General features: G+C 35.8%; 2 protein-coding genes across 2 annotated transcripts; both read left to right on the top strand.

Moving 5' to 3' along the window:
• The first annotated feature begins 53,890 nt into the window (after positions 1-53,890).
• LOC131435764 (protein NDNF) lies at positions 53,891-111,033 on the top strand. The gene is made up of 6 exons (XM_058603951.1): positions 53,891-54,626; positions 68,088-68,375; positions 106,301-106,410; positions 106,484-107,495; positions 109,166-109,309; positions 109,374-111,033. Exons 1-6 carry the CDS (start codon positions 54,601-54,603, stop codon positions 109,699-109,701), a joined length of 1,908 nt encoding a protein of 635 aa, XP_058459934.1. The 5' UTR covers positions 53,891-54,600; the 3' UTR covers positions 109,702-111,033.
• A 4,828-nt stretch (positions 111,034-115,861) lies between these two features.
• LOC131433750 (alpha-2A adrenergic receptor) lies at positions 115,862-118,144 on the top strand. Its single transcript, XM_058600344.1, has 3 exons — positions 115,862-116,818; positions 116,878-116,998; positions 117,068-118,144. Exons 1-3 carry the CDS (start codon positions 116,583-116,585, stop codon positions 118,142-118,144), a joined length of 1,434 nt encoding a protein of 477 aa, XP_058456327.1. The 5' UTR covers positions 115,862-116,582.
• Positions 118,145-121,660: the final 3,516 nt, after the last annotated feature.

Genomic DNA, 121,660 nt, shown 5'->3' with positions numbered 1-121,660 from the left:
TATCTCCGTTAAAAATGGACGGATTTTAACAATCTATGGCTTGTTGAATAGGTATTATCGTGCGGAATCTAAGTCTGAAAACATATTCTGTTTTCAAGGTCAATTGTGACAGATACTGTCAAAAAACTGAAAATTTTGACATAAAACTTTGTATAACTCAAAAAGTAAACATCCGATCTCAAAACCATTCAATAGCTTTTTGGGTGACGGGGAGACCTTGCATTTGCGACTAGTTTGATGAAAATCGGTCCAGCCATCTCTGAGATCTCGACCTCTTAGTTGACAACACACATACGGACACACACACATACACACACACACACACACAGACATTTGCTCAGTTCGTCGAGCTGAATCGATTGGTATATGTCATTCGGCCCTCCGGGCCTCGGAAAAATTTTCGAAAGTTTGAGCGAATTCTATACCTATTTTTTATATATATAAAAATAGGTAAAAAGGCGGGTGGGTAATGTCAAAGACATAACTGGATGTCGTGAATACGAAAACAACTGACATGTTCCTTAACACTTCCGAATATCAATTAGTTGATCAATTGTATGAATTGTGCAAGCATTCCTCCTTTACACATTTTTCGCAAAAACAAAGAAGTCTTCACTTGATCTTGATTACTGTGAATTTCACACAGCGAAAAGTGCACAAATCAAATCAAACAGTTCTAAATTGGCACTAAACTAAGGATATTTACCTTCGATTTGCGAGCAAATAAACCTAATAGTTCTTTAGAAAACTTTTAGAACCATTAGCGGCTGATTTTGTGTGATGCTCTCCACCGTTGTCTACTTTTCGTTGTTTTTTCACCAATGCAAACAACTGACAGCTGTGACGTTATCGCTCTTATCGGAAGCGAAACTAGCTTTGCAAATACATCTGCTCGCAGCGGCGACAGAATCCAAACTGATCCAATTTTTGTTAAGAGGTTTCTTGTTACGTGATTTCGTTTGTAGCTTTTTCACTAATGGGCGGTCCTAACGGCTATAAAAATAGCTGCATATAGAATTTTAATTTCGATATTTCATTGAAAGAAACTATCCGGATGCTGTACGGGATTCATTCCTGCCTTTTAGAAGGACCAAATTGTGGAACTCACAACGATATTAAACACTGTTCGGAACATTTTCCTCGAACGATTTGTTGTATAGCAGCAGATATTTTGTTCTCTTCCTCAGAACGCGTTCTGATTGGCTGGTGTTGACATGGGTCAAATGAGACAGGTTTTTAAATAGTGTACTATTGAAATACTTCAATGCTTTTGCTATACACGTTTAAGTTGAAAAATTTCGATTCTATTGGTAGTTAGATTATATAAATCCTTCCACAGATCACTAAGATATGAGATTTGAAAATACGAGAAAGGCAAACGCGCCTTATGAATTATCCTCTTTGATACTCGTTTATACCAAACATTTCAGAAAAGTTTAATTTTGAATTATTTGAGATTATGTCACACAATTGAAAATTTTATCATAAAGTTGTGATCATATTTCCGATTGCATGTAGCAAAAATTATGTTGATTCGTTAGCTACAACAAGAGATATTCACGATCAAAAACTTATCACTCTCTCAGAGGGTAAATTTTGAAAAGGCACCCCATAGTAAAGTAAGTCGTATTCACGACAAAATAGGTAAGTTTTTATTCGTTACGCGATAGTATTGCAAATCTTTCTTCAGTATACTCGTATAAGAGCTGTGAATCAAGACTTTCCGGGACTTCAATATAGGATATTGTTGAAACGTTCACTCTTCTTGAAACCGGAACATACTTAGTCGCGCGCGAATAATACCAATACTGAAATTTTTACTAACAAATATCCTTCTTTTGTGACACTTGTGGAGTGCGCAGTAGTATATACGGCCTCTAGTAACAACATGTGCTGGACTAACAACCCTTCCCATTCCTTAGACGATCTACGTTCGGGCCTGGTCGGCGCCGGTACTGATCAATGAATTCTGGGAATACCAGAAGATGTACATTGAAGGATGATTTACCAGTCCCAGGATGGATCATCTAGAAACTCCCTGTACAATTTCAGCTAATCCCGTTCAATAACGGAGTAGCAACCAGCGGTGGTCGCTCAAGCTCAAGCTCAAGCCCATAAAAACAAATTTTGTGTCTGTTTCGATGTCGAATTTGGTTTGATTGGCTGTGAAGTTAATGATATGGACAAGTTATTATTATTAATTTATCGATTATTTATACCCGGTTTTAACCATGTAACGGTCTTTCGCCGGGTTCCTTTGACCAAGTTCAATATTATTGCTTTTATTTGCATTTACTGTACTGCTGAAAAAGGTTTCGGTAAAGTAAATACACAACACTGATAAAAATCGACAAGTTAGACTAAAGTGTTTCACGCTTAATTTCGCCGCATATGACTCGACATTCAAATTGCGAGTATAAATCACATCAAATCTTATTTAAATGTAATCATATAAAAACCTATAACACTTAAATTCTACCAATTAAATAGTAGATGTATTCCAAATGCATTACATTTAATTTTCAATTGACAAGACACATTTAATTTTATTCACCCTCATTCTTGTTTACTTCCTTATCGACCATACGATGAACGGATACTTTCGAAAACGAAACAGTTGCTTGCTAATACGTGGTTTTTGAAAAAAATCACCGAGAATTTCTATGAATATACTTACTGTTCACAAGGACGCCGAGAGAAAAAACGGGCCCGGGGGGATTTCAATTCGGGCCCCCTTCGTGTAGTGAGCTAATGAACAAAAAAAAACAACTTAACTCTAATTTGGAGGATTGAACGAGCAAAAAAAAAAGATCCCAAGATATGATTTGATTATGATCAATACAAAAATTTTTTAAATCGTCGAATTTTCAGCCCCCCTGAAAAAGACCGGGTCCGGAATATTTCTCCCTCTCCCTCTCTCGACGGCCCTGACTGTCTACAATCTTCAAAGTCAGATTAATTCCGTAACAATTAGTTGCACGAAGATTCTAGCAGCAATTTTGTTTGAAACTTTTTATTTATTTATTGGTTTGACACTTATGTCGTTTTCGCTTGAGAAAACTGAAACTGACCCAGGGCAGTTTCATCAAACAAACACTTTTCACGAAACTGTCCCAAGTAGCAAATGTAACTTATTGAACTTTCAAGATGTTTTACAATTGATGTAGAAATGTTATTTATGTTAGATATGTTCAGAAAGATTTTTACATATTTTAAAATTGGTTGTGCAACTTATCACTGTTAAGTTTCACAATACTACCGAAAAAATCACTGTAGAACAACTTTAAGTACATCTAAAACAATTGTGCAGTAAATCACCAACTTGTTTATGTTTCACTAAAGTTCTGCAAAAAAAAATCACATCGTCATGTGAAACGGGAGTAACTATAACAATTGTGCAACTTATCAAAAACTTTCCAAACGGCTGTCATAATTGTAGCGGACACAATATACATCGAAATTGCTTTAAATCTCTTGTGGAAGAAAAATTAGTGAAATGATTGATGCTCTCCGCAAGGCAAAAATGATTAGCCGAATTGATAACTTTGCTGTAAAAAATATGTTTCTGCTGAGTCCTCATAGTTTTAGCTGCCTCATGAATTTTTAGCTCAGTGTGTGCAGTTTTCTTCAGTTTAAAAAAAAACAATGATATAAAATTCAAAACTTCCAAAAAAGTTGTGCAAGATTTATCTGTTTGAATTGAACGCAAAACTTGCAGACATGACATTATTATCATAAAAGTTGCAGGAATACAGCATTACATACGCAATGAAAATAAAAATCAGTCAGATAAATTGTATTCGGTTTTCATCTCGCGAAAAAAATAAGCAGACCTGACATCACTTTTCAAAGATGTTGAACGAAAAGTTAATGTCATCGTAGTCACTCCCATAGTTATATATTATCGCTTGTGCAACTTGTTTTTGCAACTCCAGCACACGGACTTACCAAAATAATACCTACAGTGCGTATCACAAAAGTCGGGCCCTCTAAGATGAATGACTATACTGTATTGTTGTTTAATTCAACTAGAAGATTGAAACTGATAAAAAAACAAAACGTGGAGCATTTCATTTCGAAATATTTAACATGTTTCTTACATGTCATTACGTTGGGTGAACCATTTTCTATTCTACTCACTGTTACCATCGATGCCATATTGGAAAATATTCAAGCAAAATTCATTTCGAGATTTTTCAGGTTTATTACACATTAGTTTGATCAAAATCGTCTGAAAATTTTAAAAATGTTTGAATACACGTATTTTAAACACCATTCCGATGATTCTCATTAAAAATAATAGACTGTTATTTTTACAGTAATTGGTGCACAATCATTAAAAACGCGTTAATTCAAAGGCGCTTGAAAATTTCGGCCGTACGAATACATGTTTCACCATAAAAATGCAGTTCGTTGTTGATTTTTCAATTACAAAAACACAAAAGATCAATTCTATAATATGTAGCATCATAATTTTTCATGTGCAGATTATTTTACAAGATCCATGTTTGTGTTGAGAGCAGTTGTATTGAAAATCAAATGTGAAACTTATTCATTAGAAATTAAGTTTGCATGTTTTTGTAAACGTCATTCCATTTCTTGTTCATATTACGTAGTAGTTCTCACGAGTTTCACAATTGTTTTTTCACTGATTTTATTACTGCCTTTGTGATGGGATCAACGCATGAGTTTTTGTATCAGTTTCACAATCGTTGTGAATAAATGTTCGTAATAACGGATAAACTTGAAGATATGTTGCACAACACAAAAATATTGCGCTTTTTCCATAACACAACAGTTTTCAGAATAGAAATATAAACTAACTTGATAAATTGCACAATCGGTAGAAACATACAGGACAGCAACTTAACATGCTACTTGGGGTGTTGATTTCGCACTTAGCAACGGGGGTTTGAGCATACCTGATATAACAATCAGGTTCGAAACTGACTCGATTTTTAGTTCAACAAAGCTAAAACTAGGTTCGAAGCTGTCTTCAAACAAACGGTTTGACAGCAGTTAGGGTGGAAACCGGGTTAGGTTTGGCATCAAGCGAAAACGACATTAATGTTGCCGCAGTTGACGGAGAATATAGAGGTTATCAAGAGAAAATATGGATAGTATTGATCTGTGTAAGGACAGCTATAAAGACATGCAATCAATCTTTTTCATAACACTGGATACCTTGAATAATTTTTATGTCTCTTAAATATTCTTCCTTTACAATAGGGATTCAGTTGCACCCATAAAGGACTACTTACACCGTTTCGTTCCGGTTCAGTTCCGTGAGTATTCAGTGAAAGTGCTTTTAGTGCGCCATCAGTGTCCTTTTTTGTCGGAGCCCTTCCGTTCTGTTTGACGTTTGTCGGCACACCAAAGGCAGTGACAGACCGACTTAAGTGAAAATAAAAAATATCGGTGAAGGCTACAGACTCTCATAGTAACAGACTGGCGAATGCCTCTCAGGGAGCCAAGCGAACCGTCAAACTACCATGCTCTAGCAAAGGAGTTTGACGGCTTGTTTGGCTCCCTAAAAGGCAATCGCCAGTCTGCTACTATGAGAGTCTGTAGTGAAGACGAGTTTGAGTTTGCCGGACGGACGCTACACTGATGGCAAGCTGCATTGAAACGGCACTGTGCCGGATAGGTGTGAATGCGCGCATAAAAAAAAAACAAATGAAATAATATCAGTGTCCGTGCACGGTGCCGGCACTGATCCGAATCGGATATGTATGAATATTCCTTGGAACATAAGAAATATCTTGAACACTTGAGCAATCTATCCGGGGTTAACGGGTATACGCAGTTTCTATACCAAACAATGCAGTTTTTGCCATGTCGTCATCTGAACCTCCAGTATTGGAATCATTTGTTTATCCAAGTGTAATGCAGTGGAGATTATTTTCGTATAAAAATTGCCTACGAACGAAACGCGCCTGATTTACAATAGACGACCATCGCCGATCGACATCCGATTCGAGTCCGTTCAACATGAAAAGTGTCCTATTAATTGTGTTTCTTGGGTGTGCCATCGTGGCTTCTTTGCCAGTAGCCGATCAGGCTGTAGGTGGATCCCAGACCAACCTAAATCAAACCACGACGAGCCAATCCGGATCCACAAGTCAAGTCGAACATCAGCAGCGAGAAGTTCAGGCTCAAACTACTTTCGTTGATCAATTGAAAAGTGTTCTGCAGATCCAGCAGGATCGTTTGGAGTCAGAAAAAGCTCGTCTGCAGGTGATGCGTGATATGGCCGACAAGGAGAAGGCACAACAGGCTCGTCAAAAAGCTTTCTTAGAGCAACAGCGCAAGTTACTCGAGGAACAACAGGCTCTTTTGGCGCAGAACGTGCAGTGGTGGTAATCGCAGTATATGTAGAAAATTATAAGTCTAATAAATTCTGCAAAATTTATTCATCTATGCAAAAGATTCTTTTCTTCATATTTTTTATATCACTGTATTATAGTATGGGAGGACAAATAATATCTAAACATAATTAGTCTATTATATTCTAAATAAATATTATTTATCAACTCAGTTCGCTCGTACATCTCATCCAAGTCAGTCGATATAACAAAACCGCTTACGTTCGGGACAGAAGATACCAAGTACAGTATTGTGTAGTGAACAATAGAACGACCTCGACATGAGTGAACCAAACGGACAAAAGCTACCGCCGACACGAAAGAATACAATTGTTGTTGACTTCAGGCAGTGCAAAATTCGACCTTCGATACGAGAACTTGAAGGATTGCTTAAGGACATTGCATCTTGACATTAAACGTGTGCATTTACTTCAATGTAATAAGACGAATAATGTTATTTACATTTAGTTTTATAAAAAGTTGGATGCCATTCAATTCGCAAAAGACAATAACAATGTGCACTATGTGAAGCACGAGAACATTAAGTACAACATTCTAGTATATATGGAAGATAGTGCTATAGAAGTGCGTGTGCATGATCTTCCCTCAAACGTCACCGATTCATATATTCGCAAAACTATGTCCCAATACGGAGAGATTCTCTCTATGGAAAAAGAAAAGTGGAAGAATTTTTTCCCCGGTATTCTAAATGGCGTACGTTTATTACGCATACACTTGAAGAAGCCTATACCTTCTTATGTGATTTTCGGTCAAGATACAAGAATTCCGTGCAAATCACTTGTTTCCTATGACAATCAGATGGCCACATGTCAATATTGCCGAAAAGCTGTTCACTACGGTAAGCCATGTGATAAACTGGACAAGGAGACAACCACACCAAAGGACAACGGTGTTTCCTTCACACCAACCCTAAGCAACCCCAGTACACCTGTAACAGCCACCAACAATAATGAAGCATCCACTTCAACGAAACCATCAGTATCCCCTATAGAACAAAGTACACCAGCTGCAGTTAACAACTTACCCTCCAACCAACCAGCAACTGCAACCAATGTACAACAAGGCGCATCTACAGCAACTATCAACGATCCCAAGACTACGATCAACAAGGAAAACGAAAATAAAACGGAAATCACACTCAACACAACACCGACGATGAAGCAATGGATGATGAGATAAGCCGCGGACGAAGTGACCCCCGATTCTCGTTGGATGGAAATGGAAACTCATCTCCCCCTAGAAAAAGGGTGACAACGAGATCCAATAGCAAAAAAAAAAATTAAGTAACAAAAATGTAAGCCAATCGGCCACGTAAAGCTTTTACGCAAAAAGGCCAAAATAAAAATATTATTATGAAAAAAAAAATTATTTTCATTTCATTTTTATTTTATAAAAATGTAGTTCGAAAACTATCAACTCTTCAAGAAAAAAATATCTACATAAACAAAATGAATACCCAGCACACGAGTTCGTCTTGCTTTTGAGTAAATTTTTCTATTTGATTTATAGATACTTTATACAAACTGTACTCTGGAAAGATTTGGATACTGATTTGCTTGATTTTAATTTAATTAATTTAAATGAATGTAGTAATATATCTGATTATCATGTTCATGCAACGGAGGCGCACGGTATGTTCTTACATCCTGCTGTATATTCAACGAACTCCAGCTGATACACTTATCAACGTAACTACATTATTAGCACAAGTGTAAACCAGTTTTCATTACCTGCTGCCTCCCAGCCATCGGTTCACCAAATCAACTTAGCATATACTCGGGCACACATTCTCACTTTGATTTTGTAGATTTTTACCATATTTGCGAAATGTTACTTGCCTGAAGGGTTTCATGTCACAACATCCACCAGGTAGTTATTTTAGTGACCCACCACTCTCAATCACATATCAATTAGTCAATTAGTGCATATTATTACGATTTTTTATGTGGTGATGAATGGATTTTGAAGACGTGCACTGAACTTCACCGTGTACAACTATGTTACCACATTTGCATGAAAAACAACCCTAAAAAATTTTCCGAACTGATGGGTATTGTGTATTTAGAACAACATTATGTCAACATTTTCGTAATTGATAATCGAGGAAATCTGTAAATATTTACCTAAATATATCGAAAATCGCAAGAAAATGTACTGCTCATGCCGGGGTATTTGTACATGAATAGGTTCCGACACGTTGATTTGAAAAGGTGCATACGCAGGATGAACGTGTATCGTGGTAAACGTCACTAGCGTTTAGTTCGTGGCACGTTGCGTCGCATCTGCAGAGATCTCCGTAATTTGCTTAATTATATAATACTTGATTGCCGATTCAGTCATATACCTTCTGGTGGGAAACGAGACAGAAGTGTGGTTCTGTTATCCTCAGCAAGAACGTGTGTGTGAAATCAGGGTCAAACCTGCGGCTCACAAAAAAATGAGCGACACTCTGTGTCGGTTTGGCTCTACACTTATCGGATGGTTTGTTTGAGACTCCCGTTCGTCGTTTTATAATTTAACATATAATAATAATTACTCGTTTAAATTCCTTCGATAACTTTGATAACTTTGATAACTTTTGCCACTTTTTCAAATTCCGTGCATAAATTATGCTGCTTGCACGAAGTGGCACTCGAGGGCTAGAATTCAGATTTCACAACATGATCCATCACTCGAATCGCCACTTTCATACACACACGCGCAAATATGCAAATCCTGGCTAGCTTCAACCTTTCTGCATGCATCACTCTTTCTTTTCTCTCCTGCCGAAGGATGTCGTCAGAAAAAAATAAAGGCATCTTAATGATAGCTACTATCAACATTATCATTGACTAGGCACATATTTTTCATGCGGCCATGCTCACATTATTGAATGATATTTATTAACTTATCGTCTTGTACCTGTTGGCTCGTCGGAGTAGCCACGGGGCAACAACCGATCAGTCGAATGTATTTTCTACTGGCACTTGCTTTAGTGGGTAATTTTTCAAAGCTTTTGGCAATGATCCGCCCCAAACCGATTACGGATAATTTGCATAGGAAGTGCCGATAAAAGCCCCCTGAGAAAAATTTTCACTTTCCCTATCGAGTAATCTGATCTTCAGTGTAGGTTCGATCGATCGGGTTGGGTAAAAAACTCAATCTTCTACATCGTCAGTTGTTGATTGGAAGTCGGTCATAAATTATAACAATGAAAATGAATTATGTTGCTGAGAGCATTCGTGCAAGTGATCCAAAGCAGGTCAATGAATATTATATTTTTTTTTAGAACGAACTTCGTTGGCGGGAAGTTACTATGACGAAGACGTGCCACCGGAATAATAAAAGTGAAAGGATTTTTTTTCGATCAGTGTGATATTATTATCAATTACAAAAGCAGTTCCCTCATATGGCAATTTTAAATATTTTGACTGAAATTATGTAAATTAGTGTCTCAATAGATGCGTCACAATTCACTAAAATTTATATTCAGAAGTATGTAAATATTAATCATTTACTGCTTATTTAGCGAAATAGACATAAACTATACGTTACAATCACAATCACAATCACAATTCATATGGTAATGAATGTCAAATTTCATTTCTAACCCAAGAAAATGCGACATGCTTGAAACTACTTCATGTGTAATATTCATTTTTTTAAGAATGAAGATCCAGATCCACACTCTCAGAAAAAAATAAATTTACGCTTAACGTAAATTCAAGCATGCCGTAATTTATTCGGTGATGACAAAATATTAAATCTACTGACATGTAAAAATAAATTTCACGTCTCTATCGATGTAAGCTTCAGCTAAATTAACTGTGAAGTTAAGCTATGACTTATCTTTACATGCTTTGAATTGTGAATGAAAGTGAATCGCGACACTCCTTTCATGTGCATCTATAAAAATGTAACTTTTTCTAAGAGTGCAGATTCAATGTGCATTCTCACTGAGCTGTCGTCCGAAATCCATATCCCATTCCACCGTAGCCGTCGAAATTGTACTTTTCATACTGTAGGTGCTTTCCAAGTAAGGAGTGTATCGAAAATAACCTATCCACAAATTTTTCTTTCAAATTATGATAAAAAACGTGATTAATCCACCTAGCAGTGAGATGATACCTTTTTTTATCAATCCGCATGTGTTTTTTTGCATGGATATTCTTAGGTGTTTTAGTTCTCATGACATTATTTTAATTATCGTCGTTTCAAACGGCAAATTGAGATTTTAATCACTCATTACCCTGTAATTTGAATCTGCAAATCGTATCGAATTTCAATCTTAACGTGTGACATTCGATTGAACATTCCATGAGATGTCGAAGTAAGTTCCACTTTAGAGTTTTTCGTCATTATTTATGGTACTTCCAGAGCTAGTATTCAGGAACTAGCATAACCCAAAATGATTCGAATGGCCATAAATTAATACGCCAAACAATTTACATCTTCTATATCGGTATGAATTTAAAAAAAATTCATCATCTGTAATTCCAGAATCGGATAAAATTCACTAATTTTGTATGGGACTTTAAGTCCTTTAATTTGAATTTTTGTTTTTGAAGTTCGATTTGGCCTTTTTGAATAAATGATTAAACTTTGAGAAACGATTCGAAACTGGATCCAGAGTTCTAAGATCGGTGTAACCGAAATCAGATAAATTCACCTGAGGAGTGTGTAGACATCTTTGAGAAATTGTAGTGCGAATTAAAATTTGGGGGTACATTCCGAATCCAAAAAAGAATACCGCTTAAACTGAAATAAATTTATTTAGTAATCGACTATCCAAATTTGCAAACCCGATAAACCTGATTAATTTATGTGAAATGGACATTTGTATACTAATCACCCTGTATCTCCTAAACCAGAAATCGGATCTGACTAATTTTTATAGGATTTTAAGACCTCTCATTTTAATCATAGATGATTCTTAGATTTCATTTGAATCTTAGATCGGTTCAGCCATCTACGAAAAAAATGAATTGCATTATTTTAATTTCGTTTCACATGTCATCCTGTGGTTCCGAAATCAGAAGTCGGATCCAAATTTGGAAGTATACTAGTTTTCATATGAATCTGAGTTTGAAGAAAACGGTTTAGCCATCTCCGAAAAAATTGAGTGAAATTATTTGCTGATCTCGACGAACTGAGTCGTATGGTATATGGAAGTTATGTTCTTCCAGCTTTAATTGCTGTAAGTAGTTTAAATCAATATAATTACGGAATTACTTTCAACTCGAAAATGCTGATATCATCTGGTTTATAAATGCCATATTCGAACGATTATGTTGCCAAAAACGAACCGTGCTAAAATCGGTCCAAGGCAAATTGTCAAGAAAAAGGATGCTGTACACAGTCTTTTGGGCACTTAGAAACAATTGTATGTCACAGTATAAAAATCGTGTTTTCCGTTGCTCCCAAGCATTTCTTTGTCATACAGTGTTTAAAACTTCTACTGCTGGAATAAGGGGAACAGTCGTTTACACAAAAATATTGATATCTCCGTTAAAAATGGACGGATTTTAACAAACTATGGCTTGTTGGATAGCTATTACCGTGCGGAATCTAAGTCTAAAAACATATTCTGTTTTCAAGGTCAATTGTGACAGATACTGTCAAAAAACTGAAAATTTTGACATAAAACTCCGTATAACTCAAAAAGTAAACATCCCATCTCAAAACCATTCAATAGCGTTTTGGGTGACGGGGAGACCTTTCATTTGCGACTAGTTTGATCAAAATCGGTCCAGCCATCTCTGAGATCTCGACCTCTTAGTTGAGAACACACATACAGACACACACACATACACACACACACAGACATTTGCTCAGTTCGTCGAGCTGAATCGATTGGTATATGACATTCGGCCCTCCGGGCCTCGGAAAATTTTTCGAAAGTTTGAGCGAATTCTATACCTATTTTTTATATATATAAAAAAAGGTAAAACAATATTTTATTCAAACTAAAAATTGATCCTTTATTGTACGAGATTAAACTTGAGCATAATGAAAACCGGATGAAATCTATGTTATTCCTTCACGAATTTTCAAACTTTTGATCGAACGCTCTTCGTCAAGTTCCGGACAAGTGTTGCATCGCATTTTTTGGACACTTGAGCCCAAATTTATTTGAACTCCTGCATATTCTCAGTTGCCTCACCAGTCTTCATCCTCTTCACGATTGCCCAGTAACGTTCGATGGGTCGAAGCTGAGAGCAATTTGGGAAATTGTTATTTTTCTCAATGAAATTTAAACCCTTTTCCGCAAGCCAATTGAGAGTGGTTTTGGCATAGTGAGCCGACGCTAATTCTGGCCAAAATAGTGGATGTGTACTAAGCATCTTATGTAAAGGCAGCAATCATGATGTATAGATTTCTGCCTTTATAGTTTCGGTAGTGTAAAAAATGGTTTACTTCAAACCACAGGAATATATTGCTTGCCATACCAGTACTTTTCGACCGAATTTCTCCACTTGAATCGACCTATCCGCATCGCTCACATACTACCCAACGACGACAGTAAAGTATTGTGGACCTGGAAGGGTTTTTGAGTCCTCCTTTACATAAGTCTCATCGTTCATCAAAACGCATGCATCCGGACACTGAAAAAGATGCGAATACAATTCCCGGGCCCTTGTTACTGTTCGCTTCTTCTGTTCTACACTTTTTTTCGAGATTTTCTGCTTCCTGTAGGTCTTCAGGTGATTTCGCCTCTTGACACGCTGTATCATTCCGACACTTGTTCCTGCTTTTTTGGCCAAATCACGTATTGACATTGATTTGTTCTTCATGATTAGAGATACCACTTTCTGGTTCAGTTCCGGGTTGAAAGAACCGGATTTTCTGCCTCTTCCTGGTAGCTCATCCAAAGAATAGTGTTCACTTATTAATGATGGTTTTAACACTGACATGATGAATTCCAAACCGTTTCGCCAATTTTCGCCTAGTAATACCCTTCTCACTGCGCCATGTGTCCAAAACCTTAATTTTCACTGCCTTTTCAATACGCGACATTTTGAAAACGCACAATTTCAATCGCACAAACAAGTAAACAAACGAAAGCTGACAGCCAAACGCACAGCATGCTGTGATCTGAGCAATAAAAACCATCTCAAATACATGCGTACAACACAAATGTATGTGGATAGCTTATTTCCTATACACTCCTTATCTGTTGCAATTCATAGCTCATACACCGTCTTCATGTTCTGAGATCTATCTACAATAACACATCACTCAAAAAGTCGTGTGACTAACTAAAACTAAACACATTTTTTTAAAGTAGGGTAAAGTGTTATAATATGCCCCCCTTAAGAAAACATTGAGATATTTCCAAGTGTATTGATATATTTTCCTCGAGAATGTAAGTTTTTCATTGCAATACGGATGAGGAACATAATTTTCAATGACTAAAATAGAAGAGATGAGAATTGATTGATATAAACACATTCTCAAAAACGGCCACATTCTTAGTATTTTTCGCTCGCCTCAGACATAATGCCCCAGCCGCCGTAAAATATGGCTCACAACAAATCAGTGGCATGACACACAACAAAAGACATTTTATCCCACAACAATGATGTATTATGCTTCTTGAAATGTCCATAAAGTTACTGTTTTGAGATAATCAGTATGTCAAAGAAATGGCGGATAAAACATCTATTTAGTCGAAGCAAAACTTCACATCGAAAAGCTGCCAAATGAAATTTTTAGTTTTTTCATACTTTCCTGCAAACGACAACCACCAAAATTGCATAGCAGAAAGATCCTACGAAAAGATAGTGTTAGTGATAAAACTTTGGTTCAGAAAAGTCTTCAATGCTAAAGAAAGGAAAGGGGGCATTTTGGCTAGCAGGGGCGCTTTATAAGACTTTCCCCTAGATTTTATTCATCAATGAAATCTCGTTCCAGAGCAATACAATCAGCCAGCCAGTAGTCACCGGGGCAAGATTAGGACTATACGGTGGATGAAGAATCGATTCGAAGTGTAATTCGTTCAATTGAACACTACGGATTTGGTTTACCGCGGGTTGTAGTCCACTCAGATGATCAGGCGCGGTGAAAGCTTTCGTCACTCGGATGATGTATATTGTGGAATTTTCCACCCGGAATTTCTTTTCTTAATCGTCAATTTTCACTCACCACTCGGGCAAAATCTGTTTTACCGACTCTGCAGATGATGATTGTTGATTTCAGAGTGAAGTGATAGATTCATGTCATTCATGATTCATTGTCACATTTCCACAAAATAGTGATTTATTATTTATAAAAATTGCCGAACACTGCTCTGTATTATCAACACGTTGTTGTGACTGCGACTGTGAATAAACGCGGCATCCACTTTGAAAAGAGTTTTATCATGGTCAAATATTCATGTATAATTGTAAATTTGTGATCTTTTTTATGTTTGCTGGAGTAACCATCCCCATTGGACCAGAACGTTCACCATCATCGGTGTCTGTAAGATCATGTTTAAATTCAGTAAACCCATAACAAATAATTTAATTCGATGTAGCAGAGTCAGGATAACACTGCACTATGGTCCGAAACGGGAAATTAGCGTGACAAAAATATTTTCACTATTAAATATTAGTTTTTTGTAGTTGATGTCTTCACAAAAGTTGTTTGTAATCAAATGGCGCTCCTTTTGATGAAAAAAGTTACTAGGGTTGTCCTTATTTAGATTGAAATCTGAAATCTATCTTTCTTAATTGAACTCAAAAATGATTTTGTTGTACAATAAAGTTGTAGGAAATTTTATTGAAAGCAACTTTGCTCAAAAAAGCACCTCTCTAGCTCTTCATTTGATCGAGTTACATCAATTTTCCCGAGTAAAAGTAGGGTGGCTCCTGAAAAATCACTTTTTTTTGTTCTAACTTTTTTATGAAACGTTCCACCGAAAAGTTGTCTTTAGAAGAGTTGTTGAACTAATCATTGCGCACAATTTTGCTGAACCAAGCTTTTTTATATGAGCTACCAGTAAAAAATTATGATTGTTTTTTCATCAAAAACTAGTCATGCTTCAAATATCAATATTCATTAGATGCCAGATCGATTAAAAATGTATCCTATGCGGTTCCTTAAAGATCATAATATAAGTAAAAATTCAAGAGAAAATTGGAAGGGTGTTTTTTTTTAACTTATTTAAATTAGTTTTGAAAATACCTTTCAAAAACTCAAAAACATTGCATAACTCTTAAACGCCTTAACGTATCAACATACTTTCTTCAGCAAAATAATTGTATCAAATTAGTTCTACAAATGTTCCATACATTGTTCTTTCGAGAAATGAGACACACAAAAACTACTAGTTTTTGATGAAAAGACAATCATAACTTTTTACTGGTAGCTCATATGAAAAAGCTTGGTTCAGCAAAATTGTGCGCAATGATTAGTTCAACAACTCTTCTAAAGACAACTTTTCGGTGGAACGTTTCATAAAAAAGTTAGAACAAAAAAAGTGATTTTTCAGGAGCCACCCTACTTTTACTCGGGAAAATTGATGTAACTCGATCAAATGAAGAGCTAGAGAGGTGCTTTTTTGAGCAAAGTTGCTTGCAACAAAATTTCCTAAAACTTTATTGTACAACAAAATCATTTTTCAGTTCAATTAAGAAAGATAGATTTCAGATTTCAATCTAAAAAAGGACAACCCTAGTAACTTTTTTCATCAAAAGGAGCGCCATTTGATTACAAACAACTTTTGTGAAGACATCAACTACAAAAAACTAATTTCCCGTTTCAGACCACTGTGCACTGTTGAAGCCCTTATATCCTACGCTAAACGACGGTGTAAAGTTTTGTTGAACCCAAAAATATGCAGTAATTTTTGGTAGGACCCCAAGATCTTATATTTGACTCTAAGATTGGGAATATCGGTTCTGCAATCTCTAAGAAAAGTGAGTAAGATCCCGTCGGTAATCAAAAACCGGGAACCAGGATAGCCAGAATCGGTTTGCTTGGCTGCCTACTGATAATAGCTTCCGATTGGTAGCTATTATCAGTAGGTAGCTGGTTATTTTTACTTTTAGTTAAAATTTGACAGTCGAGCAGTTATTTTGTCGTTGTCAAATATAACCCCACTCAAAAGTATGGTCATTTTTGACAATTCGCTAATTATTTCCCGACACTGAACAAAAATTTGCAGAACAATTCCTATTTCTGAGCTTTAGTAAAAATTACTTCTGTGTATTTTTTTTGTCTTGGTTATAGAGGTTTTAACCATGAACGTCATTCGCCTCTTCGGGCCAGAAAAGTTTTCTGATCCTATGTGCGGGGTTGAGAATCGAACCCAGGTAGACTGCGTGAAAGGCATCGAATAACCCATTACGCTATACTCTTCCCTTACTGTGTAATTTCTTTTTATACATTCAGTCAAAACAAATACCCAAAAAAAAAGTTTCTATATATTGTAATGACGTAAGTTTTTCGAGAAGTTCTTTTTACGTTCTATGCGTTTCAATAATTACACCACTTGTTTTCGTTTTACTTTTAGTACAAAATAAACCCAAATAACTTTCCACCCGTCAAGCTATGAATTGGGCCGTAGTTTTAGTTGGATTTAACTACTCTATGAAAAATTACTATCGAAATGTCAAATTTTATCCGAAGGTTGTCATAAGTTCAGACAAACATACATGATACATAAATTAGGTTATTAAGTTATTGAATCATTTAAACGGTATATATAACGTTCGATTATACCGTTAATTGTCACAGTAGTCACATGTGTTATGATGGCGCCACTAACACACCCAAAACATCCAAATCGTAGACTGAGTTTATATTTTTTATTTATCAATAGAGTTGCAGTTTACTTCGTACATAGATTTGTATTTGCACATACAGATGTCCTACAGATTACGGAAATCGAGTGAGACAATGACCTACCCAAGTAACCATAAGCACTAAGTGATAGCACTGAACTGACATGAAATTAACACTTATACGATATAAATGTCATGTAACCTTAACATTGCGTTTAAGCCATATATTTGAAATTTAAATGCATAAAAACACTGCAATAACGTAGCATCATTGTTGGCACGATTATATAGCGTCAATATAAAATGTGCAAGCATTAGTAATGTTATGCTGTAAATGTTAATTTAGTGCGACGATCGAACAATTATAATGTTCCCTCCCATCATCAGATACAATTTAATATAGATATATGTAACAGCATTTAGCTATATTATTGAATTTAATGAATGAAATATGGAACGATTGGAATAAGACGTTGATTGTATTCACTCCAACATCCGGGGTTGGAAAGGCCAGTAGGGCTTAACTGAGTTCTGTTTTATATTTCATTTTCATACTACCGGCCCTTATTACCAGTGTGAAGTGAAATTAAGTGTATCAGGACAATGACCCTATTGGGTTTCACACGATGACATGAAACGAACGGTGAATCGAATCTATCTTTGACGTTTATTGGTGGTTTGTGTACCATGAAATACTGTGGAATGAGATGGAATATTGTAGAATAGAATGAAATAATACAGACTGAACAAATGAGCAAACCACTGATAGCTGTCCAACGATGTTCATCCAGTTCATTTTGTGAGGTTGAGTCGATAGACTTGATAGGTGAGATGATCTGTGAGTGAAGTGTAAGAGGAAGTGTATGCAATGGCGGTAATAAAGGCCACATGCGCACACACACATTTGCTCAGTTTGTCGAGCTGAGTCGAATGGTATATGACATTCGGTCCTCCAGGCCTCGGTTCAGAAGTTGGTTTTTGCAATGATTGCATAGCCTTTCTATATGACAAAGGCAAAAATTTCATTCCTTTTTCTCGGAGATGGCTAAACCGATTTTCACAGACTTAGATTCAAATGAAAGGTCTCATGGCCCCATACAAAATTCCTGAACTTAATTTTGATCCGACTTCCGGTTCCGGGACTACAGGGTTATATGCACCAAAAATGTGGAAATAATGTCACTCGCTTTTCTCGGAGATGGCTAAATAGATTTTCGCAAACTTAGATTCACAAAAAAAGGTTATATGGTCTCATACAAAGTTCCGGAATTTTGTTTGGATCCAACTTTCGGTTCCGGAAACACAGAGTGCTATGCACCAAAAATGTGAAAATAAAGCCACTCACTTTTCTCGGAGATGGCTGAACCGATTTTCACAAATTATATTCAACTTACCCATACAAAGTTAAGGACTTTCATTTTAATCCGATTTCTGGTTCCAGAATTACAGGATGATATGCAACAGAAATATGAAAATAGTGCACCGAAACTGTGAAAATAATTTCATTCATTTTTGTCAGAGAAGGCATTACCGAATTTCACAAATTTATAATCAATTGAAACGTCTAATGTTCTTGAATTTCATTTGGATCCGACTTCCGGTTCCGGAATTACAGGGTGATATGCATCAAATATGTGAAAATAATATCATTCACTTTTCTCGGAAATGACTGAACCGATTTTGACTCACTTAGATTCAAATGAAAGAATCTAAGATACCATTAAAATATTCCAATTTTCATTCGGCTTAAACCCCTGCTTCTGGAGGTAGAGTGCGTAGTGTAAAAATGTCAGTTTCAAGAATTTTTGTTCATAAGCTACCTCTATATATTGGCTAGTTAATTTTTATACTTTGCCGATCATGAGAGTCTGATAATTTGATAATCCCATAAAAGATCTACTGAATTTTATTCAAGTTCGACTACCGGTACATTTATTTTCCAAAATTCAAATCTTCATAGAGAATCGTTAATAAATTTGTAGGTCATATTAGTGTATGGTTGAATGAATCGAATGTTGAATAAAACCTTTGCCGATATCCAGCTTTTGGTTGTAATGTAAACATAGTAATCAAATGTAATAAGGTTACAGATAATTTGGCCCGCCTAACAAACTTTATGGATTTAATCGATGGAACATTTGATGGAGTTTTAGTTTAAAATTTTTTTACGTTTTTTGTTCCGCCGGTTTGGGTGACGGCGTACAATATTTAACACACTTTACCTTATAACTCCGGAACCGGAAATTGGATGCAGATGAAATTCAGGAATTCCATATGGGACCATGAGGCCTTTCATTTGAATCGAAGTTTGTCCAAATCAGTTCAGCTATCTCCGAGAAAACCTAGTGAGATTATTTGACACATACACACACAGACATTGCTCAGCTCGATGAACTAAGTCGAATGGTATATGACACTTAGTCCTCAGTTTCCACTAGTCGGTGTCAAGTGATAGTGTCAAGTGATTGCATAACCTTTCTATATGAGAAAATCAAAAATCCTCCTAGTGGTGAGACACATATTACTTACATAACATTCACACATTACTTATATTTTCAAAAACATCACTAGAAGATTCTGTGAAGATATTTTATTCAAACTTGAATAAAATGAAAAACTTTCTTTGGTATAAACCAGAGATGGCATTTCACCAGAGTGATAAACGCTAGAGTCAGATTTTTGCCACACCGAGGATGAAAAAAACGAAGCACCGCACAAAGAGGAAAGCGCACTTCTTCTCAGGGTCGAATAGACAGCATTTGAGTGTGTGCTTGTGGTTAAAGCAGCTGGCGCGAGTGAAACACATTCTCTTCGCATGAATCGCTCACACGCGCTCTCGTCTAAATACACCCAAGTGACCACTGGCGCGTGACAGTGAGCGAACACTTCTGTTAACTTCAATTAATAGAGAGTAGATCTGGCCTTGCTATGAAAAATTTGCAAGGAAAACCGAAAATTTTACGATAAATTGTTTTATTTTGCTGATTTTGCGTGTCCACGCTTCATCTACGAAAACCATACAGCAGAGTGCTCACCGGCGTGTACACCTCTGTGAAAGTATCTGCATCCACCTCGGAGAATTTATTAGCTAATGCTCTAGCACTTTGGTGCGATTCAGTGGAAGAGGTAAAAGGAAATAAACAAACGCACTCATGATGCGTGCACACTTTACACACAGTGGTGTATAAATGTGAAAGAGAAGAGCTCTCGTTGAAGTTGTCAGTGCGAGGGGAGAAATTTTGCTTGCTCTTCGTCACACAGAGGAGATAGACATCTCTGGTATAAACTACCATAACTTTTGAAATTTGTGAACAATTATGTCAAGTTAATATATATTTAAATGTGGCAACCCTGCAAGCTGTACAAAATTGAACAAAGCACGCTGTGTGCTAGGCGGTGGCTGTTTTTTTCTTCCGGACCAGCACGTACCGAAGCGTACCGATTTTTCCTTATTTTGTAAAACAGTTTTAAAGTTTGGATATTCATTGTTCCATAGTTTCGAAATCGGAAGTCAGATCTGGATGAAATTGCAAAGTATCTTTCAGGACACTGAGAGTTTTAATTTGAATCATGATTCGTGAAAATCGGTTAAACCGTTGCTGAGAAATTGAAGTGAGTTCTGATTTTGAAGCTTTAGAAGAGTAGACCCAAAGTAGATTTATATATCCACTAACTAACAATGAATGCCAACTAGATCAATTTACCAGTAAATTTTGTAAAAATTTGCACCATGTTTTGCTATCACTTGAGAAAAAATCCTCATGAAATTGAAAATTTTTCACTTATCGCGCTGTAATACCGGAAGAAAAAGTCGGGCCGAAATGTATTAAGGCCCCATTCAGACAATGATTTTTTCACGTTTATTTCTTTAGGCAGTTTACATAAGTTTTTCTTTGTCGTAGCATCAAATTTACATATAATTCTTTTTAAATATAATTCTAATATAGTCACAACGATTTGAATTTAATAAAACATATTCCTCTTGTTTTGAAATATTAGATTAGATATTTCGTCATATACCATTAAATCTACTCAAGAATATTATTTGAACCAAACGATTAACTGCTATACATTATAAAAGAGTTGTTATTTTAATACATTTCGTTGATAATATCATACTCTATTTCGAGTTTGTTTGTATCATTACATCATTTATATTCAAATTTAGCTATTGGTTGAGCTAATGGACGCAGTTATTAAATTGAAACTCCAATCGCCTTTATGAAATGATAAAGAAGTTTCATGTATGGAAGGTCACGACAAGCAAGAATGTCTCGAACTGGAGCATTGGATAGTCTACCTTGGGTACGCAAAGTTCAGACAATGTATCTGCTTTGTGCGAAACATTGCTTTCATCAAACGTAGCCTTAAATTCTAATGACTTTAACATTATACGTCTCGATAGAGACTCTCCGTATGGTGAAGTGCTTTTAGAAATTAAGAAATGCTATTCTTTTTCTAAATTAAACACTTCTTCGACTACTAGTATAGAAGTTGTTGCTTGTCAAATAAACAATGAAGGACAATATATTTCGGTATATATTTCGCCAAGAGCACAAGCTGGTCAACATCAACGTCGTGACCTTCCATACATGAAACTTCCTTATCATTTCATTAAGACCATTCTAGTTTCAATTTAATTTTATTTTTTTTATGATAGGCTCCTTCCTCTTCAATGAGTTCAACCAATAGCCAGCTGTCTTACTTTTGAAGTACTGATACAAACAAACCTGAAACAGTTATAAGATCATGAACAGTGTATACAAAAAAAATGTTATTTTTTCTTTAATCTAATTTATAGCAGCCAATTGTTTGTTAAAAACAGTGTTTTTGAATAGTTTAGTGAATACCGAAATACTAACATGATATTTAAGGAAACTAGTAGTAATATGTTTTAATAAATAGTAACCGTCGTGACTGTATTCGAGATATATTTGGTTTGAAGTACTATATGTGGTGTATACTGCGGCGGAGAAAAACTAATGTATATTGCCTTATAAAATAAACGTATTGATGAAAAAAGGGACAAATGTAGTAATTTTCTATTGTTTTCCTTTCAAATCTAATGTAAAAATTCAGTGATATAATTCCACAATTCTTCTGTATCGGATGATTCCGAATATTAATGATAATGACCCATATAGCTAAGTTTTAATTGTAATTGAATCTATCCTTGATACTAGTCTTTTCCATACAACGATATAGACTCAACTTCGGCGAATAACCGTAAGGTTAAAACGGAGGGTAAATAAAGCAACATAATAATAACGATATAGACAGTATATCAATCCCTGATGTTAAGGTTAGCTATTAGATTCGATATGGGAAAAATACGGGTGAGTAATGTCAGAGATATAACTGGATGATGTGAATACGAATAAAACTTACATGCTTTTCAACATGTCGATAAGTTTTTCTAAGAGATCCTTTACCTATTTATTATGAAAAACGTGAACAAGCACAATATAAATACATTTATGTCAAATCTTACCAAAAATTTAGAATAATTGCATTTTGATGGAGACAACCGACATATAACATGTAAAAAAATCAAACTAAATATTTGGATTTTCAGGGGTACCTTTCGGAAAGTGTGAAAACATATTTGGTAAATTTTTGTATCTGAAACATATAGAAATGTATAAGTCATAAGCTAAAAATAAGATACTACAAAAGAAAAACAAAATTTCTTTGAATCTGCTCGGTTTTGGCTGTTTGACTCGAAATTCCTAAGAGTATTGAAAAAAAGCATTTTATGAGATTCATAATAAATGATCGGATTCGTCAACTCATAAAGTTGTAGAGTATTGTTATTAATAGTCAAATTTTCACTACTCGTATTATCTATGAGAACTACCATGTATCTGAGTATTAAAGAGTTTTTTTTAGGAATGATGTATATATAATCAGTCTACCACAACATGTATCACACTCAGCACTCATAATCCATTAACCGAATGAGCAGTACACAGCTTATGCCAAAATCAGTTATAAGAGCATTTAGGTTATAAATTGACCATCCTAAACTTCATGTAAGAATATGTCTCCCTCAAATTAGTCAATTGAAAATATTTATGGTTTATAACCATCCATAGCTGGTGTCAGTTTTATTAGCAAACAAAACGTGTCATAAGCCTACAACACTCAATCGATGATAATATTCCTTATTTCTATGTGTCGGTTTTGCACGATACGCTTTGTGCGATGATTCGTTCAATTCATGTGCTTGAAAAATTGAGTGCCTTATTTTAGTAATGAATTTCACCTTAATGCTCGTTCATACCGAACATTTTAGAACTTCAGCTTTGAGTTATTTTTGGATATCTCATACTACTGAAAGTTTTATCATAAATTGCTGAACATATTTCTTATGGTATGGAGAAGAGATTATGTTGCTGCCTTAAATACAACAAAAGCTATTCACGATTGAGTTCTACCCATTCTTGTACAGAATAAAATAAACTTTGAAAAGGTGCCTCGTATTCGCGACAAAAATATGAAATCTATGCAATCGAACTTTATCTTGTGACATACGTCAACTGTCGTTATTGTTTACTCCTACGTCATAAAGCTATCAACGCAAGCCAAATAATAGGTCTGTAGGAAGGTTTGTTATGCAAATTACGACCTGAAAAAAAATTACCAACTTACACTCGTCCCTAGATTAGTCCATTCTCACAGACCCAGACGGTCCAACAGTAATAATAAAAAGGAAGTCCGGGGAGAAATGATCTCTATCAATCGTTGTCGCATGTCGTGTTCCGCATGAGACGGCAGCTTGTGAAGCTCTTGTGTACATTTTACGTATATTTATTTACCACCCAGCAGCTAAGAAAGACAATAACCGACAAAAAGACAAATAAACTCTCCTTCGAATTGTGCCTGTGCTGGTGCATTAGGGTGATACAATAATCAAACGTTGTATGATAAAACAGTCTTAATATTTATTATTGGAGAATGTTCGTGCCTCTTATCGAACTGAATCTTAGAATTTCGAAAGCAATTTCAGATTATGGATATTGACCGCACTATTGTCCATATGTTGTGCTTACCGAGTTTCCAAGGAAGTTCCACCATATAACGAGATTGATGTGTGTCCGGTCGTCGTCTACATCTTCCAGACCACAGTAGTGCGAGAAGTGCACCTACATACAAACAGGCAGGGAGTGAAAAGTCGCCCAAAACGTCGGAGCCCATTAATATCCAGGTATTATAAAAACATTTTTTTGTCTTTTCTTGGTATTGCATATAATCTTTAAATTAGAGTTGTCAAACAATTGAAAGAACCGCCAATGTTTGCTTCCATCATCGCCAAGAACCCCATCACTTTCTTGTTTACTTGAGAGATCCTTTTGGCTCCATAAAACAAAAACCCCAGATTATAATCTCTTAAAACCATATTTTCTCCAGTACAAGATATTCTATTATACTTCCAATTAAATTTCAAAGACTTAAAAAATCTGGAGTGAATTTAAAATATTTGGGATCGAATGGGTTAAAAGGATTGCCCGAATGTGGTCCGACAACTCGGTTTGATAAAAGCAGAAACTTAGTTTTTTCGCCCTACACGAAACATCGTGTGGGATCAGTCATGTCGGTTTGTGGGAAAAAATATTTCGATACACAAATCGAAATTTTGTATCGATTAGATATAGAGACGATTGTCTTGAAGGATACGTTGAACTTTGTCGTACCATAATAACCAGAAAATGGGGCTCTGTTCGAATCAGATATACTGCCTGTGTAGAACTGAACCATGCCCATACTTTAAGGTGGAAGCTGCTGCAATTGACCATGATTAAGCCTAATTAGGTGAATACGACTCCGGCTATGGCCTGAATGAATCTACCACAGAATCCGATCAATGTGTGCAGTACGTGTCAGAATGCAAGAAATGTCTCCGATGATGGGGAGCAATGAAATAAAAATTGTTCATCAACACTAATTTATTGGTTGACAAACGAAGGTATATTTAAAATGGAAGGTAGTATGAGCCAGTAAAGCTTTTGTCCGAATCACCGATGTTAAAAATGTTGATCAATCTGTAGATGGGTATGTGTTCGAGGAAAGTAATCAAACAAGAAAGAGTTATTTGCAATCAGCGAAGCAAACATACATATGGTTTTCGTGCCCAACCAGTATTAGTTAAAATTATTTTAATTTATGACATTATTTGTGAATTCTGGGCGGCTGAGTATATCAAAAGTGATTCATTATTGACATATTCTACAACGTGTGACATGTTTTCTGCTACAATTGAAGACCTACCTACCATATCTGGATGATGGTAGATTTGTATGCTGCTTCTTCGATACGCCGATTTCTTTTTGGAATACAATTTCATGCGTGGAGAAGAGAACTGTCGATTATTTTGGAAATGCAGGGTACCAGTTCTGAGATTTGAACATTTTGTTTGGTTCGATTAATTACTTCATTTCAACAACTGTTGCATTGTTAAAGAATCCTTAATTGTAGTAGCCGCCCGATAATAATTCAAGGATAGATGATTTTCGATTCTTTTGATTGGGTATTCAAGTGATGAGTGTAATTATTTGATACTCTTCACAAAGACTATTCTAAATTAAAACTTAACTGCCTTTCTCATATAGAAAGGTTATGTAACCACTATGGAAATCGAAAATATGTGCACTAATTTTCCTCGGAAATGGCTGAACCGAATTCCACAAACAGAGATTCAAATGAAAGTACTTAAGACGCTATAAAAATTTCTTGAATTTTATTTCAATACGACTTTCATTTCCGGAATTATAGGGTAATTAGAGTAAATTTCTTGTAGGTTTTGATTCCGCAATTACAGGGTGATATGTGCAAAAAAATGAAAATAACTGCAGTAATTTTTCTCAGAAACGGCTGAACGGATTCTCACATCGTTAGATGCATATAAAAAGTACAATTGCCCTTTATAAAGTTCCTGAATTGTATTTCGATCTCAATTTCATTTGGATCTTTCGTCCTATTTCGGAATAACAGGGTAAGAATTGTTCAAATAATCATATCGTCACTTAAAGCGGCGAAGTAAAAAAACGTAAAATAATTTCTAAACTTGCCTTAAAATTATTCCAATCGGTCATTGTCAGTAGACGGTCAAACATATTAATTTCGGTTTTCGATTAACGACCGGTGATTGCATATGCCATAGACTCTAAAATGGATCCCAGTCACTCTTCTCGAACTGACTTCGATTATACCGATTCCGGAAGTACCTGCAAAACTGACTCCGTTTCCTTAGAGATAGCCTAATCGACCTGAGTACTGTTGCACCATGGAGGTTATTCTAGTTTGGGGGCAATCCTTTTTGATTTCCAAGAACCAAAGAAAATTGTTTTGAAAAATACCTCACATTTATATATCTGAATGTGAGACATATTAGAAAGGCATCATTACACCACTAAGTGGATTGAAACAGGTTAATTTATAATCAGTTTTCTTGCAAATTGTTCATAAATTTCTCTCGTTTTTAGATCTTGTTAGCAGATGACCAAATAATCTCATTTTGGTTATACCGACTCCCAGTTTCCACAAGTACCGAGAATAGTGGTAAAAACTTATAGTCAGTGTAAGTGATTGCCGAAAATTTGACAGAAGCTGCTCGATATTTATCAAGATTGTATACAACATTTTCAATCCGGTAGAAGGTGCTACAAGATCTCGAGTCACTCAATTCATTAACCGCGAGAAAATTTTTCTACATTTCTTTGCTCCACTGATTCGACTTGATGATTCTCATACTAGGTTGCAATATTTCAAAACCCTTGTGTGGAGCATTCACATACATTTTCATAGACACAACTTATGCAATATAATGCACATAGTTAGAATAAGCGGCAATAGTAAAATGATTCTATCGCAATTATCCACTGCCCATGCAGAATCGGATCGCGAAACGAGAAGAAGCGACCGTTTGTTGCTTCAGAGAGAATCCCCACAGCAGCGAGCTAAACTTTGATTCTCAGACAGGTCATCGAGAGAAGTTCGCTCTCGCACTGGTGTCTATTCTATGTTAAATGACCATGCCGGTTTTTTATCGCTGAGATGATATCCGTCTCTCTTTGATGGCACTGATTGAATCGTGTGAAGAGTTGCTAGTGAGCATTCTTTGATACGATAAAAGCCATCCTTGCTTATAGTAGGTAATGTTAGAGACATAACCGCGAGATTGACGTAGAACTACTGTCGACAAGAGTCAGATAACTTTAAAAATGCACATTTATTTTGGTAAATTATCTTTTACCAAGGTTACCATTTCTCCAACTTTCAACACAGTTGACAATTATGTTTAAAAGCAAAATTCCGAACAAATCAGTTTCTCGAACGAATTTCGCACAGCGAAAAGTATACAAAGCTAATAGAATTATTCTAAATTAGCACTAAACTGATAATTTTTACCTTTGATTTGCAAATAATGTAACTTTCATAGTTCTTTAGATACGATTTAAAGCCATTAGAACGGCTGGTTCTGTATAATGTTACCCATAGTTTTCCACATTTCGTTTTCTTTTCCTCCAATGCAATCGACCAGAAGCTTTATAATGCAATCATTCTTGTTTGAAGCGAAATTTACCAATGACCAACTCATTATGACCAATCGAACCGACTGTAACTGTACCGATCTAGCTACGGAAGTAGTGATCAAATATATCCAAACGAAGCTCATTCCGATTTCTTAAAAATGGCTGAGTCAATTTTCCATGCAAAACCTTTGAATTCTCCTGTAAAACATTTGAATTTTATCCAAATTCGACTTTCGGTTCGGATTCGCCATCATCAGACGGCTTATACTTTCAAACCATCGTTCAGAACGACGTTGCGAAAACGTAAAAAAATCTTTCACATTGGGCTCAACATTAATCGAATTTACGAATCGTTTTAGTGTTTGGCATTTAGAACTGGCTTCGGCTATACCGTTTCCCGTTTCCGGAAGTATCGGAAATAATCGTCACATACTCAAAAACCTGTTTTAATCCACCTAGTGGTGTAATGATGCTTTTCTCATATCAATTGTACTATACTGTGGTAGTCTTCGAAATAATTTTCTTCGATTCTTGAAAGAATAACAGGAATCACTTTGTTTGGCCGTCTTCTGATAATGACTACCGATTGGAGAAGTTTTGAGGCCGGTTTAGATAATTTTTCACGTTTTTCGTTTCGCCCCTTTAAGTGATGGTATAAAATTTTTAACATACCTTATCTTATAATTCCGAAACCGGATGTCGGATCCGGATGAAATTTAGGAATTTCTTATGGACAGGACCTACAGGGCCTTTTATTTGAACCTAAGTTTTTGAAAGTCGGTCAAACCATCGCTAAGAAAAATGATGTGTCCGGAATCGGAGACCAGGAACCAGGACAGCCGGAATCGGTTTGTCTGGCCGTCTACTGATAATGACTATCGAATGGAATAGTCTTGAGGCAAGTTTAGAATTTTTTTACGTGTTCTGTTTAGCCCCTTCAAGTGATGATATAAAATTTTTAACAAACTTTTTCCTATAGTTCCGGAACAGGAATTCGGATCCGAATGAAAGTTAGATGTCTATATAAGGACCATAAGACCATTTATTTGAATCTAAATTTGTAAAAATCGGTCTAGCCATCTATGAGAAAAGTATTTAAGTAATTTTAGATCGGAATTTTTACACTAATCACCCTATAATTTCGGAACCGGAAGTCGAATCGAAATGAAATTAAGAAGTTTTATAAATGACTTTTTACCCCATAACTCTGAAACCGGAAGTCGGATCCAAACAAAGTTTAAGCAATTTTGTATGTGAGTGGCTCACGTTCTCATAGAACTTCCGTGTATCGTTTACAGCTGCTCAATCGCTTCGCGATCACAATTGCCGCATCATTTCCGGCAAAAATACACCTCTGAATTTCTCTACTGCTTATCGGCAGTCATCAGTGAGTCCTAATACACGAACTCGTCAACCAGCTCGATATCGTCAGCGTCTATCAATCCGGTGAAAGAAATAGTGTTTTCTTCTTTAGAGACACTTCCTCACATGTTTTTTGTTTTCGACCTATTTGTAGCCAGTCCAATACGCCTAGTTTCGCTTTCAGTCCGATGTATGTTTCCATCATCTTACCAACGTTACGTATCACAATATGAACGTCGTTAGCGAAGCCAACAAACTGTATGGACTTTCGGAAGATGTCGATCCTCGCTCTCGCTCGAATTACATCTTCCAAAGCCGTAGCCCTCTCCGAGATTCGTAGGGGCTCGTTAGCGTTCCAGATACTCGGACGTAGCACATAACTCTATCCATCGTTGCTTTGAACAATCGCGTCATTTCGTACGAAAATACGTATTTTTGCATTATATGACATAGCTATTCTCGATCGTATGTCGCTTTAAAGTCAACGAATAGGTTATGCGTGGGTACGTTGTATTCATGACACTTCTGGAGTACTTGTCTTATCGTGAATATGTGATCCGTAGTTGTTCGGTCCCCAGTAAATCCCGCTTGGTACGGCCCTACGAAATCCTTACCTATTGGTGATAGATGACGGCAAAGGATTTGGGAGAGTACCTTGTAGACGGTGTCCAGCAATGTGTATGTTCGGTAGTTGCAATAGGTCAAGCTTATACCTCTTCTTGTAGATGGGGACACACAACTCCTTCCATCCATTCCTGCGGTAGAATTTTCTCCTCCCAAATATAAGAAAGAATCTAGTGCAGCTCTCTAGTCAGTACCTCTTCTCCATATTTGAGCAGCTCGCCTGGCAGCGTTCGCGAACGGTTCAAAAGAACTAGTTATTTTGAAAGAATGAACGAGCTATAGTTCTTTTTTTCGACAACGGTAGTTCCTCAGTTCAAAGTCTAGGGATTTTTTTTTTTGTTTTTTTTAGATCGCTTAACCTTTTTTCAAGAACGGTACTAATGAGAAAGTTTGGTCACGAAACCTCAGTTCTACTTCGACCTTTTTTTCCTCGCTTAAGCTTACAAAAATAAGTTCTGGTTTAGTCTTTGACCAAACAAACCAACTGTGAATAGAACGAAAGAACGGCTCTGGAGAACTAGTTCTTTCAACAGAACTCTGCATTACTGAACGGTTCTTTGAAATTAACTGTTTTGCCCATCTCTATTGTGTATCACTCTAGTGAAATACCATCACTGCTCATGATATACAAATTTAAAATAATGTGAAATCACTCTACTGGGATTTAGTTTGAGCATTCTGAACATAGGGTTATTTTTTTGTTTATTTTTTATATCTTCATTAACAGATTTTGATTGCAGGCGCATGAAAAACAGTTAATTAGAATAGAATTCTGCTTGACAGTTTTGAAATCGTTGTGAAATTTGAGCCTTTTTATTGCTGATAGAAAAGTGTTAATGATTTATTCAATGTTTATAATATTGATGATATTTCAACTAATAAGTATCAACTAGTTCACTTGAAAACAAGTTATTTTCAAGTTATGCAAACATAGATTATTTCAGTATGGCATTACAACGTAACGACAACTTATTTTTAGTCGACTTAGTTACTAGTCTGTGAAAGTGGTTAGATGTTAGTAACAATCACTCAAATTTCTGGTTGAGAACTAGTCACGTATAAGGTAGTGTAACAAAAATCGTTACTTGGGCGGGTATGTCGAATTCGAACCAGCCCTAAATTCGGTAATCATTCAAGTCATCATTTGATAAACAACAAAATCAGTATAAATAATCAATAATTTGAGCCTTGAGTAACTAATAAGAAGAAAAACGTGATGATATCAGAGCTTTTCTACACTTTTGTAGACCAAAACAAGGATGTTAGCTAAGGGTTTCTGTTAAAATTTGATAATCACAATTAGAGTGACTGCAAGGAGAATGTTTCTTCCACTAGTGGATCTCTCGATTACACGAAAAAAATGAACAAGTGTCCAACTTTCACTGTGTGCTACTGTAGATACCGTATCATCAAGAGCACTTGTAGTTCTTTGAAGACATGACGTTGGACCGAACAGGCAAAAAAGGTAACACGCGCTCAAGACGGCAAATGCCACTATTTTCATGATTTCTAGTTTTCATGTTTTGGTGAAGCTGTTTACGTCCGGTTGATTGCTACACTGACATTTTGTATCGGCATATCTCGCTCAGACCGGTTACACCAATGATACATGAACGGTTACAATACTTTGTTGCTTGTATAGGATACCGAGTAAATGTGGATAACAAATAAAGACCAAGGAAACTAAAAAAAATCATCATATCTCGTCATAATATTTTAAAATTATTGAAATTTACTGCCATGACGATACTGCATGTTATCTTGATTAGATATATAGATAAAATTGATCAAAATTTTTTATATTTTATTAGACAATATTGTTCGGAAATTCTTATTAGTAAATTTCATAAATAATTCATGCTTGTTTTGTTATTACAACGACCCAGATTGATTTCCTTTTTAATTTTATCACGTTAATGTTATTGTATTTGTTATTTTGACTCTTATTTCAAACAATTAAGTGTATTTTAATGACAAAATATTCTGTTGGTTAATAATGCTATTCTACTCTGGAATCACGGTTTTGATACAGAAACATTCCTGACAAACGATATTTAGTTTTAAGATTTCAAAAGTTATTTAGTTAAAACGATGGCTAGAATTTAATTGATAATAATTTAATAAATTTAATTACTATATTTGAATCTATGAACTGTTCTCTTATTAAATATAATTGATGTATTACATACTTTCTAACAGTACCAAGACTTGGTATTACATTACTTTTGTGGAATTTGATCTATCCATTTCAACAGACTTCGCAGCCGATTCTTAGCGCTCGAAATCATTGTATGGAGAATACTGCGATCCTACTGATACTACGAATCCTTCCAGGTCGGGGCTCGAACATACAACAACTAGTTTGAAAGACCAGCACCCTATGCATTGAACCGTTAACAGAGAACAGACATCCAAATAGAGATTTCAATGTGTGTAAGTAATTTAGCGGTTGTTTTGAAAAGCAATCACCAAGTAGCAATTCTGCTGTAGAGGCGCTTCGAACAGCCCAGCAGTTAGTTATGGGCTCTTGCGTTCGAGCTTCCAGACAATGGTAATTAATTCGTGCAAAGTCTACGCAACGGAGATTTTTAACGGTTTTTCACTTGAATGCTTTACACAGCTTTTTTGAAAAAGTTTGTACTAAGCTTGGATGTCTGTTCTCGGGACCTTCGTTTGCCGATTTTGAAACAGACCGTTGAACTGAATGCCATTTTTTTCGTTTAATAAACCCGGCAGACAGAGGTCCATTGTTGAGCCATTTTTAATATGAGGAGTTGGAGCCCCGTTAAACTAGTTTTACTGAAGAATTTCTGAAGTTTATTCAACTTATTTTTTTTTTAACTAACACTACATACCTGCACAGTACTTCTTGTTTACGTAGATTAACAATAAATTTTCTTTCTATATGAAGGTAACACCTAATTTTCACACTATTTTTGCAAGAGAAAAAACAACAACAAACCGTTCTAGCATGCTGAACGAATATTTCGTGCAGTATGTCGTTCAACAAGCGCTCAACGGCCAACAAAATAGGACAGCCTGCTGAGAGGGGTCTTTTTGAACAGCGGCGGCGGCGAATCGGCGTGACGCAATTTCCTAAAAATATCGGCGGCGGAGGCGGCGCGAATCGGCGTAATCAATTATAAACATATTATTAATTTTAATATTGTTCACACAGGACAATTTTCCTTATTTATTTTTTTTTCGACCTACAATCGACGATCCAAATGTTTATGTGATCCATTAAAGCCAACGTAGTGAATACAGATGGTAAATGGTTTCGAATGCAGCAAATTAGATGAGAAATTTAGATGAATATGAGTGTGATTATGAATTTTCACGAAAACTGTAAAATTTTCCACATTGATAAAATCATTTCTTCGGCTGATGTAATATAATCGGCGGGATGATTAAAATGTGACAACCGACGCGCTGATTACCTTTTTTTTAAATTGACGGCGTGTCGAAATTATCGGTGGCGGTGGCGCATAGATCTAATTTGCAGTTAATAATTGGATAAGATAAAATTATAGTATGAACATTTTCAAATATAATATTCACCACAAGCATGCTGAAACATTGTATTGTTTCACCCAACTTTCGCTTCACAATTAGATTCAACATGATTCGTGTGACATTCGATGTCAAAAATAAGGGATAAATCTCCAGTGCACGATTAAATCGTTGAGTAATAACTCCACCATATTACGTCTCCATCATTTTCCTTAAAGCTAACCAGAGAGGGATGGTACTACAAATCTGAGTCATAAAAGCAGATGACAATAAAACATTTTTGATGTGTCTATTAACCCTCACCCGAACCAGTGGACAGACAAGCGTGAAGAAAGTTTTTGTATCGTTCTCGACAAAAGCTGGAACTGACGTGTATGCTTCCAAACTCCATAACCGGGAAAAAATTGGCGATAGTTCAGCCCTAAAATAAATATACTACGACCGACAACTACGGCCAGGGCGCTTGTTTGGATGCGGACATTCCGGCTGCTTCGAGGCTCAGTTTATGATTGGAATAAAAATAAAATCAGGAACATTGTTATATTCTGTGCAATACTCGAGGAAAAATATACAATTTTTTTGGTTCGTAGAATGTGAGCCAAAAGAAATATCATGAACCAAATAATAAAAAGAAAGTTGATAATGTCGGTTGCAGAGTGCGATACCCGAATGCAGCCGTAAACGAATAATCGCAGATGAATGCCAGTTCTCCACAACATACGGCATCGGCATTGCGAAACTGAAATGTAAAATAAATTTGATCATCATTGCGCAATCATTTCTTCCATTACAGTAGTCAATTTATCTTTGCTTTGCTGTAATCTTCTACAAGGAATCGATTTATCTGAATTTAGTTGTAGGAGTACAAGGATGCTGGCAACAATGCATATAATTTATGCCTTGTATGAATGAAAAAGGGATTGATGAATTTAAACTACCTGGTTGATGCGGTTAACCATGTTATCCCCGTGGACATCAAATGATAATCAATAATCCAAATTTCAAAGACCAAATGAATTATCGACTTATCGTTGCACGATTAACATATACTGCAGCCCAATTCCGGTCACAAAATTTCTTGAAAAAAAAAAACGAAAATTGCAAAGTGATTTTCGCCAATTTTCCTAATTTGGGATTTCTGTCAAGTTCAAGAAGAACTTTTTGACACTTGATAAAGAAAATAATGTTTAAAGAAAAAGAAAATAATGGAAATGTTCTGACAGTTCCTTCCATTAAAATACTTCAGGCTCTTGCGTACAAGCTTGCATACAATGCCTATTCATACATGCAGAATCGTACGCAACGGTAATTTTAACGTATTTTCACTTGTATGCTTTACTTTAAATTTTTTGTGCCCCAAGTTGCAAATTTCGTCTTTGTAATTGTATTTCTTAACTCATCTCGTAGCGATTGTGCAATTTGAAAACGCACTTTGCTTGTATGAAGTATAACATATTTCTTGTTTGATATGTTTTACAGTAGTAATATTTGTTAAGGGGTCGGTAGGGTCTAACACTTTTAAAAATTATTTATTTTTTCCCTGTATTTCCTTCTAATAAAACATTTTTATAATATTTTGTCAACTTTTAAAGCCTATTGAAACTAAATTGTGGATGTTATGAGCCTTTATATTTTCTTATCTCATACTGCGACCATACAAGAGCTCGGCGTACAGGCCCAAGAGTTCAGCTTCGATTGACTGGAAAATTTGACTAAACATCTTGGAAATGTTTTATTATAACAAAATATGAAGAAAAAATATGATTTTTCGAATGTGGTAGATCCTATCCGGCTTCTAGAACAATAAATTGTATCCTTCGCTTTTATAGACAAAAAACTTTGAACGCGTTTTTCTCGAAAGTACGTATTACAAGTCCGTGTCCATCGTCATTTAAAAACTACTTCACCCTTTTTCTTAAAATTTTGCACACATATAAAATTCCCAAGTCTAACGTTTTCTTTTCATTTTTTTTTCTTTAGAGAGGTTTTACGACTACAGAATGTTTTGACTTGAAACAACCACCAAAAATTTATAAAATTAAAAACAAATCCAATGAAAACGTAGGGGTCTAGAAAAGTATCTACTACAACTATGTTACATGGATTTTTCGATTTCTTTTAAAACGCGTTCTCGAAAATATTTCTTTACTGACTTATTTCCTAATAGTTTTCCACGAAACAGATACTAAATGTTGTTCACGTGTATTATTGTGCAAAGCATTTGAATTCATTTTTTTCATCCGTGGGACCCTACCCTCCCTTAAGTAAAAATTGGATATGGAACTGCTTAAATGAAATATTGTACAGTCAGTTAGGAAACCCGATTTGGAACTTAAATATAAAAAGACTAAACAGAGAGGAAAGGATGCTAATAAAGCTATAAGAAAAGGTATAAAAATGAGAAACTGGATACGACGGCACAAGCTCATATGGATGGCAAGAAAGAAAAATGACGTGACTTTGTCCAGCTAGCGCGAATATGTTGATATGATTTTGTTTGTTGTACAATATAAGGTACTTATATTAAATATAATATTATTGTTGTACATTATAAGGTGCTTTTCTACTATTCTTCACCATTCAGCATCCGAACACGAGTTGCTTGCAAAAAACTTCTCTGTTTATGGCAGTTTATCTAAAATTTGATTCCAGCAATCATCCGTTGGCTACCAGGCAGTAACAAGCGGGTGATGATTAGGAAAGCACAAAAATTTAGCACATTTTCCATTGTGCTTTCGTTAATCGCGCATACTTTACTTCTACGAGTGGCTATAAAACCTTTGCACGGTCTGATGGGAACCTTCACGATAAAGGAAATTTTAAGCTCAAGTCGGGTTTTACGATGAGAACATCGTTTTTATGACACAGCATGCTTAAAGTGAACGAAAACTTACCAATGGTGACGCTTGACGTATTTTAAATTGTCACCGACAGTAATCGGTCTTTGACAGTTAACATGAATCTTTGAAATTTGACACAAATGGCTGCCACATTTGATTGAAACCAACTGCCATGGATGACCTTATTGCTCTCTATCTTCGATTGGTTTCGTACCACTCAACGAACCTAATCCGAGCCGATCAAGAGAAGAGCTCAAAAGTGTCGGCACATCGATTACCGATTCCAGGAAATGATTTAGTTCTACAACTTTTAAATTAAATGCTTATGGGAGTAACTCTTTTTTGTTGTATGCTAAAATCAGTAGTCAGAATCGGGCCGCGTAAATAACAAACTAATTTGAGGAACTATCTTCTGCCGCTATCAGCATAAAACATCCGCTGATGTGAAGTTCGAACATCGATTTTAAGCAGAGAATGCAATACATGACAATGACATTATACATGCTGTTGTATTGTGCTAATGAAAAAGCAAAACATGCGAGCTATTTCTTGAAAGATTCGAACATAGATACGGTATTCTAAATATTTCCTGGCTTTCACATTTCAGCTTACAGCAGTGCTAATTTAGTGCAGTATCGAATAAAAAGTTTCTCCTTACAAGGAGTACTGGTCTTGAAAGGTAACACTTTTTGTCTGGTTGACGAGAGTCACTTGGGTAGAATCTCGATATAGTTATTTCAAACAAGCTGAAGGAGGTCAAATGATATACGAAGATGCACTGGTCGACCGGATTGTAGCTGTTTGCAATTCACCACAGAAGCCGGTAGAAAGCATCAGCAAGTCGGTAAGACAAGCGAAACAAAAGCAAGAAGAAGAAAAAATAATTCGCCAGCTAGCCTAGCGGTCACTGTTTTGTTCGGGAATTGCAAGCGAAATATATGGAAGTGCATATGCGGCAAAAACGTGCATTTAGCATTGAACATTGGAGAAGTACCTGATGACGGGATTGTTTTGCAGCAAGTGATTGATACGAAGGACCGCACGCAAAACTGATTGTTTCTGATTGGTAGGCAGTGTTAAAGGAAATAAATTGAAGGTATTGCGTAATCTAGCTTAATTTTAAACAGAAAAAGAAGCAATATAGATCGCATATATTTATATATTTAAAATATTGAAAAGGGAAATATCACAGGAGAAATCTGATATCTGATGCTTGATTGATATGCAACAATAATAGTTATGTTCTTCGTATGTTAGATATTTGCAATATTCTTGAAAACCTATTTATTACTCTTATACCACACATTATTAGCCCAATCTATGTCAACTAATTCATGTGTTGTCGACTTTTGGAATCTTCTTCTATGCAACTCAGGATTTATTGAGAAATTATTACAACAACATAATTTCCAGAATCTCAAATAGTGTTACGATCGAGAATAGGCGAAACAAGCATGAGTGTAGACTAATAAAACTTTATTCATATTCAAAAATCAAATCGTGTTCAATCAAATTTAATTCATGCAAAATACAGAAACAATATTCAATCTAACTTCCTTTCAAACAAATGTGAACTGCCAAGCCTTTCGTTTAAGTCCTCGCCACAGAATGCCAGTTTGCTTAAGCTCTAACTTATTTCTGACTACATTTCGCGTCTTCAAAAGAATCCGTTTGACGATGACCCAATATTCTCCATTGAGCGGACCATTGAATCAGCCGAAGCCGAAGAGAAAAAAGCCGTCCCGTCCATTTGAGGATTGGGTTTTACTCTAGTGAAAAGATGCGTGGTATTGAGAGCGCCAGTAGTCGGCACTTCAGGCGCGCACTGTACAAATGCGTATCATCGATGGCTACATTGTCAGTAACACTTGACAGAAGGTGGGGAAGTTGCAAAAATTTTGAAGAAAAGTGCGTCATCCACAATATTAACACAGTAGAATAAATTCTGAGAACGTTATTTGCACTTTTATATAATAGGTACTCTATTGTTCAAGTAACTTAATGTATTAAGCCCCTCTGCGAACGGGCCTGGTCTGAGTTGTTCAATGTATTCACGATAGTTACTTATCATAGTATGAAGATTGTTTTTAGGTGACAAACCATGTACCAAAACTAACTGTAAAGACACAAAAACTCATGTAAAATGTGTTTTTGTTAGCTTAAATTGGGATATCTTCTAAACTGTAGGATATAGAGAGATTATGTTTTCGATAAAGTTATTTGATTTGAAATTATCCATAACACTATAGAAGACATCAAAAACCTGTTTTTCAAATTAAAATGTTTGACTATTTTGTGTATGTACGGTGAGTTTTGGAACATGAATTATCACTGTGAAAGTATCTTCATACTATGCTGAGTAACTATCGAGAATACATCAAATAACTTAGATCAACCGTAACAGCACAAAAAAAAAGAAAAGCATATCATATTACGACCACTAGCAGCAGTGATGATAGATATATTAAGGAATGACCCATTGTTCGGACCTTGTGTTGATTTTCTATTATTAACTTTTTCCACAAACGTTAGACTGTTTTGCGGTCTTCAAAAGCTTTCTTCCTCATTAAATTTATAACAGAAACAACACATGCGCTGATTGTCAGAGTCTATAGGATGACCTCAAGACGATTTTTTTCGTAAAAGTCAGCTTCCTCATACTATGTTCCACGCAAACTTTAAAACTTGGGCGCAAAAAAAATAGTTTCACCGATTGAGTTAGAATTTTGCATAGTTCTTATGGGAGCCAAAAGGAACACGAAAAGCTAGGTGGAACCTTTGCCAATCAAATAACGAAACAGCATGACCTGCGGAGAACTTGAAACTGATATAGTGCCTGAAAAACGTACGTATTGCCAGCTACCAAAATTGTCCCAAAGTCCTTCATTCGATCGTTAGAGGAGTTAGAGCTGCAAAAGAAACTGCACAGTATCTGCGGTGATTTTTGGAACCTAATGTTCTAGTGGTTCCACCAGACATGCATTTAAGATTGAGGAAACCAACTGAGTACAGTACACTATTGAAAAACTGGGTATAGCGTGATGGGTTAGTCGATGGCTTTTATGCAGCCCGCCTGGGTTCCATTCCCAACCTCGCACATAGGGTCAGAAAATTTTTCTGGCCCGAAGAGGCGAATGACTTGAAGGTTAAAACCTCTATAATCGAAACAAAAAAAAACTGTCTGATTTGACTCATGTCAGTGCCAGTCAATCAATCTGAGAAAGAGAACAAAATATCTGCTGTTGTACAACTGCATCGGTATTAAAGACGAAATTTCCATTGTTTTCTGAACAACGGTTGTCGAAACAAGACGAACGGGAGAGCAAAATCGAAGACCTCGCGGTTTTGGAATGACGCGAGCGATGAACAGCAGAATTATGCCGCAGTCGGACACACACCAAAACCCTACCAGTGGAAGTCGTCATGCAGCGCTGCTCAGTTAAGCTGTCTGGAATTTTAGTCGGAATTCATTGTGAGTTACAAATGCACTTACTGATTCTGCTCCAAATGGATAATTTCATCTTATTTGGAATCCAATTGGAAATCACAATGAATTCCGGGTCAAATTTCGGACGAGTTTATGGATTAGACACGCCATTAACCATCTCAGATCTGAAACCATCTTAGATCCTATTTATCGTGACAATTCTAGGCACTTTTCAGTCCCATAGATCATCATTAAGAATTAATTGAATTTTCTCCATTTCCTACCAAAAGCATCAGATTCATCAAATTGGAAGTTGAAAAAAGTTTGCGTCAATTACGACGGCAACGCTCTCATACAATGCGAAAATGAAATGATTGATGTAAAACACATCCTTATACTAGTATGGGTGTCGTTTCGAAATATATCGCGCGAAACAGGGTTTCCATATATATTTATTTCTTCTAAAACATACAGATTTAAATGTGGCGAAAGAAAAGAATTCCTTAACACCGCTACAAATTAAAATTTGTTTGAAAAGTGTTATTGCATGATTTTATGCGGATTAGGAAATTAATTTTGTCGTGAATACGACTTACCTTACTATGGGGCGCCTTTTCAAAAATACCCTATAAGAAAGAGATATTTTTTTATCGTGAATATCTCTTGTATCTAACGTTTTCAGTTGTATAGGGTGATTTTTTAAGAGCTTGAGAACTTTTTTAAACAATAAAACGCATAAAATTTGCAAAATCTCATCGGTTCTTTATTTTAAACGTTAGATTGGTACATGACATTTACTTTTTGAAGATAATTTCATTTAAATGTTGACCGCGGCTGCGTCTTAGGTGGTCCATTCGGAAAGTCCAATTTTGGGCAACTTTTTCGAGCATTTCGGCCGGAATAGCCCGAATTTCTTCGGAAATGTTGTCTTCCAAAGCTGGAATAGTTACTGGCTTATTTCTGTAGACTTTAGACATGACGTAGCCCCACAAAAAATAGTCTAAAGGCGTCAAATCGCATGATCTTGGTGGCCAACTTACCGGTCCATTTCTTGAGATGAATTGTTCTCCGAAGTTTTCCCTCAAAATGGCCATAGAATCGCGAGCTGTGTGGCATGTAGCGCCATCTTGTTGAAACCACATGTCAACCAAGTTCAGTTCTTCCATTTTTGGCAACAAAAAGTTTGTTAGCATCGAACGATAGCGATCGCCATTCACTGTAACGTTGCGTCCAACAGCATCTTTGAAAAAATACGGTCCAATGATTCCACCAGCGTACAAACCACACCAAACAGTGCATTTTTCGGGATGCATGGGCAGTTCTTGAACGGCTTCTGGTTGCTCTTCACTCCAAATGCGGCAATTTTGCTTATTTACGTAGCCATTCAACCAGAAATGAGCCTCATCGCTGAACAAAATTTGTCGATAAAAAAGCGGATTTTCCGAATGGACCACCTAAGACGCAGCCGCGGTCAACATTTAAATGAAATTATCTTCAAAAAGTAAATGTCATGTACCAATCTAACGTTTAAAATAAAGAACCGATGAGATTTTGCAAATTTTATGCGTTTTATTGTTTAAAAAAGTTCTCAAGCTCTTAAAAAATCACCCTGTATAACATCTGAAATAATTCAAAATAAATTTGTCTGAAATGTGTGGTATCAACGATTATCAAAGTGGAAAACTCATGTTGCGTGTTTGCCTTTCTCGTATTTTGAAAGCTCATTGTTCAGTGGTTTGTTGTAGGATTTATATAATTTAACTATCAATAGATTCGAAATTTTCAACTAACAATATACTAACCAAAGTTGATATTTTAGCATTTAGTGAAACTTGGTTAGACGATTGTTCTGCAGTGATTATAACAGGCTATAATTGTAAAGCTGCAATTTATTCAAAGGACACTGCGTCTTCGATTGCTACTGTTAATAAACTCGAACAACTTAGTGAACAATAAGATGAAAATTTGTTTTTGGCTGACAGTTTGGGTGACATGTATGCAATTGATATTATGCTAAATTACATAAAAATACTGTTGGTTGTTTTATACCTACAAAGATAAGTAATTTTTCTTCACGCGTAATTTATTTTTATTTTCTCTACAAATACGGCGATGATAAAGACTGTCCCAGAAAGTATGGACGCCCTTTGATTTCGCTGTAAATAATTCACAAGTGTTAGATATTCAAATTTTATTCGATATACTGATATTGTTAGACTACTACAACAGAATATTATTCTCAACATTTGCTACTTAGCAATTGTAGACTAGCTGGCGCACCTTCTTGCGAATGTTCCTCATTAAATTCCGTACAGACTTCTTGGCGACAAGTTTTGACACTTTTTTCCAATCTTTTTCGAACTGTTGAATGGTTTCGGCTGCCGAGACATATTTCCTAAGATGTGCCTTCGTTAATGCCCAAAATTCCTCAATTGGTCGAAGTTGTGGGCAATTTGGTGGATTCATATCTTTTGTCCAAGTGAGCTTTTTGGTAGTATACCATTCTACCGTTGATTTCGAGTAGTGGCAAGAAGCAAGATCTAGCCAGAAGACAACAGAATCCTTGTGGCTTCGAATCATGGCTAGAAGTCATTTTTGTAAACATTCCTTGATGTATATTTCGCTGTTCATTGAAGCAGTGGTGATGAAGGGTTTCAAAATCTTATGGCAGCTACAAATTGCTTGCCAGACCATAGCTTTCTTACCAAATTTTTCGACTTCAATCTATGCCTCGGACTGGTTTAACACTTGCCCTTCTCGTTTCGTCGTCCATGATTATGCAGTTCAAATTTCCAGCAAGAATCGTATTGTACAGCTTTCGAACCCTTTTTGGCCACATCGCGAACTGAAACCTCCTTCTTTTGCTCGAACGCCTTCAGTATACGTTTTTTCCAACTGAGGGGTAGCAGGACCTTTTTTTCGATCCGTTTACGGTTTACCCTCAAAGATGTTATCCTCATCGAACTTCCTGATTGCATTTCGCACGGCTTTTTCACATACTCTTTCCATTTTTGCTATCTTTCTCAGTGACAGTCCGCGTTCTGTGCACCATTTGTACACAATTTATCGACGTTGTACTGCTGAAAGTCCACGCATTTCGAAACAAACTAATGAAAACGAATAAACAACTGCACATGTGGTTAGAGAAGAGTTTAAACAACAGGACGCAGCCATAAAAATTGACAGATTCTGATCCATTGCAAAATGGCAGCGGTTTTTGGTTGCGTCCATACTTTCTGGGACAGTCTTTAGTTGTGGGATAGATGCCTCAAAACAAGATAATATAAAATTCATTGATTTCACGAGTAATTATATGAAGTTGGATATGTAATCTGCTCCTTCACAAGCTACTAAGCTTGGAGGCACATGTATTGATCTCGTATTTGCTAGAAAAATCAATGTAGAAAGCCGTAGACATATTTAGTATTTTTCATATCACAGGCCTATTGTATCATTGATTAACCCAGCGAATTATATTTTCTTCGTTGGAATATTATAATCGGTTGTGAACGCTATACCTATGCCAACCACATCATTATCCCATCCACGGACAACAGGTCGGCTTGGAAATAGATTACGGAAGTCAGCGGCATCCATCGGAATTCGAATTCAACTCGTCACTCTCCAAAACGAACGCCTTCATAAAAAGTTCTTTTCAGAACCACCATTATTTTATTATAATGAACTATAAAAATTACTTCACAATAATTAATTATGTGTTAGAATGTTTGATGTAACTTATCCGTACTTTAGTGTAGGTGCATCGTTTAAAATTCTAGTAGTGAAGAAGGGGAATGCTTGCACAATTCACACAAGCGTGCCAGTTTCATTCGTATTCACGACATCCAGTTTTGTCTCTAACAAAGCTCCAAAATATTAATAATAACTATAAAAATAATAACAATGATAATAATAATAATAATAATAATAACAATCATAATAATAATAATAATAATAATAATAATAATAATAATAATAATAATAATAATAATAATAATAATAATAATAATAATAATAATAATAATAATAATAATAATAATAATAATAATATTAATATAAATAAAGATAAAAAATAATAGAAATAGAACGAACTCGAAATCGCTTGCGAATGTAGTGATTTTGGAACAAGTTTTGCTTTGTAACTTACGGCTTGCGCTCGATGATTATAATCATGCGTTCTCATAATGCAACGAAATTGCAAATCAGTTGCTAAAGGTCCATGCGCACACGCGCGCTTGGTGCTCTTGGTAAAAATTTGCATGCAAAATTACACCATTTATCGAATATTTTGCCCCATAGCCTCCGTGCATTGCATTCCATGAAGGTAGTATGAAGGTTTGCTTGCACAGATGATCGAGGTAAAACTACTGCTAACTTCTGAAAACGTTTAGGTAGTTGGAAAAAAGTGGTATGAGAGACTATTCTTGCATGCGATGATGAATGACATCCATCAAATCAAGGTGGGAAAGCTATGCTAATTCTTAACGCCGGCTGTCCCTGCATCTGTTCGCACTGGTTTAAGTAAACATACAGACAAGGGTGAAGGCAGCAGAGGAGCCGCGTGGTGATTTGACCGGAACGTGGTCATTTGTCTTGAGTGCATTTCATTGACACCGTAAGTGCGTTGACGGAGATAACGGGTCGATGATTGCGCAAGGGCTGATTTATGCAAAGTTAGTTTGAATAACAATTCGACTTAATAATATTTTCAATTTATATAATCGATATACGTTCAAGCATCTAGAGATGAATTCAAATACTCTTTATGTAAGATCGATTGCATCTTTATCAGTGAAAATAATATCAATCGAAAAGTATTTTTTGCAAAGTACTACGTAGCTTAATCAACACCAACCGCTTTGCTTATGTCACGCATTATGACGTATGTACTTACCGACGTTGCCCTGGGGGAGGCAATCGTTCCGCATCATGCCATAGCAACGCTGCCGCTCGGTAACCGGTAGCTGTTTAATACTTTACATTCTGGCGGTTTCTTTTCAAATATACTAACACATCCTATAAAGAATGCAAAAAGCTAGATAAAATATGTTGTTGGTTATTTACTGGAACCGGCCCGTGGGTGGTAGTCAATACATCCAAACAGGTGGCTTACTACAACATACTATCTGCTCTTATCTGCTGCTCACAGCTTTTGTTTTGCAAAAGATTGTTCTAAAATACATGACATATATCGGAAATCTGCGAAAAGAATTACAGACCATTTTGAAGACTGTTCGAAGCACGATAATGAACTTTACTCCGTATGTAGTCCAAGTTGTGTATCTTACTTCTATCTATGGAAGTAATAACTGACTATGACCACATGGACAAGTTGTATTGAATAAACAAGAAGAAAGAAAGATCGGTAATCGTGGAGCACGTTTGTACACACTTATATTATATTTATCATATTTTAATATGAAGCACACGCCGCCCGAGTGATATGAATAGCTTGGGAACAAGCAAGGTTCTGATGTCTCAATGCTTTGAAACTGATGGATGTTTGGCATCAACGCTTGAATGCTACCGTTGACTGTAGCATCGAGTGGCATAGATAAGTGCACTTTGGAGAGTCAATCGCCGACATACGAAGTGAATGTCCATAGCAGAACTGCAACTTTTTTCTTGTGGGACGCTGAGTGGCACGTGTTAATCGTTCTACTGCCCTTTGTGAAAATCAGTAGATAATTCTATTTGACACATTTGAATAAAATAGTTCGCATTTTACAAACTGAGGAAAACATGGTTATAATCTTCTTACGTTCGAGTCAGGCTACAGCAGGAAGTAAGATGTAGATTAACCAACTGTTTTAGCAGAACACCAGATCGTGGTGATCAGCTGATCAATCAAAACATGTTTATCAATGATCCCTGTTTGTTAGAGTATTTTGGACATTACCTCCGGAGCTTCTGGAGCAGAAAAAGTCCAAAATCAGATGCCAGGCTCGGACAAAATTGAATAGCTTGCCATGACATCACGAGACCTTTCGTTTGAATATAAGTTGGTTAAAATCAGTTCAGACATGTCTGAGAATTTCGAAGCTAGATTCATTCCAGACAACCAGAACAAGTTTGTTGGACCATGAACTAACAAATCTTACAAATTAGATAAGTTTTGAAGATTTCGAATCTATTTCGCGTCGTCACGTATATGGTGACTAAAAATTTTTAATACTCACCGCCCTGTAACTTCGAAACCAGAAATCGGATCAGCAAAAAAATCATTACTTTAGTTTGTGAAAATCAAATGTATGTTTTGTTTTGAAATCTTTTCAGTTATGTTTCTGACATTACCCTCCCGCCTTTTCCAGTTTGTAAACAGTTTTGAGCCAAATTTAGAAGAATTTCCGTCGCTCTAAATGACGATTTGAAATATTAGACACACTTCACTCTGTAGCTCCGGAGCTGGAAGTTGGATCCGGACAAAATTTAATAATAGCTTATGAGGACATAAGACATTTCATTTGAGCTTAAGTTTGTGAAAATCAGTTCTGAAATTTAAGTTAATTTCATTTTTGAGATTTTGACCACTATTTCCGGTACTTTCGGATCCGGGAACAGGGAATCGATATAGTCGAAATCGTCTCGTTTGGATAGCAACTAATATAAACCACAAATAGAAATTGTTTTAAGTCAAGTTTGGAAATAAAAGCTTTTTGCATCGTCGCTCTATATGAAAGCTTAAGATTTAGAACACAATTCACCCTTCAGGGGGAGTCGTATCCGGAAAATATTAAATATCAGCCTATGGAGCTATGCCAGACCTGCCCAACCGAAGAATAATATGGCTAGTAGAAAGTATTTTGGGCGATTTTATAGACACGCATTCTATGAATTGAAATTTTAATGCTTACCAGCCTCTAAGTTCAGAACCGTAAATTATATCCGCATAGAATTCGATAGGATTTTCAATAGCAGGCTATGGGACTTAAGGGCCTTTCATTACAATCTACGCTTAAGAAAATTGGTTCAGTAATTGCACCTTTTTTCATTTTTTTTGTTCTATGGACCTAAGACTTTGTGAAAATCGGTCCAACCATTTCCTAGAAAATCGAGTGAAAATTACACTCTTACACACACACACACACACACAAGTAAAAATAAAAACGCATTGTTTCTTACCACTTATTTTTATCAAAGATGGCTTTGCCATTTTAACGATTTTAGTCTCGTTCAAAAGCTACTATTGAATTGTGGATCAAGTTCGAAGATCAAATGACTGTCGTTTCCGGAGATAGTAAGTATAAGTGACGTTACCGACGATGACAATGAGCGGTTACATTTTGCATCAGCTGAATTTTCTCGAAGATAATTTAACGAATTTCGATAAATAAACTTAGGCTTATTTAAAGGAAAACAAAGTGTATCAAATTTGGAATGGTTAAGGCGAAGATTTCCGGGTCGAGGAATGTAATAATATATGTGACGTAACCGACATCTCGAAATCGATTTCAAAAAACTTAGACCGATTTCTCGGAATCGATTTCAAAAAACTTAGACTCGAAAGCTACTATTAGGTTCTTTGATAAATTCACAATACTAATGGTCGAGGATAGCATCTTATAAATATTGTGATGAGACTATTTAAACAGCAAGAGAAAGGCATTATCACACCACTATTTTGCATAATGCAAAGCATCATTCGAACAACAATCAGTTTTTTTTTTCGAGGGAAAATATTGATAAATTAGCCGATGAAGGAGTATTTTTGAAGACTCTTAGAAATCATGATTTACGGTGTCCAAGTCAATAAATCGAAGTAGTGTAACTGTAGTTTTCTAGATCCCAACGCTTTCGCTTGATTTTTTAAAATTTTTGGCTGTCAAAATTACCATTTTTCACAAAAACAATCCGCCGTTTTGTAGCTGTAAAACCTTCTCAATGTAACAAACATCGAAAAGGAAAACGTTGGGGTCTGGTATTTTACATGTAGAAAGTGTGAGAAAAATTTAAGTAGTTTTCGAATGGACATGGACTTTCAAAACCTGCTTTCGAGAACAACGCGTTTAAAGTTTTATATTTCTCGGAGGCACGTAGGGTACACTTTCCAAAAATCATGTTTTTTCTTTGTATTTTGTCAAAATAACACATTTCACGAATGTTTTGTCAAATTTTCAAGTCCATCGAAGCAGAGCGCTTGGGCCTGTGCACCGAACTTTTACCTTCTTGCAGTATGAGATAAGCAAAGATAAAGTTCCATATCTTCCAAAGAAAAAAAAAGATTTTTCAAAAGTGTTAAACTCTAACTTTTACAAAATCTGATTCATTGAATTTCACAATATTTTGCAAAATGTGATGCTACCAATAAATTATGTTTTAAATTCAAATAAAATAATGAAATCCTAGTTTCCGCTCCAGACATCATCTGGCTGAAGTAAAGCGAATTGCGATGAGCATCCAATGAGGACTATTTTGTTCAAATTCTTGCAATCAATCTATGCGATAACCAAGCAAATGGCGACAGATTCTTTATCATTCAATCACTATCCGGTGTTTTGTACGTCGTGTGATTTTATTTGTCAATCATCAATCATTCAACATTCTGACCAGCCGTCTCGCTTTTAATAAGGCTAGACTAAGTTTTGTATAACTTCCGACATGAATCAAAACATAAACAGCTGAGCGCAAGGCAATGGCAGTGCCGGACGACTGCTGTTCATGCGTTTCGTAGACAGGTGCTTTGAAGTAACTTATGTCAACTTATGTGACACGGCATCATTCGTTCGAATAGGCTTGACCAATATTTTGACAAAAGTGCTCACTCAGGCCGTATTTGGTATATTGAGGTTTTGATTTTACAAGCACGGCCATAGTAAACAATTATCAACCTTGTGCTAGATTTATTTCCAAATTAACAAAATGAGCTGTAAGTTTCAGAGAGAAAAAATGTTAATAGCTGGATCTTAAACTACTAATATCGTAGACAAGGAAAATAACTATTTCCTAAGATTTTTGCTTTTTCTATATGTATTCATTTATTCATATATTGCTACGAAAAACGAATCTCAAGTATATTATCTATGATTGCATCACATTCACTAAGATTTCGTTAGGTAGATTGAACAGAAATGTTTTCATTTCTGTTTGTCAAACAAGGGCATCCACAACCGCTTCAGCATTTAATTGCAATCGAAAAATTGACCGGAACCAAACAGTGCTCAGCATCATAACGAGAAACTTTTCTCCCTGATCGTATAGGATCTCATTTCACACCAGCAGCGGGGTTCCTCTGGCGACTACCGCCGTCCGGCCTAGTCCTTTTGTGAATAAAATTTCCGCTCGTTCCGTCGTTGGTCGTCCGCTATCAACTCTGGTGCAGTTAGCAGAGCATAGCTTGAAAAAATATCAGTGCCAATCAAAATTGAAATGAGCAAAATTCCGCATCACATCGTGCCGGAAAATGTGAAAGCCGAGAAAATATTTTCGTTCAATAAGTGGAACGGGCTGGTTTTCCTTCTAAAAATTAACCGACCTACTGGGAACTTAAAGATAATATTAAAGAGTTCCTAAGTACGATTTTGAATTTACGTACAAACGAAGAGACTCATTCACCCTGATAGCTAAATCAGATTTGTACGATTTTCCTGCATTAACCTAAATTGACCGTCGTTTAAATTAGCATACTAATGTCATGAGTTTGATTGTCCTGTAGTACACAGCAAAATATTATGAAATTTACACATTTGACGCTTTGTATTGCTTTTAAAGTATGTTGAAAAGTAAAGATCAGAGGAGTAACTTTATATTAAATTTCCTGCTCTATGGGCATGAAAATAGATGTAAATATTTTTACCTGTGTACACACATAAAAATATTATATGAATTTACATTAATTTTCATGCACATATTTGGAGCATGCAATTGAATGGAAATTTACTTTACAGTTCTTCGTTTTTCAATATACTTTAAAGCGTTTTTTGAAATATACAGTCTTTTTCATTGAAAAATCAATGCATTCAAATTTAATATTACATCACTCACGGTAAGATGTTCGATTAAACTGTTGTCTATTTCACAGGACTGATGATTTACATGTCGTGTAACTTTCATTATTATTTTCTGTGTATAACTAATTTAAAAGGTTCTGTTGAGTTCGCAAAATGCCATTGGAGATTTTAACAAATACAGAAATACTTGAACAAAAGTAGTGCACGAAACATATTTCATTCATAGCTAGTGCTTCGGAATACTACAGTACATAAGAAATGCCGTGACCCAGAAAACCTACCCCTTAAACAGCTGGTGTCATACACAGATAAAAATATTTTGTGATTTTACATTTATTTTCATGCACATATATGGAGCAGGTAATTGAATGGAAATTTACATTACAAAACGAAGCGGTTTGTAAATATACAGTCTTGTTCAATGAAAAACTAAATGACTTTTAATGTAATTTTACATCAATCATGGTTTTAAATCAGATTTTCGTTTCATCTGATGTCTATTTCATAGTACTATCGGTTTACGTGTTAGTTTCATCTTTTCTTTCTGTGTAGATTAGAGATGCAATACGCTTATAACTAGCACTGAAATGCAAAGTCGTTTCAAGCCTGAATTCGTTTATTTTGCAGAATTTCAGGCACTAAATTGCAACGACAAAAACGTAAAAAGACGTTCAAAAACCTCTATGTTACAAAAAAAAAAGATTTGTTTGTGATATTTATATCAAACAAATCATCATTATAAAACAAATCATCAAATCATATAATAATAAAATTTATAACTCATGTCTTTGATCAATTTATTAGTAGTTACAAAACGCAATGCCTTGTATTCTGACGTATGCGTTGTTTTGGAATTTTGTTCTATGATAGGTATAATAAAAGTCAAGTGTAAACGGTGCATGAAATTGATTTTTTTTTCATTGCAAACTGTTGATGCAAAAATTAAAACAACGTAAAGGTTAAATATGAACTTCTTGCAACACTCACTACTGGCTAAAACCTTTTCTCATTGGATAGAAATAAACCAAATTTGATTTACATCCGGTGAATTTCGTAATTGTGTGGTTTAATACGACCAAGACGGAAGTAGGTAAGAAGAAGACGCGTGAAATAATGTTTTGCGCTCATTGGAAATCCGAAGCAGTCTCGTCGTGCTTTTTTTGCAAATCAATAATTGAAACTAGAGATGCGTAATCCGCTCGTGAATGGTTCTAACAAACTAGTTATTCTTAAATAATGAGTGAGCAAAAGTTCTTTTGTAAAGAATGGAACTCTGCAAAAAATTATGAAATTTATAGGTGACGAAAATCAACGTATGACATAATTCATAGCCTAATTCGTAAAATTACTTGATTTAACCAAAATAATTTTCTTCAATAATAATCAATTAAATTTACATGGCTTTCGATTAAGAAGATTAATATGTTGGATCAGTTAAAACAAAAAATTTAAATGGTATATTGCAGTTTAGATTTAAATGGTATTTTGCATCGTCATTTTCTATTAAGACTTTATATTTTCAACACTCTTCACCTTATATTTCCGTAGCTTAATGTTGGATCTAAATAAAATTTTATAGCAAATTTATGAAAAAAAATTTCAGTTTTTAACTATCATTTTCGGTAGCACAGTTTCGTAGACTTTTATGGTCTTCACATAGCCATCAATGGCAGTTTGAATTTGTTTATTTGTTCTTCACCTTATATTTCCGGATTAGCAGACTATGGTACCACTAGACCTCTCATTGGTATCTTAGTATGCGAAAATTGTTCAGGCGGTTTGTGAGAGAATCGAGTCATGTTTCAACCCAATTTACCTCGTTCTTTCGGATCCGGATAAAATTTCATAGCACACCAGGAGACCTTTTATGTGAATATAATATCACAAAATTTGTCCTACAGGTTTCTAAGAAATTCAAGAGCACTTTTTTATTCACACTTATCCTCGCTATTCGGATATAAACACAGAGTGCACCATATCTTGTGTCGGTATGCAAACATTGAATGACTTTGAACAAAATAAGAGTTATTTTTATTTTCCTTACAGTTTATTTGGACTAGGTTTTGAAAACAACATGAATTAAGTAACACCATTTCTTACCGAGGTAAGAAATGATGCACCCTGTACTTGAAGCTGAGGTGTCAGGTACAGTAAATTCAAATTCACATTTGTTAGAACTTCAAAATATATCAAAATGAAAATAACATGTGTTTTCCTTATTTCGATTGAATTTGAATTATTTTTGAATCTCCATGATTATTTTTGAATCTCCATGATCGAAGTAAAGCTTCCCGATCATGCGACGCAGAGATATCCATCTCCTCTGTGTGGCGAAGTGCAAGCAAAATTTCTCCCCTCGCACTGGCAACTTCAACGAGAGCTCTTCTCTTTCACATATATGCACCACTGTTGTGGATGCAGATACTTTCACAGAGGTGTACACGCCGGAGAGCACTCTGGTGTATGGTTTGCGTATAAGAAGCATGGGGTACGCAAAATCAGCAAAATAAAATACTCTCTATTAATTGAAGTTCACCATCACGCGCCAGTGATCACTTGGGTGTATTTAGGCGAGAGCACGTGAAAGCGATTCATGTGCAGAGAATGTGGTTCTCTCGAACCAGCTTCTTTCAACACAAGCACGCACTCAAAATCTGTCTAATGGACACTGAGAGGAAGTGCGCTTTCCTCTTTGTGTGAAGCACACCAAATGTATCCGCCGTGTATAAATGAAACTTACGCACTGGTGTATCATTCTAGTGAAATGCCATCTCTGAATTGCGAAGTTGGAAACTTATTACTAATGGTAAAAATACGTCATTTGGATAGTCGATTGTTTAGACTCAGAACACATACATTTACAAGATTTTTCTAGGTGTTTAAATTAGTACATGTCGTATAGTTAACGATTCCACGTTTCATGTGGAAGTTCGTGCTGATTTCGCCAACTATTTCGAGTCGTTGGAATGGGACCTGTTGAAAGTAGCTTTCGTCGACCTCCATTAGTTATCTCATTTTTCATCAGTAACAAAGACACTCTGTGAACAGTGAATCTTAGAACAGTAATCTATGAATATTGTTAATGATCTTTAAAATCTTTCCTATAGTGAGTATAGTTCAGTATTGCTGACTTATAATTAATGTCATTAGAAGGAAGGTCAGAAAAGTATTGAATAGATCCAAAGTGGGACGAATAAAATATTACCTTTCCAACAATATCACAGGGTTATATAATAAATAATATTTTTATACTATATTGCTTTGATAATTTATATATAATGCTATTAATTCTTATCCTGATATACGTGAAAAGACTTGAAGTGTTCCATAAGTTCGATATTTTGTATATATTCAATGCAATTGTATCATATGATTTTTTTGTTTTGATTTAAGGTTCAACCTTGAAGTCATTCGTCTTTTCAGACCGGAAAAACTTGTTGACTCTATGTGCGGGGTTGGGAATCGAACCCAGACGGGCTGCGTGAAGGGTATCGACTTACCCATCACGCTATACCCGTAATGTGCAAGGAAAGGCAATAAACATATAATTCGTTTCATACAATTTATGTTATTATAACAAATACGATAAACATAAACTATACAATGAATCCATGCTCAAAAAACTAGGTAAACTACTGTATAATCAAATTGTATTCATTTTTTACTCTAAAGAGCCAGAAGATTAAAAAGAAATTTAAGTACAAAACGATATCTAGTGGTTTTAATCATAACATTGTTTGTGTTTAGTTTATAAAGCTTATAAATTTCTATTATGGATAACAAAAATCATTTTAAATGACCGTCACGGATCCATTCAAAAGCATCTGATATCAAAGTCTATTTTTACGTTAGATTCAAATATCCTTGAATACTGTAGAGTTAATTCGTCTTCTGCCATGACGACTTATAAGTTAATGTGCCGGTCGCACAGCCAAACTGCTGTAGGTTCAAGAGATCCAATCTGGAAAGTTGGATCTTAGCATAAATCGAGAAATCTAAGCAATAGCATCGATGTTTTTTCAAAACAAACGATCAAGTTCCGTATTGAAATGTAGTGCCATGACGGAGCAATGCTATGATTGATTTGTTAAAAGATATATCAAAATCAAGCTTCGCATCTATTTGATCATCACAATGCTGGGAATAAATCGAATTACTTCTTTATCTTATTTGGCAGGGTGAGCTCGAATATGGTGAAATGCCGAAGGGGAAACAAGCACACCGTACGCCCAAAGTTTGAACTTTTTTGATATCAAAACTATGCATCGCCGCGCATCGCGTTATTATGATTGCAACAAAAGTACGACCACAACGCGATGTCACACACAGGAAGGCAGCAATACACCGTTGATGTACTAAAGCATCTGCAACGCGAAACATATCGCTGCGGATCGTTGTTACTGTGTCAGGCATTGGCTGCCGCGATTCCACAGTGTACTGCTTCTGCTACTGGTTTATGCGACTGGCTCTCTGACGCTGCTGCTTTTCAAGGCATATTTATGCTTCAGTTCGATTCAGTTTATCTTCGGACGCCGCGGCGGCAAGACCCGATTTTAACTGCAGTACTCGTGAACAACTTTCGTAAATTATACGCGGCTGAGCTATAGCTTGCGCAGATATAGACAGCAAGTTTGTTTTTTATATATATTGGCAAGGATATCTCGATATCAACTCAATCAAGTGCAAGTACAAAGCCGGATGCTTTTGGTGTAGCATGGAATTGTTCATTCCTTCAGTGCAGTGTATTGTGAAGATTTGCGTTTTGTGCCGGTGAATCAGCTGTGGCAGGTTGACCTTTGACGTCGCGACGTCGGGTGATAGACGGTGTGTTCTACATGTATGCTCACACAGCGGCAGGGGAAAAGGCAAAACAACAACCGCCGGAAAATTCTGCATGTGCAAAATCGCAAACCAAGTGATTCAAACACAATTAAAATAGATAGCGGCAAATCGCTACCGACCGGCCGACTTTCATCCCGAGACTGTGCGTTGTGTGTTAGAATACTGGTGTTCGCGGCATGCTGCATGTGATTTAGTGATCCTTCTTGTGAAAAATTAACCTTAAACGTTTCGCGAACATCCATATGAAGATAGTAGTTTTATAAAAAAAAAAACGCAATCTAGCATAATGAATACGAGGCCATGGTTGAAAGTATTGCGGTTTCCAAAAACGAACTGATCGTGTAGGCATTGCTAGCTCCGAATAACTGATCATCATTGAATGTTATCGATGGACTACGAATTTTGGTAAGAGAAAGTTTCATAAAAAGAGTTTTTAATTATATGAATAAGAAAAGTGAAAATAGTTTTGTTTACTTATTTGTGCTAAGTAAACAAGACTATTTGTTTAACCAAAACATCTAAACGATGTGGTGATTTACTTGTACTTATTATTATTCGAATGCATGTTTTCAAAAACAATTGTTTTTCTAACTATAGGTCTAACATCTAACCCCGTTTTAATTAATTGTTTTCTTTTTTTACGTGGGGCACTTCAATCAGAAAACATAACAGGTATCCATGACTATATCGAGAAAATTCCATCGGCGTTTATGGAACGTTTTCCAACATATTTCCGTTGGACTTAGAAATGACTAACATGCCAATGATATCTATTTAGAAATAGATTAAACCAATCTATATTATTATTAAAATTTGAAGCAAAATGTAAACGGTTAGTGTAATAGACTTACCTTAAAAGAAAATAAATTCTGTTTAACTCTTCGTAATTTGTTTTATAGTATAGTGGAACTAAATGCAATTTATTTTCTTTGAAAGCGAAAATATAAATATTTGATTTATAGCATTTGATTAGGATTGCAACGAGCCATGCTATGATCTATATCGCTGAAGCAATTCTAGAAACTATATACAATTTGCAGGAATCAAATGAATTCCTTTTTGTTACAATACTAGACTAAAAACATTTTCCTTTTACCTTTCTTACGTAGAAAAGTAATAGGGCTACTGTATCAATAGTTATTTCATTAGTAGAGTCACCATGCTATTATACCGAATACTCGACATTCATTCAAAAAATTGTGATAAAATCGTGTTTTCGAGATGATTTATCAAATTTTTTTATACTGTTACATACAATCGTTTCTAAGTACCAAAAAGACTGTGTATAGCATCCTTTTTCATGACATTTTCTATCGGACCGATTTTATCTCGGTTCGTTTTTGGCAACATAATCGTTCGAATATGACATATGTAAACCAGATGATGCAGAATTTTCGAGTTTAGAGCAATTCCATGACTATATTGATTTAAACTAAAATAAATGCTGGAAAAACATAACACGCATATGTCATCCGAATCAGTTCGTCGAAATCAGCAATTGCGTGCGTGACAAATAATTTCACTAGATTTTCTCGGAGATTACTCAACCGTTTTCTACAAACTCAGATTCATATGAAAAGTCGTATGCTCCTCGTATGTATAAGTTCCTGAAGTTCTTGAATGGCTGATCCGATCTAAGATTCAAATGAAATCAAAGAATATTCTAAGATTCAAATGAAAAGTTTTAAGATTCTATAAAACATCTTCCTTTTCAGTCAGATCCATCTTCCGGTTTCGTGGATACAGGCTGATTAGTATAAAAATGTCTATTTCACATAAATTAATCAGGTTTATCGGGTTAGCAGATTTTGAAAGTCGATAATCAAATAAACTTATTTCAGTTTTAGTGGTATTCAGTTTTCGATTCGGAAGGTACCCAAAAATTTAATTCGCACTACGATTTCTCAAAGATGTAAACTATACAGCTACTCTGGTGAATTTATCTGACTTCGGCAACACCGATTTTAGAATTCCGGTTCCGGTATCGAATCGTTTTTCAAAGCTAAATTCGATTTGACCTTTTTGAGAAGGCCGAATCGAATTTCATAAACAAAAATTCAAATTAAAATAAACTTATCGTCCCATACAAAATACAAAATTAAATATTTTTTTCCAATTCTGACTTCCGACTCTGGAATTACAGGATGACAGAAGATTACAATCCCGAAAAGCTTTAAAATTTGACTCAAAACTATTGCAATTTATTCGTTATATGGCCATACGAATCGATTTGGGTTATGCTGGTTCCTGAATACCGACTTTGGAAGTACGTTAAATTACCGTAAACTTTTAAGTGGAACTTACTTGGACATTTTTTATTCCATAAATACGTTTATTTCATAGGCAACAAGTTTGTCTTCGCCGTGGCATCCACAATACATAGTACTTTAAATCTAATACATTTCGAATAGCATATTAGTATGTTGGTATTCATTAGTTAATCTAAACACTGTTTTATTCAGCGAGTTGCTATTATAAATTACATTAAATAAAATACATTTATTTTGTACATGATCTTATAACTATTTCAGGTTTTTTTGTATCAGTTCATCACTTTTATTCAATGCTAGCTGACCCGTCGAACTTCGTCGCACACAAAAAATATTTGTTCGCATTTATGTGTTCGGAGAGCAGAATTGTCAAACGACTAAGTGGTTAACGTTTCTCTTCAATATCTTTCTGATTACTTAACCTACAATCAATCGAATTCGACACACATTCGCTTTAACCAAAAAAAAAAAAAATAACACCCAAGATTACTATGAAAATGTGTACAGCTTTTAAGCATCGATGTTTCCTCAGAACTAGTTCTGTACCGTCAAGTTGCCAAAAAGTGCCACACGTACTTTAGAGCTCTAATAAAATGGATATTTTTAGGTGCGAAAGAAATTTTGGTGACTTGGAGAGACGACGCTTACATTTTAAGTTGATATTGATCTTACCAATTTGAACATTCTACTCAGCAAGAATGGCTTTCATCGTTTCAAAGAACGCTCTCTAGCCACTCTTAACACGATGCAATCAGTGCCATCAAAGGGAGACGGATATCATCTCAGCATTAAAAAACCGGCATGGTTCATTTAACATAGAATGGACACCGGTGCGAAAGCGAATTTCTCTCGATGATCACGGGTTAAGACGGTGTGGTAGGGATTCGCTCTGAAGCAATTCTCGTTTTGTGATCCGATTCTATACGGGCAGTGGATAATTGTGATAGAATCATTTTACTATTGTTGCTTATTCTAACTATGTGCATATAACCTTTGTATCCAAGAAAAGAAACTGGGTATGTTGAAACAACATTAATCATATTTGATATTTGATATTACGTATAAGTTATTTCAACACTAAATATGTTCAAAACAATCATATTTTATTGTTATTCTTAGTGGTTTAATATGTTAGTAGCTTCAACATGAACTGTTCCATAAAACCATAATATAGTTTGTTAAAACAGAGCCCTATAGTCAATATACAGTCAATAGAGAAAATGGTGAAAATAATGAAACTTCATATCTATTTTAACTTTTTTTCTAAAGGTATTTTGTTTAAATCTGATGTTGAATTATTTGACCTGGTATTCATCATATATATAGTAAATGGATGTGTTCAATTATGTCAGCTTATTTATATGCTGCAGATTAATTTTTAATAGTACCATAAGTTTAAACTTTGTTTCTCACTTCAGTGCAAATCAAATTGTCTGGTAATTCTGGCTCACGTACTTCTCGATTCAAGATGGTGTTAGGTCAAGAAAACGAAAATGTTTTTAATGTTAATTCGTGGTCAATATCAGCAAAAATCCAAAAATATGAAGGCCCCCGGTTTCGACAACACATTCAACATTGAGCTGAAACATTTGAGTATTCGCTCATTTGTCTTCTTAGCTAAAATTTTTAGCAGGTGCTGGGACCTTGGTTACTTCCCTTAAAAGTAGAAGTTAGCTAAAGTTATCCCAGTTTTGAAACCGGGGAAAGATCCTTCAAAGTAAGATCTTAAAGATGATTCGAAATCTACCCCCTTGGACAAGGACTAGTGAAGTACATGAGATGGCCTCCCTGGATATACTAAAACAAAAATTCGAACAATACTGCACGAAATTTGAAGAGAGGTGCTCAATCTCTGAAATACAAATAATTCAAAATTTGTACGTATTAGGTTAGATACAGTGATAAGTAGATAGATTTTTTATTAATAATTAAAATAAATATTTTGATTAAACATTAGTATGTAAAACAAGAGTAACTAAAACACCTATTATTAATAACGAATCGTATGAACAACAAAGATGAAAGGCCAAAGGGTCAAAACACTTGTACTGTAAAATGTTGATGTAATACACAAAAAATAAAATTAATAAACAGATATTTATGCAAATGCAATATCAGCAAGCAATTGCACCTTAGATGACTTAAAAATTATAGAAGGAGACAAAGTGGAAGCGTTATTACCCAGCCTATGGCGTATAACTCAGATATACTTATTCTCCTTTTCAGAATTTCATTCGTGTAACAATTTTGTAAGCAGAGATACGAACGACTGAGTTTGTATCAGTCTTGATTAAAATTGTTTTTAAAATAACGGATTTGTAAATTGTTCATAATGTGTTTGGAAATAAACCGAAGTAGTATAATCATATCAAACTTGCATAGACCGGTTAATTTTACAATAAATATATTCTACTCGAACATAAATATGGTCAAATTTATCCTCGGGGAAAACTGTCATATATCGAGTATTATATACGGTTAAAATAAATATTTCATATTCCGTTCAAAGATAACATGAATGGTTGCTTTAAAATTCATTTTCAAATTAAATGGAGTGTAAATTAGTTTCGAAAAACTATATATATGCTTATCTCTAGAACAACCTAACAATATGCTTGAAAAAAACTGATTAATTATTGACATAAACTATTTTTCTTCTCCGTGATAAGTTGTGTCTATGAAAATGTCTGTGAATGCTCCACACCATGGAAATCATCGATTAGATTTTCTGCAATATTTGTCAAATTGCGATTACTCTAGGTAAATTCCACACAGTGCCGATCATTACAAACTGTATCTATTTAGGTAAAGGACCGTGGAGTGGAGCGGAAAAATGTAGAAAAATTCTCTCACGGTCATGCATTGAGAGGCAGTGAGTTTGCCACTTATTATGTGCGCTATGTGTAATCTAAATCATTCAAAGGCATAATGCAAGGAAAATCTCTTAGTTTGACCTTAGCGCTTCTACAGTGCAAACTTTTCATTGATTCACAATGACCAATATTATTCATCTGACACCATTGCAAACAATCCATCAACTGGTGCCATCCATCAACAACTTTTTCTTCTGCCCTCAGTAATATTTCTAGAACAGTAATTGTATTCCGCCAGTCATTTAGTAAGCAATCAATTTTATACTCAATTAAGCACTTGGTTCGAAATGAAGAATTACGTGGATCAAGTATGCATGTAAAATCTCCACACAAAACTATTCGTTGCGCACCAAACGATTTTTTCAACGATCTAGTTTTCTTTTCTTCGACGAGCAAACACTTACGCAACTCGTTGCGCGTCAAACATCAATCGTAGATCTAGCAATCATTGACGACTTTTTCAACCGAAAATACCGTTGTCCATACAAAACAACTTTATGGATTTTTCCCACTTGTCCAGCAAATTTTCCTATTTTTTTTGTGCGAATCCGGTAGGGGTGGTAACTAATCAAACAAAAAAAGAATCATGTAAATCCGTCCATCCGTTCTTATGTGATGCGATTACAAAGAATGATCTCTGAATTTTTATAAATATAGATAGATAAGATATCTGGCTATTGGTTGAACTCATGGAAAAGAAACAAGTCTAACGTAAAATAAAATTTAAATTTAAATAAAATAAAACTCCAATGGACTTAATGAAATAATAAAGAAGTTTCATATATGTAAGGTCAGCACAAGCAAGAATGTCTCGAACTGGGACATTGGATAGTCTACCTTGAGTACGCAAGGAATTTATTAGTTGAGATCTGACATCACGATACTCCACGCATGTCCAAACGACATGAGACTTACTTCGATATATCATGGAATGTTTAATCGATTGTCACACTTTTAGATTCAAATTCGATCCGATTTGCCGTTTCGACATTACAGAGTACTGAGTGATTAAAATCTCAAATCTGCCGCTTAAAACGACGGTCATTAAAATAATGTCATGAAAACTGAAACACCGAATAATATTCATACAAAAAGCACAAGTGGATTGATAAAAATGGTATCATCTCACTGCTAGGTGGAATAAGCACGTTTTGCCTTTCTCATATAGAAAGGCTATGCAATCACTGTGAAAACCGACTTTTTAACCGAGGCCCGGAGGGCTGAATGTCGAATACCATAAGACTCAGCTCGACGAACTGAGCAAGTGTCTGTATGTGTCCGTCCGTCCGTGGGTGTGTGTGTATGTAACAAAAATATGCACTTTTCTCGGAGACGGCTGAATCGATTTTCACAATCTAAGATTCAAATTAAAGGTCTCATGGTCCCATAATCTGCTATTGAAATTTCGATCCGATCTCTGGTTCCGGAGATATAGGATGATATGCACCAAAAAAAACGGAAAAATATGCACTCACTTTTTTCGAAGATTAAAATTAGATTCAAATAAAAGGTCTAATGGTGTCATGACCTGCTATTGAATTTCAGTTGGATCCGACTTCCCGTTCCGAAGTTACATTGTAATATCTGAAAATTAGAGAAAGAGTGTGCACTCAATTTTCTCTAGAACGGCTCAACCGATTTTCACAAACTAAGATTTAAATGAAAGGTCTTATAGTTTCCTAAAAAATCCTAGAACATTTTATCCCGATCCGACTTCCGGTTTCGGATCTAAAGCATTATGAGTAGAAAATTACCAATTTCATTACTATTTGTTTCACGAACGATGGTCAAAAACAGTTACGAATCTCATAAAACTGTCTAAAAAATTCTTTAAGTTTGCAGAGCTTGTTAGTTTGTGGGTATAAAAACTTAATTCGGCACTTTCCTGTTCCGGGAGCACCGAAAGTGGTGAAGAAAAACTCCAAAAATAGACTCACTTCGATTTCTCTGCGATGCTTGAACCGATTTTCACAAATCATGATTTGAATTGAAGCTCATATTATATGATTTGAATTGAAGATCATATTATCCGACTTCCGGTTCCGCAGTTACAGGGCGATGAGTGTCAAAATTTTCAAATCGCCATATAGATTCCCAATATGTCAAAAGAAGAAGAAAACACAAAACGAACGATGCGTGCTTTGTTCTATTTCGTACATGCTATGAAGAAATCGAAACGATGACGGATGTCTGCTACTGGTGTGTGATATTGGGACGATGCTGCGGTTGATAAAAATTTCAGCTATTCTATGATAACTGCGACCGAAAGAATAAACGAATGTCATTGAATTCATATTTATTTGAAAAAATATGAAATTTCACAGCCAGTAGTGCAGTAATGCTGTTCCAGTTGTGTTGTGATGTCAATAATAAAAATAATAATAGTAATAATAATAATAATAATAATAATAATAATAATAATAATAATAATAATAATAATAATAATAATAATAATAATAATAATAATAATAATAATAACAATAATAATAATAATAATAATAATAATAATAATAATAATAATAATAATAATAATAACAATCCTTCTACATGTTTTATGCTGTTTAGCTTACTTACATGTGCAGAAGTAACAGAAACGTAGGTTCACTTCGTTTGTTAGATTTCGCCTAATTGGCTTAATCGAAATAAAGCATGAGATAGTAAGTCTAGGTTTAACTAGGTTCAAAACTGTTCCAATTTGTCGGTTATATTTGTTGCTGGCAAACGAAACAACTTCGGCTATTCCGTTCATCTGAATCCGGTTGCAGAAGAATTGGAAATGGTGATTAAAAACTGCAAAAGGATCGTTTTCCTTCAAGATGCCTTGATGGATTTTCACAAACTTATAGGTTCAAAGGAAAAGTCTTATAGTTTCATACGGAATTCCTAAATTTGTTGTACAGGGTCCGGCACTCGAAGTGTAACCAATTAAAAAGGCCATAAATTCAGTTTGGAAAATTACTTTTACTTAATTCAAAGTACAAAATTTGTAAGAATAATACAAAATTCAGAATCAATTCACTTTTGCTCGATATGACCACCTTTTGCCTTGACTATGGTCTTGAGACGGTAAAAAAACGAATCGCAAGTTGCCGAATGTGATTTGCAGGTATTTAGGCCCACTCGCGGACAATAACTTTTTTCAGCGCCTCGAGACTGGTGTATCTTTTAGTTCGGACTTTGCTCTCCAAAATGGCCCAAAGAGAATAATTCATTGGATTCGCATCTGGTGAATTCGAGAGCCATTGTGTAAACGTGATGAAGTTCGGAACGTTGTTTTTCAGCCATTCTTGGTTCACTCGAGCTTTGTGAGACGGTGCCGAGTCCTGCTGAAACGTCCATGGTCTGCCACCGAAATGTTTGTCTGCCCACGGCTTCAAAGCAACCTCCAGAATACTTTCCCGATAATATGTCGCATTTACCTTGACGCCAGGCTCGATGAAAACGATTGGAGAGCGCCCATCTGCGGTTACAGCGGCCCAAACCATTATCTGTTGCGGGTGCTGCCTCCTGGTGGTCAATCGATGACTCAAATTCTCGTATGAACGGTCGGTCAAGTAAACCCTATCGTTTTAAGAGTTTACGAATTGCTCAATTGGAAAAATTTTCTCGTCAGAAAATACAATGTTCGGAAATTGACCGCTTTCGGCCAAACGAAGCAACTCCTTCGCTCTCTCAAGTCAAGATTTTTTTTTCGCGTTCACTTTTGGCAAAATGCTTTCTTGCGCTTGTAAACAATACAACTCCGAACTGTCATTTAGCAAATTTCTAGAGAGCTGATGCCCGTGCGTCAGCTGCGCGAGCGGTCTGAAGTTGGTTACACTTCGAGTGCCGGACCCTGTAGATACTACTTCCGGCTCCGGAATTACAGGGTAAACAGGATTTGTAGAGTTTGTTACATTAGGTCCGAACAAACTTTTCTATTTCTTTTCAATGACCAGTTGTTCTAGCGAATTCCACAGTAATATTTATGATGTCATGAGTAATATGAGAAAGGCATCATTACACCACTAGGTGGATTAAAACAGTTTTTTTAGATTAGCATCTTTCTTCTCATACAAACAGGTAACAGAAATGTCAAGCGCTTGGTTTGAGAAATGATATACTCGGCATCAGCAAGCTTTTTTGAACTACTCGAATCGATCTGATTTAGTTGGTGTCAATTTAAAATTTAAATTATTTTATAAAAAGATAAAAAATGAAAATATTTTCACGAGACTGTTTTGAGAAAAGAGAAAGGCATTATCACATCACTAGGTGGATAAAAAATGCAGATTTGCCAAATTATGCAATTTTTATTTGTATTTATACAATCCACATTATTATATATAGCCCGTTTATGCAATATGAAAACAATCCTACTTCCAGCTAATGGTGTAATGATGCCTTGTCTATAATCGTTAATTGATATAAATTCTTCTAAAATTTTATTTCGGAATTTCTGGATTCTGGATCCTGGATCCCAGGACGGGCATAACCAAAAGAAGTTTCTATGGATTGGAACAGTTTAAAGAGTTTACGTTTTTTGCATCGTCATATAAAACGAAAATTTGAAATCTTTAACACTTATCCGCCTATAATACTAGATGCGAAATTCGGATCCGATTACAAACTAATAGTGATTTATAGCACTATAAAACCTTTTATTAGAATCGAAGCTTGTGACAATTGATTAAAGAATCGTCATTTACAAATCGAAGTAAGTTCCGTGTTGGAGTTTTTGGCTACAATTTCCGGTACTTCCAGAACCGAAAACAGTGAACTTATATAGCCATAGTCGGTTTGTTTGACCATCAACTAACAAGTTCCTCACATTGGAATAGTTTTAGGTGTAGTATTGAAGAGTACTTTTATTTGAATCTAATTTTACAAAAATCGATTCTTTGAAAAATTAAAATAAATTGATAAATTGAGAAATTAAAATAAGTGTTTTGGAATGTTTGATCACTTTTCCCGGAAACCGGCATATCGTTTGGTTTGCTTAGTTCAAAATTTTCTTCATTCTTCAGCACTTTGTTATATAAATATTAATTCTACATAGTTATACAGAAACCAATCAACTTGAAGTGTTCCCGGTAAATGTGAAGACTAAAAGTTATTTATTAACTTTCGCAGTCAAACACTACCTGTTGAATGAACAGATAGTCACCAAAAACTCTGATAAGTCACCACTTGAAATATCAATAAATCGAATTTATTAACATTCGTTTCAACTGATCCCGCACAATTCCAGTGATACTTACAAACTCGGGTTTAATATTCCATTTGGAATAATTTGGCTATTAATGCTAGCGTTGCTGGAATCGGTAATCTGAGCCAGCTTAGAATTAAACAGTTAACTGTATTTATCAACCCGTTATTCCCCAATTCATATTTATATGACAATCTGAGGAAACACAGTATCATTTATACTTTGTACATTTTAGAGCTTCTGAGGCTTTAGGAAGTTTTGAAATTAGGAATCGGATACTATGGCCAGACCAGAGAAACCTCGATAGAATGCTAATCAGTTTGCTTTCGTATCGCGTGGGTTACAGACGTACGACATTGAGAAAGAACAGTAATTTTTAGGAATAATAAAAAATGAGATTAATGTGAATTGAACCTGCAATAAATGAGACTGTTATTTCGATAACATATCTCGATGAAAATTTTAAATACAGCTAGTGTTTCGGTGTTTATACAGCTCAAACAATAACACGATTCATCTGGTTTGTTTTCAAATGTGAAAATGTCAGATATCAGACTCCTGTTCACGTAGAAGATTGTAGCATAGCAGGCAGCTGAGTACGTGTCAGTTTCATCGACGTGTTCATTATGGGAATGTTGATCAAAAATTGATAAAAATTGTTACCTATGACAATCAGATGGCCACATGTCAATATTGCCAAAAAGCTGTTCACTACGGTAAGCCATGTGATAAACTGGACAAGGAGACAACTACACCAAATGACAACGGTGCTTCCTTCACACTAACCCCAAGCAACCCCAGTACACCTGTGACAGTTACCAACAACAGTGAAGAATCCCCTTCTACGAAACCATCCAACGTATCCCCTATAGAACAAAGTACACCAGCTGCAGTTAACAACTTACCCTCCAACTGCAACCAATGTACAACAAGGTGCATCTACAGCAACTCTCAACGAGCCCAAGACTACGATCAACAAGGAAAACGAAAAGAAAACGGAAATCACACACAACACACAACACAATGATGAGATAAACCGCGGACGATGTGACCCCCGATCCTCGTTGGATGGAAATAGAAACTCATCTCCCCCTAGAAAAAGGGTGACATCGAGATCCAATAGCAAAAAAAAATTTAAGTAACAAAAATATAAGCCAATCGGCCACGTAAAGCTTTTACGCATAAAGGTTAGAATAAAAATGTTTATTATAAAAAAAAGCCAGCCATTGAGCAGACCTACAAACTGTAATAGGTTTTACACGCAGTTTAGTAAATTTTTCAGTTTTATTTGCATTTGTCACTTTAAAATTTCAACGAGAGCTAATGGTAACCATTTCATTCAAATCTATGTTGAAAATTTGTTCGGCTGTCTCGGATGCAATGTTGTGAATTGAATTTTTAGAACTTTTGACGGCTTCGGTGCTTTTGGAACTGGCAACCGGGGTTCAGTGTAGCAGAAGTGAGTTTGTATGGTCAACTAATTAGACTGGCAAAGTAAAAGATTTTAAAGTCTTGTTTTCAAGGAATTAGCCTCTCTAAGCATTCACACTTATAAAAACATAATTTAAATTAAAGTTTTTTCTTATTTATCATCTTAAATCCTTTGTAACAATCGGGGATCTTGGAGAAAATGAAGCACATTTTTTAAATTTAAAAAATATGTTCCAGTTGTAACAAAACTTAAGGTTCCGATACTAAAAGTTGGCGAATATCGGTTAAGTTATCTCGGAAAGAATTGAGTGTTCATTAACGCGCACACCGAAATTTTACGATCTAGCCGAACCGAATCGATGGTGATTGCATAGCCAATTTTAATGGTGATTGCATGACATTCCTATATGACAAAGGCAACATCGCTCAATTTCAGGACTCGAGAGACTCTATTTATAGATATAAAAAAAATAGAAAGAAAATTTATAGATATAAAACTATTTCTAGTTTACAAACTTGACAACCAACATGTTGAAAAGCCGCTGCGAAGAGAGTTTTAGTCATGTTGGTGATTTTTTATGATGTGTACCTACTCGAATTAACTAGCTAGCTTGAGAAATTTTTGCGAGCATAATGTGACAAACTAAAATTAGCCAATGAAGTCTAACAAGTCATGTCCAGAGGGTGAAACCAGATCGCCCAGAAACGCATAGAAACTAGTAATGATTATGATGATGATGATCTATGACGATGAGGGATTTGCCTAATTTGCAGACGTGGGAACTGATTTTCGCTCTTCTAGTTGAGATCATAACTAATGAATTTTGCACCAACGTCGGCATGATTCGAATTAATTGTTAATTCAGGTTCTGCATTGGTCAATACTATCTGTCGTCAGTAGTTTGAATGCCTACTTGTGCAGTTTCTCAGTGTTACAAAAACCAGAATGCTAATGTGATTATTTGAGTGCATCAAGTATAAGTAGTTAAGGTTGTTCGGACAACTGGATCACCGTTCAATGAGTTAGTATGGAACATCATTGCAGGAGACCGACGAGAATCTTTGTACTTGTTCCAGCATAACACTGATTAAGTGTACTTAATTGGAAAGTGATTAATCGCTAACATATTAAGAAGATGTTTGATGACATTCTCTGATCATTCCAACTATTTGTTTTCTTCTAATTCTTATTGTGATTGTTATTATTATGATTATTATTATTATTATTATTATTATTATTATTATTATTATTATTATTATTATTATTATTATTATTATTATTATAATTATTATAATTATTATTATTATTATTATTATTATTATTATTATTATTATTATTATTATTATTATTATTATTATTATTATTATTATTATTATTATTATTATTATTATTATTATTATTATTATTATTAGCTCATAGTTTTTTATTACTACTTGACATAGAATAACCCCGTTGAAAATACATTGAAGCATTCGCATCGCTCATATGTAGTATTTTGCTTCAATCAGTAAGAAAAATTCATTAAAGCCTAATCATGCTCATTATACAAATTTTCAACTCATGCTCTACTCATCGTATATATTTCACCCCGGAATGAATTACACTATTGCCAGTTTAGCTTATGTTCTTTTGGTTTGATATTTCAAACCGGCAAATCCATGAGGCGCCTCCATGTGACAGCTTCTGGGTAGTTTGTTTGCAAACCATGTTTTGTCTTCTTGATTTGACACGACTTGTTACGCTATATTACCAACGCTTACGACTCGTCTTGAAAATGCTGTGGCCCATGCATCCATTAATGGTTTATGAATAACCGAAGTCAAAACAGTCCAAAGATATCGTCTAACGAAAAACATAATAAAGCCACAGAACTGTTTTGGTTCGGTGTCATATTTTTGTGACTGAAAATTTAGCAATGCGTGGTCATTTGAATGACGTGTAGAGAATCCCTGTTCACTTTTATGCTACATTAGGTGAATAGTCACATATAACACCGTTGAATGAGCTAGTTTAGCAGTTGTCGAATGATTTCTTTCGCTTTCGCTTGTATTTCTGACTGTCATGTCATATGAACTATTCTATTCTTGTTGCTTCTGGTTTCAGGAAAACTACAACAAAAACGATGCTAAATCGCTTTGGAGTGCTGCACGGGGCATTCCTGCTGCTGCTGATGAATAGTCAAACGTCGCTGATAATCTCCGCGAAAACGTTCAACAAAGACAGGTCGGGCGGCGTGGAAGCGATGAGCGGTCTCTGTCCGCGCTCCCGTGTTACACCACCAGAGGAGATTCAGCAACGAGCAGCGATCGAAGAGTGGTCCAACGCTGTGCCGGCAACGATCCTGATGGAAGATGAACCGGTGCTGATGGTGGCGAACGAAAGAAGAATGAGGTTAGTGACGAGCACGAATTTTGGCACACTTTTAAAGCCCGTTAGGGTAATTTGCCTATTGTGGGCATTACTTTTAGTACTTTAATTTCAAGAAAATCATGTTGTAACAATCTTGAAATTTTTCAAATTCATGCATTCATGCAACGTGAAATTTTTCAAATTCATGCAACTGTTTAATGTATCCTAACCTTCAAATCAAAATAGGAATATATTGAATATATTCACACCAAACCCGTGCAAAGTCTAACATCAAATGTACATAATATTTCAATTCCAGCCTCAAATTGAAATCTCATAATGACATTTATTTACAGTAAGGAAGAACAAATCATGCGAAGTCGATAAAATCTTTCAATTTAATGCATCCAGACATAAACTCATAACCACATGGAACGATATCATAGTTTGTAAATTGAAATTTTATTATTCTATTCAATAGACTGGGATTTTAGACTATTTAACTCAACAAAAAATTTTATCGAGATGGATTACTGAAACATCAAGCATCAAAAACTGTTGTCTTTTACGGCAATGTATCCTTCCCTTTCGTGATTTTCCGATATCGGATATCGGAAACCTTTGACCGCCGTATAGGTCCCATGGCTTCCCATGGTTCGATTTGGCTCAAATTTCTCATAAGAACTTTTTTTGAGGTTCTAAAGATTTTGGGCACTACCGGTTTGTGAAATTCGATGGTCACTATTTTCAATACAATCGATTGACACCGTAGTGCTTATTATAAACCTAATTATTTTAATATACACAACAAGCAGGTTTGTTTGGGAATAAAAAAGCATAACTTCATCAATTTGTAACCAGTCTTAAACCATATTTAGAAGAACTTCTCCGTTATATTTTTATCGTTTCTTTAAATGTCGGTTTGAAGTTTTGAACGCACTTCGTTCTTTAGCTCCGGAACCGGATTTAGGATTCGAGTAATATTCAGTAGCAGCCAATGAGACCGTAAGAGTATTAATTTGAGTACAAGTTTGTGAAAATTGTTCCAGCTGATTTGTGCAGGATTTTGAGACAATGAAGTGAACACTATTTCTGGTACTATTCTGGTACACAAACTACAATTTGAAACAGTTTCGAGTCCAATTTAGAAGAAATCTTCCATCTTTTGCATAGTCGCTGTATAAAGTGGTGTGAGATTTGAATCGCACTTCATCCTGTTGTTCCGGAACCGGGAATCAGATAAAATTCAATAGCATTGATACCGTGTCACTTGAATCTAAGTTTTTGAAAATCGTCTCTGCCATCTCTAAGAAAATGATGAGATTTCCCATTTAGAATTTTGGCCGATATTTCCAGTACTTCCGGAAATGGGAAATATATCCGAAATCGAATTTTTTTACAACCTACTCACAAGACATGCACAATATAAGAATTCAGAATGTTTTCGTTTATTCTTCACCATATATGTAAACATGCTGTTGAAATGGATTTTTTACTTACCGTCCTGTAATTCCGGAACCGTTAGTCGTATCTAGATCAAATTCAATATGGGGTTTTAAGACTTATTATTTGAATGGTACTATGTTAAAATCGGTTTAGTCATCTCTGAGGAAATGAAGCGCATATTTTGAGTAAATTTTTTACACATACTATCTTGTAATTCCGGAACAGGAAATCGGATCCAGATAAAAATCACTACTGTTCTATAGGAAAGTTAGACTTTCAATATCAACCAAAGTTTGTGAAAATCGGCCCCACCGTCTCCGAGAAATAAAGTGAATATTTTTTGCATATATTATGCGATCTCGGTGAACTGATTCTATCCACATTGACAGATGAAAAATATGATTTTATCAAACATACTCAAGTGATATTAATTGACCTCAGCATTTGTGCTTCTTTTGCTGAAGATGTTTTTTTCTATTCTTGAATTACTCGATCTACACCTTATTGCAAAAGACTGCCTGCCGGCAGTAACTCCCAGTTCGAGTTTGTTTTTCATCCAACACAGTCGAAAATTGGTCGAGACAACAGAAATTTATAAAATAATAGCAAACAATAGGACGCTTTTGAAATGAGCAAACCTGGCACACAAAAGTCAGGATCTTGGCCTTCGTGATCAAATTTAATCAACACTGATTTCAAGAACGGCAAAGTAAGACCAACAGCAAACGAAATCTTTCTTACAAATCCAATGGTGTCAAGTATGATAACGTTAAATACGAAATCGTTGTATAGGTGGTATACAGTGCACATTAACCCACTAAAACTAACTTGGATTCTGACGCCTCGAGCACTACTTAGAAAAATAAACAGCATAAAAAGGCCCAAAACGATGCCTCCGATATCATCGAAAATAACTGCGGCGAATAAAAAATGGTTGAAGATGCGATTTGTGAGCCAACGACCCCCAAGTCCGGCTGTAGAGGCAAAAGAAAGCCTCTCATCCGAGAAAACTGTTAACAAGTTCCAGTAGAAAGTTTTCTTTTACAAGGATGATATTTAATTACTAAACGCACAAGTGACGAATTAGTGGTTTTTCCATTGATTATATTTACACACTATGTAACATGATACATCGACTCTGTTTAGCTTCAAGGATCGTGTGCCGTTTAAAAAAATAAAATGGATAAAACCCTGCAGTCTGAATTTCCCTAGATTTAAAGTTCCTGAATTACGTAAATGATGAAATAATCATATGGTCGCATTTTATTGTTATTCAGTAACAATTGATGAAGCTATCTAAGAGATTCACTCCACCTATGTGTGCGTTGTACGCTTTAAATGTCATTCTATAAAATCTCTTCTTTGCGTGCAGATGCATCCTTCTTCGTAACAGATAAGTTTCTATCGGTAAGTTTCGGTTTTTACAGTCGGCTGTCCCTTACTGGCCCGAGGGAATAAATATCTTGGTTGGTTGGATGCATTACAATTGAAGTAAAGAACTTATCGAGAAATCAAATATGATTCATATTGTGTGGAACGGTTTGTACTAGTCGTATAAAAAGATCCGAGAGGCGAATGACCACAAGGTTAGAACTTCTACAATAAAAAAAACAGGATGAAACGGTTTTAATCTATCTTGAACTGAATTATCTTGAGCTTGAAACATCTATAATCGTTTAAAAAAACAATAGGCTGATTATGCTACCTTTCTCATAACCACCAAAATCATTCTTCTATTTCTTGAAAGGAAGAAAACAAGTGAGTCGACCAAAAATAATTTTTACGCTTATGGTATCACTTTGAATGACAGTTTGGAATTTTAAGCACTCAGTTGTAAATTTATTAAAACGGGTTCATATCATATCTGAGAAATCGATATGAGTTCCGTATAGCAGTTTTTGGATACTGGTACTTTAGGTAAAGTAGGTTTGCTTTGATATCTGCCAACAAGACCTACAAATTGGAACAGTTTTGAGTCCAATGATGGTTAGAATATTTATACACTAATGACGTCGGCGAAAGACCAAACAGCTAAAACCTCGGATAACATTCATCATTCATTATACACTCATGTACCTGTATTTTCATAACCGGAAGACATGCGGATAAAACTCAGGAACTTTGAATAAGACCTACAAATTGGAACACTTATCGCCCTACAATCAGATATATTTTGAATCAGTTTGTTTGGCCTTCGATAAACAAGATCTGTACCCTGATTTCGTTGGTCAATTTTAAAACCTTTTTTACATTGTCATTTATAAAAGCTCAATGTAATTTCGAAATCTTAAGTCGGATCCGAGTACAATTCGATAGTAGGCTGGGTGACTTCAATACTTTTTATTGGAACATAAGTTTAGGAAAATCAATTGCGCCATCTTTAAAAAAAAAGCATGTTTCATTTTCTTTATGACACATATCACTTTGTTGTTCTTGAACCGGAACACGGATCCAAACAAAATTCATTTGCAGGCTATGGGATTTTAAGATCTTCATTTAAATCTAATAGCGTTTTTGTTTTCAAAGGTGGTAGTACACCGGTGTAGCGCAGAAAAGGATGTCTTGATTATATCCAATCAACAAAAAATGACATAAGATGAAAAGTAAAACAAATGTTTTATCACGACTTCACTGCCATTTTAGAAATAACCTGGTAAGATAATTTAACATTTGCTACATTCACAGATTCACACGATTTTTTGTTGTTAGGGTAAACTTGAGAATTATTTTTATTTGCGATATTTATTTTATGATAGTGAGACTTCGTGAAAATTTATAAAATTATCACCATGTCATTTTGAACAAATCTGCGCATTCAAGGATTACTGATAAGATACTTAATATTATTCAAGACCATTACATACATATTTACGACTCATTAATGTAAGGAGCGTTATACAAAAATTACAAACAAATTGGACAAATGATCGAGTCATTACATAATGATTATTATTCATGGCAAAATTTCAAAACATGAAAACATTAAAGTATCTCAGAAATTACTACATGGAATGAAAAGTCCCGGGCCTCTTACAGAAAACCTGCGAAAGGAACCAAGCCGGTGGTGTTTTCTTCTTTCGTACCAGCACGTACCGACGCGTACTGGTTCCGCAATATCATTTTGAATGACGATTTGAATGTTTTAACTCTTCTGGATGAAATTGCACATTATCTCTAAAAACAACGAGAACTTTAATTTGAATCATGATTTGTGAAAATCGGTTTAACCGTTGCTGAGAAATCGAAATGAGTTTCGTTTTTGGAACTTTTATTAACTATTATCGGACCCCGGTGAACGACCGAAATGGTTGAAGCCAGGGTAAAATAAATAATATAAAAAAAAAACTATTATCGGTGCTTTCAGAGACGGAAACCGTAGAGTAGTAGTCCCAAAGTAGGTTTACATATCCACTAACTAAACAAGTCTCTCAACTAGATGAATTTATCAGCAAGTTTTATAGAAATTTGTACTTCGTTTCTCTATCATTTGTGAAAAAATACTCATGAAATTGAACATTTTTCACTTATCGCGCTGTAGTACCGGAACCGGATGTCGGATCTGGATCAGCTTTTCGGGGGCTTTTTTAAGATAAGATTTAATACCTTTTAATTGCATCTTAGTTTGTGAAAATCAGTTAAAAAGTTTCCGAGAAAAAATAGTGCGCATTTTCTCTTTGATTTGCACATATGACCTTGTAATTCCGGAGCCAGAAATCGGATAAAAATGAAATTCAATAGGAAGTTATGGAACCACAAGGAAAAATGAAAGTTAGTCTAAAGGGAAAGAGAGCGGTGAAAGATAGACAGGATTATTGAAGCTACCGTTCAGAAACGAATTCATCTTGGGTGCGGAAGATCCGTAATCGTAGGCGTAGAATTTCGGTGTGCAGTCTGGTCGATTGTTGATATCTGGCGTGGATTACTCTGGGTGTACCTATCGCCTCGTGGTTGCGTACCACTATAGGTACGTTCGGAGAGCGTTGGTTATCGGATTGTACAACTCGGCTCCGGATGCATTACACACTACACGTGACCACACACTACACGTGATCGTAGTAATAACCATGCTATAATTCTGTAAGCTAAGAATCGACAGTGAAGCCTGGATCAGGGTCATTTCGCCTAAAAACCATTTCTCCGAAAGCCATTTTGCCGAAAGGTTAATTTCGCCGAATTCTTTATAAGTCTTAATATCGTGATTGGAATTGATTAAAAAAAAGACAAATGAAAAATGATTATGTTTACTCCCGTTTTATTGACCTACAATCGCACTTCTGGAATAATCCAGTAAGATTTCAATTTTTTTTGTAGGTTTATTCATGATCCTCAAAACCGAATTCCCAAAAAACTTGTTCGCCTTATTAGTGTATCTACCAAGCAATTGTTTGCGGTATTTGCCGATAACTAAATGCAAATGAAAAAAGATCTAATTCCCAAAAAACTTGTTCGCCTTATTAGTGTATCTACCAAGCAATTGTTTGCGGTATTTGCCGATAACTAAAAGCAAATGAAAAAAGATCTAATGCGTCTTCGCCTCATAGTTTTCGTATGCTATCCGACCTCGCAACCGCTCGTTCGGACCTAACTGTAGCAAAGAAACCTAGCTTTGAGTAGACCGGGCAAACGAGGCTGTTACAGGTTTGTAAGCAAGAGGTTGCCGCATCCGACGGCGTTAAATTATGTAATGTATTCGAAATAACCCTTTCGGCGAAACGACTTTCGGCGAAATGATCCATTCGTCGAAACGATTTTCGGCGAAATGGCACTCGACGAGATGGCTTTCGGCGAAATGACGAGCTCCCGTGAAGCCTGATGAAATAAAAATGCCAAACTTCACAAAAGAAATGTGTAATGCCAAGACTTTGACCTTGACTTCGATCCAATTCTCAAAACCACAATCAACGCTAGACTATTTTAGAGGGCCGAGTGTCATATACCAGTCATATACCAGTAGACTCAGTTCGTCGAGTACGCAAAATGTCTGTGTGTGTATGTGTGTGTGTGTATATGTGTGTATGTGCGTATGTGTGTATGTATCGTTTTTTTTCACTAACTTTTCTTGGAGATGGCTGAACCGATTTTCACAAACTTAGATTCAAATGAAAGGTCTTGTGGTCCCATACAAAATTCCTGAATATTATTTGGATCCGACTTCCGGTTCCGGAATTATGGTGTAAAATGTGCAAAAAAAATTTGAAAATAAGTGCAGTAACTTTTCTCAGAGGCTGAACCGATTTTCACAAATGAAAGGTCTTGAGGTCCCATACAAATTTCCTGAATATTATTTGGATCCGACTTCCGGTTCGGGAGTTATGGGGTAAAATGTGCAAAAAAATGAAAATATGTGTTCTAACTTTTCTCATAGATGGGGCGACCGATTTTCACAAACTTAGATTCAAATGAAAGGTCCTGTGGTCCCATACGTAATTCCTGAATTTCATGCGGATCCGACTTCCGGATCCAGAAATATAGGGTAAAGTGGGTTAAAAATTGCATTGTATTTGAAAATTTTGAACAACAAAAACAGCATATTGAAACAGGTTTTGAACCACATATTTTTTTTTGCAAGCAAATGATGTTGTGTTGTTATAAAAGTACTTTCATTACTTTATATGCATTTTTCTGATATTTACGTTGTAAGTGTCGAGCTATTTGAATGTTTAGCTTAAGTAGTGAGAACTCTGGTGTACGGTCCGCATAAGAGAAGCGTGGGGCACGCATATTCATCAAAAGCGCAATTCATCGTTAAAATTTAGTTATTCCTTGCTGCGAAAAAGATTGTCATAGCAAGGCCATCGCTACCTTCTATAAATTTAAAAATTAAATCACTAGCACGCATCAGTGGTTACTTGGGTGTATTTAGGCGAGAGCGCGTGAGAGCGATTCGTGCGAAGAGAATGTGTTTCACTCGCGCCAGCTGCTTTATGCCCCGTTTACACTTCTGCTGGCTGCCAGCATGCTGGTGTCAGTGTACTGCCCTCTTAGGAAAAAAACGTTCAACGGTGGTCCTTCGTTGGTCTAATACTTTGGATCATTGGACCACAGTTGAACGTTTTTTCCTAAGAGGGCAGTACACTGACACCAGCATGCTGGCAGCCAGCAGAAGTGTAAACGGGGCATTAACCACAAGCACACGTCCCCAGTGCTTTAACCACAAGCTTCTTGCATCCCCTGTGTGAACAAGAATCTTACACCATTGCACAGTGGTCCGGATCCACAATTTAGGGGGACAAAAACATTTGTGGCTAAGCCTTATACTTTAGAGTTATGATGTCTTCAGAACAAATGATCAGTGAAAGATAAGCCATATTTTGAAGCATATGGTATTAGGGTGGTTCTAATTATTAGGGTGATCCAAAAATTATTTTCCGTATGTGTTGAGATAGAGGACTGCATCCTTTGGTAAAATTGTAGGAAAACTTATATCAAGCAGCTTTGCCGAACACACTATTGTAGTATCTCTAACGGTTTCAGTATTACAGCTATTTTAATAGAGCAACTTAGGGTGTTCCTAAAAAAATCAGATTTTTTGCTCTAGCTTTATTAATTTTCACTTCTCGATTTCGGTGTCTTTGAATATCTTTTAGAGTTTGTTGAAACCAATTTTTCATGACCCAATTGTTGTTCCAGATTATCCAGCCTTCTTGCTCAACAATCAATCGCAAGGGAACCAAACAAATAGCAAATAATGTACAGTAAGGAAGCGCAAGAGAGTCGAAATAAGTCAATTCGCAAGTATAGGCAGTTCCATCCACAGAACTTCAATCATTTAGTGAATCTCGAGGATGTATTCAAACTATTTCTTTTAACGTCTGATTCTGTAATGCATTATCGAATAGAGTAACAACGTCCTCTATCTCAACACATACGGAAAATAATTTTTGGATCACCCTAATAATTAGAACCACCCTAATACCATATGCTTCAAAATATGGCTTATCTTTCACTGATCATTTGTTCTGAAGACATCATAACTCTAAAGTATAAGGCTAAGCCACAAATGTTTTTGTCCCCCTAAATTGTGGATCCGGACCACTGTGCATTGGTATCACTCTGGTGAAATGCCATCACTGCTCAAGAGTAATATCTAAATGCTTTAATACGTTTTCTTTTAAATTGAGATTTGAAGTGATTTATATTTAAAATTAAAGTGTTGCATCGTATACGGCGAAATTAAGTGTAAAACACTTCTGCACAACTTGCTGATTTTTATCCGCGTACGAATATAGAGACCAGTTTAACTCAAGACTACCTTTATAAAGGGCGGATTTATTATTGCAAGCATTTTCTCCAAATCGTTGTAACTCAAAAGCAGTATACAGTTCATTACTGGTATGGAAAGAATTTGTGAGAAATCAACAAAGGACTCAATAAACACCAAAAATAAATGCTTTAGAATTAAGAAATTTAACCAAAATACTGAAAAAGGCACTCATAATATTTTTTTAACAATATTTTTGATCTGAGTTGTTTGAATTTCATGTCTAAATATCGTGATAACGGATACTTCAAGGATAAGAGTCAGTATGAGGAAATTTATTGTTCTTGACATGGAAAATCATATTCTAATGATTAAATGACTATTTTCACGAGCTTGAAGTTTCGCAAATGCATTTAAATTGTTTTAGCAGTAACTCCTTCTATTTATGAAAATACTCTAATCAAATTAATGTGAAATGTTCGTTTTAATAACGAGTTTCATATAAAAGTATTGTAGAAAATAAAATGCGCTTGATTTTTTCTAGTTCTTAACAAACCGGTCTACTTGCGTTTTAGTGTATATATTTTTGAATACCCAATTAATTTCGTACAACTTTTATAGAACATCACTTCTATACAAGTTACAGTTTCCGAGAAACAATGATTTAAAGGAAAAGGGTTATGGATCGAAATTTATTGGGTACTCTAAAGACTTCAAATGGTGCGTTTCATTCCGAACTGATCAGTTCATGACAAGGTATGCTTTCAATAGTTACACATGGATGGAAAATGATACGGAAGTACTTAACAATGACCTTTTGCAATTACAACATGAAACCATCATCTAAGCCAAATAAGAAATATTAGAAACATAGATTTAAGTTATGAGAATCGACAGAAATAACAGTTTCCGGATTTACCTTGGTACGAATATCTATATATCTTAATATTTTGATGTGTTCTGGCATTAGGAAGTCAGGTATATCCAATATTTAATACACATTTTTCAAAATAAAACTATATTATTAAAAATTGCTTAGATCACTGACTGCGTAAGTTTGGCTCCCTCGCCAGGATGAGCGTATAAAGCTTCATATTCTGCTTGCAACTGTCAGTAAAGTTCTCGAAAAATGCACTTGCTGCTAATTTTAGAACTTTTATGAGCTCAAACCATCGAACGTGCCGATTCTCGCGTTCCGGAGATTGTGTCCGTGTTGAGCGAGCGCCATTGGAGAAGAAAAAGCGATTCATCACCACATTCAGGGGGAAGTTACTTTGGAAATCGACAGAGTAAGGAATCGTACCCCATTGTGGGTTGTAAATGTTTGTTTTGTAATTCCACCATGGTGTTATTTTCCATGCTTCGTCATCGCTTCCTGCTTCTTTATTCTTATATGAATGTAGTACGGACAAAAGAAACGGTGTGGACGACGATGATCTGTTCAAAGATGCCCGTGGGCCGTAGGTAGGAGTAGTTTCATACAGGATCTATAAAACTAAATTAATCATAAGGAATGCTTTTTCATTTCGCCAATGGGATAAACTGTCAAGCTACTCATATAAGTATTACAAGTTAGAGAGAAAATTGAAATAATAATAAAATAATAAAATCTGATCTGATACTAAGATCCACACTAATTTAGGATTGGACTCAAATTATAAAACATTAGTGAGCTTATTTGAATTACCGTTACACATAAAAAAAACGTGATTAATCCACCTAGCAGTGAGATGATACCTTTTTTTATCAATACGCATGTGTTTTTGCATGGATATTCTTAGGTGTTTTAGTTCTCATGACATTATTTTAATTATCGTCGTTTTATACGGCAAATTGAGATTTTAATCACTCATTACCCTGTAATGCCGAAACTGCAAAACATATCGAATTTCAATCTTAGCGTGCGACAATCGATTGAACATTCCATGAGATGTCGAAGTAAGTTCCACTTTAGAGTTTTTCGTCATTATTTATGGTACTTCCAAAACTGGTATTCAGGAATTAGCATTACGTTACGTCAAACAATTAACATGAAATTTATAAACTCATCATCTGTAATTCCAGAATCGGATAAAATTCACCAATTTTGTATGGGACCTTAAGTCCTGTAATATTTGTTTTTCAAGTTCGATTTGGTCTTTTTTGAGAAAATGATTGAGCTTTGAGAATCGATTCGATACTGGAACCGGAATTCTAAAATCGGTGTAGCCGAAATCAGTTAAATTCACCTGAGCAGTGTGTAGACATCTTTGAGAAATTGTAGTGCGAATTAAAATTTGGGGGTACATTCCGAATCCAAAAACGAATACCGCTCAAACTGAAATAAATTTATTTGGTAATCGACTATCCAAATCTGCAAACCCGATAAACCTGATTAATTTATGTGAAATGGACATTTTTATACTAATCACCCTGCATTTTCTAAACCAGAAGTCGGATCTGACTAAAAAGTAAGAGGTTTTATAGGATTTTAAGACCTCTCATTTGAATCATAGATGATTCTTAGATTTCATTTGAATCTTAGATCGGTTCAGCCATCTACGAGAAAAATTAAATGCATTATTTTAATTTCGTTTCACATATCATCCTGTGGTTCCGCAATCAGAAGTCGGATCCAAACGTAATTCAGGAACCTTGTTTGGGAGTATACGACTTTTCATATGAATCTGAGTTTGTAGAAAACGGTTTAACCATCTCCGAGAAAATTGAGTGAAATTATTTGTCACACACGCATTTGCGGATCTCGACGAACTGAGTCGTATGGTATATGGAAGTCATGTTCTTCCAGCATTTATTGCTGTAAATAGTTTAAATCAATATAATTATGGAATTACTTCCAACTCGATAATGCTGGTATCATTTGGTTTACATATGCCATATTCGAAAGATTATGTTGCCAAAAATGAACCGTGCTAAAATTGGTCCGAGGCAAATTGTCATAAAAAAGGATGCTGTACACAGTCTTTTTGGTACTTAGAAACAATTATATGTAACAGTATAAAAAATCGTGTTTCATGTTGCTCCCAAGCATTGCTTTTTCATACAGCGCTCAAAATTCCTTCTACTGGAATAAGGCTTACACAAAAATATCGATATCTCCGTTAAAAATGGACGGATTTTAACAATCTATGGCTTGTTGGATAGGTATTACCGAGTGAAATCTAAGTCTGGAAACATATTCTATTTTCAAGGTCAAATGTGACAGATACTGTCAAAAAACTGAAAATTTTGACATAAAACTTCGTATAACTCAAAAAGTAAACATCCGATCTCAAAACCATTCAATAGCGTTCTGGGTGACGGGGAGACCTTTCATTTGCGGCTAGTTTGATCAAAATCGGTCCAGCCATCTCTGAGATCTCGACCTCTTAGTTGACAACACACATACAGACACACACACAGACATTTGCTCAGTTCGTCGAGCTGAATCGATTGGTATATGATATTCGGCCCTCCGGGCCTCGGAAAATTTTTCGAAAGTTTGAGCGAATTCTATACCTATTTTTTATATATATAAAAAAAGGTAAAACGTCTTCTTTACTTTTAGATAGAAATAAATATCGTGAACCACATCCTGGTTCAAGAATATCGCTTCAATAAATCACGGTTGCAAAACGTGAAGAAGTTGAACGCTTATTTATTTATGTATCTATTAGCTAATAAATGAGTTCATTAGGTAATTAATTAAATAATGTATTTATTTGTTTATTAAATATATATATATATATATATATATATATATATATATATATATATATATATATATATATATATATATATATATATATATATATATATATATATATATATATATATATATATATATATATATATATATATATATATATATATATATATATATATATATATATATATATATTTATATATTTATTTATTTATTTATTTATTTATTTATTTATTTATTTATTTAGAGCAAGGAAAAGTCCACTGTAGTTGAAACTTATTGTGTCTCTCTCCAGCAGGCATAAAACTTTCTCATCTTTTGTACCAACAGAATAATCACATCCGAATGACACATTAATGCTTTATAATTAAATGCAAGATATACTTACAAACTAACATAATATACTCAACACTCACAAACTTAAAAACAAGAAACATACGGATTATAAATGTTATCATTTTTAGGTCAAGTTTTTAAAAAACACAACCAATAAGCGTCTGAGAGTAGTACGAGACAGATTAAATTCAAATAAAGTATAACAACGATTATATTTACGGATCATGATTGATACTTCACATAATTTGTTCTAACAATCTAGGAGACAAGAAAAAGCAGGGGTCCACTAGGAGATTTATAGTACCTATTAGCTCTCTCCGGACAGCACCAGCCTAGATGCTGTGTGGAATCCGGCGGAAAAAAAAACGAACCAAGAATAGATCCACTGGGTTCCTGCTTCTATGTCGTAAAAGGCGACAATTGCAGGAGTTTCTTTTTCCTTTCACTTATCAGATATTTTCAATGTTTCATTCCTGATTACTCTATTTTACTAAATTATCTCTTCACACAACCTATCAATTTCCGTCTAGCTTCGGAGAAAAGTTTTTTTTGATATGTTTTCTTCTTCCATGTTATTGATTGTATGTTCAGGGTTATGAATTGAATGATAAAAATCAACTATTGCGCAAATCCGTTGATATTACAAAGTTAATAACAGAGATAGCATATATCGGTATATTGAATACATAGTAAACAAAACTTGATATTAATATTTCAAAAAATAAATTATTATTTTTCTCGATAGCCGGCTGCCCAGATCAACCAATATAACCAATTATAAATTTTAATAAATAATTAAAATAATAAAGCGGAAATAATAAAGAATCAAGACGCGCGTGAAATCTGTTGACCTTTAATTGATGATTTAAAATGATTTTATAACAACAGTTTAGAATATGTCAATGCAATTAATCAACTATTCTGTTTAAATACTATTCACTCGTTTATTTTTTATCAAGTAATTTCATTTATAAAACCTGTTTTAATCCACCTAGTAGTGTAATGATGCCTTTCTCACATCAATCATACTATCATATATAATACTGTGGTATTCTTCAAAATAATTCTCTGCGATTCTTGAAAGAATAACCGAAATCGGTTTGTTTGACCATCTACTGATAAAAACTATCAATTGGAAAAGATTTGAGGTCGATTAAGAATTTTTTAAAGGTTTTTCCCCATTTTTAGTGATGGTATACAATTTTTAACACACTTTACCCTATATTTCCGGATCCGGCAGTCGGATTCGCATGAAATTCAGGAATTACGTATGGGACAACAGGACCTTTCATTTGGATCTAAGTTTGTGAAAATCAGTCGCGCCATCTATGAGAAAAGTTAGGACACATATTTTATTTTTTTTGCACATTTTACCCCACAACTCCCGAACGGGAAGTCGGATCCAAATAATATTCAGGAAATTTGTATGGGACCTCAAGACCTTTCATTTGAATCTAAGTTTGTGAAAATCGGTTCAGCTATCTCTGAGAAAAGTTAGTGCACTTATTTTCACAATTTTTTGCCCATTTTACCCCATAATTCCGGAACCGGAAGTCAGATCCAAATAATATTCAGGAATTTTGTATGGGACCATAAGACCTTTCATTTGAATCTAAGTTTGTGAAAATCGGTTCAGCCATCTCCGAGAAAAGTTAGTGCTAAAAAACGTTACATACACACATACGCACATACACACACAGATATTTTGCGTACTCGACGAACTGAGTAGAATGGTATATGACACTCGGCCCTCCGGGCCTCGGTTCAAAAGTCGGTTTTCACAGTGGATGCATAACCTTTCTATATGAGAAAGGCAAAAATAGGGAAGTTTTTCTTCTTTACGCGATAGTATTGCAAATTTTTCTTTAGTTTCCTCGAATAAGAGCTGTGAATCAAGACTTCCCGGGACTTCAATATATGATATTGTTGAAACGTTTACTCGGGAAGTCAGTGAGTTTAGTGGTGCATCCGAGCATCTTGAAACCGGAACATACTGAGTCGCGCGCGAATAATACCAATACTGAAATTTGGCTAACAAATATCCTTCTCCCGTGACACTTGTGGAGTGCGCAGTAGTATATACCTCTAGTAACAACAAGTGTTGGACTAACATCCCTTCCCATTCCTTAGACGTTCGGACCTGGCCGGCGCCGCTACTGATCAATGAATTCTGGGATTACCAGAATATGTACATTAAAGGATGATTTACCAGTTCCAGGTCGAATCATCTAGGAACTCCCTGTACAATTTCAGCTAATCCCGATAAGTAACGGAGTAGCAACCAGGGGTGGTCGCTCAAGCTCAAGCTTGGGAGACAAGAAAAAGGTTGTTTCGAAGAGTTCAGCGTATGATATTATTATCGAGTTGTCTGAGAAGGCTGGAGCAGTCGATGTTTCCCAGAATTAAAATGGAAACAAACATTGCTTTCAAAACATTGCGCCGATCACTAAGCAACTGAAGTTTTAGATTACATCTAGCTTCGTATCTAAGAATGTTATGGGGGTCTCTCCAGGGCAGCTGACTTATAGCAAAACAGACGAATTTATGCTACACAGCTTCAATGCGTGGTAATAAGATGACCACATAACTGCAGAAAACTCAAGAGCAGAACGAACCGGGGCGATGTATAATGCTTTCAAGCAGTGTATGTTACTGAATGATTTCATCACTCGGAAAATGAATCCGAGTTGTTTGGATACCTTAGAAACGATATATGATATATGATCGCAACAAGATAATTTGCTATCAAGTAGGACTCCTAGATCTTTAATGCAGCTCACTCTATTTAACTCGGTCCCAGGGAGCGAATAGTTGGAAATTACTGGTTTCCTTTTGCGACTGAACATTATTTTAGAACACTTTGAAGCATGTAGTACCATTCTGTTGACCTAACACCAATTTCCGAGAATATCAAGTTCTTGTTGAAGAAATTTATCATCGCTTTGGCTATCAATTTTTAAAAACAGTTTAAGTCGTCTGCGTACGAGAGCTTCAAGCACTTCAGAGAGATTAACGTCCTAGATGTAAAGCAGGAGCAGGAGAGGTCCAAGGGGAATAGCTTGTGGTACACCAGAGGTAATGGTAAACGAATCGCCAATTTTCGAATTAGACGAATTAGAAATAATGACGTCATTTTGCGGTCAATGAGATCGGACTTTAAACAAATATTCCTGATGACAGTGTACTATTGAAGACGTTAGCCAATGAAGTTGCGATGCTGAAAGCACATTTTTTGTCGTGAATACGACTTACTTAACGGGGCGCCTTATTAAAATTTACTCTTTTAGAGAATGATAAGTTTTCTATCGTACATATCTCTTGATGTATCTAACGAATCAACATAATTATTGCTACATGCCATGGGCAATATGATCATCATTTTCAGTTGTATAACGTAATCACAAATAATTCAAAATTAAAGTTTTTTTTTTTTTATTCAATAGTATAATATAATATTAAGGCACACTGCTTAAAATTAAAGTTATTTGATATCAATGAGTATCAAAGAGGAAAACGAATCACGCGTGTTTACCTTTCTCGTACCCAAGCCGACAGTTTTTATGTTGTGAATGACATATCATTTCTGCGTTAGATTTCCAGTCACTCTTTTGAAAGCTCGTAGCTGTAGAAGGATTCATGTAATCTAAATACCATTAAATTCAACATTTTTCAACAGCATTGAAGTGTTTCAATAGTACACTATTGAAAAATCTGTCTTATTATACTTATATCAGCACCAATCAACCAAAACACGATCTGAGGAAGAGAATAAAATATCTGCTGCTGTACAGCTGTATCGCGAGCAGCAGAAATGTACCGAAGAACTGTCGTAGCAAGATACACAGCAAAACTACACCAAAGTCCTGCTGATACTGCTGGAATGAAGTGAACAGCAGAATGGTGTAAAGGAACTTCATTGAGAGAGCACTTTTTAACAGCGATTTGCGTTTCCAGTGGGTAACGGTGGAAGTCATCAGAACTTCATGGAAGCGCTGTGTTTGGAAACACCACTACACCGTTAAGTTGTTCGGGATTTGAGTCGATATTCATTGTGAGTTCCAAATGCACTTCATGTGCTGATGGATTCTAACACCCACCAAGCGATCATCTTAAGCATATTAGACAATTAAAAAAAAGGTTTGTGTACAAGAAACAACATGCGATGGCAATAAAAATGAAGTAATTGGAACATTAACGAGATTATATTAATGGTTGAGGTTACGATTCTAGGTTCTAGATACAAGGAATAATATTCTTCGTAGAATATTTCCTCTGCTTCGTAAAACAACTTTAGTTAAAAATTTTATTATATTGAATTATGCCTGCGTTATTGTAAGAACTATTTTTAATATTTCATATTCTTTCGTTTCCCACCTTTGACCTGTTAATTTCGTGTGTTATAAAGGCACAGTTTGAGTTTCAGCGAGCCATTGTTAATCATATTTACGTCAATCCATTTATGTCTTTGACATTACCCAACTGCTTTTTTACGCAATTGACGGAAACCGTCTGGGCCAGGATTCGAAGATTCAATTCTTTTCCATTCTTTATAACTAAAAAACATCAAAAATCGAAACAAATTTGGCTTGCGAATTAATTTATTTCAAAATCGCTTGGATCGATGATACTACCAAGCCAAGATCCACAAGTTGTTTGCCCCAAATCTAGACATTTTCGGCGACTTGTTTCACACAAGCGTCTGTTAACGCCCAAATAATACTCCTTGTTGACGGTCTTGCCTTGTAAAAGGAATTCATGATACAATGTAGGGGAAAGTCTTATAAAGAGCCCCTGCTAGCCAAAATGCCCCCTTTCCTTTCTTAAGCATTGAAGACTTTTCTTAACTAAAGTTTTATCACTAACGCTATCTTTTCATAGGATCTTTCTGCTATGCAAGTTTGGTGGGTGTCGTTTGCAGGAAAGTATGAAAAAACTAAAAATTTCATTTGGCAGCTTTTCGATGTAAAGTTTTGCTTCGACTAAATAGATGTTTTATCCGACATTTATTTGACATACTGATTAACTCAAAACAGTAACTTTATGGACATTTCAAGAAGCATAATGCATCATTGTTGTGGGATAAAATGTCTTTTGTTGTGTGTCATGCCACTGATTTGTTGTTAGACATATTTTACGGCTGCTGGGGCATTATGTCTGAGGCGAGCGAAAAAAACTAAGAATGTAGCCGTTTTGGAAAATGTGTTTATATGAATCAATTCTCATCTTTTCTATTGGAGTCATTGAATATTATGTTCCTCATCCGTATTGCAGTGAAATACTTACATTCTCGAGGAAAATATATCAATACACTTGGAAATATCTCAATGTTTTCTTAAGGGAGCCATATTATAACACTTTACCCTAATCTATTAAAACTTTGAGCATTGCCTTCTTTTTCGATTGAAAACGACGTGGGCTTCACGGGCACTGAAACTGAAACGTTCTTCTGACATTTGCAATGTCGTCGCACCAATGAAACCGTTTTTAACGCAAAATTTAATGCAAACTCGTTGTTGCAAATTCAATTCCATTTTGAAAATTGTACAAAATCGAGAACACACACAATCGCAGATGTATTCAATACAGCGCATATTTCACAAATAGTTTGATAGAATATAAATGAATGATGTGACAACCTCAAATAATCTTATCCGGTGGTGATTCCGGGAATTTTTAGATCAAGGTAGTATTCCCATGTTCACATTTTTTTTTAAATTCTAATGTGTAGGGATCTGTAATATTGCGGTCCACCCGGGCCCCAATTTTCTCTCGGTGGCCCTGCTTATCGCGAATGAAGGTAATCAATTCATCTATTTTTCGAATATTTTCTCAGGGCGCATCTTTTTGCAGTTTTCAACTGTTTGAGTCTCTCGCTTGACCATTTAGGCCGAGGGGTGTGCGACTTTATAACTTTCTGCACAAATTGACCAATGACATAGAGAAAGACGTGACTGATTTTTTCAGCAGCTTGATTGGCATCGCAATTAAAGAGTACGTCATTCCAATTTACGCTATCAAAAAATTGATTCATCAGATTTGCGGTAGTTGTATGATACTGCTCCAGTTATTTCACGAAATGCGATAGGTTGGCTAGAACGAAGACAGATGAGAAGCCGTGGATGATGAACACATTGTTTAACTAGAGGAACTGGAGCTTTCTGAACTGAAATATCATTTGTGATCTCATTGCTAGAAAACGAAGGTCCAAAATGCGATTATTAGACATTCCGTTCAAAAACCGGCGTTGCTATAATCGTCTAACAGCTGAGTAGCCGATGTTCTGATAGTTGATCGGTCATTATCAGCGACTTGTCAAACTACCAGGAGCTGGAGTTAATTCGTAGTGTTTCACGAAAGATGGTGTTAGTCAACTGACTTATATGAGCGTCAAAAATGACTCAATTTTATAGGAAATCTAACTTATATTCAATGCATTCTTACATACTTTTAAGTGCTAAAACATGTAAATTCACACGGTCTAAACGATGAAAAAATCATCATTTTTGCACATTTTTTCCAGTATTATCGTTCAACAAAATAAATTCAAATGTTTTGCATGATAAAAAGCATCATTCGAACAACATTTCGTGGAAAAATATTGAGAAATAAGTCGGTGAGGATGTATTTTCGAGAATGCTTCTTAAAAATCATGATTTGCGGTGTTCACTGTATCTCAGTGCAGACTAATCAGAAGTGAACAAATGAACGCAGCATAGTTAGAGTAGAAGTTTTTCTTGACCGCAACGTTTCTGTTTAATTTTTTTTTAAATTTTTAGTTTTTGTTCAAAGTGAAAACTACGGTTTTTCACGAAAAAATCCACCATTTTGTAGCTGTTAAACCTTCCCAAAGTAACAAACAACGAAAAGCAAGGGTTTGATTTTTCTTATGTAGGGTCTGATTTTTTATATGTAGAAAGTGTGTGAAAAATTTGAAAAAAATGCAGTAGTTTTTTAATGACGATGGACACGGAGTTTCAAAACCTGCTTTCGTGGAACACGCGTTTAAAGGTTTTTGTCTATAAAATCGATGGATACAATTAATTACTCCAGAGAGCCGAAACATTTCAGGAATGTTTTGTTAAGTTTTCAAGTCAATCGAAGTAGAAATCTTGGGCCTGTACGCCGAGCTCTTGCTTTTTCGTAGAATGAGATAGCCATAGATAAATGTCCATAACTTCCAGAGTTTCGTTCCAATAGGCTTGGAAATTTCACAGAAAATGTAATATTTTTCGAAATTTCGTAAGGTCTTTCTGGTATGCAAGTTTGACAGTTGTGGTTTGCTGGAAAATATGAAAAAACTGAAAATATCATTAGATAGCTTTTCGATGTAAGGTTTTGCTTCGACTAAACAAGCATATTAATCGTGTAAAAGGTCTAATGGTCGGTTGCAACTCAGTAATTAACTTTCAGCAGTGCTAATGTCTCTATTTACAGTATAAATATCTAGAGAAACAAAGTCATTTCTTTGATATACGAAGTTTCTCGTAACAATCACTCTATGGACATTATGCCCCAACTTCGATTCAACAGTATGCTTCGAGTTGAAATATTGTTTTAAAGATTTATAACGGTTATTAAAACAAAAAGTAGCGTTGGGAGGATAAAAAATGTTGGTTTCCAATTGTAATTAATTGATTTTGCAATTGATTTCTGATGCAAAGAATATCTTCTTTATCTGCTTTTCTTCTATGCCGACATTTCAAGGGGCATATTGCATCATTGTTGTGGGGCATATCACTGATTTGTTGTGAGGCATATTATACGGTTGCTGGGGCATTATGTCAACGGCTAGCGAAAAAACTGAGAATGTGGTCGCTTTGGAAAATGTGTTTGTATCAATCAATTCTCATAACTTCTTCCGAAATCATTGAAAATTATGTTCCTCAGACGTATTGCAAAGAAATACATACATTCTCGAAGAAAATATATCAGTACATTTAGAAATATCTCAATGTTTTCTTAAGGGGAGCATATTATAACGCTTTACCTTACGAGCTTTGAAAGAAATGCATTCCTCAAGTAACGCATTTTCGAACCATGATCAATTTTCAAGGGAGAAGAGTTATTGCTCATGGTTTCATGATAAGTTGAAGTGATTGGTTTCATGATTTTCCAATCATGACAGCAGTAACGGATTTCTTTCCGTGTGGATTACGTTATTATGAATTGTGTCATATGTGGATTTGTGTCATCTGTAAATTTTATATTTTTTTTGTGTATCGACAGCGAATCGTTGCCATTATTTCGACATATCATTATTACGTACGTAGCATTTGTTATACTTTATCAAACAAGTCGATTTTTGTGCCTGAAAAATTATTACTTTAACATGACGGAGGTGCATGTCACAATTAACAGATTTCTTTTCATGACTATGCACAACCCTACGTGTTTCGATAGTCTTAAAAACTTATTTGGAAACGCTGAAATCGAACTTCTTCGAATGGTATAAGAGTGTAAGAAGTTGTATTCTTCCAGCAATTATTGTTGTAAGCAGTATAAATCAATATAAATATGATGATTGGTATATTGGTATATGACACTCGGCCCTCCGGGTCGCGAAAAATTTTCTTAATGTTTGAGCGAATTCTATACCTATTTTTATCTTTATAAAAAAGGTACAAACGCTGTAAATTATATTCAACACCTGATATATTCCGTCATTTTCATACTGAATTGCTTTCAATCTTTGAAACATTTAATCGACAATTCTGTTCTTTTGTCACGTTATTTACAAAGCAACTCCTATCAACGGCATTGTTCGTCGTCTCATTGAAGTAACTATTGGGTTACCACGCTTCGAGCACGACGATCTCATCTCGTTGTTTTGATTTTTCGGTTGTTTTAGGAGTCCGTAAACGAATGAGAAGGTGGCGGGCACATTGCACAACAGCTTCCGATCCGAGTTGATGACCGTAATCATATCCCTAATGAATGTTATTATTCGGACAGTTTAGTGACCCACAGTACTTTCACCCTTCTTAACGACACTAGCATGTTTACAAACATTGCTAACGGTTATCAGAACTGTACGAAAGTGTTTTTTTCCAAGAAATAGTAGAGTGGAACGACTTGTTATGATCAATCTAGCTCTAATGATAATTCGCTCATGGATAATCAGAGTTCCTACAAATAATACGTGTCGAAAGTTTCTCATTAGTGCACTAATTTATTTTGTCGGAAAGATCAATCGATTATCTCCAGGCGCGATACGATAATATACGACTCATCGGAATTGAGATTCATTGGCTGTTATTTTTCCCAGTCCATATTTAGGTCAGCTGCAGAGCAGCAAATTAAGTTTTCAAGCAAACTAAAGTGAGTGCAGTCAATTAATTGATGGAAACATCACGACTTCTTTTTTGATGACCTTTGTGCCTATATAAGGTATAAAGCCATTTCCATCGTTCGATGCATCAATTTTCTCGGAAACAATCAGAACTGCTTAGGCGTTCGTGTGGGTGTTACTAGTAAAGACGAAAGCCCTATAGTAATAGTAGAATTATGCATCAGTTCGGGTAGTAACGGTTGTTTCCTGTTTATTTTTCATACGTGACCTCAGATCGATTACGGCTTTGACAATTAGCCGGGTACCGATACTTTTCCAATATTCGTCATATCATGCCATTGGATGGTTCCTGGAAACGAACGAAGAGTAATAAACGCATCAGATTCTAGAAATAAACGACGGCGTTCAAGGGCTTGATTGCATGAAACAAAGAAATGAACTTGTTTACTACTGTCGTGTAACTGGAACCTATAGAAATGTTAATGAGGAATTTCTCTTAACGGTCGAACACAGTTTTTAAAACGCAATGCAAATTAGAGAAGACAGGGGTAAACACACACAAGGGGCAAATTTGCTCACCCGCTATTTATTTTAATATATTATATAATTATTATTTATTATTGTATGTGCGACTTTACTCGTCGACATAACCATAAAAAAATGAGGCGAATAATATTCTGGTTTAATCGTTATAAACAAAACCAGATTGTTTTGACGTTTTCGTTTTTCGGTACTTTTGCAACCTGAAGATTATAGATGACAATTTTATACAAATATACAGGATGGTTCAGATATACCTACACTTACTCAATATCCAGATAATCGGTCTTCTTAATGTACAGGGTAGTCTGAAAGCCACGTATCAAAATCCAACGGAAACTCATATTTCTTTAAGAAATTTCGATTTAGAAGTTCTGATAAATCATATATTTTTGAAATTCTTCGCTTTTTTTAAAGTAACGAAGGCACTTTTCTATTCAGAAAAAATGCGGGGTTTTCCCAGGTATTTTCGGTGAGCTATTCCCCTCGGTATCTAAAAATCTTGGTAAATGTACGCACTTATCGGTGAAATTTCAAATTTGATTTTTTTTCTTATCTTGAGTTTCGAAAAAGTATTGGAGTAGTTACCGATTCCGGTTGTTGTGTCTGCATCAGAATCCATTTGGAAAGCACATTGAATTCCAAGTCAAATTATAAACGAGTTAATTTGGGTACAATGACGCTTATGAAAATAAAACACCTTTTCAAACCTATATTTTGTATAGCTGTAATGAATTTGAATTGAACATAACGAGTTTTTATTCGGTTTGCTCAAAGTGTACTTGCGACATGCTAAGATTTGAATTCTTGTTATATATTTTTATACATATCGCTGTTAAAAGGGAGGAGTTTATATCTTTTACTTTATTGAATAAATCCCCACGGAAGATTGAAATAATAAACGTGTAGATAAAAATAAATGAAAGATACAATATTTGGAGGTCCCATTGTTTACGATGGAATTTAGGTGAATGAATCAAACCACCTTTAATTAAGATGCCGTTACACATATGTTATCGTATCGTATCTCATTACTGCACCTAGAGTTATATAAATTATTTTATCCACTTCCGTATGGAGCGAAAAAGTTTTAATTGGATACATGCTGATTCTCTACTTCAATGTTTTGGGGAATACTGGCTCTGTATGAGAAAGTACGGAATTATCGCCTTGTTGAACGTATTGCAGAACATTTCAATACGCCGTGTATTAAAAGTGATACGAGCGACATTTCTCGCATACTACGCTGCTTTTCTAATGATGTACAGTGCTTTGTTGAATATGAATGCCATCCGTTTAATACATGTCATGTCACATAGCATAGGTTACATACATATTTATTGAAAGCAAACATGGTTTGTACGCCACAGATTCTGTTATGATTATCCGAGATAAGTAAGAATAGGAAAAGTTTTGTTCAGATCGATAAAGTTTACCGCAACATTGCGATATCTAAGGTTTTATTCAACGCAGTAGTCGTATAATTGAAAAAATGGAATGGACATTATAAATTATATCTGAATCCTACGAATGACAGACTGCGAAATGATGAAATGAAATTCCGAAGATAAAATAAATTTTTGCATGTTTTCATCATTCATTTTCTGTCTGTTTTTCGTTGAATTGGGATGGGTTTCAAAAGAAACCAGTAAACCTGTGAACCCAGGTGGGCGATTTAAATTTAGCATGAAATACAATGAAAAAAGGTGGATTATGTCACAGACATAACTGGATGTCGTGAATACGAATATAATATAATATTTATTGAAAGCAAGTAACAATTATTGTTATGCTAGCCTATTTATGACTAGTTTGCAACCAGAAATTTGAGTTATTATTACTAATATCTAACCACTTGCGTGACTCAAAAAGCGCAGTTATTACTAGTTTCTATGTCGGCTAAAAATAAGTTGTCGTTACGTTGTAATGCCATACTGAAAAAATTTATTTTTCCATAAGTTAAAAATAACTTGTTTTCAAGTAAACTAGTTGAAACTTTGTCGACATTATCAACATTGAATGAATCCATAATGTTTTTTATCAGCATTAAATAGGCAGTATAGTATTTGAAATTACAAATTTGATACAAGGTACAAAGTTTACAACGATTTTAAAACTGTCGAGCGGAATTAAATTTTAATTAACTGTTTTTTATGCGCTTTCAGTTAAAATCTGTTTATGAAGATATGAACAATAAACAACGAAAAAACCTTTTCAGAATGCTCAAAATTAATCCAAGTAGAGTGATTTCTTATTATTTTAAATACATATATTATGATAATTGTAATATCACAATCGATGGTTAATTCCTATATTGTTTTCTTCGAGTTTATAATAGTGCATAGAACAAAAATGACTATTCTGCTTTTCATTACGTTTCCGTATTTATAATGGTTTCGCAACCTTTTTTCAACTAGTAGCTAAAACCATAGCTGTGATTAAAGATATGTTAAAATCAAGTAACGATTACTTACAAATGATAGCTAGTTCAATGTTTATGTTATAAGGAAAGATTTCCGTCACCTTGTTTTAATCACACAGGAAGAAATTATGAATTTTACAGGTGACATAATTCTACAAACGATACAGTTCATAACTACTTAACTTCTCAAATGACGCAATATTAAATTCGCACAGAAATATACTGGTTCCGAGTGTAATTTGCACTCGGTTAGCAAGTGAGACTGTATGATGTTATTTGCACGATTTACCAGCCAAGCAGATATGTGCTCTGTGGCTCAGTCGACTAACTGGTGTGCTTTGTGATCTAATGTTTTTTCGGTTCAGATCGCGTTGTTGTTGTCGATCTTTTGATTTTTATTCCATTCGTTTTGAAGCCATGTAATTTTCAAATAACACCATTTTTCATCTTTCATCTGATAAGATGTAAAATCACAAGAATTTTTCGAACTGTGCAGCATAACATAAAAAAACATGTTCGTGCAACATAGTTGGGCTAAGTGGTATCAGAACTATTTACGGGTTGCTACTATTGGAGTCAAATAAACTTATTTTCAACAAGCACTAGAAGAAACGAATGATTATCATTTTTTTTGCATATATATGTTCATTAATCTTATTTTTATGTATTACATCAACATTTTATAGTACAAGTGTTTTGACCCTTTGGCCTTTCATCTTTGTTGTTCATACGATTCGTTATTAATAATAGGTGTTTTAGTTACTCTTGTTTTACATATTAATGTTTAATCATAATATTTATTTTAATTATTAATAAAATATCTACCTACTTATTACTATCCCTAACCTAATACGTACAAATTTTGAATTATTTGTATTTCAGAGAATTTCGTGCAGTATTGTTCGAATTTTTGTTCTAGAATATCCAGGGAGGTCATCTCATGTACTTCACTAGCCCTTGTCCAAGGGGGTAGATTTAGAATAATCTTTAAGATCTTACTTTGAATGCGCTGAAGCCTAAGTTTGTGTGTTCGTGAACAGCCCCGCCAAACAGGGACTGCGTATTCATTTGCGGGGTAGATGATTTGTTTATAGACAACCATCTGATTCTTCAGGCACAGTTTAGATGTTCTACAAATCAGTGAATATAGAGACCTAATGAGTATGCTGCATTTTTGAACGATTTTGTCAACATGTGACCTGAATATCAGATGTCTGTCAAAGGTGAGTCCTAGATAGATAACTTCGTCGGACCATTGGTTGACCTCATCACCGAATCGTATTCGGCATTCGTCTGATGGAACAAGTTTTGGAGATCTTGAATGTGGAAACAAGATGACCTGAGTTTTTGCGTCATTGATCACAATTTTCCAGCTTGTAAAATATTCAGTTAGAGCGTCCAGACCTGTCTGTAGTTTATTCTTCAGAGCATTAATGACACGACCTTTGTAAAGAATGGCAGTATCATCAGCAAATTGTGACAGAACACCACCACCTGGAAGAGGTTGGATGTCTGATTTAAAAATGTTGTATAGGATGGGACCTAGGATACTTCCTTGGGGTACACCAGCAGGAATAGTAAATCTTTCTGAAAGTGCATTATTCAGAGAAACCTGGAAGGCTCTATCTGCAAGATAATTATTGATAATTTTAATAAGATACATTATACAGATGCAGTTTAAACACCAGGCCATCGTGCCACACATTATCGAATGCCTTTTCAATATTCAATATTGCCATGTCAGTCGTTTTGGGCACTGATTTGTTTTGCTGGATGACGTTGTTAACCCTTGTGAGTTGGTTGATGGTAGATCTTCCTTTCCGAAATCCAAACTGTTATTCCAGTAATATATCCTGTTCATCTGCGACAGTAAGAATTCGTCTTTGTATTGACTTTTCAAACAGCTTGGATAGGGTAGAGAGTAAGCTGATGGGCCGATAGCTCTTGGAAAAGGAAGGATCTTTCCCCGGTTTCAAAACTGGGATAACTTTATCTAACTTCCACTTTGAAGGGAAGTAACCAAGCTCCAGGCACCTGTTGAAAATTTTAGCCAAGAAGACCAATGAGCGAAAACTCAAATGTTTCTCAATGTTGAATGTGTTGTCGAAGGCGAGGGCCTTCATATTTTTGAATTTTTTTCACAATAGCCATCAGCTCATTCGCAGTGACTCTACTTCCCTCGGGAACCATGCTGTCTGATTGGTCAACCTGAGCTATGCTATCAGCAACGGCTCTTTCATGTGGACTAACAATGTTGAGTCCTAAATTATCACAATTTTTTGCGACCATGTTTTTGAACATTCCACATATCGAAGATAAAAAAAAACTGGATTTGATTTGCTGATGGCAAGAGATTTTCGAAAGACTTCTATTAACCGGAAAATTCTGATGCTCTAGTTTATCGGCTAACGAAATGCTTTGGAAAAAATACTGCTGTATTATCCCACTGCATGATATATCATACGTTCAAATGTTAACAACAATTTTTTATTGTTTAACATATATTTTTGGAATTTCGCTGCAGAAATAACTAATTTCAACCTTTGGCAATGGTTTGTCAAAAAATGGAAGTATTACCTATGGTTTCGAACATAAGATTCACACGAATATGTTGCTTACTTTTCTTTGGTCATTTGTGTGAACTTTGCAAGGTTATAATACAAATAAAACGTTGACACTTGAGAACAATTTTAATATACAAAGAAATTAGAAGTATAAACTATCAACTAGTGCTCTAGTAAAGCTGTTAGATATTAAACTTCTAAAGTAAACACGTATCAAAATATAGGAAGTTTTGCGTATGATATATCATACGCTAGGACATAATGGGTTAAGAATCAGCTCTAGGTTCTAAAATCTGAGACATTCAATGTTCGATATTCGAACTTCGTAAACAACGAATTTTTCCATACTGTTGAAAATAAAGTTATGGGTATTTTCAGAACGGGTTTGGCGAGTAGATTATTTTCGCCATCCAGGTCCCCGATTTCTGAAGGGAATGAAAAAAATGGTCTAAAAACTTTGGAATGAACTTCGCGACTGATTACAAATATCGAAACACAAAAATTGTTACAGCATTGGATACTTAACGTATCTAGAAGGAAATCGATGACGTCAAATATATTTCTCATATCAAATTCTGAAATAAGCTCCTTCTACGGTAGACGATCAGCGAGATGGGAATGCCAAAGCCACTATTCAGATTGACCTGCTTCAGACAAACGTGGTACCGATGATCGCCAATTTACCTAATGACTCCCAGACGTGTGGTTTGACACCAATATTCTCATGGTTAAAAAGAAGGAGCACTATTTGCGTAAAAGTTGAAAAAATGTTGGAAAAAAATCGTTCCTTCGTGGTTATGGTTGCGGTCAACTGCCACTCGGAAGGATGTCAAACCATTTTTGTAAAAGCAACATAGGATTGAAAGAATAATTCTTCCATTAACTTAACTTTGTATTTTTGTGTTGCTATTTGAAATCTGTCCAATTTCAATGGATTCACAATGTTGTTGATTTTAATATTTTCATTTTTTTGAGTTTCACAAAACTTTTGCCTTGAAATTTTTTTTAAGCAAAATGATAACATAATGTGATGTAAATTGAATTGTGACCGGTTTCCGCTTCCGTACCGGTGCAATAGCAAAGAAAAGCTCCAAAACAGGAACTCACCTCGATTTCTCAGCAACGGTTAAGCCGATTTTCACAAATCATGATTCAAATTAAAGCTCGCATTGTCTTAAAAGATACTGTGTAATGTCATCCATATCCTTTATTATAGGTCGATGAGTATCAAAATTTTCTAACTATCATACTCAAGAAAAAGAAAACGCCTCCATCTAGCGCACAGCATGCTTAGTTCAATTTTGTATAGCGTACAGGGTTGCCACATTTAAATCTATATTGACTTGACAAAACTGTTTCCAAATTGAAAAGATGATGGTAGTTTATACCAAAGAATTTTTCATTTTATTCAAGGTTTAAAAAAAGTCTTGATGTTTTGGAAAACATATGTAATATGAGAAAGGCATCATTACAGGGGTGGGTGGTTTAAAAAGGGTTTTTAATCAAAATGTTTCGATATATAGAACAATTAATCATCATTCAGTAAAGACCATTCAAGCGAAGAGGTTGTGTTTCGATTGTACTGGCTCGTGAGTTAACGGCTGCTACCGAGACAATTCTAAGCTTCAGGTAGTTAAACTGCCCATAGCAAACGCAATATTCGGGGCGTTTCCCGACTGGAAAGCTAGCAACGAAGGCCATCCCGTTCATACGCACAGAGGTGTAGAGACACAGAGGTGCGAGAGCATAGAAGTGACGAGTCACAGAGGTGCCATCGCATAAAGGTGCGAAGACGAAGGGGTGCAAAGGCACAGAGGTGCTAAAGCAACCCAGTGCTGATCTACCAGGTACCAGAATTTGTACGCTGCGTAGGATCAAAAGAGACGGCATATATCGCGAGGTGCTACACTGCAAGCATCGCATTTGATCGCCACCAAGAGCAAAAGCACTGTACCTGGGGTCAGGTACAGCAAGTGCAGTGGTGTTCACAACGACGGCAGAGCAACTGAGATAGCAGTAAACGACAGAAGACTGCCAATTGGAAACAGCAAAAGACTGCCAATTGGAAATCGTTGGAAGAGCTTCACGTCGTTCTTCACGATAAAGGAACAGAGACATCAGCTACAAGGTAGATTTAATTTAATTTATTTTTTATTTCTTATATCTGAAATTTTACTAAACATAAGTTTTTATTTTGGTATTATTAATTTACAAAAAAATTTAATGTAATGGATGATCTCATGGAAGATCATCCGAATCCGATTCCGGATACTAGTAAAAGTTTAAATACTCCGAGGGCTAAACATTATCCACAGGGTACCACTGGGCCATGGATAGTCTATCTTCGAAAAAAAGAAAAGATTTTAAACTTGATGCAAATTACAAAGGATTTGACATCACATTTCTCTGAAGTTAAAGAAATCTGTAAGGTTAATAGAGATAAAATTCGAGTTGTAGTTAACGACTTGAAACAGGCAAACGATATTGTAACCTGTAAATTATTTGCTATTGAATATCGAGTTTACATTCCATCGAAGGAGGTAGAAATTGACGGTGTTGTGACTGAAGCAAGTCTGACAGCAGATGATTTACTTAAAAATGGAGTTGGCCGTTTTAAAAACTCCATGCTTGAGGGAGTTAAGATACTCGAGTGCAAACAATTGTACTCAGCATCTATTGTCGATGGAAAAAAGTCTTATCGTCCCTCAGATTCGTTTCGCGTAACATTTGCCGGATCTGCATTGCCTAGCCATGTCTATATCGATAAAATTCGTCTTCCTGTTCGGCTTTTCGTACCGCATGTTATGAATTGCACGAACTGTAAAAAATTCGGACATACAGCTACTTACTGTAGTAATAAGTCCAAATGTATCAAATGTCAAGGGCCTCATAAGGATAATCTTTGCGATAAAGATGTTGAAAAATGTGTTTATTGTGGGGAAAGCCCTCATGATGATCTTTCAGTGTGCGCTGCATTTAAGCTGCGTAAAGACAAAATGAAGCTTTCTTTAAAAGCACGGTCTAAGCGCACATATGCAGAAATGCTCAAAACGGTCATACATGTCTCCCCTTTGGAAACCGAAAACGGTTTTTCAAATCTTGCGGAGCCAGAGGAATCTGACTCTGACGGAAATAGTGAAGATACCTCGTTTGTCACTCCTCAAGGGTCTGTTAAGAGGAGATTAACAAACCACAAAATACCAAAAAAGACACCTAAAATTATACCTTCAAAAAAAGATCCCCGTGTTAAAGCTAAAAAGCCAAATTTAAAACCAAAAACTGTGCCTCCTGGTTTGTCAAATTCACAAACCAATCCAGGAACTAGCTCAAGAAAACACAATAATCCAGTGGGCTCCATTTCACATTCACCAACAGGATTACTGAAATTTTCGGAAATTGTAGAATGGATTTTCGCTGCATTCAATATTTCTGAACCTCTAAAGACCATCATAACAGCATTCCTTCCAATAGCTAGAACTTTTTTGAAACAGTTATCAGCTCAATGGCCAGCTCTTTCAGGTTTTGTATCATTTGATGGATAATTTATCATCCGCCGCAAATGATTCAATCACTGTCCTGCAGTGGAATTGTCGAAGCATCATGCCAAAACTTGATTCATTTAAAGTTTTGTTGCATAGTCAAAAATGTGATGTATTTGCTTTGTGCGAAACATGGCTTACATCAAACATAGCCTTAAATTTTAATGACTTTAACATTATACGTCTCGACAGAGACTCCCCGTATGGTGGAGTGCTTTTAGGAATTAAGAAATGTTATTCCTTTTATAGATTAAACATTCCTTCGACTTCTAGTATAGAAGTTGTTGCTTGTCAAATAAACATTAAAGGAAAGGACATTTGCGTTGCTTCGGTATATATTCCTCCAAGAGCTCAAGTTGGACAACGACAGCTTAATGAAATTGTCGAAGCCCTTCCTGCTCCACGTTTGATTTTAGGAGATTTCAATTCGCACGGAATGATGTGGGGTTCCGTTTACAATGATAGCAGATCATCTCTAATATATAATATTTGCGACAATTTTAGCATGACGGTACTAAATATGGGTAGCATGACACGGATCCCAAGACCTCCTGCACGTCCAAGTGCATTAGATTTATCTCTTTGTTCGACTTCAATTCGACTAGATTGCACCTGGAAAGTATTTCCTGATTTACATGGTAGCGATCATTTACCAATCATCATCTCAATTAGCAGTAACAAAGGCATTGCTAATTCAGTTAATATTCCATATGATTTGACAAAAAATATTGACTGGATTAAATACCAAAGTAATATTTCAAGTGTCTTAACTTCAATGGAAGAGCTTCCCCCACTTGAAGAATATGACTTCCTCGTTTGTTCGATTCTGGAGGCCGCAGAACAAGCCCAAACCAAACGATTTCTTGGTCCATCGTCTAACAGAAGACCTCCAAATCCTTGGTGGGACAAAGAGTGCTCAGATGCTAAACACGCGAAACAAAATGCTTTCAAGACGTTTTTAAAACGAGGAGGAGGAACTCCTCAGAATTTTGAAAAATTCTTGGTTTTAGAAACCAAGTACAAGAACATACTTCGGGTTAAGAAATGCAGCTATTGGAGACATTTTGTGGAAGGTTTGTCAAGAGAAACCTCAATGAGCACTCTTTGGAATACGGCCAGACGAATGAGGAATCGTAACGTAGGAAATGAGAGTGAGGAGTACTCGAATCGATGGATATTTGATTTTGCGAGGAAAGTTTGTCCAGATTCCGTTCCTACGCATAGCATTGTTAGGGAGTCTTCTTCAAATGATGATTCCATTGATAGCCCCTTTTCAATGATGGAATTTTCCATAGCACTCATGTCTTGTAACAATAACGCTCCTGGATTGGACAGAATTAAATTCAACTTGGTGAAGAATCTGCCCGACCTCGCAAAAAGACGTTTGTTGGAATTGTTCAACAAGTTTCTTGAGCAAAATATTGTTCCACCTGACTGGAGACAAGTGAAAGTTATCGCCATTCAAAAGCCGGGGAAACCAGCTTCCAATCACAACTCATATAGACCCATTGCGATGTTGTCCTGCATCAGAAAATTGTTCGAAAAAATTATTCTACGACGTCTCGACACTTGGGTCGAGACGAACGGTTTGTTGTCAGATACTCAGTTTGGCTTCCGTAGAAATAAAGGGACGAATGATTGCCTTGCATTACTTTCGTCTGACATCCAAATTGCCTTCGCTCAAAAGCAACAAATGGCATCTGTATTTTTAGACATTAAAGGAGCATTTGATTCAGTTTCCATTGATGTTCTTTCAGACAAGCTCCACCAACATGGACTCCCAGCGGTTATAAATAATTATTTGCACAACCTTTTGTCAGAGAAACGCATGCATTTTTCACATGGCGATTTGGCAACAATCAGAATTAGCTACATGGGTCTCCCGCAAGGCTCATGCCTCAGTCCGCTCCTCTATAATTTTTACGTGAATGACATTGACAGCTGTCTAGTAACCCCATGTACACTAAGACAATTGGCAGATGATGGCGTGGTTTCAGTTACTGGATCCAAAGCTATTGATCTGCAAAAACCATTGCAAGATACCTTAGATAAATTGTCCGTTTGGGCTGTTCATCTTGGTATCGAATTCTCTGCGGAGAAAACAGAGCTGGTCGTCTTTTCAAAAAAGCATGATCCCGCGCAACTTCAGCTTCATATGATGGGAAGAATAATCGAACAGGTTTTGACTTTCAAATACCTCGGGGTGTGGTTTGATTCCAAATGCACGTGGGGAGGACACATTAGGTATCTGATAACGAAATGCCAACAAAGAGTAAATTTTCTTCGAACAATAACAGGGTCTTGGTGGGGTGCTCATCCGCAAGATCTAATAAAATTGTATCAGACAACGATACTTTCAGTGATGGAATATGGATGCGTTTGTTTTCGTTCCGCTGCAAATTCTCATATTATCAAACTTGAGCGAATTCAGTACCGTTGTTTGCGAATTGCTTTAGGCTGCATGCATTCGACACATACAATGAGTCTTGAAGTTCTGGCGGGAGTTCTTCCATTAAAAGATCGATTTTGGGAGCTTTCATCACGCCTGCTAATAAGATGTGATGTGCTGAATCCCATGGTAATTAATAATTTCGAACGACTAGTCGAGCTTCGATCTCAAACAAAATTCATGACAGTATATTTTAACCATATGTCACAGGAAATCAACCCTTCAAGATATATTCCTATCCGTGTCAGCCTCCTAAATGTACCTGACTCAACTTTATTTTTCGACACATCCATGCAGCGCGAAGTGCGTGGAATCCCGGACCACCTACGCTCTATGGAAATCCCAAAAATATTTTCAAGTAAGTTCAGGCATATTAACTCTGAGAAAATGTTTTACACGGACGGATCGCGAATGGAAGAAGCGACAGGGTTTGGTATGTTCAACAATAATGTTTCGGCCTCATTCAAGCTTCAAGAACCTGCATCTGTTTATATAGCAGAGTTAGCAGCAGTTCATTATAGCTTGAATGTAATCGTCACATTATCTCCAAACCATTATTTCCTCTTCACAGATAGTCTGAGTGCAATTGAAGCCATTCGCTCAAACGCTGCTGGCAAAAATGAACCGTTTTTCTTGGGTAAAATAAAACAGTGTCTGAACGACATATTGAATAATAATTATCTAATCACAATAGTTTGGGTTCCGGCTCATTGCTCCATTCCAGGCAATGAAAGAGCCGATATTTTAGCCAAACGTGGTGCTATTGAGGGTGAAATTTATGAGAGACCGATTGCTTTCAACGAATTCTATAGCGCGTCTCGCCAAAGAACACTTGCCAGCTGGCAAGCTTCTTGGGATAAAGATGATCTGGGTCGGTGGATGCACTCAATTATTCCTAAAATATCGACAAAGGCATGGTTCAGGGGACTGGATGTGAGTAGAGATTTCATTCGTGTGATGTCCAGACTCATGTCCAATCACTACACGTTAGATGCACATCTCCTTCGAATTGGACTTTCCGAGACTAATCATTGTGCTTGCGGCGAAGGTTACCGCGATATTGACCATGTTGTTTGGACATGCGTGGAGTTTCGTGATGTCAGATCTCAACTAATAAATTCCTTGCGTACCCAAGGTAGACTATCCAATGTCCCAGTTCGCGACATTCTTGCTTGTCGTGACCTTCCATACATGAAACTTCTTTATCATTTCATTAAATCCATTGGAGTTCCAATTTAAATTTTATTTTATGTTAGACTGTTTTCTCTTCCATGAGTTCAACCAATAGCCAACTATAGGATATTGAATATAAGTGGTGAACTGATACAAACAATCCTGAAATAGTTATAAGATCATGTACAAAATAAATGTATTTTATTTAATGTAATTAAAATAGCAACTCGCTTGATAAAAACAGTGTTTAGATTAACTAATGAGTACCAACATACTAATATGATATTCGAAATGTATTAGGTTTAAACTACTATGTATTGTGGATGCCACGGCGAAGAAAAACTTATGTATATTGCCTATGAAATAAACGTATTTATGAAAAAAAAAAAAAATAGAACAATTAATGACCTTTTGTTTACTGTCTATGTACAATTTAATGACTCATTGAAATTCGGGTTTGAGCCATGGGACAAATGTTGTGCTTGGATTATAAAAGTTTAAACTTCTCGGTCATCTGTGTTAGACGCATGGGCGAGAAAGCGATATCAAATAGTTTGTATGAGTCAGTTTTCTTACCTATAACACTGTAACATGTATCCAGAATTATAACTGTGCTATGAAAAGCACTATTTGCTATTTACCTGTTTACTTAGGGTTCATTAGGATAAACAATAACAACATGAAATTATTAGAATCACGCAGACTAAAGTTTTTCCGCAGTTGAGAACACGCAACAGAGTGTCGTTTCGGAAGTAAAAAGTCCTAGATTGGTTGTCAGTAACCGCAGTAAGCTAATCAGTATCGCGGCGGAATAATGGATTATCGAACTTTACTCGTTCTCATAATAACTAATCTTGACATCCTGGTTCTGGGAATTGTCTATATGAGAGTAAAAAACGAAAGAGGGCCTGCTGCTGTACAAGCCGGTCTCAGTTGTCTGGAACTGTTGGCAGACACTTTCTTCTTCGCGACGGATTCTTCCCAAATTCAAAACATTGTAGTATTTCATCTAGAACATTTAAGTTCGCCGTCCCGTGAAATTGAACTAGGCTTTCTGCAGAGACATCATGAACAATATGCTAAGAAAGGACGACGCAAAGATCATGTGTTTCAACTGAAGGTGATGTCTGACAAGCAGCCGCTGAGTGCAATTCGCAATATTCAGTTTATCGATTATAAACTGATCGATTTCTACGTTATTGTGATCGATGAAAGAACCAAACTGGAGCGAGCAATGCAATACGTGAGCATTTCTTATTCTTTCAATCCCAAAGGAAAATTTATAATCATATACAATAACCCAAACGTACGAAATATGGAAAATCAGATTGCTTTGGAAGCGCTGAGTTTTATGTTTATTGATCATCACTCAGTTAACGTTTTGGTGGCTATTGCTGTTGATTTGATGACTTATAATGTATACACGGGAGATCCCTATCATGGAGAGAAAGATCAGTGCGGTCGGATGAAAACATTGAAGGTTGCAACGGTTGTTAATGGTACATACACAAACAAGTATCTTGCCATAACAATGATACAGATATCGAAAGTTCCTTCTCATATGGAATCATGTACATTTCAACTGTGCGCTCGGGTAGCTTCTCCTTTCATTGGCGATGGTTGCAGAACAGGATTGGAGTTGCAGATCATGCAGCTCTTGAAAGAATCGATGAAGTTCAATATTAACGTTTCTTGTAGTACTATGGAACGTGGGGAGCTGCTGGAAGACGGAATACATTGGTCAGATTTACTGGGCATGGTTCGAGACGATTTGTGCGATATCATTGCAGGATCATTTTATCCTGATTACGACGTGCACATGGATTTCGCAGGGACGACACTGTATTTTTTCGATCATTATACATGGTTCGTGAAAAAAACTGCCTTCGGAAACAATTGGGAAGTGTTGTCAAATATTTTTGAAGTATCTACATGGAAGCTGTTGGCTGCAATTTTGTTGCTATCATCGGTGACTTGGTTCTTTATTGGGTATCATCTTCCAGAGGCCGATAGCCACAAACATTTGGTTATCTGTTCTTTGAACACTTTGTGTGTGTTTCTGGGAATCTCAACCAATAACCGTCCATCGTGCAATTCACTTCGCTTCTTTTTCATTACACTCGTAATATACGGAATGAACGTGACAACCATCTATACCTCAAAGCTTGTATATTCGTTTACTTCGCCACCTCGAACACATCAAATGAACACAGTGCAAGAAATTCTGGACGCAAACTTACCTCTTGGAGGGCGAATGGAGTATGAAGACTGGTTCATGGAAGGTAATGATGAGGATCTTCGTGTCTCGCTTCGATATGATAACTCGGAACAGTTTCATCCTTCCTCAACGAACCTACGAGCAGTTGCAGCAGGGCAACGGGTGGTTCTGATGAGCCGAATGTATGTTTTGAATAGTCACTATCGGAATGATGTACACGGACTATCAAAGAATGTATTTGCCAACCAGTTGGAGATGATCACGGAAAAAGGGTTCCCCTTACTTTCGAAGTTCAATCGGATCATAACTAATTTGAACGATATGGGTATTACCGCGAAATTGTTCCAAAATTTTGTGTATAATGTTACGTACTTGAAGAGTATACGGGAAAGTCTACACCCTGATGAGGAACACGTTGCTGAGAGTAGAAGTGAGATTGTATTGACGTTATCTCATTTACAAAGTGCTTTCATCGCCTACGTGATGGGTATTGTCATTAGTACTGTTGCATTTCTGAGTGAATTGATTGTCAGGACCGGTAGGATTAAAGGATGCATTAGTAATATTCAAACAATTATTGGCAACGTCTCGATCTTTTTTAAGTTGTGCGAACCTCGTATGCAAACTTTACAAATTAAAAAGAGATTAGTAAGAACAAAAAATATTAGAAGATCTAAAATATTTGGCTGATACATTTATAACTTCAATTTTGTGATACAAGGAGTACAATTTAGTGATATATCCTGGTCAACAATAATCGATACGGATAATATTATCGATATTTCAAGGTATGTGAACATTCATATCGATGTCTACTTTTTCTGGACTCCTCCAAAAACCAACCACAAATTTGACTCCTTTTCGCGTATGATGCCTCATGGCAGAACAGAGAAAACAAATAAAACTGTCTTTACGACAATTGCACTTTATATGATAAAACGTCTACACTCTTCCTTGAGCTCGGAAGTTGAACTGGATCGCTTGAAAGGAGTGGAAATTCTCAATCTATAAAAATGACAAATCACCACAATTAAAACTGTATACATTAGATAAACAGTCCTATTGATTGTTTTCCGTCTCCATTTACTTTCCTTTTATGATGCAGATATGTGATTCGTCTCACGGAAACTCATCCCCTTTCTATCGTCGTCACTCCTTCTTGCACGCCCACCTCTAGTGCTGAGATTCTATGGACAATAGTTTATAACGAAACTGGTATGTAATGCTGACATTTGGAATTACCGAATGAATCCTATGCTGCTTGTATTTTTTCTTCTTTATTTCGCAGCTATTCTCAAAAGTAACAACGCATTGAGACAAAATACTTTCCAGCAATCTTGTGCACCACGGGGTCTGTACCATGTTTGGGTTGACATCACCGACAACGACTATTGCGAAGCGGAGATTTCCTACAACACTCGGAGTTTAACAGACCTTTGGCCGCTTTTGAATCAAACCACACTTCCTCCGATCAAATACCATCAGCATCCGCGGAAGCGTCAACTGCTAGTTAAATGGGGAAAAAGCAAGTTCGATATTCACGCAATGCACTATTGTCTAGTGATCAGTCGTGATCACCCACAACGAACACTGTGCCAAGCGCTTGGTAACTCACAACTGGGATCAAAATGTATTGCATCAAGCATGCAAATCCTTCAAAGAATCAATATCGAAGAAGAAAAAAAAGTACCACAAGATGCAAAAACTACCATTGCTTGCACTGGCGTTCGCACAAAACAGTTGATCAAGGGTATGAAGTCAAATAATACCTACTATCTCGATGTATTTGCAATTCACACCCAGAGGAATAATCTTTCCTATCTACTTGGATCTACAATAGTTCGTGTAAATCGACCAAGGCCGACTCAACTTCTTGAAGGAAAACTGTTTGTCGGTAAACTTTCCGCTTTCGGACGACTAACGTTGTTTAGCTTTAAAGTCCCAAAGCGATCACCGGTCAATAGCACACTGAAACTTTTGATAACACCTTGCGGCGGGACCGTCAATTTGGAAATATACCGACTGAAACGTTTGTTTCTTAAGCCAATAACGGATATTTACTACCCTAGGGTAATCAATGTTGGCACTGCTGTTCCGGGAGAGCGTTATCTGATCCAGATTTCCGAAGCGGATGAACACTTCCGTACCAATCGGATACAGATCGCGGTTACTACCAAAGAAGAGTTTGCCAATCTACCACAACTACCTAGCAACACAACGGTAGCCGAGGTAACACAACTCCGAAGCTGCCACGCAACAACTATTGCTTGGTACAGCACACCGGACAGACGAAAGATCAGGTAACTTCTTCAGTCTCAGGTGTGGTAGGACCCTTCTTGGGATTATTTTCTAATCTTATTATTTTCTAATCTTATTTTGGCCTGGCACTCATTTTGTTTTCTGTCGCATTATAGTGAAGGCAGGTTTTATCAACCAATAAAAAAGTGGTAGCGCCACTCGATTCCATATCAACATGGCCAAACACGCTTCCGAAGTGCACTTGCGTTCGTGTATTTGGTCTGAAGTAAGAGTTACAATCAGAGTTTCGGAAAATTTATTCCATGGTGTAGTTGATTATTCCTCGTTCTTTTTTCATTTCGTGCGGTTTATTACGTCTGCATCCGTAATCTGCCTCGCCGGATGGCCATCTGGGAGGATTCTGTGTTTTCAGTCACATCACATAACTCACACCTGCGGTATTTTATTCTTTTGCTCTTTCCGTTGCTTCCGGTCGCGCCATCTAGGAGAAAAGTTTCCATTTCCATTTTTTTGCACAACTCCGAAACCGGAAGTCAGATCCAAATGAAATTCAGGAATTTAGTATGGGACTTGAAGGGATTTTGTTTGAATCTAAGTTTGTGAAAATCGGTTTAACCATCTCCGAAAAAAGTTGGTGCACTTATTTTCATAATTTTTTCACATTTTACCCCATAACTCCGGAACCGGAAGTCGGATCCAAATGAAATTCAGGAACTTAGTATGGGACCTAAAGAGCTTTCATTTGTAGAAATCGGTTCATCAATCTCCGAAAAAAGTTGGCGCACTTATTTTCACAATTTTAGCAGATTTTACCCCATAATTCCAAAATTGGAAGTCGGATCCTAATAATATTCAAGAATTTTGAATGGGACCACAAGACCTTTCATTTGAATCTAACTTTGTGAAAATCGGTTAAGCCATCTCCGAGCAAAGTTTGTACAAAAAAACGTTACAAAAAATTTTTTTCAGATAATGACAGATGACAAACCCCGTTCTAGTCCGGAGCGAAAGAAGTGCGGCTTCAACATCCTCTTTTCGCTGTTCATGTTCGCCAGGAACTTTTTCACTGTTTGGTCGATTGCATCGACCTCCCAGCCAAGCACACGCAGTGATGTAGCCACGTTTCCCTCGGTCTTCCTCTTCAGCTTCCATTGGAGTTTCTTGTTGCTCAGGGTCTTCGGCCATCCGAAACCTGGCTTTCTTTCGGTGCTCTAATTGTCGTCTAATAGTGCCAAGATATTGTAGATAACGTAACGGGCGTATCCGGCGTCCACAAAGGGCAGCACGATGTCTGTTTTAGACGCGGCGGGGTGCCGTTCTTTGAACGCGCACGCTCCTGAATGGAGTTGCTTCACTGTTTTTGCCATTACGGTTAGAGTTCGACTGATAGAGCTGTCATGGGTTAATATGACTGATACTTCATGGGTAGTTTCGTCAGTGCGGGTGAACAGTGTAGTTTCGTTATTGTCTCAAACTTGTGTGTCCTTTTCCGTTGATACTATACACTTTTCAAAATAGAGTGTAAATATATTTCCTGCGAACTGAATCAGTTTTAAAAATGGGGGTCCGCGGAGAACTGTTATGGTTCCAAAGGAGTCCGCGAAATAGAAAAGTTTGGAATTTATTGTTATAGTGAATTGTGTTGTGTGACACTTTTTCTGTAAGAAAAAAAAGGTATTTTTATAGCGAGGATTTCGTTTTATTTACGCAGATATTGCACATACATATTCAAGCAGTACACAAAGCATCAGTACTACAGTGATATAAAGATGCCATCCTACTGTGAACTGGAGATTCGAAACATTGATAACAATCCTCAGTTGCAGCAAATGCAATGCATCTTCGCAGATCAAACGTAAGATGATTTTAGCTTACCAATTATATCAAGAGCAATCAATTTAAAAACCTTTTCCTTTCAGAAACTACACCGACATCGTACCCAATTCGATGACTATCAGTAACCTAGCGCCGGCCCACTACTATATGATCTTTGTAACGGCTAGTCTGGGAAATGGGCGCAGTATACCGTACCGATCGGCACGAATCAAGACCCATCCGTATTGTCGGGAGAATGACACTAGTCTTTATCAACAGCAAAGGTTACGTGGAGTTTCGGTGATAAAGAACCAGCAGCAACTGCCGCACTTCCGTAGTAACAGTAGTAACATGTTGAAATTAGTAGGTTCTCACAAACAGAAACAAATCACCGATCGACGGAACAATCGACTTAGACGGGATAATAAGTAGAATGGGGTTCGAACTTTCGATTTCATCTGATGGTGAACCATACAGACAATATTTGATTCACACAAAGCAACGGTTCAAATATTCTGCAGACAAACAATCTCCCCACCAAAGACATGTGTGAGCACAGATAAATTCAGTCTAATTGGTTTGGCACCGGATCAAAGTCGAGCAGACTAATTTCTGTAAAGTCAGACGGGACACTAGAAATGGGAATGGAGCCCTGATTTATAGTTTTCACATCCCTATGTTACACACAATCTGATGTTCAAGGATAGGGTGGATACTAGTTCAAGCTGCACGCTTATGTAAAAGAATCGTTCTAGTTGTTTTTCTTTTGGTACGCTTGTCGATTTCAGATAACAGAAACGGTTTAATATAAACCCAACGGCTACAATAGATATCTCTAGATAGATTCTTAGTGGCACCCCAGTACACATACTCAATTTCGGGACAGGCGTTTATGAACAGTTGGAGTATTGTTCGAGAAAAAAAACAACGCACCGAAATTGTTTTCTACCAATTTTTTTCGAGCTACAGCATGTGGGGCTACAAGTATACGGCTCCGTATTTGAATACGTATGTATACCTAGAGACTAACGGTATGCTGAAAAAGTAGAATAAAATGTATTTCTTCAATAAATTAAGCTAGAGACAGCAGTGAGACAAGCTTGGGCACAAAGTGTAAAAGTTATAAAATTTATTGTCACCAAAAGGATATTTTAATCATATACTTGTAGGAACTATTTACAATTATAGGAAAACCGTTGTTATTAAAACGTAAAAATGCTTTTTTCTCTGCTACCGTTGAGTGGGAGTTTGAAAAAGAAGCATCAGCACATTGTTATAGGTGGAATGATGTCATTTTTTTCATGAAAATTCATAATGCTGCAACGGAGAAAACTGAATTTGCGCCTTTCATCTCTCTCTGTTTTCCTAAGATTGCAAATTGTATCTTAATATACTTATGAATAAGTGTAGTTTTTGAGTGCTTCAAGTGTTTTGCTTAGTTCACAGGATAGCCATAGATGAGGAACATTTGATTGTAGTTCTACAGATTTTGCCATGTAGCACATTGTGTTTTGTATAGTAAACAATAAGAATCATATTAACCAAAATAACAATAGTTTTGGTAACTGGAATGAGCAAGTTGTACTTAAGTTTAAGAGTAAAGTCTTAAATATAGGATTTTTAAGTCGAGTGCATTCTGCTTATATATTGATTTTATAAGCATTATCATACTTCTATTCTTCGGAAGAATATTTATTCAAAAATTATTTGTAATATTGTGATCGCATTGTAGAAGTTTCTACAAATAAACACAGTGTTCTTCTATGGTTGAGTATAATTTTTGCATTTTGAGAAACAATCCCATCACAGAATAAAAATCGAAAAAATTTAAAATATTTTTCTGCCCGTCTTAAAGATTTTTGAAGGAAATATAATAAAGGACTCTTTTTCATAGGAAAGTGATGAGAATGGAAATCTTAAGAATTGAATATGTTCATTATGTAATATTATCTCCACGATGGTCCTACAATGAAACAGAGATCAAAGCCAGTCCAAACGAGCCGCCTGAGAAACTCACGTTACGAATAATGTAGCAAACAACGAGGAACGCAACAATCGCTAACGACCAAGGCAGCATATAAGATACTGCGATTGGAAGCTCGGGACATGAAATTGCAAACCGTTTGGCTGCCCAGAGGGCGATCGAATGCGCAGAAGGTGTGGGAAAGAAGATATAAAATGGTTACCTTCTGCCAGTATTGTGGAACTGTCAGTGTATTAGAAACTGACTTTATAGAGTAACGAAGGTTTTGAAGCCACTCTGATATATTTCGGTCCGGCGGGTACATTTCTGGATGTAATCAAAATGAAATACATCTTGTCTCAGAATTTTAAAGATTGAGTACTTCATTTTGGATTAAAACCAAAAATGTAAGGGTCAAAGTGGCTAAAAAACCTCCGTTACCCTAGTACTAGGAAAATTGCACCAGGGCGTTATCGTATGGTGAACAGCGACGACCACCTTGCGTTCACCTGACCATAATATAGAATACCGAATCGACCATGTTCTCATTGACAAGAGCAAGAGTAAAAATACTACAAAACTGCACGAGAGCGTACGATGAACGGTATGGAAAAACGCGGAGCAGACAGAGTTCGGTTTATACGGAGAAAACAAGTGCCACCAGAAAGATCGAGTTTGCAATACCGCGAAAATGATGCAAGGAAATTCTATGAAAAGATGAACTGCTCACGTAGAGACCACACGTCACACGCTGAGATGTGGGGAGATGACAGTTGCATCCTTCTCACGAACGAATGTGTGGGATCGACATGTAGAAGCCATACCACAACGAGCATTTGAATGGTGAAAAACAGGATACAAATAACGTGTTATAAGTGCACCCTCAGCCGATCATCTTCGATCTATCGGAGATAGATAAAAAGATTGGTAAACTGAAGAACAACAAACCCGTTGGGAATGACCAATTGTCAGGTGAGCTGCTTAAATATGGAGGAGACACACCGGCTAGAGCTCTGCACAGGATGATTTCTAAGTTTTGGGAGAATGAGATTTGATCGCAGGAATGAAATCTATCAAATGGGTGATAAGCTCGACTGCTACAACTATCGCGCAGTCATTTTGCTGAACGTCGCTTCTAAGGTTCTCTTTCAAATCCGTTGGCGTCGCCAATCATCAATAGCTAAAGAATTCGTAGGATCGTACAAAGCAGGATTTACTGGTGCCCGCGCTACTACGGATCACATGTTTACGATAACTACTTCAGAAATGTCACGAATACAACGTACTCACGCATCACTTATTCAATCACTATTTGATTTTAAAGCGGCATACGACACAATCGATTAAAACCGGTTATGGCAGATTATGCACAAAAATGGGTTTCCGGATAAACTGACACGATTAGTTAAAGCAACGATGAACAGAGTGATGCGTTGCATCCGAGTATCTGGGACACGCTCGAGTCTCTTGGATTTTCGGAGAGGACTACGGCAAGGTGATTCACTCTCTTGTCTCTTGTTCAATATTAGGTTTTTTACCGTTACTGCTAACCAGTGCTGTCAACTGTTTTTTCCAAAAATCTGTATTTGGCGAAAAAACTATCTGTACAATATCTTTCTCGAAAAATCAAACATCAATTTAGTGCGAAAACTGATTTTGCGACAAAAAAAAAAAAAAAAAAAGGTCGCTCGACCTGGTTTACCCCTATGGAATCCAACACAAAAACTGAAAATCGGTATTTATCTGTATGAAAATTGAAATATCGGTATTTTGAGAGAGCATATCTGTATTCCTGTATCGAGTCCAAAAATCGGTATAAATACCGAGAAATCGGTATAGTTGGCAGCGCTGCTGCTAACCTCAATCGGATGAACACATTTTGACAGTTCAGAAGTACTGTTTGTAAACAGAAATTTCTTTTGTTTGTTTATTGACAAATTGGATCAGACCATTTACGGTCCGTATCGCCTCCGTAGTTTTAAAACATTTGTTCACGATTGAATACGGTTCGTTTTTGATATTTATTAAATAAAAGTGACCTAATAGCTATTAGGTTTTTTATCGTGAGGACACAAATGAACAAGTATTCATCCTTGACAGTTCAGAGGTACTGTTTACAAACAAGCTTAAACAAAAATCGAAGAGCACATCTGAAACAATCATCTTTACACTTTGCAACTAGTCACTTTTATTTAATAAATATCAAAAACGAACCGTATTCAATCGTGAACAAATGTTTTAAAACTTTATTTAGGCGATACGGACCGTAAATGGTCTGATCCAATTTGTCAATAAACAAACAAAAGAAATTTCTGTTTACAAACAGTACTGCTGAACTGTCAAAATGTGTTCATCCGATTGAGGTTAGCAGTGACGGTAAAAAACCTAATTAGGTTTTGCACGATGACGACACAAATGAACTGCCGATGAATCAAGTTCATCTTTGACAGTTGCCGTGTACTTGTTTTGTTTTGCGACTGCAAGTTAAAAATTGAAAAAATGACGAAAAAGAGCCTGTTAAAAACGTATTCCACAGGGAAAATAACTAAAAAGATTGCCCTGTATGTGTTTCCAGCATCAAGGAGCGATTTATGTATGAATCTGTTGAGTGTGAGGCGTCTTACAATTTTTACATTCGAACGATGAACTTCTGATGAACTTTTAATCTGTAAACAAGTACACGTCGACTGTCAAAAAAAGTTCATTCTGTTCATTTTTGTGAGGTTATGTCATGTTCGTGCAAAACCTAATAGAAGGAGTGATTCGATGAACGCACTGACACGATCTTCCGAGAGTCTCCGCAGCTATTAGGTTTTGCACGATGACGACACAAATGAACTGCCGATGAATCAAGTTCATCTTTGACAGTTGCCGTGTACTTGTTTTGTTTTGCGACTGCAAGTTAAAAATTGAAAAAAAATGACGAAAAAGTGCCTGTTAAAAACGTATTCCACAGTGAAAATAACTAAAAAGATTGCCCTGTATGTGTTTCCAGGATCAAGGAGCGATATATGTATAATAATCTGTTGAGTGTGGGGCGACTTTCAATTTTTACATTCGAACGATGAACTTCTGATGAACTTTTAAACTGTAAACAAGTACACGTCGACTGTCAAAAAAGTTCATTTTTGTGAGGTTATGTCATGTTCGTGCAAAACCTAATTCAATTTCGCTGACGACGTTGGTATTATGACACGTAACTTTGACATAATGATGAAAACATACATCGAACTGATAATCGATGCTAGGCTGGTCGGACTGAATGCGTTTAAAACAGACGCCTACTTCAGCAGAAAATCGTGTATACTTTGGACTCAGAAATTGGTCATCTACAAAACGCTCCTCAAGTTGCAATCCGAAGTTAGTTCTGATTAGTCATCTAAACTATGTTGCAACAATAGTTCGATCATGTTTTGTATGTTACACTGGTTAAAACAAGGTGACAACAATGTTTCTTCATAAAACAATTTATTACAAAACAGTCATTTAGGTTTCCGAGCACAACATCTTTTTGTCATATTGAACTAATTATCATTTATAAGTTATCGGTACTTATTTGAAACATATAATCAATCACAGCTATGCTGTTTGCTACTAGTTGAAAATAAGTTTATTTCAAGTTGCGATGAACACCATTATGAACACATAACCCGGGCTGATGTAAATAGCAAACAAAGATCAAAATGATGACAAATTTTACCATCATATCTTGTCTTGATGTTTCTGTGTTATTATGACGATACTTAATATGTTCTTGATATTCCATCGAAAGAATCAAGAAATTGTACAATATCTGTTTAGCATCAAAACTATTTATATCTTATTTCGTTAATAATGAGGCATTCTAATTTCATTAAGTACAATAGATGTAGTAGTTCTATCTCTGAATAAAATACAAAATTGAATAAACTACATCAGCATCAGATAAGAGAAATGCTTATGATATTATTCTATTCTGAATGCTAGAATATCGAATACTTGACTCAAATACGTCTTCTATAAATATTTTCTTCTTGCTTTGATATTATAATGACAGCATTACATATTGTGTTGCTTTTTTCTCAAGTAGACTTCGTTATGATTTTTGATATTTCAATTCTTAATTCAAACTAAACATATTTAGAATTTTCTACCATTGAGATGTTTGGTTTTAATAATAAAATTTACTATTGGTTTTTCAAATAACTTCTACTCGGGGAGCGCATGTATAAATGGTTACTGTGAATTGATATAGCAGTAACATAGAGATTACAAGATTATAACATACCTACAATTCATACAATGATTCATAAAGCTTTCGGAAGGTTTTAGTAAAGTAATGATAACGAAAACGCAACATCGAAAACTATTATGGCATCGCAAAAAGTGTGTGAAACATGAATAAAACAAGGATATGATTGCTTTTAAAATTACTTTTTGATGAGAACAATAAGTGGTTGAATCGCAATTTTTCTTCTGTGTACTGCAATAAACATGAAGATAGTTATATTTGGATTGCACATCGATCGCGAGAATATTATAATTAACATTAGAGTTCGAAATAATAACTAATAAGAATTTAGTGTACATGGATTACTTTTGAACATTAAGAACGTAGGATAGTTTAATTGTTTGTGTTCAATATCTCTACAAACAGATTTTGATTGAGGGCGCATTAACAAATCTAATTAAAATTGAATTTCGCTTGTTGAGTTAAGATGTATCCCAATCATCACACCGTAATAAGTGCTGATATAAGTCTGGTCTTGTTGTTAAATTTTCAAAAAGAAAAATGGCTCAAAATGCTGATCTGGATTTGACTAATTTGTATGGATATACCGCAATGTATAACCGGTAAGGAAAAACAAGAGTATTATCACAAGTATGCAATGTGCTTGTGATTATCGATAATCGAGACTCCTACGAACGAGACACCGTCAACGGCTTATCGTTTACAGATAGTGTAACAACCAATTCTGTCCAAAAGTAATCACTTGTCATTTGCATATGCACGACAAAATATGAACAATTCAATATCGTTTAGCAAACTATTAATCCAGTCTTTGCTTATATACGCACTTTTTAGTTCAATGTCCCAGCATTGCTTTATTTTCTCGTGACCAAACTTTCCTTGTGTTCACATAAACCTTATCAACCATTTTCCTCACCCCATCGACATGGGCTCGTTGGAAAACCTGCATAGTGGAGGGCACTTTCCCATGCAAGCGATATTCAATTCTAGTCGTAAATCTGACCTCTTCGTACTTCAACGAGGCCATCGATCCTTGTGTAAAACCGATGAAAGATGAAGTATTTAAAATCAATCGCATTGTAATTCTACGGGTTCAGTTCTCGTGTTCGTGTTCCCGACATGGCATTCGCCATCAGTGAAAACGTCTTCAATTGGTTGATATCATCGAATTTTACACCTGTCTTTCTAAAGGATTTAAATGTAAGTGTCTCCGAAGAGACATTTCTTTCTTATTTTGAAAGCGACCTGAAAAATCTAACTACGGAACAAAGAACAACTTTTACAGTGATTGTTATGACGATACTGATATTGGCTATTTTCGGAAATATTATAACAATCATCACAAATATTAAGAGGTGAAATGCGTGAACACAATTTATCGTATGATTAGTGACTACAATTTCTCCATTATTAGGGAACAACGTCATTTGTTTCGAGCCTGTTTGCTTTCGTTGGCATTTAGTGATATTCTGTTCGTAACAATAACCTCTGTAACATACCTTTCTCAGTTTCAAAACGAGTACAATTCTATATGGGTAAGTTATTTGTTCGGTGATCTCAACTTGTTTTTAACTATATTTTTTTCTCATTCACATTTTCTTCAGACTCTCGGTGAACTCACATGTTCATTTGCGCCTTATTTTCAAACTCTCGCTATTTTGGTGAACAGTGCGACTCTAGTGGCAATCGCACTGGATCGCTATATGGCCGTTATGCAACTAACTAAAGGAAACTACGAGCCGAGCAAAGTATTCTGCATAACCTGTGCAGTCCTTATCTGGGGTCTCTCTGCTGGAGTATCTAGTCCCATGTTGACTCTATATCAAATCTATGACATAGTAGTTCTGATTATGGATCCATCAAACCCTGAAATAGTAAATGGATCTTTTCTTGCCAAAATATGTGCAACAGACAAAAGCAAGAACGGCTACTATTTTGGTATTATATTTACTATAATCTTCTTACCACTTTCGCTGTCATTCATCTGGCTAAACTCTATAATCGCAAAGGAAATCTGGATTCGTCGACATCCAATCGACAGGCATACAAAAGCAAATAAGAATCCTTCCTCTGGAACTTCTAGGGATCGACAAACCACTACAACAAACACTAGCTCGACAAATCCAATTGAGCGACCCATCAACACCTTATCACAGGCTATTTTTTCCTCCCCGAAGTGCATCTGTTCCAACTGCGTTGAACTTTATGTTCCTCCTAGATGCCCTGCACCACCGCCTTCTATACTGAAGCCCGCAAATAATAAAAGCAATAAAACCATGATTAAGAATAGCCCAGCAACGTTATCTCGCCAAAAACGTCAATTGCGCATGTTCAAGGCCATTGTCTTTATCATGACTGTGTTCTTGATATGTCGATTGCCACACTGGATATATCTGATGATAAAGATGCACGGCATTGCCGCCACCAACGTCTACTGGATACTGCATTACTCCTTCGGTATTGTGGCTATGATTAATTGTGTACTGAATCCATTGATTTACACTTTTCTGAGTGAGACCATCAAAATGACTGTATTCCTGCACACGATTTGTGGTCGATTCTGCAAAGACCCATGCCGAAATCAGAACCATACAAAGCACTGTAAACCTAAGCAAAACAGGACTGGCACCGTGAAAGCAAACCGTACGCATAGCGATGGAATTTTTTTTATTAATAGATAGGAGCTAAATACAATGATATAGGTTTTAAATGTAACGATTTTCCAAAAATATTAATCATTACTTATATGTTTTTCAAGCCATTAGTTTAACCCAGGAAATTAAATTCACCACTTATCGATTTAACCCTAATGTAGGCAACACAGTATAGCTTTTTCCTATGGATGCTTGGGAATTAAGCTTTTTCCGGATACGCAAGAATAACAAATAAAAACTGAATTAATATTTTTTCACCATCTTATCATTCAAAAATATCCTTTAATTACAATAACAATAAAAAATAATATTTGGATAGGTGAGCCGCCTATTTCATTCTTAGTTATTCCTTTAAGGAATGAAAAATGACATATGCCTAAAATACCCGGAGTCCTAAATTGTCTCATATTTTCTTTCAATGACTGCTGCTACTTCGTCGTTCCAATGTCTCATTTGTGAATGATCACTTTCAAAATAAAAGAACAGAGACGAAATATTTGACTATTGCTTCAGAACAATTTGAAAAATTAACAGCAAAAAAGTTGGTTAAATCATGATCGTCTTCTTCAATTCGAATGAAACTTGGTAAAAAACAGAATTCAAATCCAGGAAGCAGTATTTATGTCAAATGGAGTTGTTGTAGTCAAAAAATTGATAGTTTAAATTAATGCATGCATTAATGCTCAGTGACATTTCTTGGTACGGGACGAAAGCTACAAAATACATTTGAAACTGTAGATTGTACTAGAAAGTTACCCAAGAAGAAGTCTCACACTAAAAATCATTTTTACCTATTTTTTGAAGAGAAATCAGTCATGGCCGAGCTCTTCCATTAGCTACCCAAAATTAGGTCGTTATCTACTCAAACTTTAACTTGATAGTAAAAAAATGGGTAGCGTTCTTTGCTATGGCATAAATGGCATAACACTTTGACTAAATTTACATTTACCTAAATTTTGAGGTCATCACTCGTTGCCTAAAATTAGGGAGATGAACTTTAGTTGATTTTAGGTTGGTTTTGACACAAAATTATGTAGCGGCTAGTAAGAGTGTAGGAAATCAATTGGACACAAATATACACTGTGAAAAAAAGTTGAATACTTTTTTAAGAATTAGAAAACCAAGTGAAAAACTAAAATTAAAAGAAAACGTCGCTTTCAAATATTTTCAAATGACCTTAACTTAAAGCCTACATGCTACACGTTGGTTCTAATATGGTAAGTGTGAATTGAAAATTGACGAAGTTACAGCTAAAGCAACCTTAACTTAAAGCCTACATGCTACACGTTGGTTCTAATTTGGTAAGTGTGAATTGAAAATTGACGAAGTTACAGCTAAAGCAATTTACTAATATTTGCAAAACTTCAATTTTTTGATAATAAATAGTTATTAAAACACCAGAATATAAAAATAAATATATAAAATTTCTTTTAGAAGCAGCCGTTCTCGAGATATTTAGACATCAAATTAAAAGAATCCTGTTGCTGTACTGTGTGGCAACACCATTTGACATAAATATTGCTTCCTGGATTTGAATTCTGTCCATTGAAAAAGTGTGAAACAAATACTTGAACCGCTTAGATCTTTTGATATTCTATAATAAATAATTTAGCACTTCTTATTATCTAAAAAATATTACAAATGGATAACTTGTTGCCTAATATTTTGCTCAATAGTGGCCCTGAACAGCATCCAGGAGTTAAAAAAAATCAGTGAGATCACGTTTATCGAAATTGGTTAAGGTGATTTTTTTTCAGATCAAACGTAGTTTGAAAAAGGTCTGGCTAGTCCATCTGATAGATGGAGGGTTAAGGTCCAATCAGCTTTACGCTTCAAAGCTCTCAGTTCTCGGATAACTTGTTCTATTAAATTGAACAATACTTTGTTACTTTGGTTCAAAACCAAAGGGAAAATCACATTTTACTCAAGGTGGAATTTTGGTTCCTCGTGTCAAAATAGTATTTTTTAATTATCATGAAATATTTCTTTTTTTAATTCGACCCGAACAAAAAGTGAGTTTTTTTACTTCCATGTCTAAATATTTCAAGAACGGTTGCTTCTAGGAAAAAGGTAGTTATGAGCAGATTTATTTCCTTCAATCTGTAGAATTCTGGATCCCTCAGAGTTGCAACATTGTTATAATTCAAGAAATTATTCTCGTCTTAGGTACTGTTGAGAAATCTCCTCAACATCTGAGTGCAATGTGTCATATTAAATATATCGTTGGAAAAAGACAATTTTGTAGAATTATATTCTGGTGTTTTAATTACTATTTATTATCAAAAACTGGAAATTTAACAAATGTTGGTAAATTGTTGTAGCTATAATTTCGTCAATTTACAATGCACACTAATCAAATTACAACAAAATTGTTCGCTTTAAGTAAAGGTTTAAAAAAAGTATTCAAAAATATAGTGAAGAGACGATTTTTTAAATTTTAGTTTTTCGGTTCCATGTCTAATTCCTGAAAAAGCATTCAACTTTTCCTACAATGTTTTTCTTTAGAAGTGTCCAATGGTTTTCCTACAACTTCTTCTTGGACACCATTTTAGCACAATTTACAGTTTCCGAGCTATCACGATTTGAATAAAATGCATGCAATAATGCATACGCCCTTTTTTATTGAAAAATCATCCGTGCAAAACAAATGGTTTGCTATTCTAAAAACATATGCCAAGTTTCGATCAAATTCAAGGAAGGCGATTCTGATTTCACTACTTTTTCTTCTATTAATTTAATTGCTCCAAGCGCGCAAGCCATACTAAAGTAATGTCATTTTTAATTAACATGTAAGGGCAGTAATGATGAATTTTCCATACAAATTTGGAATGTAATAACTTAGTGATCATTAAAAATAACAATAATTCTCGTGTGAAGGTAGCTAATAGGTCCTGATCGGTAAAGGAGTTGTAACACACGGGCGGTCTGTAACGCTTATGCTAATCTTGTTCAATGTAACAATATAGTAAGTTTACAAAAACTTTCGAACTTTTCAGGTAATGCGAAATTTCATATAATGTTACTCACAATATGTAACGTGTCAAATGATTAGACCCTACGATACTGGAACGTAAATGTACAGTGCTTTAAAATATTAACCGCATGTTAAGGCCCGGGTTGTCGGTTCAATGCATAGGACGCTGGTCTTACAAGCCAGCTGTCGTATGTTCGAGCCCCGACCTGGAAGGATTCTTAGTGTCAGTAGGATCCATAGTACTAGCCATGCAATGATTCTGTACGCTAAGAATCGGCTGCGAAGTCGTTGAAACAAGAAAAAGAAATTCCGTAAACTGTTAGAAAATACTCTTTAAAATGTTAAAGAAGGGTGAACGTGACCGAGAAGTTTGTAGAAAAAGGGGAAGACGGTGCGCACTCAGACACGATTAGTAACGAATAAAGACTTGCTGTTTCACGAAACCACGATTTTTCAACTGGGTATCCTTCGTATTTTAACACTGTTGCACGTATCAACATGAACCAAATGGCTTTCGATTTGTTTTTTATCGGTGGAAATTTTGCATTATTTTTCTGACCATAGTCAAT

The sequence above is a fragment of the Malaya genurostris genome, chromosome 3 (assembly GCF_030247185.1).
Source record: "Malaya genurostris strain Urasoe2022 chromosome 3, Malgen_1.1, whole genome shotgun sequence".
Taxonomy (NCBI): domain Eukaryota; kingdom Metazoa; phylum Arthropoda; class Insecta; order Diptera; family Culicidae; genus Malaya; species Malaya genurostris.
Note: the sequence above shows the minus strand (reverse complement) of the source record. Positions and strands in the feature narration are given on the sequence as shown.

Excerpts from the sequence above, each read along its gene's own strand:
- LOC131435764 (XM_058603951.1), top strand. The coding sequence starts at position 54,601 with ATGTTATCGATGGACTACGAATTTTG. Across the intron at positions 54,627-68,087 it reads TCGATGGACTACGAATTTTG|GAAAACTACAACAAAAACGA; the intron begins GTAAGAGAAAGT and ends TTCTGGTTTCAG. Across the intron at positions 68,376-106,300 it reads GCGAACGAAAGAAGAATGAG|ATATGTGATTCGTCTCACGG; the intron begins GTTAGTGACGAG and ends TTTATGATGCAG.
- LOC131433750 (XM_058600344.1), top strand. The coding sequence starts at position 116,583 with ATGGCATTCGCCATCAGTGAAAACGTCTTCAATTGGTTGATATCATCG. Across the intron at positions 116,819-116,877 it reads ATCATCACAAATATTAAGAG|GGAACAACGTCATTTGTTTC; the intron begins GTGAAATGCGTG and ends CTCCATTATTAG. Across the intron at positions 116,999-117,067 it reads ACGAGTACAATTCTATATGG|ACTCTCGGTGAACTCACATG; the intron begins GTAAGTTATTTG and ends CATTTTCTTCAG.